General features: G+C 49.5%; 1 protein-coding gene across 2 annotated transcripts; it reads right to left on the minus strand.

The window, feature by feature from the left end:
* Positions 1-12141: 12141 nt before the first annotated feature.
* On the minus strand, positions 12142-91898 carry SMAD6 (SMAD family member 6). 2 transcript variants are annotated; one of them, XM_070420362.1, is made up of 4 exons: positions 89906-91894; positions 81986-82042; positions 78604-78681; positions 12142-13119 (listed from the first exon to the last, which is right to left on the minus strand). In XM_070420362.1, the coding sequence occupies exons 1-4, from the start codon at positions 90726-90728 to the stop codon at positions 12578-12580; spliced, it is 1500 nt and encodes a 499-aa protein (XP_070276463.1). In that variant the 5' UTR covers positions 90729-91894; the 3' UTR covers positions 12142-12577. The 2 variants fall into 2 exon arrangements, with proteins under 2 accessions (XP_070276463.1, XP_070276473.1); XM_070420372.1 differs by lacking the exon at positions 78604-78681 and having other exon boundaries at positions 89906-91898.
* Between the last annotated feature and the right edge of the window lie 52281 nt (positions 91899-144179).

The raw sequence follows: 144179 nt of genomic DNA on the forward strand, positions 1-144179 counted from the left end.
ATACAGTTTGGTCAACATATTTGCTACTGATTTCCATGGACATTCCTCAAAATTTCATTATTTGGCCTGTGAGGTCCTCATCATTCTTCTTCCAGAAATGCCATGTCTCTGTCAGTATTTCATCTGTATCCCCAAAGCTGTCAAGAACTGTGAAGGATCTGAGATTTTACCCAATCTGTACTAATAATAGTCTAGGTGGTGTCACGCCCTCATGTCATCACAAGATGGCCGTCACAAGATGGCTGCACGCACAGCGGAGGCAGGGCCCGGTAGCCACTCCATGTGGTGAGGCCTGGGGGTCCCGCAGCTCTGTGCAGCGTGGAGGAGGCGGATCCCGGCGGAGGAGGCAGGTCATGGCAGGGGAAGGCAGTCATGGGCAATCAGTCTGGCAGGGGAGGGCAGTTGGGAGCGATCAGGCCAGCAGGGGAGCAGTTAGGCATTAATCAGGCTGGCAAGGGAGCAGTTAGGGGGGCGATCAGGCTGGCAGGCAGAAGCGGTTAGGGGCAATCAGGCTGGCAGGCAGGCGAGCGGTTAGGAGCCAGCAGTCCCAGATTGTAAGAGGGATGTCTGACTGCTGGTTTAGACCCGATCCCTGCAGGTGTCCCAGATTGGAGAGGGTGCAGGCCAGGCTGAAGGACATACCCCCCCTGCACGAATTTCATGCACCAAGCCTCTAGTTGCAAGATAACAAGCTAGCTTGCCCTGTTCCCTGGAAGCTGACAGAAGACACAAGACTCCTGGGACAGAGACAACAGACTTCTATCACTCATGGCACAGCCAGCAGCAGGAGCATCATGTTTGCATTGGTGTCCTTGCAGTGCAAAGAGAGACAGGTGGCACCTGTGCACTTGGTGGAGTGCTTTATAGGAGGGAAACCTTAGCTTAGGGAACTCAAATCCTATAATAGGCAGTAAACATGTCTGCCCATTTGCACCAGAGGGAAACACTACCTCTGTCTTCTAAGGCTGTTAGCTACCATATATTCTTGAAGATATAGCCCAGAACAAAGGCAGTCGATACCTCTGCTTGCAAGACTTCCTGAGAGGCCCATGGAGAATTGTCTCCCAACACTACAATCTATCTCATTTGGTCCCTCCATGGTAGAGGATACCATCCCCATTTTACAGATGAGAACACCAAGGCCCAGAGGAAACACATAAAATGCACAAGTTCATACATTGTGGAAAGTGGTGGAGGCAGGATTCAAAGGCTCTCACTTCTCTCCAGAGCTGACCCCTTCATCCTCGTGAGCAGCAGCTCAGGCATAAGGTTGATGGAAAAGGTGGGGAAATCTCTCTGCACAAAGTTGGTTTTCAGTGGCTCTGTGGACTTTAGCTCCCCCATATCTCCTCTCTCCCCAATCATAGCAAATTCAAGAACAGACTCAGCTCAAAAGGCTTTGGCTTCTCATAGTCACTTGGGAGCCCACCCCTAAGGCCTAGAAATTATCACAGAAGTCTCTGACGACATCATCCACTTGGGCTAGGGCCAGACCAGCCAGAACCCTCCACCCTTGAAGAGCACCCTGGGAATCTCCAGAATCTGACTCATAACAGGATCCCAAACATGTGGACTGACAATTTATCACTTTAAAGCCCCATGTGGCCCTGGCCGGTTTGGCTCAGTGGATAGAGCGTCGGCCTGCGGACTGAAAGGTCTCAGGTTCGATTCTGGTCAAGGGCATGTACCTGGGTTGCGGGCACATCCCCAGTAGGGGGTGTGCAAGAGGCAGCTGATCGATGTTTCTCTCTCATCGATGTTTCTAGCTCTCTATCTCTCTCCCTTCCTCTCTGTAAAAAATCAATAAAATATATATTTTTAAAAACAAACCCCATGTGGCTCAAGCTTGTTCTTCTTCCAATGCAAGCTGTGGCAAGAGCTCCCCTCAGCACGACCGGCGAGGGTGTGTGGCAGGGATCCTGGCTCTGAGCCCAGGTGAGCCAAGTGACCCCAGGGGTCAGCTGACCTCAGCCCCCCACCCCCACTTCAGATCCCCAGAGTAAAGTGGGCCCAGGAGCCAGCCCAGGCCTGTCCCCACAGCAGGCCAGGTGCCACTCGCTTTCTGGAGATCTAATGTGTTTTTGGTTGTGTGTGCTTTCTGATGTGGTTTGATGTTCACTGATATTATATCTGGGGCAGCACAAAGCAGGGGATTCTAAATAATTGTCATCGTGACCATGAAAAACAACGATCCTCGTTCCATAGGTAGAGCAGGAAAGAAAAGAAGGAGCAGGGGTGGAGGTGGTGTAGCCATTTTTAAAGGGCCTGCTTCTAATACAATACTTAGAAAACATCAAAATGCTGCCCATTTTATACAAGTTAAGGAATCTGGCCAACATGATGAATAGGTATTTTTTTGTTTTGTTAAGATGTTAAGGGAAGCGCATCTTGGACTTGCCTGTATGTATGTTTGTTTTTTCTAGGCATCCCTAACGCTGCATTGTGTCCATTACTCAATTATAAGAAATGAAAAGAAAAACTTGTATTTTTTAAATTTACAATTAATTTGCTGGTTCAAACAAAACTGACAAAAATAAAATAAAGCTGTTGAGAACATAACATATTGTAAATTGAACAGATGCTAGATGTTACTACTAGCCAGGCCCTGTTCAAACTGCTTCACAAACATAAACGCATTTAATTTAATCTTCCTAACCACCTTATTCTTATGCCATTTTAACAAATGAGGAAACTGAGGCTCAGACAAGTTAAGTAACTTGCTCAGGGTCACTTAGCTGAGGGCATAGCCTCCAAAGCCTGTGTGCTCAGCAGCCATCAAAGTCAAGTTCAGAAGTGCTGCCATCAGCAGGAAGGGAAGTAGGAAAACCAGCCGAGGAACCAGAGAGATCTGAGTAGAATCCTCATTCTGATACTTAGTTGGTGTGTGACCCTGGGCAACTTGTTTAACTTCTCTGAGCCTCATCTATAAAACAGGGTGAGGATTAAATGAGATGATACAAAGTGCCTAGTATAGTAGTCCCCCCTTATCCATAGAGGATATGTTCTAAGACCCTCAGTGGATGCCGGCAGATAGCACGGAGCCCTGGATATTTTATATTTTCATCTATACATACATGCCTATGATCAAATTTAATTCATAAATTAGACACAGTAAGAGATTAACAATAACTAATAAAAAATAGAACAGTTATAATAATATCTACACTAATAAAAGAGAAACATGGTAATTAGCATATGACCGCTACCCTTCCCATTGGCTAATCAGCGTATCCTTATGCAAATTAACTGTCAGCCAAGATGGCTGCCAGCAGCCATGCACTGAAGCAAACAGGGAGGCTTGCTTGCTCCAGTGACTGCGGACTCCAATGTTCCCTGCCTCACTTGCCGGCCTCTCAGCTGCAACTCTAAGCAACTATGTACTATGTTGCAAATATAGAAGCTAAACAAAACCCCAGAAACCGGCTTTCAGTCAGCCTGGCTTCAGCCAGCCTGACCGCAACATTGTATCAATGTTTTCAGCAGTGAGGCCTCAGAGCTAAAGCTGGCCCAGAATAGAAAAGAAAAAAGAAAAAAAGGAGCGGTTGGGAGCTTTAGTCACCTGCCAGCCTGAAAACGGCCCTCAGCCCCTCAGCCAGATTGGCCAGGCACCCCAGTGGGGACCCCCACCCTGATCCAGGACACCCTTCAGGGCAAACCAGCCGGCCCCCACCCGTGCACCAGGCCTCTATCCTATATAGTAAAAGGGTAATATGCCTCCCGGCACCGGGATCAGTGGAGCAGCGAGGCTCCTGGCACCGGGATCAGCGTGACAGGGGGCAGCGCCCAAACCCCCTGATTGCCCTGCGGCTCTGTGAGTGACAGGGGAGGGGCCACAACCTCCCTATCCGCCCTGCTCTGTTCGTGACAGGGGAAGGCGCCCCAACCCCCTGATCAGCCCTGCTCTGTGCCTGATAGGGAGGAGCTCCCCAATCCCCTGATCGCCCTGCGGCTCTGTTTGTGACAGGGTGCGGTGCCCCAATCCCCCCCTGCCCCACGGGCCCTGCTCTGTGTGTGACAGGGTAGAGCCATAACCTCTCCATCGGCCGTGCCCCAAGTGTGACAGTGGCAGCGCCCCAACCCCCTTATCAGCCCTGCTCTGTGGGTGATAGAGGGTGACGCCCCAACCCCCCTCCATGGGCCTTGCTCTGTGTGTGACAGGGTAGAGCCATAACCTCCCCATTGGCCCTGCCCTGAGTGTGACAGGGTGCAGCACCCCAACCCCCTGATCCACCCTGCTCTGTGTGTGACAGGGGGCGGTGCCCCAACTCCCCTATCGGCCCTACTCTGTGAGTGACAGCGGGGAGCTCCTCAACCCCCTGATCGGCCCTGCTCTGTGCGTGACAGGGGGGAGCTCCCCAACCCCCTGATCGACCCTACTCTGTGCGTGACAGGGTACGGAGCCCCAACCCCCCTGATGGGCCCTGCTCTGTGAGTGACAGGGGGCAGCGCCCCAACCCCCTGATGGGCCCTGCTCTGTGAGTGACAGGGGGCAGGGCCCCAACCCCCTGATTGGCCCTGCTCTGTGCGTGACAGGGGGTGGCGCCACAACCTCCCCATCGACCCTGCCTTGAGTGTGATAGGGGGTGGTGCCCCAACCCCCCACTCAGCCCTACCCTGAGCGTGACTGAGGGTGGCATCGCAACCTCCCGATCCGCCCTGCTTTGTGCATGACGGGGGCGGCGCCCCAACTACCCAATCGGCCCTGCTCTGAGCCTGACCAGGGGTTGCACCTAGGGATTGGGCCTGCCCTCTGCCACCTGGGAGCAGGCCTAAGCCAGCAGGTCGTTATCTCCCGAGGGGTCCCAGACTGTTAGAGGGCACAGGCTGGGCTGAGAGACCCCCTCCTCCCCCTCGAGTGCACAAATTTTTGTGCACCGGGCCTCTAGTGCTATAAGAAGACTTATGTAAATGTGGTCTCTCTCTCTCTCAAAGTAACTTATTGTACTGTACTCACCCTTCTTGTGATGATGTGAGAGGATTCAATGCCCAGGTGATGAGATGAAGTGAGGTGAATGACGCAGCATTGCGACCTAACAACCTAACACAGGCTACTAGTGACATTCTGACAATAGAAACAAGCACTTTACAACCTCTCTTCGCATCCAAATTGCCAACTTCACTACCTTGCACTTCGGGGCTGTTATTAAGTAAAATAAGGGCTGCTTGAACACAAGCACTGTGATACTGCAGCGGTCAAAGAGCTGGAGAAGCAGAACAAACAGGTGATTCAAGCCGCGTGCAGGACAGAGCGGGACTCGTGAGATTGCAGCACCACTCACATCAGCTTGCATTTAAACATATGAATTGTTTACCCTGGAATTTTCTATTTGATATTTCTGGACCATGGTTGACCACAGGTAAGAAACCAAAGTGACACTGTGAATAAGAGGGACTACTGTATACAACAAGGTCCCCAATAAGTAACTGCTACTATTTTTGCTAAACAAAGAGTTACATTTCTAATGATTATCCCAGCTTCTCTCAGCAGGTCCAATATTAAAGTGCACTCTAGCTGCCACTCTTGGAACAGACTTTTGGGAGAGGGGCAGGGCCTCTCCAGAGCCCTTAGGCTCTCCCAGAAGGCACCATCCAACCATCTGGTTTAGCTCTCTTATTTTTGAGGGGAAATAGATGCTCAGAGGAGGAGGGGGCTCCCCAGGTCATTCGGGTCTCCCATGGTGCTCCAGGGAGTCCAAGGAAGTCACATTAAAAACCATCTCTCCCCTGGGCTCAGCCCAGGGCCTCCGTCCCAGTCTCATGTTCAGAAATGATGGGCGCCAGAACCGGTTTGGCTCAGTGGATAGAGCGTCGGCCTGCAGACTGAAAGGTCCCAGGTTCGATTCCGGTCAAGGGCATGTACCTAGGTTGCGGGCACATCCCCAGTAGGAGGTGTGCAGGAGGCAGCTGATCGATGTTTCTCTCTCATCAATGTTTCTAACTCTCTATCTCTCTCCCTTCCTCTCTGTAAAAAATCAATAAAATATATTTTTTAAAAAAGAAAAAAGAAATGATGGGCATTTTATCTACACTCCACTAGCCTTGCTGTGATCTGCTTTTACAACAGTCAGCAAGGCTGCAGGGCTGTTCTAGCCTGTGTCCCTAGTGATGGTCAGCCTCGACTGGACACCCTTCCCCAGCACCCTCTGCAACCCCCAACAGGGCCAAGAGGACACACAGCTTCCTCTGGGCTATCAGGGCTGCTGGAAGTCAGCAAAGGCCTCAAAACCCAGGGTGAAGAGCTTTAAAACTTTCTCTTCATTTGCCTTTATTGAAAAGCACAGGGAGGCTGGGCTGGCATGGCTTGTGATTGAGCGTAAACCTATGAACCAGGAAGTCAAGGTTTGATTCCCGGTCAGGGCATATACCTGGTTGCAGGCTCAGACCCAGTGCGGGGCATGCTGAAGGCAGCCGATCAATGATTCTCTCTCATCGCTGATGTTTCTATCTCTCTCTCCCTCTCCCTTCCTCTCTGAAACATATATATCTATATATCTATATATCTATATATCTATATATCTATATATCTATATCTATATCTATATCTATATCTATATCTATATCTATACTAGTATATACTAGTATATATAGCACATGGAACACAATGAGAATATAGTGCCACAGAACTGTACACTTAAAAATGATTAAAATGGCTAATTTTATGTAGTGTATATTTTATCATAATAACATAACAAAGTATAAGGAAGATGAAAAGGTTCTAGAGATGGATGGTGGTGATGGTTGTACAACAAAGCTAATGTACTTAATGCCATTAACCTGTACACTTAAAAATGGTTAAACCAGTTAATTTCATGTTATACTAGAGGCCCGATGCACGAAATTCATGCAAGGGGCTTGGCCCTCGCAGCCCCTCGCAGCCCTGGCTTTGTCTGGAAGTTTGTCTGGACGGTCGTTCTGCTGTTTTGTCTAATTAGCATATTAGCTCTTTATTATATAGGATGTATTTTACCACGATCAAAACAAAACACAACAATGACCTGCACCCCTGCCCTAATTGCCCCCCAACTGCTTTGCTCAGGTCACTGCTGGTTCCACAGAAGACTCTGCAGCTTTGCTGAGAGGCCAGCTCTGGAAGGAGCCCAAGCCATGGGTTTGGCTCCCCTCTGCCACTGCCTTGCTGTGTGACCCTGGTTAGCACCCTGCCTTTTCTGGGCCTCAGTTCTGTGAGTAATGGAATGAGACGCACTCTAAGAACTTTTCCCAGTATGGATGTGCTCTGACTCTGTGTTCTAAATTATCAAAGGGACACCACCCCCAACCAGGAATTCTTGCTACCACACTCTTGAGAGGGTAGAATAAGGCTGCAGAAGATGAGCCCCCAGAGCCCAGGGCCTGAGGATAGGGGAGAGGGTGAGGGTTCTTAGGGGCCTGTAAGGAGAAGCCAGCTGGGGGTTGTCATGGAGACACAGGATACTAATAAACACACACACACAGACACACACACACACACCGTGGATGCCTGCTTAGTCCTTAAGCATTTATAAAATACACACCCACGTCCATTACCTCCATGACCCTTTCATTCCACAAACACACGGGCCCAGGACCACGGGGGCAAACAGTACGTGAGACATCTCTGGCTTCCAGGAGACTCCCTGGGAAGAGAAAGGGTAGCCGTGTGGTCAGTGCTTGGACTGGGCAGGCTGGGGCATGATCTGGAGTAGGGGCAGCTTGGACAAAGACCTGGGAGAGAGAGACAGGGAGACAGACTGAGAGACAGAGAGACAGAGAGGTCTGGAATGTGGTGTTTGAAGGGGGTTGGCAGGTAGAGGTGGGGCAGGGGCAGATTCCATTAGGGCCACTCTAGGAGGTAGTTCCTTATCCTGAGGGTGCAGGGAGTCATCGGAGAAGAGGCACACTGTCGGATTTGCGTGCAGACCACCACTTGGGGTGGAGGAGAGTGACTTGGAGGAGGCAGCACTGGCAGGAGGCCCAGTTAAGAAGCCACAGCAGCTGTTTGGGGGGTGGGGGGTGCAGGGGAGGCCCTGGTGTCACAGACTGGGGACATCCCAGTGGATCACCGCCCTACTTTCCCCCTGAGGAAACGGAGGATTTCACAGGTAAGACAATTGCCCAAATTCATCAGCTTTTTTCACCTCCCTGAGCTGCCTTTCAGGCCTCAAAACAGTGAGCACTCCTGAACGCTTCATACGTGCCAGTTCTGAGTGCGTAACATGCTGAATTCATTTAATCTTCCCAAGAACCTCAGAGGTAGATGCTCTTATTATTATTCAGATGAGGAAACTGCAGCACAGAGAGGTTACATAACCTAAGGTGCCTAAGATCACATAGCTGGCCAGTGGCAAAGTCAGGATTATCATCAGGCAGCTGCAGCCAGAGGTGGCCAGAACGTTTAAGCCCCCTGAAATGTGCGTGGGGGATGGGAGCTTCCAGGACGGGAGAGGTGAAGGGATGTATGTACACGTCCTCCGGAGCACCGGAGGAATCTGTGCCCAGACAGAGGAAGCACCCAGACCGGAAATCCTGAGAGCTAAGCTTTAGGTCCAGCTCTGCCCTAAACTTGCTGTGTGACCTTGGGCTACTCACACCCCTCTCTGGGCCTAGAGTTTTCTCACATGAGGCATAAACACAGATCTGCAGAGTCCCCTCTCTCAGCTATGCTTCTCCCACTCCTAGATTAACCCCTCCACTCCCACACCCCAGGCACTCCAGGAGACTAAGGCGGGGGCAGGGCTGGAGATGGGGTGCACTGTGGAATGGAGAGGAGTGATGGGCTAACCCTTCTCCAAAAACCTAGTCAATTGCAGAATATCCTGCCTCGCCTCCTCCCCCCACCCCCCACCTCCCCACTCTAGGCCTGAGTTTGCTTTTGGGGCAGTAAGCCCCACCCACATTGCTTCCCAGAGCCTGCAGGGACCGGGCTCCACAACACTCCCGAGGCCAGGCCTTGCTTAGAAAGTGTCTCCTTCGGAGCCCGAGTCACCAGCTATGTGGGTGCTACCAGGGGCTCCAAGCCTGGACGAGGGGGAAGGAGGGCAGGTCCTGCCACCACTTGTGACAGTAACTCAGCCTCTCCTGTCTGGGACTTGGTTTCCCCATCTGTAAACTGAGGGGCTGGAACTGGATTCTCAGACCCCCATGAAGAAAGGCAGCCACAGGGCCTCTCCCTGACACTTGGGGCCCCCACGGACCCCAGGGAGGTCCAGTTCTCAAAGGGCAGGTCTGGGAGGCAAAATAGCTGTGAGGTTGATGGCTCTGGGTCCCCTGAGGTTATCCCTGCAGCGCAGACTGTCCCCAAGGCACAGGCCACTCCAGCAGAGCCAATCACAGCGAGCACATAGGAGCCCAAATGACAGCAACTGAGCATGTTTCTCCATCTGAAAAGGGGAATAACTGAGAACACTGCACAGAGGTCCTTGTGAAGATTAGGTGCATAAAGGACCCTTGGCACATAGGAAGGGCTCACAAACGGTTAGTGTCATTAATTATCGACTTGAAAAGAGAAAATAATTCAGTGACTCCTAGCCCTTCCCCAAGTAGCACAGCCCAGCTCTGCTCAGGCTCGAGGACCAAGGCCTGGGAGGTGCAGAACAGCAGAGGGAGTTGCGCCTCCCAGGAGGGCCAGGCCCAAGGGTGGCAGAGGGAAGGAGTGAAAGGAGTCTGGGCTGGCAGGGGAACCAGGACAGTTTTCCATGATACAGTGTGGTCCAAGAGGCTTACCTCTAGAGGGAAACAATGTCATCTGCCTGGTGGGCACCTCTGAGAATCTGGGAGATGGGGAAGGGATGTCACCATCTGGTCTGCATGAAGTAGACCCTGTGGCGGGAAGCAGGAAACCTGCTCACATCCCAGCATCCATGATCACCTGGCTTGAGATAAGCACTTCTTCACTTCAAGCCTCAGCTTCCTTGTCTATAAAATGGGAGAGTTAAGCTCCGTCCCTCTTGCTCTCTGATGAAGGGAAGTTATCACTTCCATGCCGAGGCATTGGGTGTGACTGGCGGCTGCCTCTAAGGGTAAGGAGTCTCTGTCAGGAGACTGGCATTAAGGGGCACCGTCGTAATGAGCCAGAAAGGGTTCAGGGCTCAGGTGACCCATTCCTGCCTGCAGTCTGGCCCTCCTCTGGGAAATCCCTTTAGTTTAGCTCGCATCAGCTCACTAGCCCACTCAGAAACCAGCCCATGTCTCCTAAATGCCAACTATTCTCCTTATCTTAGCATTTGTGGGCCCCCAGCCTCCCTTCCAGCCCTGGCCCTGTATTAGTAACAGACGATAGGCACTTACGATGAACCAGGTATGATGTGATGTGCTTGATTCTTCCAATTCACACCTACTTCTCAGGTGGAAATAATTTTATCCCCTGAACACCGAGGCACCTTAAGAAGTCTCTGAAACCATTCTGTAAATGGTAGAGCTGGAATTGGAATGCAGGCACGAGGACCAAGGCCTGGGAGGTGCAGTGTCTGAAGACTCCCCTCTCCTGCCTCATCTACACAGTGGATGCTCCTGGTTTCTGCCACTCCTATGGTATTGCCCCTTTGCTCCTGCCCCCTCTGCCACTCCTAACCCATCAACTTGCCACTCATCTCTCCTGTGAGCATCAGAGGTGAAGCACTGAGTCTTCCTGGGAGGCCCCCGCTCCCTTCCCTCCGCACTCCCACGGATCTGGCTCCTTATTCCGTCTTCCTGGGGATCCTGCTGTTTGAGCCCGAGGTGCCTCCGCGGACCCCACACTGAGGATACCCCAGTGAGGCAGGCATCCCAGAGGCGCATCTTCAGGGCAGCGTTCAGTGAGGCGCCCTGGCCTGTCCAGCTGTCAGCAGTGAACAACCAGCCCACAGGTACTCCCGGGCCTTGGTATGGGGACAGGAGTAACGGGTGGGGAGTCTACTGGCAAATCACTTCAAGAAACAAAGTGAAATGATCCTTTTTTTTTTGGACACAGTGGCTACGATCCCCACCTCTTGGCGTTCACACTCTTGTGTAGTCTCTTCCACGTTAGCAAGAATGGCTCGTGTGATCAACAGAATGTGCAGGAGTGATGGGATGTCACTTCTGAGATAAGGTTGTAAGAGGTGACAGCTTTGCTCTTGGTCTCTTTTGGATCATGTGCTCTGGGGGAAGCCATGTCCTGAGTGGCCAAATGCAGAGGCTTCCATGGTGAGGCACTGAGGCCTCCAGCCAACATCCAGGAATAAGCTTGGAAATGGGTCCTGCAGCCCCCACCAAACCTCGGATTACTGCAACCTCATGGAACCCTGAACCAGAACCACCCAGCTAAGCTGTTCCCACATTCCTGAAGCAGAAACAGTATGAGATAATAAATGTTAGCTGTTTCAAGCTGCAAAGTTTTAGGATAATTTATGATGCAGCAACAGAGAAGCCACAGGACTTCTCAGAGCATTTGCTATGCTGATGTAAATCTCTGTATAACGTTAACATTCCCCTTCGCTATTTGGCTAAGGAGGCTTTCCTTTCTGAATTTTCTTCATCAGAGAAAACTGATGTAATATGGCTCTGGTCCTACAGTGAGATGCAACTTCTAACCTAGATCTGCCTCATGAGTGAGCCACTGACCCTTCCAGAACCTCAACTCTTTCCTGTTAGAGTAAAAAACCACCTGCCTTTGCATAACTCATGAATGTAGCCTCAGATGGGCCGATGCTGAGCTACTCAGAGTGGGTAGGAGGGCGGCCTGGGAGGCCCTAAGAGGAGCGTCACCCTGGGTTCTGCGTGGTGGTAGGTGAGCCTACAGCCCACCGCCTGCTTTTCCCTCTGAGTGAGATGCAGTGTTTTCTTCTAGCCTGTGCATGGCTCAGAGACGGGAGGCATGGGCCTGAGTCTCCACCATCAGACTGGAAGTTCCTCTAGGCCAGAGCAGGAGCCTCCATCATCAGTCTGGGATGGGGCCCAAATACTCTCCCCTTTCCCTCCTCCTCCCATCCTGTGGACACACCACAGCCATGGGTAAGAAGGAACAGCAGAACTCGTGTGCTCTTAAGAGTAAACATGCCCTTCCTCCCTTTTTAGTTTATCCCCTCTACTCTGTATCTGGTAAAGGGATCAAATTTCAGGATGTCTGATGGGTCAGAAACCCACTAATACCATGCATGTCCCTCTTTGTTAAAAAGAAGACAGTTAAAAAAAAAAAAAAAAAAAACCTAGAATGCGAATACTTTATTATCAATGAGTGACTGGTTTAGCATTTTGTCTGGGCATTAATATTTCAAAAACCATACACCAAACCCAGGCTTTTCCACCTAGCTCTGCTGTATCATTTTCTTAAAAAAAAAAAAAAAAAAAAAAAAAAAAGGAGAGGGAGGAGGAAAAGAAAGAAAATATATCTGTATTGAAAGAATTATAAGCCAAAGTGCGTCTTTCTTGTTTTGTCCATATACACACATTGCACCATACATAAATAATTACATTGTAAAAATGACTCCATAATTACAAGTATAATATATATTTCCATATAATATATAAAACTTTATATTAAATCTAGGTAGATGATATTTGGGGGGGTTTCGTCCGTGGGGGCTGTGTCTCTGGCACTGGCCCTCCTGGCGGCGGGCAGGTCGGCCGGGCCTCGCGGCTGCCGCTATCTGTGGTTGTTGAGCAGGATCTCCAGCCAGCAGGGACAGGAGGTGATGAACTGCCGGGAGTAGCAGGGCCCCCAGCCCTTGGCGAAGCTGATGCGGACGCTGTTGGGGTCGTAGGGGCCGTCGGCGGCGTCGGGCTCGGGCCCGTGCTGGAGCAGGCCCGAGCGCTCGAAGTCGAACACCTTGATGGAATAGCCGGGTGGCACCTTGCGCACGACGAGGGCGCGGCCGCCGGGCGCATCCAGCGTCGGGGAGTTGACGAAGATGGGGTGCTCGCCGCGGTTGTAGGCCCACACGCCGTCAGGCTCCTTGCTGAGCAGGATGCCGAAGCCGATCTTGCTGCGCGTCCGCCGCACCGACTCGCTGCGCTGATCCAGGTTGAGCTGGCCCAGGCAGAAGCCGCTGCCCTGAGGTAGGTCGTAGAAGATGCTGACGGCCTGGTCGTACACCGCGTAGAGGCGGCCCACGCGCGTTCGGTGCTCCCAGTATGCCACGCTGCACCAGTGGCTCGGCTTGGTGGCATCTGGAGACATGCTGGCGTCTGCGGGGCAAGCACAGGGCACAGGGTGTTAGTGATTCAGGCTGGGGAGGCGGGTGGCAGAGGGGAGCAGCGGTGGCACTCCTGCCTGGACGGTGGGGGTTGGGTGGTGTCTCTAGCAGTCACCAAATAGTGTGCGCCAGGCTGTCCTCAGGAAATGTAACACACAGGAGGGCACCACCCCCCCACCCAACACACATACACACACACACACTCTCACTAACTCACAGAGTAAAAACAAGGTTATGAATGTACAGAGAAGGCAAGGCACCTACTGTGTGCTAGGTGTTGTGGAAACAAAAACATGAACCACACCCAACTCCTGGCCATAAAATTTCTCAAGCTGGCAAGAGCTGGAAAAACACCCATGCACCCAAAGGAGGGGCTGGACCTTGAGCGCCTGCAGTGTGCACGTGACCTCAGAGAGTCCTCCAATCACTCTATGAGGAGGCCATCTTCTCCTCCTTTTATAGAAGGATCCAAGACTGCAGGCACCAGCGGCCTGCCCAAGGCCACACAGGTAGTGAGTGGCATGGCCAGGATTTGAACCTAGTCAGTCCAAGCCTCTGCCTGAACAGAGCAGGGTTAAGTATTAGAAAGCATAGTCACCACTCAGGGGACTCAGGCAGAGGAGGTAAGTGGAGGGGGGGGGGGGGGGGGGCGAGAGTTGGCCCCCAGGGTCCCTTCTAGCCCAGAATGGGAACTGCCCCACTGCTCCCAGCCTGGCCCTTGGGCAGTGTGCCCAGTTCCCCCAGTGCCCGCTGCACCCTGCCACTCAAGTTGGCTCTCTGGCAGAAAGTGCAGGTTGTCACCAGGACTGCAGCATCTCTGAGAAAGGGAAGGTGAAGGTCTCTAAAATGCTAAAGAAAGTCATTCCTCAAGGGCTTCAGAGTCTGCCAGCTCTCACGGTTGTGTGCTGTGTCTCTCTGGGCCTCCGTTTCCCCACAGACAAAAAGGGGTGCCCTGGAGTATGACTGGCATCCTTTCTCCCTCCAGCCTGGTGCATCTCCGTGTGTCCAGGTGAATTTAAGTTTTCTGAGACCAGACCCCCGCTGCTGGGGCGTTTGCCCAGAGGGAGAATTCTGCTGGAGGCCTGATGAGAAAACAGCAAAGGCGCCTATTCTCCAAGAGAAACTGATTAAAGTCCAACTAAACCTGAGAGAAAAAACCCTGCTAACAACTTCATTGAGGAGCCTGCGTATGGTCAGCTCTGACCGTCAGCTCAGCCTTACCCACAAGCCCCAGAGCAGCAGGGCAACAGGACCCCTGACACCTCCTCCTATGTGCTAGGAAGCCCACCTGGCTACCTGGCAGGAAACTGTCTGCCTGAGGGGCCTCCCATAACCTGCCAGCTCTGCTGTGGCCTTGGGCTGGGCACAGCCCCAAAGGGCACGCCCCTCATTCTATGACTGGCTTCAGGTCCCAGCCATAGGTCCCCAGGCCAGCTCCTGAGGAGGCATCATTTTACCTCACATCCTCTGTCCAGGGCCCCAGCTGACTGTCATGCGGGGAAAGGTGAGGCCCTCCTCCCTGCCCTCACTAACCTGCCCCTTAGCCGGTGGACAGAGACCACTCTATCCCATGGTGAATGACCAAGCTGTGGGCACTAGGTCAGTCCCAGCAGGTGGGCAGCCAGGAACACCCAAGCCTTTGCCCCTCTCCAACCATCCACCCTCCCACCCATCTGGCACTGGTTGGGAGTTCCCGAGCACCATCCCAGCCTGGCCATCAGACTCCAGCACTAACCTTCTCACCAAGCAAAGAGAGTTAGCATAGTGCTCTCGGCAGAGAGAGATGAAGAAGCAAAGAAGCTATGCCTGGAGGGCTCTGGGCAATAGGAACCCCCGAGTGCCTTCCATGAGCTAGGCGCCTTCTGCACAACAGCCCTGGTTCACCTCTGTTATCACCCCATTTCACAGGTACAGAAACTGAGGCCCAGGGAGGTGCCCTAACAGCTCGAGGGCACACACTATTGCGTTCTGTAGCCAGCATCAGTCCCAGGCCATACTCCAGAAGGGAGTGCTTCTCCATACTCTGGGCAGACTCCCCCCTAAAACCCATGCACACTGAACAAGTCCCTCCCTTTCCCTAAGCCTCAGTCTCCCTATCTGTAACCATGACTATTCTCATGGTCTCTGTGTCCTAGAGGTGCTTACCCACAAGCCTGTAAGTCACTCCCCTCTAACCCCCAAACAAAGGTCCTTCACTCCCTAAGGACTCACTGCAATCCCCCTTTCACAGATAAGGCTCAGAAAAAGCCACCTCCGCCCCCGGGTGTAGCTGCTCCACTGTACAAGAGAAAGAAGCAGGTTCACAGAGTGTGGGAAGTGAGGGTGAGGATAATGGGACTGGGGTGGGGGTGGGGTCCTCTCTCCCATCTCCCATAAGGCTTTCAATCCAAGGCCAGATGGGACTTCCTGTCCCCTCCTCCCACCAGCCAAGCCAAATGCCCCCTGATCATCTGCACCCTCTCCCTTCCCAATCAAGACCTATGTCCCTGGCTTTACCTCAGAGCCCCTCACGGGGATGGTGAAATGTGCTTGGGGACAAACCTCACAGAGCTGCCCTAGGGCCCAGCCTGCCCCTGCCCCAGCTCTCTGGCTCAGGGACACTGCCTGGGCCAGGTCTCACTTCCTGCAGACTCTTTGGTTGAGCAGACAAGGTGACACCTCATCAGGCTTGGGCTCCTGGCCAAATCTTCCAAATTCCAGAAGATGGAGGAGGCCTCAGAAAAGCCCTCTCTGACCCCTCCCTCCTGTGCAATTACAGGCTCAGCCCCTCCCTTGGCCTGAGCAGGTGGCACTGCCCTTGGCTAGGCTAGACTCTCAAATGGGAGGGGTGGGTCTCAGTTCTCTCTGTCCCAAAGCTGCATGTATCCCGACTGTGCTCTCAGAGCCACTAAAAGGGAAAGAAAATACATCTCAAATGTTGGCACAATGTCCTCGCCCCCATCAGAATCCCGCTCAGCAGGTGGGGCCCATGGCCTGGGCCAAAGGGGATGGTGGGCAAGGACTTAAGTTGCAGGTCTGATCTGAGAACAAGCCAACAGGTGAGCCAGCACCATGTTCTGGGGAAATCCCTATCCCCATCCCCATCCAGCTCTTGGGGATTCAGGGCTCCAGAGCTTGAGGACCCCGTGACAGCATCTCATCCAGGGAGCCCCAATACTTTGGGCTTTCACAAACCAATACACTGTGTAACAGAGAGGTTGGGAATGTCACAGGGTTACCACGATTTCATTTTGTCATGACATTAAAAATCCCCAAGACTATCTACTATCACTAGCACAAAAGAAAGTGTAATTTGCCCGGCCAGCGTGGGGAGGTCACGGTTCGACTCCCAGTCAGGCACATTCCAGGGTTTTGGGCTTGATTCCCAGTGTGGGGTGTAAAGGGGGCAATGGATCAATGATTCTCTCTCATCACTGGTTTTTCTATCTCTCTCTCCCTCTCCCTTCCTCTCTGAAATCAATTAAAAAATATTTTTTAAAAAAGTGTACCTTAACACTAACAAAATTACAGAAGTATAATTTGATACTTAAAAAAATCAGAAATTTTAAAGTTAATACATTTAGAGATCAGCAATTTTTAACCGATGTGCTACAAGAATTTTTAAAACATGCAATACCTATTTAGTCCGGGGCACTGACCTCTTTTCCTTTAGATTGTCAAATAAACAAAATGACAATGGGCAACGCAACAATAGCCATCCAGTGTAATGCCCTGTCTTGAACCATATATATAGGTCATACAATAGAGCTGCATCTTATTGGCCACATTGCTAATAAGGTTGCATCTGATTGGTTAATTCTTGGTACTAGAAATCTTTATATACAAGTATAGGCACCTGATTTTTTTTAAAAGTCACTTTGGAGCAAAAAGGGCAGGTAATTACTACTATTATTTTCTTTTGTAAGTCAATCAAAATTATACCTATGAGGGGGAGGGGCGTCAGACTGGCAAAATACGTATTTTTTTGGTATGCCGCAGTATTTTAGTAATTAATTTATGTGCACCATGAGATGAAAAGGGTTGAAAATCACATCATTTAGATCATAAGAAATTTTCTTATTTCTTTCATCATGGACCAATGAAAACTTAGTCCTAAAACTAGCCTATGTGAACCACTGATTGAGTCCAATGTCCTTGTGCCCCAAAGACGGCGCCCCTGGGTGCAGGGTGACTTCCCTGAGGTCATACAGTGGGGTGTAGCAGAACGGGGACCAGAACCTGAGACCCCAGAATTCTAAGCTAACGTTTGCCACATGATCTAAAGGTTCCAGAACTGCGATAGACGGAATGGAGGCAGACCTAAACTAAGGCTCTCACCACTGACTACAGGTGTGGCTGTGGGCAAGCCTGTCTCCCCATTTGGAAACAGGTTTATCCATAATTGAGTGCCTCACTTACACAGTCTATCTTGGGGTTTTCTGGAAACTCCTGGGAGCAGATCAGTTGGGTGCAGAAAGAAGCAGCTGGCTGTTTACTGGTCCCAGCACTGGGTTGACTCTTCAGAGACCTGGGATCCCTAGGGGTGTTGGGAGTCACGACCCATCCACAGTCACCACCATGGGAGGTTACAATAGGACCGTGGACATCAATGCCCTTTGCAAACTGTTAAGGTTTATCTCCCAGCCTGGGTATTCAGAAGCAAAATAATGAAGAATGAAGCAATGCGTAACTAACTGTCTAGAACAAAGGTGAGTAGTGCTGTGGCACCATTTCACTGCACACACATGTACATACATACATGCGTGTATTCATATCTCCTGCAGTGTCTGACAGAAGCTGGCATGCTGTCTTTGAGAGGGCAGGCGCCCCCAAACTGATGCAAAGCCCTATTCCATCCACCACACCACACCTCCCATCTGCAGCCTGGGCTGCCACTCAGGGTGCAGGGGGACAGTCTCTTGCAAAAGATCTTCTTCTCCTCATGGCTCCAAGGCTGTGGTCTAGCCATCAGCCTAATTAGGAACCGGCTCCTTAATTGCAAATAAATGCTGGGGAGTCAGACCCGAGTGAACAACATCAAAGATGACCGAGCTCTGACCGAAACTCCTGCTCACTACCCCTGCTCGGGGCCTGGCCTAATTCCCAGCCAGACTCTGGGTCCTGGCTGGGACGGTTCCTGGGGGAGGAGGGGAGCAGAGGCGCAGTCTGGTGCTGATCTGCCAGGAGTCCTGCAGTCAGGTGTCCTGCCTTCTGGCTCTGATCAGGAAGGTGACCTCCTTCTCCTGGCCTCAGTCTTCCCACCGAAACAATCAGCTCTAAATTTCTGTGATTTAGTGAATGTTCACAGCAACTCTACTCATAATCACCCAATCTTGGAAAACTGCCCAGATGTCCAACAGAAGAATGGATGCTACAGACTGAATATTTATGTCCCCTTCAAATTCACATGTTGAAATCCTAACCCCCAGTGTGATGGCACTTGGAAAGGTGGGGCCTTTGGGAGGTCATGAGGGTCATGAATGGGATGAGTGCCCTTATAGAAGACATACCAGAGAGCTCTCTAACCCTTCCAGAATGTGAGGAGCAACAAGAAGCCATCTATGACCTAGAAATGGGCCCCTACTATATACACCAAATCTGCCGGCACCTTGACCTTGGACTTCCTAGCCTCCAGAATTGTGAGAAATAAATGTGTTACTTAAGCCACGCAGTCTATGGTATTTTGTTATAGCAGCCCAAATGGACTAAGATAATGAACAAACAAAGATAAAGTACATCCCTGGCATAAAAACAGACACAGAGCTCAATGAAACAAAATAGAGCCCAGAAATAAACCCAGGCCTATATAGTATATGGTCAATTAATATATGACCAAGGAGGCAAGAACATATCCTGGGGTAAAGACAGTCTATTCAATCAATGGTGTTAGGAAAATTGGACAGATACTTGCAAAACAAACAAACTAGACACCTTCTTATACCATATACAGGAATAAAGTCAAAATGGATTAAAGACTTAAATGTACCACTTGAAACTATAAAATGCCTAGAAGAAAACATAGGCAGTAAAATCGCTAACATTTCTCTTGGCAATATTTTTTTTCTGATATTATCTCCGCAGGCAAGGGAAACAAAAAAAAATAAGCAAATAGACTACATCAAATTAAAAAGTTTTTGCACAGCAAAGGAAACCATCAACATGAAAAGATAGTCTACTGAACAGAAGAACGTATTTGCCAATGAAATATCTGATAAGGGGTTAATATCCAAAACTTATAAAGAACTCATACAACTCACCCCCCGCCCCCCCAAAAAAAAACACACAAACAAACGAACAAAAAGGAACAATCCAATTAAAAAACAGGCAGAGGACCTGAAGAGACACTACTCCAAAGAGGACATACAGATGGACAATAGATATGAAAAGATACTCAATGTCACTAATCATCAGAGAAATGAAAATTAAAACCACAATGAGATATCACCTCACACCTGTCAGAATGGCTATCATCAATAAATCAACAAACAACAAGCGCTGGTGAGGATGCGGAGAAAAGGGAACCACTGTGCACTGCTGGTGGGAATGCAGATTAGTGCAGCCACTACGGAAGACAGTATGGAGTTTCCTCAAAAAATCAAATATGGAGCTGCCCAGCGTTCCCACTTCTGGATATAGATCCGAAGAAACTTGAAACACCAATTCAAAAGAATATATGCACCCCTATGTTCACTGCAGCATTACTTATAATAGCCAAGATATGTAAACAACCCAATCAACAGACAAGTGGGTGAAAAAGTTGTGGTATATATATATACAATGCAGTATTGGTCATAAAAAAGAATGAAATTTTCCTTGCCATTTGGTTGAGTGTTGTTCTGTGCACAGAAGGAAAGGATGCCGGTCGATTCCTGGACAGGGCACATACCTAAATTGCGGGTTCAATCCCTGATTGGGGCACATACAGAAGGCAACCAATTGATTCTCTCTCACATCGATGTTTCTCTCCCTCCCTCCCTTCCTCTCTCTAAGCATGTCTTCGAGTGAGGATTAAAAAACATAAATAAATCTTACCATCTGTGACAGCATGAATGGGCCTAGAGGGTATTATGCTAAGTGAAATGAATCTGACAGAGAAAGACAAATGCCATATGACTTCACTTATAGGTGGAATCTAAAGAACAAAATAACAAATACAATAGAAACAAACTCATAGATACAGAGATCAGACTGATGGTTATCAGAGGGGAGTGGGGTTGGGGGGCTGGGTAGAAGTAAATGGATTAAGAAGTACAAATTGGTAGTTAGAAAACAGTCACAGGGATGTAAAGTACAGCACAGAGAATATAGTCAATAATATTGTAATAACTATGTGGTACATCAGGGGACCCCTCTGTAAAGTATATGATTGTCTAACCACTATCTGTACACCTGAAACTAATACAAAATGATATTGAATATAAACTGTAATTGCAAAAGAAAAGTTAAAAAGAAAACAAAACAGTGAAATAAAAAAAAACACAAAGAACAAGGTACATCCATACAATAGGATGTGACTCACCAATAAAAAGGAACAAACTGCCCTAACCGGTTTGGCTCAGTGGATAGAGCATCGGCCTACAGACTCAAGGGTCCCAAATTCGATTCCGGTCAAGGGCATGTACCTTGGTTGCAGACACATACCCAGTGGGGAGTGTGCAGGAGGTAGCTGATCGATGTTTCTCTCTCATCGATGTTTCTAACTATCTCTCTCCCTTCCTCTCTGTAAAAAAATCAATAAAATATATTCTTAAAAAAATAAAAATAAAATAAAATAAAATTTTATATATAAAAAAAGGAACAAACTACTGAAACATGTAACAATGCATATCAGAAGCCCGAGTTGCCAACAGCCCACAGAAGTGCTATTTGTTTCCATTTATATGAAATTCTCAGATAGACAAAACTAACCTATAGTGATAGAAATCAGTACAGGGATTACCTCTGTGGAGTAGGGATGATTGGGAAGGAGCATGAGTGGGTGGGGTGATGGAAATGTTTGATATCCTGATTGGTACAATGGGAACTCAGGTATACACATTGTTAATAATCATGACCTATACACCTAAGAGCTGTGGATTTCATTGTAGGTATGAGGCCATGAAAGAATTAAAATTAAACAAGTAAAAATGTTCTGCCCAGGCCAGCTCTAGTTGTGGAGTAGCTCGGCAGGGCTCTGTGGTTGCCCGGGGGACAGCCCTGTGTTTCCAGGCTGGGCAGGGGTGGCCTGGCTTCCTGGTGGTGCCCACATTCCTGCCACCAGAGGGAGGTGGATGGCTGCGGTGGGCTGGAGGAGACAGGCTCACAATAGGCCCGCTCCCCTAAACTGGAGCCAGCCCCTCCAATGGTTGGCATTCCTTCCTCTTGGCCGCTCTGCCCAGGGAGGGTGCTTTGAGCCCAACATGTAATTTTGTGGGGGTGCTGAGGCACCAAGGGGGCTAAGTGCAGTCTGGGGGAGGCGGGGAGAGCTGAAATCCCAAGAAAAGCCTTTAGCTTCTTCGAATCAGCAGTTTTCTGTCAAAACAAAGGGCAGGAACGTTCCTGTGTGCTCCCCCGTGGGCTGCACGCTCCAAAAGCGTGAGCACACGCGATGCAGCTTGTTTTCCTCCTGATTCCCCCCTTTCCATTTGGCCAGACCGCCCTGGCCTCCGCCATCCTGTGAAGGGAACCTAAGACGTGCTGAGACTGTTTCTGATCCCTTGGACTCTCGGGGAGCTGGACATAAAGGCTCGGAGTATTTGCAGGAGGCCAGCCAGAGTCCTCTTGGTCTCCAGGGCCCTGGCCGTCCACCTCACCCCATGCTCCTCTATGTTCACAGCCTCTGCTGCTGCTTCATACCCGACTTGGGCCACAGCAGCCTCCCTGCCCCTCTCAGGTCTGGATGGAAAGGGTCGGCCCAGCCACACCTCAATGAGCAAGAAGCAAGGGCAGACGGACCCAGACACCACTGAGAGCTGGGAAGGGAGCTTCAGAGACAGAAGCTCAAACAGGTTAAGTGACTTGCCCTGGATCATCCAGCAAGTTGGTGGCAGAGCTGGAGAGAAACCAGGGCTGGCTTTTCCAATCCCCTTTTCACAAGCCAGGCTAGGGCCTCCAGTCCCCCTGGAAAACGCCTTTCTTCTGTCCCATGTCATGCCTGTGGCTTCAAGTTCCAGTCCAACCGGCAGCTTTTTCATCCATGGCTCCTAGGCCTGGGAATAATTACGTGGCCCTGCATCTGGTTAACCTAACACCCCTTTAAAAGCCTTGTTTGCCCATTAGATAAGTAGTTTTTGTTATCAAACTGAAGGGGGGAAAAAAGAATTTCTACTTAACCTTCCTTTGTCATTTTAAGCTGCAGAAATGGCTTCAGGTTTTGCAGTGAGTCCAAAGATGCAGCATTAATTAAAGGCTCTTTTTTTCTTTGTTAAGGGAGGGGGAGATCAGCCCTTTATTCACTGGGCTCAGGCAGTAAAAGCAGAGAAGGAATGTACACAGGCCCCATTAATGGTCAACAGCTTAGACCAAGCCTCTCTGCTGAACTCTTTCCAAAAGCAGGGCCCAGCTGACAGGAGTTTCCTCTTACTCGCTCCCACCCCCCACCCCCCACCTCAGAGCCAGCACCTTTGGCTCCTAGAGGAAGCCAGGCTTCCAAGAGGAAGTTCCTAATCGGTCATTACATCACGGGCGGTCTGGCCACCACTGCCGCCTACACAGGGTCCACCTTGGGGGCTCTTTCAGCCGCTGGTCACCTGAGGCCAAGGACTGTGCTTACCAGACAGTCAACCAGCCGCAGATTTGCTGGTGGCGGGGTTTGCCCCCAAGACAGAGAGTAAACAGAAATGCAAAAGGAGAATGTCAGTGAGCAGAGGAGGAAGGCCAAAAATGGGGCAGTCCATGTGGCCAAAATTCATTGCAAATGCAAAAACTGAGGCCCAAAGAGCTCAAGTGATTTCCCAAGGTCACAGCAGAAATTAGCCACATGCCTAGGACCGTCGGTTATCTCCTGCACAGGCTGGATTAATGTGCCAAACTGCCTGCATATAAAGCTCAGCTCTGCCACTCACCAGCTGTGAAATCTTGGGCAAGTGACTTCACCCGTGGGGCCTCAGTGCCCTAATCTGTAAAATGGGGATGCAATCAGTGCTTACTTCAAGTGTGTCTAATAATGCCTGGTTCAAAAAAAGTACTTCATAAGTAATAGCTACTATTATTTCACTAATATTATTACCACTGTACACCTACCTCTATATATTATTTGTGTAAATTATTTACTAGATTGATTCAGCTGGTCTAGTTTCATAAGGGTATTCATATTAGGTAATAATACCTGCAAAGATAAGATATATCAATGGAGTTGAGAACCAAGGGGAAATCATAACAGTAGTAGTAGTGGTGGTGATAATAAAAACAACCAGCCAATAATAATAATAATAATAATGTCAGCTGACATTTAATAAACCTTTACCAAATACCAGGCAGAGTATGAAGTACTTTAAATGTAGCATTGCGACATACTATTCATCTTCTCAGTCATTTCCCATTTTAAGATGAAGGAGCTAAGGCCCGAGCATTCCACGTCCACAGTCCTCGGCTAGGAAGTTGCAAAGCTGGGATTTGAACTCATGTCTGTCTAGGCTTAGAGACAAGGGACTGTGCATTACTCCCATGGGTGCAACCTGTGGTCTGCAAAGCCCCAGAGGACTGCAAGGGCAAGAGCACAGGGACTGTGCTATAATAACGCAGCTATGTCCACTCCATGCCGGCACATGGAGGCTCCTTAAAGACTGGACAATAAAAGGGATCCTTGGGTGTGGCCACTGCCCCACACTCACTACCCACCTTCCTGTGAGGGCAGTGGGGTTTCAAATAGCATGCCTTGTCACAACTGTCTATGGCCTCTATGCAGCCCTGCAAACACATACACTTTTTTGGTTTTTCAGTTTCTCCTATACACTCCACACTCCCATCACCCCTCCAAACACAAGCAGTATTCAAACAGATCCTGTGCTACAATAAAGAACGAAGATCTTGAGAAAGGGCAGTTAATCCTGGCCGAGTCACTGGAGGGTGGAGGTTGCTGGGTGCCCTGTGCTCTTCATCAGTTCTCCCTCCCGAACTCCCCATGCCCATTCTGACAGACCCCAGTGCAGCATGGGAATCCGCCTGGCTGGCCTGACGCTGAGCCCACCCTGTCCCCTTTGTGCTGCCTCATCGGCCCCATGTCTCCAGTGGAACAAAGTGGCAGCCTGGGCCGAGGTGGTAAGGTTTCCATTCTTTTATCTTGTGCCGTATTCAAACAAATCCTGAAAAGATGAACTCATCTTGCAACCTGACATAAAACAAGCATTAGCCCAGGCCCTAATAGGCAGACCTGTGGGAGGAAAAAACCTGGGGTCCCGCTTCCATCAGCATCCATCTCGCCCTGGAGCCCTGGCAAGACTGTCCCAGCTTCCCTGGGCCCAGGGACCAGTGGCTTTTCTGCCTAGGCCTTGGTGCGTCTTTCTTTTCATTATTTATATATATTTCAGAAAGGGAGCGAGAGACAGAAACATCAATGATGAGAGAGAATCATTGATCGGCTGTCCTGCACACCCCCTACTGGGGATTGAGTCTACAACCTGGGCATGTGCCCTGACTGGGAATGGAATCATGACCTCCTGGTTTATAGGTCGATGCTCAACCACTGAACCACATCGGCAGGGCTCAGTGCATCCTTCTTAACACTGCAGGCAGCTACGGCTTCTGAGAGCCACACTGAGGCTGCCATTAGACTGGCCTCCCCCATCACAGCCGATGGATCGGACTCCACACCAGAAGCACTGGCGAGGGCAGGAACCCCTCTACCTCTGGCAGGCAGTGGAGGCAGGTGGGAGAATTCTGGTTCCTGTGCGCTGGGAGGGAAGGATGGTGACAAGTGTCTGAGGGAAGAGACTGTGATAAACAGCTTCTACAATCAGCCCACATTTTTAGAACCAGTTTCAGCAACAAAAGGCTTCAATGAACTTTGCTCCCATTCCAAGTCCTCTTTTGTTCTATCAGAAAGACTCTGCGTTTGTTTGTTTTCCTACCCAGAGACCCTCTGGGCCCAGGGGTTGGGAAAGCCTGGCTTTTCATATTGGGCCTGGAAAGATTTAAAATAAGGATTCGTGAAGCTGATAAAGCTGAGTACCTTGGTCCCCAGGGAAGAAGGGAAGGGGCCCCATCTTCCCTGCCTGGGGGTCTGCACTGCTGATTGCTGAATTCCTGAGTTCACACACAAACCAGGCCCCTGGCTGGTCTGGGTTCTGAGCCGAGTCTGGGTTTTCATCTTAGGCTTTAAGTGCCAAAGTTCACTGATTCGATCCAACTTTGACATCCCTGCTGACTCCAAGACCACAGAGAACACAATCGGCCCTTTGGGGGTTCAGATGGGGACAGCCCAGGCACGAGTCCGAGGGTCCAAGGGGCAGGGATGCAGGTCGGTGGTGGACAGCAGTGTTGTGCTTCAAGGAACATTCCTGCCCTGCAGGTTCCCAGAGTTAGGACAATTTGGGACACTTCCATTTTTCTTTTATTTCCCCAATACAATTTGAGTTTCATTAGCAAACCTCCTGCCTCAGACTTCTACTTGGACCCAATACAGAGCCATAAAAGCAAAGTACCTCAAAATTGCCCTCAATCCTCCTGTCTCAATTCTAAGGGACAGGAAGCCCCCACAGTGGTACACAAACATCCCAGTGGATGACCAGGTGAGGCCCCCACAAATCCTTGGCCTCGTCATCTCCTGCTATCAGGGTCCCTTAGCTCTCTGTGCCTTTAACACCCCACTCTGCGTGTACTTTGTCCATCCCACTGTCTCTGGATCTGTAAGGCTCCCGAGACCAAAGGCAGCAGAGGTTGAACTGGTGCAAATCTTCACGGCTCTGTTACTACGGGCAGGAGACTGCGTCTCTGAGTTCGGGTCTCTGAGTGCAGCGGGGGGAGCAGAGGGGGAAGTGTAACAGGGCTCTTTGTTTAAAAATCATCCAGAATTTCAATGGTGAAAGCAGAGCATTAAATGGAGGGGAGGCCCCTCTGAGCACCGGCCTGAGCGAGGCATGTGTTGCCTACCTGCGAAGCAGGCCCTGCTCAGCACTGGTTTCCTCTCACTTCATACCTCACTCAGAAGGGTGGAGGGGATTAGTAAAGGGCCCAGAACAGTAACCAGCACTCAAGGAATATGAGCTTCCTCCGCTGTTCCCCCGTGTTTTCAGAGCTTACTCAACCGACAAGACCCCGAAGTCACCTCCCTTGAAAAGCCTTCCCCAGTCCCTGGGTCGGAATCTCCTCTGTGACTGATGCTGTCATCAGGTGGGTGTGTCTCCACCCCACCCACCTGGGAGCGGGCTGGCCTAAGATCAGGCTGCTTTCACCTCTGCCCCTCCTCCCCTGGGACCGGTTGCTGTGTCTCCTGACAAGGGTGCTCTTAACAATGGGAAATCATCCGGTTTTCCCTGTGTTTGAAAAAGGCACAGCAGCAGCGCTGTCCCCATTCCACAGATGACACCTCTGATGCTCAGAGGCCAGGACACTGAGGCAGGGAGGGAGAAGCAAAAGTCCCTACGTTGCTGGTCCTCATGATGCAGCCTGGCCTATGGAATAGGAGATGAGCTCACTATATGCAAGGTTTGTTTCAGCGGCTCAAAAAAACAACAACACAACCAAAAATCACCTAAAGCCTACAGTCATCTCATCTGGCAATGGGGGTGGATTTCATTTCTCTGTTTTGCTAAGTCAATCAGGTGAAGGGAACAGAGAGCATGTCTCTGAATGGAAAAGCCAAAGAAGAGTGTGGGGGGCTGGCTTTCTTGTTTGCAAAGCTCTCAGAAATATGCCTCGCCAGCACTAGCTTGTTGTTACTTACCAACAAGACAGAATCATGTGACCTTTGCAAGTCAAAATACACCTGCCTTATTTACATTAAAGATGCACTTTGGGATAAACAACCCCAAGTTAAAGTCCCAGAGGTAAAGAAATTCAACTTTAAAATAAACCTTGCGTTAAATCATTTCCTTTCAAATATCCTTTTATAACACAAAAGTCATAATCCACGCCTTTGCAGTGAATGCAGACTTCTCCACATGGGATTTTCTGAAAGTGAGGGTGGCCTAGATCATTCTTGTGTATTTCTGGAACACACAGGAGTGCTTTAGAATAACCAGAAAGCTAATATTGACTGGAGAGATCATTAAGCCACAATCAAATACTAATATTTGTTGTAAAGAATGCAGTGACATAAAATTTAAATGTTCCATGCAGAAGTGTTGAAAAATGACCCACGGGCTTGGCAGAAGCTCACCCCTGTGACCCCGTCTCCTGTCTGTGGCTATGCTACTGTGCACACTGAAGCAGCCAGAGCTGCTCGGGCCATCCTTGCCCAAGTTCCAGGATGCCTGAAAAGGGATAGCCTGTTTGATCTGGGGAGGGAGGTGCAGAGGAGAAACGGAGCCAGTCTGTCCAGCAAGTCCCTCAGGCTAGCGGAGACACACAGACCTGAGCCCCATGCCTCAACCCCAAGTCCAATTAGCGCCTTTCCTGACAGGGTTGAAAAGTCACGGGTCTACTTAGAAAGCAGCATACACCTGGTGTGCATGGGCCAGCAAACATCAGCAGAGATTTGCTAAGTAATGATCCTGTTTAAAGAGTTGTTGCAGGTGCCCTTTCCAGTCACTCTATGGGAATCCAGCTGCTACTGAGCACCAACTATCCATATACCCCATCCCAATTAACCCTGAGGACAATCCTAGAAGGCAGATATAATCTTACAAAGGAGGACATGAAGGTGCAGGGAGATTAAGCCCCTGGTCCAAGGACACACAGCCAATTAATTAGGAGGAATTTGAACCCAGAGCAGCCAGACTCCATAGCCACTCTTCCTTCCATTCCTCCTTGCAAAGCGGGCCGGGGTAGGCACTAAACTTCTAGCCTATACCTAGTCACCACAGGCAGTCAGTACAACCCCTCTCCCACGGGTGTGACTCGAGCCTCCTCCACAGAGGCTGGCGCCTGCCATGCTGCCCCCCTCTTTCCTCCTCCCTTCCCAGCAGGCAAAAATGGCCCAATAGGCCCCCCGGTCTGCATTCCTGGAGCACAGGCCCAAGTTGGGGCCACTAAGGAGGATCCCAAGTAATTCAGCCCATAAATCATGGCCATTGTGAATTTCCCTTTTAGCCACAGGCAAAGTCAAACTTTTCCTTCCCCCACTGTAGTTAACCACTCTTTGTTCACTGTATCTCTCCCAACTCCGCCTGGCTGGGGGCCAGCTCTCAATTATTAATTAATCTGGGAGGCACAGGTTGCATTCCTGGCCACCTAACCACTTCCTCCTCAGTGGGGAACTCACAGGCCAGGCCCTTTCAGTTACATCAAACATCTCACAACATCCCAGCCCTATCTTGTGGCCATAGCTGCAATAAAGGACACTTAAAACCAGTTTAAAATAACAGCAGAAAATCCAAATACCCAGAAGCCTCCTTTCCCAAATCCATCCCGCAGGGCCAATCCAACATGTGTGCCATTATCATCATAAAACCACAACATGCCCATTTCTGGAAGTCAGTGAAATGGGGATCCATCCTCCTGACCTGCAGGCTGCGTGCTGCGTGCTGTGTGTGTGTGTGTGTGTGTGTGTGTGTGTAGGAAGGGGGTACCTGGTACACCCTTCCCTCTGATACTTCTCACTAGCCACAAAGGGAGACAACAAGATTTAAAACAAAGCTAAGAGGCAAATCCAGAGGCCAGCCTCTAACTCCATGGCTCACTATCCTCACTGGGTGAAGAAAATGACAGGCAGCTGGGTGAGCAGAGGGCAAGCGAGGCTACGGTTGAGTTCAGGTTTATTAAAGTTGTTCAGGTGTCTTCAGGGGTGGTAAGGAAAAGGGTGGACGTGTGAGCCCCTCTATGTCTGGGTCAAGTCTTTGGGAGGCCTTTGCATGGACAAACACCCACAAGAAATTTGGGATCAACAGAATGAGGTGACCTGCCATGGTGTGAAAGGTAGCCCCCATCTCACTATCCTGGGACCACACTCATGAAATGAGAACACAATTTTCTTAACATCAGTGCTGAACCCTTGGCTAATGGGGTAATAAGTAGGATCTTTAATTCCTAATCAGAAGTAATGCTAAAAGGTTGATGTCAGTGCCAGCTGGATGAATGTCAAAGGTAAGATATAACCCAGTGTAGGACGAAAATGATAGAAGGAATGTATCAGATCATTAAAAAGGATAAATGTTTGTTATTGGTAATTGCCATCAAGTATACCCCACCGGTTCCATACACACCCTACCGTACGTAAACCTCACCTGGAGTGTCCACTGAGCCAGTCAAGCCCAGGGACTCAAACTCTCAGGGTAATAGTCCAGGAAAGACCTTACAAATCTCATGGTTTATCTACCCTGCAACAGGTCTACTTTTGATCTGGTAAGACAAATAACTTGTCCCCCAACTCTTCATATAACACTGACACTCTTGTTTTTATCTTTTAAATATATTTTTTATTCATGTCAGAGAGGAAGGGAGAGGAAGAGAGAGACAGAAACATCAATGATGTTTCCTGTACACCCCTTCCTAGGGATCAAGCCCGCAACCCGGCATGTACCCTGACCGGGAATTGAACTGTTCATAGGTTGACGCTCAACCACTGAGCCACTGGGGCCGGGCAGCACTGAGGCTTTTGGATAAAGCACTCATACTGCCAAGATAAATTATTGTACACATATAATAAAGTACCATTAATTAGGACTCATAAATCTAGACTGTAATAATTCCGAAAGCAGCTGGGTTCAAGTTAAAAAAAAGTTTTGATAAACAAATGCAAAATATAAACAAGGTTCAGGAGAACTGTTTATCCTACTAGCACTGTATAAACAACGGGCAAACCAATTACAAATTGCTCTTATCTGTTCACTACAGCAGATCTCCGAATGACCTCTAACAGTTAGCATCATAGTTTACAGTATTTGAAAATCCCAAAACTTGGTTTATTAGACAGTATTCTTCCCAATCACCCACCCAATTCCCCTGAATTGGCGAGGAGTCGCCGAGCTGTCATGTTTCCTTGCAGTGTATCTGGAAAGGAAGCCACCTGGACGGCTGAACCTCCAGTGTCCCCGGGACCTGCAGGCCCTTCGGTGGCTGCCCAGGAGAGACTGGTAGCCCTTGGCTGCTCCAGCACACCACTATGCCACCCAGTTATCTCCATACCCACCTTAAAGAAGCAGCATTTCCTAGGGCATTTGTCCAGGGCACCCAGCCAACTGGGGCATCTCCAAGAGAGAGGCCCCTCAGGCGCCAACTGCAGTAGATGAACCAAGGACGTTTATAGCCTCCTTGGTGACTTATAAATTAGCTAGCCCCATGTTTTCTCCCATGGAGAAAGCAACACTTACAACTCCAAGGGGGTCAATAATGCTTTCGGAGGAGCAGGAAAGGTGAGAGGCCCACAGATAAGCTTGGGGAGTGTGGGGTGACAGGAAGAGGCCCCAGGCAAGTTGGGAAGCCAACCATCAAGCTGAGAGAGTGTGTTGGTCCTGGCCTGTGAGGGACAGACTGCAAGGCCCCAGAGGCGGGCAGTGGGCCAAGCTGGAAATACCGAGGGCTGCTCCAGCTCGAGGAGAAGGCCCTGCCAAGTTGGGGAGGCGGTATTGATGGGGGAATGGCAGGTTCCGGCTGGGCAGGTCCCCAAGGCCACCGAGGCAGGAGCAACCGCCTGAGTCTTTGGGCACGTGGGGGTTGGAGCCATGCCAGGGAGACCCAGAGCCGCCAGTCTCCCCGGGGTGCCTCTGTCCTGGCACTACCCTGAAGCCCGCCAGCACAAGGACCCCTGAGGAAGGCAGAGCCTCTCCAAGTGGCACTGACCTTGGGCAGGGAGTCAGAAGATTATTCACCCTCCACCTTCTAATTCCTGGACATTTCAGACATCTTCTGGATTAACAAGACCCACTGCGTGACAGAAGCAGCCTCCGAAGAGCTCCCCAGGCTTGTGTCCCTGGGGGAAGACTCATCTTGGGAGGCAGGGAAGCCAGGTGTCCCAGCAGATACTCTTCCTCCCTCCCCTACCAACTCCTTTGGGCTTCAAAAATTGTTATCAGGTAAGACCAACAAAAGCACTGAGGCCTGGCTGGCATGGCTCAATGGTTGAGCATTGACCCATTAACCTGGAGGTCAGGGCACATGACCAGGTTGCAGGCTCAATCCCCAGTAGGGGGCAGCTGATCAATGATTCTCTCTCATCATTGATGTTTCTCTCTCTCCCTCTCCCTTCCTCTCTGAAATCAATAATATATATGTACACACACACACACACACACACACACACACACACATATATGTATATGTATATGTGTATATGTGTGTGTGTGTATATATATATATTTAAAGCACTGGGCTGGGGCTTGCCAAGTCATGCATCCTGCCACCAGAAGGATGTTCTGCCACATACACCACGGGTTTTGTAGTTGACCCACTATTTGATCAAAAGGATCTTCTCTGTTCATATGGAATCTGAGCATCCACTTGGTTCAATCCTCTCCCTCCTCATGGCTTTTACTATAAAACGGGCACACTGACTCGCTCATTTATAAAGACCCACCAAGAACCACAGCCTAGCAGGCCATTCACGTCAGAATCTGACCATCTCTACCTTCCCGAAGCGCCCCCTCCTGACTGCTCCGACCCAGCCACAAGAACTGTCCTGCCCAGGCCTTGAACACATGGAGCTCCACCCTGAAACCCTGGGAGCAAATTCCCTGAGGGGAAAGAGTGGGTAGGATGTTTTCAAGAACCACTCATTGTTGGTTTGGGGTCCAGCCAACAGAATTGCCACTGAGATGCGAGAAGAACATTTGCTTAGGAGGCACCTCTCTCATGCTCACTAAATGCCTACTGTGTGCTAAGCACCTCCAAAACCAGGGGATGGAAGGTGGAGAGAGAATAATCTTCTGGCCCAGAGGCTGGGCCTGACCCCTTGCTCAAAGTCAGTGCCACTTGGAGGGGCTCTATCTTCCTCAGGGGTCCTAGGCTGGCGGGCTTCAGGGTAGCGCCAGGACAGAGGCACCCCAGGGAGACTGGCGGCTCTGGGTCTCCCTGGCATGGCTCCAGCCCCCACGTGCCCATAGGCTTCCTGGAGGAATTTAATCCTGTGGTGAGGGAAGTGCTGGAGGCTGAAGTCAACAGAAACGAACAGAGATGTCAAAGGAAATCAGAGAGTCTTGTTTTTTTAAACATCATTCTTTCTGGTCAGTTCCAAATTATTTGGTGGGCTATACACATATATTTTCTCCCCCAAACCATAATTGCCCTCCCTGAGATTTCCAGTCTGAGAGGAATAAAAGAAACAGCATAAATGTTCTTTGTAGCTGGCCTATAGGAAGTGGGCACTAGCCTGGGCCTATAGCTAACTGCAAGCCTGTGGAAAGCCCACTCCCTGTGAGTTCTGAGGGTCATTTCCCTACTCCCATTCAAAACAGACTCTGTCACCTGGGGAATCCACCCACCACCCCAGTGGGTCATGTGACTATCTAAGAGTTGAGGGTGAGGGAGGCATGCCATTCTTGGATTGGTGGAAACTGAAAATTATAGGGTGTTGTGGAACATACTAACAGCAACATCATGTTTATTTCCAAAAGAAACTTAGGGGAATCTAAAGGATTCTTCGGGACTTGCTAAATGTCAGAGCTAGAGGTCATTCAGCCCAACCTCCTTCCCTTTACAGAAAGGGAAACGAAGGCTCAGGGAGCAGAAATCACTTGCCAGAGCCCAGGGCCAGGCCACACAACGAGGGCTCCTATCTCTTGAGGAATGACTTGGTCCTTGATACCACTGGGCTCAAGGAATAAATAATGCTGATGAGTCTGACCAACACGAATTATTTCTGCAAAAGGGCCTGTTTGTTGGTTCTTGTGGGTAGCAGGGAGAGAGTCCTTCCTCCGTCGCTGTCGGAACAACTCCCCGCCTCTGCCTGAGAAGTGACCCGCCCCAGCTGGCCAGCACCACCACAGACTCTCAGGCAAAGGATGTGCGTTGCAAAAATGGGGCAAAGTTTCCTATTCTGAAGATAACATTGTAAGACACAGGAAGTCTGCAAGCAGAGCCTGCATTTCCAGAAGGTCTCTGCACACCCATGCGCAACCACTTCCATTGTACAGGGTTTCTAGAGATCCGAGGCTGGGGGTGGGGAGGGAGAGGCGGGACAATGCTGGGAAGGGGCAGCCCAGGTGAGAGTCCAGAGAGGACTTCCCAGTTCCCCAGACTCACTGGGCCTCCCCCAGGCTGGGCTTCTTTAACAGAAAGAGAAAAGGGTTAAAAGAGCCAGTGAATCCCATACTTTAGGCCCTTGAGTCCAGATTCCCAGGCCCCACCCCTGGAGATTCTGATTCATGGTCCTGGGTGGAGCCCAGGAATCTCTGTTTTTAACAAGATTTAAGAGGCCCCTTCTCTGGCTCTGATATGTCACCATCCCACAACTGGAGGGTTCAACAGCCTGGCAGGTTAGCGAGAGAGTTGGCTTCCTCGAGGGAGGAATGACAGGGGCAGGAAGGAGACCAAACCAAATCGACTTCCAAGAACGAGACGGACGTGGCGGTCCCAGAGCCAGGCCGGGCGACCGGCAGGGAAGCACACTCTGGAGCCACACGGATGGCTCTGGCTCGGTGTGTCTGGGTGTGTTTGAGGACAGGCCTTTGGGACGGTGTGCACCTCTCCATGGGATTTGGAATCAAGGACCTCAGTTCAAATCCCAACTTTGCCACTTTCTGGCTGTGTGTCTGGGAAGAACCGCCTTAGCCACTCTGGGCCTCAGGTTCTCTGTCTGTGGAATGGGATCAAAAGCACCCATAACAAACAACCCGAGAAGTGGATGTTATTTAATTACATTTTTTTTGTACACCCCCCCAGTGACCAGATACTACATAACTTAATACGTGATCATCCCAATGATTGTCCCATTTTACAGATGAGGAAGGAAACGGAAGCCTCCTGACCAATCCCAGGTCACCCACTGGTGAAGAGGGTGGTACTGGGGTTCTCAGACATTCAGTTTGACCTTTCTGCAGCAGGCAGGAGGCTCCCCACAGACGCTGCCTTCCTAACACAGGCACTGCCTAGAGCTTATGCTGCACACAACACTGTTCTCGTGGGTGCCAGACCACACACCTCTGCCCTCCCAGCTCCAAGCCCAGGGGAGGAAAGAACACAACTGCAAAAGAGCATTATCAGTAAGGAGCAGTGAGACAAGGGAAAGGCAGGCTACCAAACCCACCTGGGGAGGACAGGGGAGTGCCATTACAGAAGGGGTGGAAGGGACAGGGAGGGAAAGTGATGGTCCAAGAACAGCCTGGGCAAAGGCACAGGGGCAAGAGAAGACAAGGAGAAAACAGTGTGCCGTGGCCAGATTACAGAACACAGAAGTGCTCATGGAGAAAGAAGAGTCTACAGAGGGTGAACAGGGCCAGACCATGCAAGACCTTGGCTATCTGACTGGGTCTGAGCACTTGTACTGTGTTGTATGCACAGGGAGCCCTGGAAAGGTGCTGGGCAAAAAGGGTCAGGGCCCAACCAGTACATTGTTTCGTGGGTGCATCCCAACTGACCATTAGCTCATTAAGGATAATGGTCCTGCCTACAACTGGGTGTGATTAATACTAAAATACAAGTGAATCTTAGAAGTGGGAACTCTAGGACAGTGCAAAGCACTCAACACTAAAGATACATATTTTTGTTTTGCTAACAACAGGAACAAGACAGGGATATCAGCTTCACCACTCTTATTCAAGAAAATCTGGAAGTCCTAGCCATAGCGATGAGACAAGAAAAAAATAAAAGGCATCCAAATTGGAAAGGAGGCAGTAAAACTATCATTATTCACAGATGACATGATATTGTACATAGAAAACCCTTAAAGACTCCACCAAAAAAACTACTAGATTTAATAAATGAATTTGGCAAAGTAGCAGGATACAAAATTAACATCCAGAAATAGATGGCATTTTTATACACCAATAATGACCTCTTAGAAAAAGAAACTGAAAAAACAATCCCATTTACCATTCCCAAAATAAGATACTTAGGAATAAACTTAACCAGGGAGGTGAAAGACCTGTACTCGGAAAACTACAGGACATTGAAAAAAGAGATAGAGGAAGACATAAACAAATAGAAAAATATACAGTGTTCATGAATTGCTAGAATTAACATCATTAAAATGTCCATACTACCCAAAGCAATCTATAGATTCAATGCAATCCCTATTAAAACACCAATGGCATATTTCACAGATCTACTGCAAAAGTTTATATGGAACCAAAAAAGACCGCGAATAGCCGCAGCAATCTCGAGAAAGCAGAATTTTATTTTGTTTTGCCCTTACCTTTATTTGTCAAGCCCATTTAGAGATAGACAGATTATTCTAGTTAAAAAAAATTACTCAAAGGGTGACCAAAGACCTCACATAGTACAGTGGGACAAGCATCTATAAATACACACCTACCAACAAGTTTACAGTGTTCTTAATTCTCTCTGTCTACTGATCTGTCAACTTTTGGAAGCACTGTGTTATAAAGTCCCATTCTTCTGGGGGTTTCTCAAGTTCTCTTTTTATTTCTATTCATCTTTGATTTAGATATTTCAAAGCTATGTTGTTAGGTATATGAAAATCCTTGATTGTTATATCTTGCTGAACATTTTAGCTTTGATTATGCCAGGAGTCAGCAAAAGCCAAATTTGGCCCACCACTTCTTCTTGTAAATAAAGTTTTATTTACAGTCAAGCTCATTTTTTTTATGTGTTGTCTGTGGGTGCCACAATGGCAGCATTGAGCAGTTTGGACAGAGACTGTACAGCCTGTAAAGACCCAAATGTTTACTACCTGGCCCTTTACAGAAAAGCCTGACAACTTTGATCTATATAAAATGTGCCTCTTTGTTCCTTTTAATGCTGTTTTGCATTAATAATGCTGGAATTATTTAACCTCCTATTAATATTACTGCACTTGCTTGCTTTTGTTTAGCGTTGACTAGTATATCTCCCTTTCCCCCATTCTCTTTAGTTTCAACTGTTCTATATAATTTTGTTTAGGTTTTTCTCTTCTGGAAATCCAGCATGTAGCTGGATTTATAGGAACACAGCCTGAGAGCTTTTGTCACATGTATTGTCACCCGTGTTTGGACTCGCCATATATATTTTTAAATCAGCCATTCTTTGTTGATTTTTCATCCTGTTGAGTTTTAGAATAGTTAACTGTACTGATGGGTAAGAAAAAGAGGCTTCTGCTTTATCAGTACATCTTGAGTTCTATAGAAAGAGAATATAACTATATTACTTGTACAAAGGCATACCACTTTATATTTAATAATAAAAAGGAGAGGTTTAAAGAACCAAGAGCCAAGAATATACAAGGATCTGTATGACGAATTCTTCAGTCAAAAAAGTTCCAGTCACACTTTCCTTCCCACCACCTCCACCCGCAGACACACACAAAGACAACAACTTTATATAAATAGAGTTTATATAACATGGAGTTTGCTTCAAGGAGTGTCCCCGACCTTCTCAGACTAACCAGAAACCAGCCCCTCTGGCCACGAGAAACTGCTCCCTGAGGTCACCGAGCGCGCCCAGGCAGCTGCCCCCCCCCCTTCCTGGCCCCAGCCAGGCCAGCTCCACGTTTACAGAGACCTAATCCCCAGTGCCCAGGCCCATCGCGTTCCACCAGAGGCTCTGTTGTCCTGCCAGCACTTCCTTCACAGCTCGGCGGACATTCCGGCATCCAGGGTGTGTGTGCGGAATGCAGTGCTCGGGGCAAGCCCAGCCCGGGCGCCCTCCAACACAGAGCGGCTGCCCCCGCTCTCCCTGCAGGCCCCACCTCCAGAATTTCCTTCAGCCTTTTCCAGTTATGTCGGGGCCAGGCAAGACCTCCGAGAGACTGGGGATGAGGGCCTGAAAGGGGCGCGAGTTAAGATGAACCAGTCCCCAGCCTGGGAGTTGGGGTCAGACCCATCCTGAGGGCTTGGATTCCCCTCAGCAACCATGAGGAGTGAGGCCCTGGGTTCAGGCTCTACCCCTGGCAAGTCTCCTGCCATCTCTGGGCCTTTGCCCTGCGCGCTAAGCTAAACAATTTGTCCACTCTTTCCTGACTCCAGTCCCCGTTATTCTGGGTGACTCCTGGTTAAGGAAAGGGTGGCTGGAGGAGGTGGGTCCCTAACCAAAAGGGAAAGGGCATTTCCTGCTACGTCTGACGTGGATCAGGGGCACCAGATTCTCTCTCCTCTCATGTGCCTCCCTGGGTGTCAGAGTTGGCAGTTTGTGAGGTTTTTACAAAAGCATTCCCTGGACACGTGCTATGCTTCATACTAGCCCTTCCGACACCACCCTCTCCATTAGAGCCTCACAACAGGCAAGGACGACGCTGTCACCTGTGCTCCACAAGTGGGGAAACCGAGGCTCAGGGAGATCACACAATCTACCCAGGTCACGGAGGCTAGTCTCATGACTCCCGGTGGGGGTCAGGGGTTCCCACTATGCCAGAGCTGCCTCAGGTAGACATAAAGTGGAACTTCCCTCCCAACATGAGGGCCAAGCCCACAGCTCCCTGGGAGGAGGAGAAAGGTCTCTTCATAGGGAGAAGAAACAGTAAGATTCCCCCCAACTTTCACTTCGGTCCAGAGGACCCAGCTTATGTACCTCAAGTCACCCACTCTGCTCCTAATTTGCTGTTGTGACTTAGACAAGTCACTTTCCCACTCTGACCCTCCATTTCCAAAACAAGGGGGTGAGACGATAAGAAACTCTGGTGTCCCTTCCATCCCCATCAGCCCAATTCCACCCATTACCAAACCTGATTAAGTCTCCACTGGAAGATTCTTAAGTGTATGGGACCTCCCCTCCTTGAGGGGATGTGGGATGGAGGGGAGGGCAGACAGAGCGATGGAAAACAAATATTTTCAAGGGATGGGAATAAACACCGCTGTTGGCAGGGCAGAGCCGGTGGAGTTGCTGAACTAGAATCCTGAAACCGTTAAAAATAGGAAAAGAAACGGTACAGTTCACATATTTTGCAAAGCTAAGTTAAATCAACATCTGCAAAAAATATCCCCGTTAAACGGAATAGCAGGATTTCATTAAGTAAATTGCAAGTTGGCAAAAATTCTGAAAGAAAGGGGAAAAGCCACGGGCTGGCCTGTAATTTAAACCCTATTTTAACTGTGACAGCATGACTGCAAAGACCTCCGTTTCCAAACGAAAGGAAAAAAATAAAACCTAAAAAAAAAAAAAAAAAATTTTTTTTTTTTTAAAAAAGGCCTCCTGCACTTCTGGGCACGCCCCTCCCCCCAGCTTCCACAGACCCACAATATTTTCAGTAATTATAATGTTACCTAGTTTTCCCATGGATATAACAAATGAGGGACAGAAAGAAGGGGGAGGTGTGGGGAAGAGGGAGGAAAAAGTGAGCACACAGACAAAGTCACCATTGTCACCTCTAATTAGTTTTGTGTTTTTTTTTTTTTTTACCAAAATGGCTTAAAGCACAGAACTCTGGGAATCTTTTCCTTCCTCCAGTAGACCTTTCTGTTTAACCCCACTATGGGTTCCCCTGGCTTGAAACCCCATTCCGTGGTGGGAGCCAAGCCAGTCCTGCCCCGGGAGGGATGTGGGAGATTACTCCCAACACCCCCCCAACCTTACCATCCCCACTGCATGGCCACCCCCTTAGTCCCTCACTTCCGGCAGGTCCCCTCCTTCCCGAGCCTCAGTTCCTCATCCTTAAAATGGGGTGATAACAGCAGCATCCCTGCCCAGGCAATGATAGGAAATCATTTGCGAGCACCTTTCAAAACACAGAGCAACCGCAAAGCCCAGGGATGCGCTGTGTGTGGGCTCTTCACCTGGAACCCAGGTAGGACCATGACTGCAGGTAATCAGATGGCTGCAGTGGGGACTTCATGGACTGGTAAGTTATTGCAGACACGGTCTTTACCACTTAGAATCCTGCCTTTCATCCTCTACCCAGCAAGCCATCTTCCCACTCTGAGATTCCCTTGAGGGTCATCCAAGGATGAGCTTAGCATAATAATATCCTTATGGATCATTTACTTGGTTCTTGAACTTTGTTCTCTTAGTTAGCAGGTGGAATACCCACTCCCCTTCCTCCCCCATACAGAATCTCACCGTGAGTCCCAGGATCTAAAATAGAGAAAAGTAGCCCGGCTAACATGGCTAATGGTTGAGCATCGACCTATGGACCAGGAGGTCCCAGTTCGATTCCTGATCAGGGCACATGCCCGGGTTGTGGGCTCAATTTCGAGTGTGGGGCATGCAGGAGGCAGCCAATCAATAATTCTCTTTCTTCATTGATGTTTCTATCTCTCTCTCCCTCTCTGAAATCAATAAAAAAAAAATTAAAAATAAATAAATAAAATAAGGAAAAGTTCAGCTACCCCATCCCTCATGCTTTGTAGCAGCACTTGAAAGAGTTTGAAAACCACAGATCCAAGTTGTCTCCTCTCCTCTCCTCCAAAAGGGGAACTGAGGCCCAGGTACAGGGAGTCATCATGGTTTGTTGGTTTCAGGGCAGGTGGAGTCTACTTGGTTCCTCGATTGAGCTAACAGGAATGTCTGTCAGATCCCCAGCCTGGTGGTGACTGCGTAACAGAAGGTGACCCTTAAAGTTGGACCATTATCCCCACACCCCTAAGGAGCTTTTGAAGAGTAAGGACTGTGCTGAAACTAATAAAGAGAGCTCCTTTCTGCACACAACTGATCTGCTGCCAAAATCCATACATGAACTGAGTAAGTGTACAGTCCTTATAGGCCCAGAGAGGGAGAGGGGCTCGCCTAACATCACACAGCAAGCAAGTGACAGAGGAGGGACTAGGGACAAGAATAAAGCAGCCTATCCCTAGTCCCAAATGAAGTCATACTTCCTTGATGAGGTAAAACTCCCTGTGCCCCCAAACCACAGAGCCATCCCTCCCCCTTGCCCCTGTTCCCCATGCTACTTTTGTAGGGAACCATAAGGACTCACCTTGTCTCTTGCACTATTGTCTTAAATGGACTTCTAAGCCCTGAACTGTTTCCTTAAGTTGATATGTGCCTTTTCTCTGAGCCTCAGTGAACCTACCTGTAAAATGGGGATTATAATGAACTATACTCCCCTGACACCCCTATGGTTACAAGGATTATGAAAGACACTCTTGCCCTAACCGGTTTGGCTCAGTGGATAGGGCATCGGCCTGCGGACTCAAGGGTCCCAGGTTCGATTCCGGTCAAGGGCATGTACCTTGGTTGCAGGCACATCCCCAGTGGGGAGTGTGCAGGAGGCAGCTGATCGATGTTTCTCTCTCATCAATGTTTCTAACTCTCTATCCCTCTCCCTTAAAAAAAAAAAAAACCTCTTTGTAAAGTGCCCAGTTACTCTGCACCACCCTACAATGCCCAGCACAGAGGGCACCCACCTGGTAACATCACTGCAGAGGGACAGAAAATAAAATGGGCACATGCATTATTGAGCTCCTACCGAGTACCACCAGGCGTCCTGCACAAGAGGCATGTGGATGAACTGTGTGTGTTCGTGTATAAGCAGAAGGGGGTCAGAGAGAAGTAGGTGTGATCTCTGCAAACTACAAACCACAGCCAAGCCTTTCTGCAGCCCAACAAGAGCCTGCCCCCTTCCAGGCAGTGTCACTGCAGCCTGGCCAACGCTGACCTTTCTGCAAGAGTTTGAACTCAACCCCTGCCTTGAACGGAGACCACAAGCCGGCGGCCAGCCCACTTAGTAAGAGTGGTGGCGGCTGAGGGCGCCGGTGGAACACAGTCAGATAGAGAAAAGGAGGGGGGGAGAAGCGCCCCCTTGTCTCAGGACCAGACAACAGCATCACCCATTTATGAAACATTTACTGTATGTGCAAAACTCATTCCCCTGAGGTCGGGCTACCATGATCCCCACTGTTACAGAGCAGGACAAATGAGACCATGACCACTGGTGGTGAGTGTGGCAGGGCTGGCATTTGACCCAGAGCTTGAGCCCCCAACCCCTTTCCCCTCCAAATGCTGCCTTTCAGGGCCTCTGATGGTAAAGGCAGGCAGTGCCAGGAAGCTGGGCCAGGAAATGAAGCCTCGGCATCACCCAGCTAGGGCTCCTTCCCTTCCCCACAAATCTCCAAAAGAGCGATGAAGCCCTTGCAGGAAAAGAAAAAATGTTTTTATAAATTCCTCCTCAAGTTTATGAGGATCTTTGGGGTGGGAGGGCCCATGTTGTACAAGGCAGGGAGTAAGTACTGGATCCCATTAACCATCCTATCATGGCAGAGGGCTAGCAGGTCCACATGGTCACTCCTAGCCAGGGAGCAACAAGAGTTCTGGTCCAGTCAATGTGACTTTGAGCAAGTCACTTCCCTTCTCGGAGCTTCATTACCCCATCTACAGAATGAAATCTTGAGCTGAGTGACCCCTGATGTCTCAGGTCCATGAAGCAGGACCCTGAGAAAAGGCCACCCAAGGATTTGGGAGAGGAGCAAGCTTGCTGAGACTACCCTGGCCACACCTGCTTGCCCTTGGTGCATGTGTCAGAGGCCTCCCAAGGAAGCTAAGGCAGGAGGAAGGGAGAGGTGGCGAGATGGTGCGCAAGGGGCAGTGCTGAGGTTCTGGGATCAAGGAGCCTCTGGAAATACTTAAAGACGCCCAACTCTACTCAGATCCCGCAGCAGGGATGACTCAAGGACAGGCTGGGGGGGACAAGGTGTTGGCATTGAGATCGCCCACTCCCATCCTGTGCACACCCTCTTATGGGACTGCTCAGCCTCATCACCTTTTGCAGTTCTCAGATCCTGAAAGTGCTGGGAAGATCTGCTCAGGTCTCGGGGTTTTTGTGACAGGGGTATGGGAGGCTGCAGGAGGTGGAAGGAAGACAAGGGGCTTTGAAACCCCATCCAAATAAGCCATCTCCCTTCTCTTAAGGCCCAATGACCTCACCTGCCAAATGGCAATAATTAAACAACCCTCCAGGCCTGTCTGTCGTAAGAACTCAATAAATAACATACGTAAAGCACCGTGTACATGGTATGTGCTTGGCAAATGCTACTGTCATCCCCCTGCATCTTCTCCTTTGAGTGTCCCGATTCAGCAGTAAACGTCACCTCCTCCATGAAGCCTTCCCACACCTACCTAGGCAATTTCTGCTGCAAACCCATAGCAATCTGTTCAGATCTTTAGTATAGATTTCTGAAAATGTAATTTTTTCATTAAGTGTCTATTTCCATTAAACTTTAGCAAGCATTCTGAGAAAAGAGGCTTGACTGGTGGAGTGACCTGAGACCATCTATCCTAGTAAAAGAACTCAGAGCAGAGAGGTGATGTGACTTCTAGTAGTGATCAGCAAGCCAGGGGTGTCCTTAAATGACCCCCTAAGCCCCCTGTATGGCAGAAGAGATCACTGCTCTGGAAATCCCAAGGCCCAGGCAAACTTCCCGGGCCTCAGGTACTCCAGCTTGAAAATGGGTGATACTGCTATTCCTTTCAAGGCTTTCCTAGAACCAAGTGAAAAGCTGGGTTGTAAACTGCTTTTATAAAAAGGAACCATTAAACGTAAGGGATTTTTATTATGTTTATAAGCAACTATAATAAAATGTATTCTACAGAGCAGCCTCCTACGGAAGGAGTAGGAAGAAAAGCAAGCTGGCCATGAGGGGCCCAGCTGCGGCTTTGGTTGTCAATAAATCACTGTGTGCCCTGGCCGTCATCCCAATACACCAAAGGTTGCAGGTTTGATCCCCGGGCAGAGCACATACAAGAAGCAACCAATACATGCATAAGTAAGTGGAACAACAAATCTCTCTTTTCCTCTCTCAAATCAATAAATAAAATAAAAAACAAAAAAGTCACTGGGTGACTTGAGGAAGTCACTGTTGTCTCTGGGACCGTTTCCTCTTCTCAACAAAACAAAGGTTTGAGTGGCTGACGGCCAGAGCCCCACAAGCACTGATACCCATGCCTAGCCCTGAGGATGCAGAGGCACAGGTCAGAAGCTCCAGTTCTGATGAGTCTAAACATCTTGATGCGACAACCTGCTCCAGGCGGGTGAGTGGCACAGCCAGAGAGCATGGCTGGCGCACCCCACCCCAGGCAGGCTCTGCAATGTGCTTTGACCTTTGACACACACCGGTCATGTCAGGAAAGCAATGTCGCCCAGGGACACAGGAGACCCGAGTCTTGGTCTTAGCTCCTAGGGGCCTCAGTTTCCTATCGTGAAAGAGGCAGTGACACACATGGCATGTCGGAGGCCTATGGAAGGGTACCGTATGTGTGATCAGCTTGTAAGGGATGGGAGTGGGAGTAGCCATTTCTTGGGCATCTATGTGCCAGGTACCAGGTGAACTATCATTTAATTTCAGGGTCCTCAAGGCCACAGACTACCAACTGGCCCTGACTTCTGATTCTAGAGCAGTGGTTCTCAATCTTCCTAATGCTGCGACCCTTTAATACAGTTCCTCATGTTGTGGTGACCCCCCGTTTCATTGTTACGAATTAAACATAATTAAAGCATAGTGATTAATCACAAAAACAATATGTAATTATATATGTGTCTTCCGATGGTCTTAGGCGACCCCCGTGAAAGGGCCGTTCGACCCAAAAAGGGGTCGCGACCCACGGGTTGAGAACCGCTGCTCTAGAGCAAAGTGCAGAGCTGTGGTCACCACCATCATCCTCTGACCACCCACAGAACGGAACTCGGCAACTGGCAAAGCATTTTCCCCCAGAGAGCCTCAAACACAGGGCCTGTCTCACGCTTGTTCTGCAAAGGGCAGGGGCTCTCTTTGCTTAGAAGAAGCTACTGCCCCGGGAGGCCAGTGGCAGGGATCTCTGAGCCACTTGGGACCAGGCAAATGCAGGGCGCTCAGCCCTCACCAGTTCAGTGCATGACCCAGCTTTCAAATACCAACATCCGCTGCTGTCTGAGGATATGCCCTGAGAGCCGGGAAGGGCCAGGAATAAATGCCCAGGAGTGGCGAATTAACACCCCAGCTCCCTCACCCCTCAGATGGGACCACGCTGAGGTGAATTCTACATTGTTTCCCAAAGTTCCCAGCAGGCTTTAGCTCCAAGTGCCCCAGAGGTAACTGGCTTCATAATGCTCCCTGCACTGGTCTCCCACTCCTTCCCTTCCCTACACTCCCCCCCGCTGTTTCCTACTGTGCATCCAAATTTTTGTCTCAGGGTCTGCTTCTAGGAACACCCAAACTAAGAATACCTCGCCTTGGCACCAAACAAATTGTAGCTTACAGTAGCTCAGTGATGGCGAACCTTTTGAGCTCAGCGTGTCAGCATTTTGAAAAACCTTAACTCTGGTGCCGTGTCGCATAGAGAAATTTTTTGATATTTGCAACCATAGTAAAACAAAGACTTATATTTTTGATATTTATTTTATATATTTAAATGCCATTTAACAAAGAAAAGTCAACCAAAAAAATGGGTTCGTGTGTCACCTTTGACACGCGTGTCATAGGTTCGCCATCACTGCAATAGCTGGTCCCCGGCCCAAGCTCCTGGAGAGACAGGAGGTGCCACAGGGCAGGAGCTGGGTCTCCTCCCCTGCCCTGGGCACAGGCTGGCTCCCAGGTGGTGCCCACATACGAAGCAAAATGAACTTAAGATGCCTCATTCACTGAGGACTCACTGGCCATATGGAATACTCGTCCTGTCCTGAGGAGCCCCCAGTCTGGCTGGGAGATAAAACATAAAACAGTTCATGAATATACTCAGAAAAAAGGAGGTATTTGGTACCAGGGGTTTTTCCTAGGCATCTAGATAAAAAGGTCATGATTCTTACTGAGAAAGGACTACGCAAGGTCACACAGCTCTTCTGTCCTATGTGTGAAAACAGATGACAAGCCCCTCGAGGGCAGGGTTGCGAGGCCCCTGTGTCTCCCACCGCGGCTCACAGCAGGCAATCAATAAAGGGCCACTGGTTAATTTTTAAGGAAAGACCTGGAGTCCTGGCTGTGGTGAACCTTGGAGGGAGTGCCTGTGTTGCTTCCCATGTGTACACATTAACCTCGAAGAACAGCACCTGGCCAAGTCTGAAAGTGTGCTGCAGACCCATGATCTTCCCTTCCTCACAGATGCCAAACCCAATCTGTCAGCAGGCCTCACCGGCTCCGCTGTCCCGGCAACCTGGAACCGCTGTCCACACACATACACAGACCCAACTCTCGGACACGGTGTGAAGGCCCCTTCAGCAGGTATCGGTCCAGTCCACCTCCCGGACTTACAATTGCCAAGCCCCTAGATCCTAGAGGATTCAATGAGGTAACCCACAGCTAGCTAGCCCTCCCACCCCCCCTGCCCCCCAGCACAGGGCCCAGCCCCAGGAGGTGCCCAATGGCCACTGTGTCCCTACCCTCTGGATTCCTAGACCCGGAAGAGCAGCTACTCCAGTAATCTTTAACCAGGAAGGCACAACCTTGGCACCCAGGGGACTTGCTGAATCAGACTGGGCACCAAGCACGTGTGTTGTGACAAAGTTCTCCCGGGGCTCTCATCCAAGCCCCTTGGGAGAAACTGAGTCTCAGGGAGGGGTGGTGACTAACCCAGGGTTCCAAAGCCAACACCATATCCTGGCAAACACAGCATTGGGAAAAGCACATCGCATACAGGCCTCTCCAGATAGCTTTACAAGGAAACTCCAGTCCAATTGCCTTTTCCTGACATCTCCGGTAAAAGTGAGTTAGGGCACAGCAGGGAAGGGGAAAAACCCGGGGAGGGGCAGTGGTTTGCCCCCTCCCCCCAGGAGCCCTGCCATCTAATGAAGCGAAGAGAACGCTTCAGGTGGCAGTTCAAAAGCTCACGTTTTAAAGATGAAAGTATGCGATTCAATTAAATGTTTAAGTAGTGTTTTCTCATACTAAATCACTGAAACATTTGTGCATTCCTTGAATTTCTCAGGGCACTGTTCATTTTTATTTATTGTTGTAACCCAATGCCCTTAGCAGCGTGAATGGTGCTATTCGAAGGAAACTTGTTTTGCAACGGGGAAAGTTGTCCCAGGTCTCTTAAAAGGTTCATTATGTACGTGGTAACTCTGTTCTATTAATAATCCCGGACTATATAGGCAGGGCTTACTTTCCATTTAGCATTATATTTTCCACAATTCTGTAAACAGCTCCTCCACACAAACCCTTTTGATATTTAATTACTCCCTGCTTTTTTCCTAACCACTCTTCTCTCTGGGCCTACTCCTTATAAAAAAAAAAGGGGGGGGGGGGGGGAAGAAATCACCAAGCACACACATTTTTTCAATTAAGCCATGTTTGGTGCCAAAATATATGGATTGCACTAATAGCCATAAGTAATCTTAAGGTCTTTTCCCCAAAATATTTTGATTATTTTACAAATCCCCCACGGAATGTGCTCTTAGGGTGATTTATGGAGTCTAGGCAGGATCCATCATCCAGGGAGGGGTCTGGCTGCAGTGGAGCAAGTTAGGATATGGGGGTAGCTGTATGTGCCCCCCAAATAATGCTAGGGCAAAGGGGAGGGGGACCCAGATGACTTTCAAGACTTTTAGGCCATCTCTGCAGGGGAGAGAGGGTGAGTTAATGGTTCCTACATAGGACAGATGGCTGCTATCAGCCCTCTAAAGGAAACAGTGGTTGGATCAAAAGTGGCCGCTCCAAAAAACTCCCGATGTCCACGGATCCCCAAGTCACCCACTTTTGCCTTACACTCTAAGGTCGGGTGTTTTGCTCAACTTCTATCAAAGGTGCACTGCTCACTTTTCAACTTTTAATATGTGCATGTGACTAAGGGGAAAATCACAGTGGCAGAGGAAGGCTGACCTGAATGAAGAACTCCATGAACATCGTTCAGGTGAAGAAGCAATGCTGGTGGGCAGACAGGAGGTACCGATGGCCTGGTGGGCTCTGGCAACAGCATCTCTATGAACGTCCCTGAGCATGAAGCCCCTCAATCTCCCAGGGAACACCCAGCAGATTGGGCCACAGATCTTCAAAGGCCAATTGGGACTGTTGGCTGGGTCCCGCCTGGGGCAGCTGAGGAGCTGACCAGGGGGCCCAAGTCCAGAACAGGCTTATTAGCAGGGGCAGATGAGGCTCCCAAGGGAAGGGCCGGTGTGGCAGCCAGAGTCCCAAGGCCCATCCACACCCCAGTGTCTCATGACATCGCAAGCCAGGCAACCTGAGCCAAGCCTCAGTCTTCCCACTTGCCAACTGGAGCTAAGAATTTCTATCTTCCTGGCTGGACCCTCTTATGGAAGATCAACTGGATTGTTCTTTGTAAACTGCAAGTCAGATCAGAAAGAATTTTGTGTATTGGTATTGTTATGCCAATAACTGACATATTAAATGTCCAAATGCATAGTATCTCTCAGAAAGTAGCTTAAGTGTACCCTTCCCTTATTTATGCTTTAGAACAAGGCCAGTATCTTCAGATTCCAGGAACCCACGCCCACCCCCACCCCCAACTCCGGGGTACTCAGTTCTTCACACTTAATGCTGATTAGAATGTCCTGTGAATCTACTACGCTGGGCGGACTTCCTGGATTCACTAGGGCAGTGGTTCTCAACCTTCTGGCCCTTTAAATACAGTTCCTCATGTTGTGACCCAACCATAAAATTATTTTTGTTGCTACTTCATAACTGTAATGTTGCTACTGTTATGATTCGTCATGTAAATATCTGATATGCAGGATGGTCTTAGGCGACCCCTGTGAAAGGTCGTTCGACCGCCAAAGGGGTCGCGACCCACAGGTTGAGAACCGCTGCACTAGGGGCTCATCATACCCATTCACATCAGAAGCCAGAAGCCAGCCCTCTCTGCATTACCTGTCAGCTACAGTCAAATCGAACCTCATCCTTGATGGCCACCTGAGCAGTTTAATTATCATGCCCATCAAGGGCATGAAATCAGCGACAGACAGAAGTGGCAGACAATGTCTCAGCCTCCCACACAGCAAGAGGGTGCCCCCAAATATGACATTTTCCCTGAATGAGCCAACAACTTTTCATAAACAAGTATGCACAGATCCCAGTCCCCAGCCCCCCCCCCCCCACCACTGCCAATACCAGGAACCCCCCTACTCCCACCCCCACCCCAGTGCAAGTCCAGAGAGGAACTGGGAGCCTCGGTGTCAGCAGCGGGAACAATAAGCTGAAGTCAGGGTCCTTGAGAATGTGCAACAAAGCTGGCTCGCTGGGAAGGGAGACCTTTAACTTCCAGAAATTACACGTGTCCCATCCACGCACTGCCCACATGCCAGGAGAGAGCCCCAGGGTCATGTGGCCTTTGAGGCGGTCCCAGGTTTGTTGAGGGCAGAAAACCCCCAGGCTTGCACGCACATAATAGTGCAGGAGTCACCAAAGCTGCACAGCTGTAAGTCCCTTTCTCTCTGCAAGTCCAGCATTTGTCATGCAACCTTCTCTCTCACCTGAATGACAGAGCTTGGGGAGGCCCTGAAGGGGGCGGGCCCAGGCTGGTGAGACCAGTGCCAGCCAGCCCTATCTGCCCCCTGCCCCCAACACCTCCAGCTGATTCACAGGGAGCCACGGCTTCTTATCAGGGCCCGCCAGCCAGGCACCAGCACACATCCCTGCCGGCCGCACCTTCCTCCCAGAGCAGGCCTTTGTCTCTGGCTCCAAACTGGCTGCGGGAAGTGGGGCGCAAGGGAGGGGTGGGGGTGCCACAGGGCCCTGGAGGCACTGCAAGGGGCCTCCTCACCTGATGCCACAGGATACTCACCTAGAGAGAGACAAGCAAGGTGGAAAGGAACTTGAGAGGTCACCTACCCCCTCTGGCTGAGCAAGCTGAGGCCCAGAGAGGGAATGGGACTTGTCCAAGGTCACACAGCAAGCTGGAGGTAGAGGCTTGGCTGGAGCCCCGGCTTTGCTATGCTAGGCTGCTGCTGTGCCATGCACCCTGAGCAAGTAGCTGCACTTTTCTGGTGCTCAGCATCCTCACCAACAAAATGGATTCAGCACTCAGATCTTGAGGATACAAGTCCAAGATGGGAAAGTGTTCTGACAAAGTAAGAGTGCCCTCCTGGAGTGGGAAGCCCTTTTCCTCTTAACCTAAGCAGAGGGGAAGCTTAAGGAACCAAGTGGAGGGGAACAGAACAGAAGGGAGAAGGGAGCCATCAAGAGCTGTTTTATGGTCAGGCCCAGGAAGTGGGTGGGGTGGGGTAGTCAAGCTGAGGGGTAGACGTGTGCCAGGCTAGGGGCTGCAAAAGAAGGGCCTCCTGGGCTGGGGGTGGGGTGGAGGGACTGAGACTGGAGCTCAGATTTTAAAAGCAGGATGTTTGGCTGCGGCCTCTCCTCTCAAATAAACAATCCACAATCTTATTCAAAACAGAGGGTCACTGCTGGGGGAAAGCTGGATCACCTTATTTCCATATCCCCTCCCCAGGGACACGCCACCACCCCTGCTGAGGGGTGGGATGGGAAGCAGCGGCAAGGATCTGGCTGGGAAGCAGCTGTCCTTGGCCCAGAGGTCACCTGGGGGAGCCCCCATCTTGCTGGATGTGTGGGGCCAGAGTCTTGTCAACTGACACCCTCCCTTGGCTCCACCCTGACCAGAGGTACCCAGATTCTTGGCCTGAGAGCCAGAAGGGGGCCCTGAGAACAAAATCTAGTCCCTTAAGAAAAATGAGGCTCAGATAGTGAGGCAACTACCCTGGTCACACAGGAACAGGGGGATGAAATCGACACCCGGACTCCCTGTCCAGTGCACTCCAGCATCAACAAGAAGGGTGGGGGATGTACAAACAGCAAAAAGACTCATCCCATTTTCTTGGGTGATCTGGACCACTCCTTCTTCACTTCCTTGGAGTCATTTGTCCCATAGAGCATTCATACTGGGTCCTGGCCAGTATTTATGGAAAAGGGACGCTGTTCTAGGCTCGGGGCGCAGCCAACTGTGAACAAGACTCAGGCCCTACTTCAAAGCGCTCACGTAGACTTCCACTGGTAACAAGCTGCTTTTTGTTATTCGACAAATATTCGCCACACTTCTGGTCCTCCGAGCACTGAACCAGACGCCAGGGACGGAGGTGGCTGAGGCAGCGCGGCCCTGCCCACAGCCTGGACTCACCGGTCCTGGGCTCACACTCCTGTTGCCTTTCAGGTGTCCAGCATCTTCCCCGTCCAAGGAGGCTGGGAAGCCGGGGAAGGCTCGGCTCTCCTGCATGCTCCCACATGGCCTGACCCGAGGCAGGCCGAAGAGCATCCACTCAGAAACTGGGAGTGGACTATTTACCAAATGCCTCCCTTCCTCTGGCAGGAAGTCGCTCCCAGCACGGTGGTTTTTATTTTTTATTTTTTTTTCCCAACTCTTTCTGGGCTCGTGGTTTGGAAATAGCCAAGGGTTGTGAGTTACGAGATCCGGGCCCTCTCCTGCACGGCTGCTGGGAGAGAAAACGGATACAGCCTTTCCGGAGGGCACCCTGGTCCTAGTGTGCATGGCCTTTGACCTAGCAGTCCCACTTCTAGGAATTTATCCTAAGGAAGTCACCAGCGATGCACGCAGAGACGTATGCGTGAGGATGCGCACCAAGAAAGCACAAGAGTTTGTGACAGTTCAAACCTCAATGTCTAGGCCCCTGGGGGTTTGGTAAATAAATATGGCACATCCGTGAGATGGCATAACTAAGAAGTCATTAAAAATCACACAGAATATTTGTTGAATTGAGGAAATGTTCTCACTACTGCTAAGTGAAAGAAAGGGAGCTCCAAACGGTTATTCGTACTTTTAATAGTGCCTTCCTTTCATTTGGCAATATAGATGCATATAGCTGATTTCTGGTTCCCACTTTTTTTGTTAAGAAAGAGGATGACAAGAAAATTAATATTCTAAGCTAACTAAAAAATAAAAATGATTTTCTTTCAGGGTGGAAGAGTTAAGGGTAATTTGTTTTTCTTTTGTGCGTTTCTTGTTTTCTAAATGTTCTGCATTAATCATGTATTACTTTCAAAAAAAAAAAAAGAAAGAGGAAATGCTATTGGTGTGGGTCTTTACTCCTTCACTAACTGGCGGTTTTAACAAGTCTTTTAATGTCTTTGGGAACCTCCTTTACGCATCTGTATGATGAGGAAGGACATTGGTGAGATTGACAGCTAGGAAGAGAATACCTGCATAGGTGTTAGTGTACATCATCTCATTTCAGTCACAAAAGCCCCTTCGGGTAGATACCCATTTTACAGATGCAGAAACTGACTCCATGCCAGCCCAGAGGTCTCTGGTCAGCATCCACCCCCAACACCAGCCACCCCAAGTCAATTAGTGGGAACGGCTCAGTAGAACCCTGAGAGAAAACTGCCCACTACAGAGCCACCGACCCTTCTAAAAAGCAAACTCTCAGGTGCTACATTGTCACTGCAAACTGCAGGGGACTCGCAAAATCCCATGGGAATAAGGCACTGTAGGGTCTCTGGCTAGTAGATGGATCCAGTCATTCCTCAGCCTTCTCTGTGCAGCTACCACATCCAGATCAGGGGTGACTTATAGAAGTACCAGTTACGGCCTGGTTTGGGAACTGAGGCCCAAAGAGGGAAAGGTCACACAGCTAGGGTGTGGCCTATCACATGCTGACCATGGAGGGGCAGCCCCTCTGAAATGCCAGACCTCCAGGTGGGGGAATCCAAGGAAAAGACTTCCAGGACTAAAGCTTCAGGCAAGAACTCAGTAAAAGCACCCAAGCCCAGAAGCGAAGCCAGGTCTCAGGCCAGGGATCCCGGTGGGAAGTCCGAAGTAAAGGCCATGTCCTCTGACCCACAGGGCTTCATAAATAAGGGATACCGACTGTGGCCAGGGTCAGAAATACCAATGGTGACCCTGAGAGCCAAGAGCTGCATCGGGAGAGGGCAGAAAGCCAACCAGCCACCCCTTCCCTGGGGGAAGGGTCAACCAGCAAGAGCCCTATGGCTGGGTGCCATTCCTGTGGCTGCCAATTACTGTCCAGGGGCTGGCTGCACACCCCATGGGGCCCCAAGACCACAAACATCGGTGCCGCAGGACCTTGTGCAGGGTCTCCCGGCCTGGAGACACCCGGGGCGAGGGGCCTGCCTAACACCACCAGACACACCTTCCTCCAGGGCAGCGCCTCCTAAACCATCTTCAGGGAGCGGAGGAACCCCCCCCCCAGCCCCAAAAAGAACTTGCCCCTTTATTGACAGCTACTACAGTGGGAACTACAGTAACTTCTCCCCCACCCCCACCCCCGCCTCAATTCTGTGGCCCTTACGAAGACCTTTCTGCTAGGGGGTAAAGTTTCCAGGTGCCCCAAGTGGCTTGGAGGGGAACTCTTGAAGGGTGTGACATGGGTGGGAGTACAAGGACTTCACCCTTAATGCCCGGAGAAGGGGCGCTGGATCAGGGCCACAGAGGACACTGACACCCTTCGGGGTGAGCTGAGAACGTGGAGAAGGGCGTCCCTGGGGGGTGAGGAGCCCCAGGGTCATCCCTGTGTGTACGCCCTGGCTGTGAGCCCAAAGCTGCTCAAGCTGCCCTCAGAATCCCAGGCTGGGGGCTGAAGGGTCACCAGATATAAGTGACTGCTAACTGGATAGCAGGGTGTGGGGTGCACTGCACAAGGATGGGAGAGAGCCTCTGCTCCCCTGGAAAGTTGTGGGGAAACAGGACCACCTCCCCTGGAATCTGGCCCCCTCCTCTCTCAGAGACCCCTCATCCCAATTCACAGAGATCTGAGACACCTACCGATTCTCCCAGCGGGGAACCCGAGCAGCCTCGCCTGGTACGGGTCCACCCCCATCCATGCCTCAGGACACTCTTATAGAGGACCCCAGAGGGACAGGCGGCATTGGAATCTCTTGGGGCACTTGTTCAAAATGTACATTCCTGCCCTGGCCGGTTTGGCTCAGTGGATAGAGCGTCAGCCTGCAGACAGAAGGGTTCCAGACCTCCAGGTGGGGAAATCCAAGGAAAAGACTTCCAGGACTAAAGCTTCAGGCAAGAACTCAGTAAAAGCACCCAAGCCCAGAAGCGACACGTGCCCGGGTTGCAGGCTTGATCCCCAGTAGGGCATGTGCAGGAGGCAGCCGGCAGCCGATCAATGATTCTCTCTCATTACTGATGTTTCTATCTCTCTCCCCCTCTCCCTTCCTCTCTGCAATCAATTTTTTAAAAAAATTAAAATTAAAAACAAACAGATACTAAAATCTAAACTCTCCCTTAATTCTTAAAAAAAAAAAAAAAAAAAAAGTACATTCCTACTGGATTTCCATAGTGGTGATGAGTGCATACCACTGAGAATACACCAAAAAGCACCATACTATACACTTTAAAATGGTGAATTCTATGTTATGTGAATTTAACCTCAATTTAAAAATTGAGTCAACTGTACTTGGTTCAGGTTAACTTTTCCCCACTGGGCTGTTCATTTCTATGGGTGAAAGGGGAGATGACAGGACAGTACAATCTCACTGTTGCCACTAAGAATAACCCCCACCACTCTGCTAGGCCCTGCCCTGAAGATTCTGATTCAGGGGCCTGAGCATTTGCACTTAATACATGGTTCCTGTCCAAGACTGGAAACCTTCAACCCTAGATTCTCGTTTCCCACAGTACTGGGCCTGAAAGTTACACATCCCCATTTTGCAGATGGGAAAACTGAGGTCCAGAGCAGGAAAAGGACCCAAAGCTCCTGCAGGATCCTAATGAAATTCCAGTAATCCCTCCCTAAGAGAGTCCCTGTGAGACAAAGCCCCTTGGCCAGGATGGGGAGGTGTGGACCGACCTTCTAGCAGATGAGGTGGGGAGGGGACCCCTTTCTGTCAGACTGCCCTGCACAGGGCAAAGACATCCACCATCTCGCCACTTGGGACCTGAGGAACCAGAAGGCAAAAGGAGATGGAGATTTTTTTATTATTGTTATTTTTTAAATACGAATTATTTCCAGCCGGAAGGCAGAGGGATGAGGGCCATTGGAGGCCTCCGGCCGCCGGCACCCAGCCAGCCTCGTAAATGTCTGGCAGCTGGAGGGAGACTCAGCTCATTGCTATCGAAATGAGCTCGTTACTGCTAATTTCCTTGGCTCACCAACTGATGTATCCAGTGTGTTCCTCAATCTCCAAAGACAAGTTTCCTACGCCACCCTCAAGGGATCTGCCAAGAATCATGGAGTGTAGGCGGAACTTCAGGGTGGCCTCAGTTTCCCCAACCAAAGTGTGGGCAGAAGAAAAGGGAGCAAAGACAGTTCATTCAACTGTAGCTGAGTCAACTGTACTTGGTTCAGGTTAACTTTTCCCCACTGGGCTGTTCATTTCTATGGGTGAAAGGGGAGATGACAGGACAGTACAATCTCACTGTTGCCACTAAGAATAACCCCCACCACTTATCAAGCTCCCACCATGTCCCTGGACACTACAAGGCACTTTGCACATATTATCTCTTTTCATTTACACAACAAACTGGCAAACAGGACATTTTTATCACTCGCATTTACAGAAACCAAGACTCAGAGAGTTCAAGGAACTTGCCCAGTCGCACAGCGAGTGAAGGGCAAGGCCTTCCTCTAAAGCCAGTTCTTTACGAAGCAAGGAAGAAAAAGAGGCCCAACGTAGCAGGGACCATGCCAACCCTGTAAGCACACAGAATCTAGGCAGCATGTGTGAAGGCTCCTCCTTAGTGGGAGTTCAGAGAGGAGGGCAAATACCCACTTGCCACCCCAAGCTGGAGCGACCAGAGGCGGCTTCCTGGAGGAGCCGTCCCATTCATGCCCAGGCTGCCAAAGCTTAAAGGAGAGAGTGGCTAACGCCACCCATGATGGGTGTCCACCTTCCTGGGCCAGGCCCAGGCAGGAAGCAACACAGCCCAGAGGAGTGGTCAGGGGGGACCGAAGGAGCCAGAGTCACTGCCTGCCCCGGGCAGAGTCCTCCTCCCAGCCTGGGCTCACCTTCCCACCTGGAAGGCCAGGTGTTCAGCTGATGAGCTAGGAAGTCAGCCCTGGTCAATCCATAGGCCGGACTAGAATGAAGCCATCAAAAACAATGTTTATGAAGAGTGTTAACGACATGGGGAAATATTTATGTAATGCTGAGGGGGAAAGGCAGGATACAAATTGTATTTTTTTAACAGAAATAAAAAAGTTTAACAGAGTAAGCCAAAATGTTAACAGTTGTTCTCTCTAGATGGTAGGATTATGGGAGTTTCCTCCTTGCATCTCTCTGCACTTTTCTATGCTTTCCAAATTTCCCATAATGAGCCATATGCTTCGTTGAGAAACTAAGGCAAATAGGTAGGTGTGTTTTACACTAACCAAAGTGATGCCACTGCTAGAGTCCTCTCTCTCTCCAAGGGTCCTAAGCCCTGCACACCTGCATCCCTTCCAGCTGTGCAGAGAACGAGGGAGCTGCACTGGGAGACAGACGGTCTGGGTAAGGCTCTCTCTCCAGGGGGTCCTAGGAGTGGCAATCTGAGGCCTCGGGAAGATGGACACACAGGACACATGTTCACTGGCCACCTCTAGTGACGGGAAGGCTGCTGGGTTGAACGATCCACACCTGAGTTCTATCTGCAGCCAGGTGAGATCCCTAACTCCCCATAGGTAATACAGGACCAAGAGAAGGATGCCTGTGAATGTAATGCATGGACAAAAATATGCTACATAACTATTCCCAGCATCCACTGTCCATGACCTTGCTCAAATGAGGTACCCACGAGGCTGCCGAAGTGTCTGGCCTATTTCGCCATTTCGACCCATCCAGCTGAACCTGTTGTCTGGCGCCCAGTGTAGCCACACCCACCCGGCCCCTCGGAGAGGATTAATGGTAGGAATGCTCCCTAGACAAAGCAGAGCTGTTTGTGAACATTGGGAAGCCTGGGGGTGGAACATGGAAAAGTGGTTCCAGTAAGATGTTCGGTGAGAAGGGCAGAAAGGAAAATGTTATCTTCTATGCCACTGCCTTGAGACAACGTGAAAATACGACGGAGACAAGACCCTGAAGAACAGGGAGAAAACTGAGCATGGCCATCAGTATGGAATGAGCGCTTTTTTTTCTATTTTCTGAACTTCCTGGATCACCGTGACACTCGTTTCACGCACTGTTTTCATGGGAGTGACATGAACAGATAGATTTATAAAAGTGGCCCGTGTGTGCCATCACTCTTGTCCCATTCTGGTCAGTCCCCTCCATGGCCCACATCCATCTGGGCCCTCCACATTCACTCGTGTCCAACTTTCCTTGGCTCATTGGTCCAATCTGTCCCACAAGAATGAGAGCCCCCTAAGGGCAGGGTCTGTGTCCCCAGCCCGTGTAAAGTAGCCTCTCATTGTATATTTTCAACAGAAGTGAATACGAGGTGTTAAAAACCCATTCCCCTTAAAAACAAAACAAAACGAACAAAAAAACCCCATCCTCCTTTTGCAAGATGAAGACAGTTCTATGAATGGATGGTGGTGATGGTTGCACCACAATGTGACTGTACTTGATGCCAATGAGCTGTACACTTAGGTTAAAAGTGGTAAATGTTGTTATGTGTATTTTATCACAATTTTTTTAAAAAGCAATTCTTTTAATACCCAAAGAGCAAGTACCCCGCCTCCCCCCTCCTCTTCCCCAGCCCCTTGGCCTCCTTCTGGGCCAGGGTCCCTTTCAGAAGGCGGGAGGCTTCGCTCCTCGCTTCCGTGTTTATCCGGTGGAGTTCTGGGAAGCGGAGAATCAGCCCAGGCTGGCCGGGGCCTGGCTCCAAGGCTCCGGGTTTGCCACAGGGGCCTTTTTCCACCTACCCAGGCCCAGAGCTGGCACTGCACAACATCCTGGCTCACTTGCTTTTTTCTTCCCTCAAGTCATTATAAACCTATTTACCTTTGGGCTGCACAGGGCCTAGGCTCCAGGCAAACAAACGTAGATGCCAGCCCAGAAGAGGAGCAGCAGGCATGGGGAACTCGACTGGAGACAAGAGGGTAAGGAGGAAAGATGGGATCCCATTCTCATTAAATCCTTCCGTTTTTCTCCAATTCAATTCCCATTTTCCAAGTGCCTCCCCATGCCAGGCACCACCTTCAGACATGGACAAGTACCAAGGTAGCAATGCAGGGGGCCAGCAGACCCCTTAGCAGGAATGAACTGCGATCGCAGAGTTTATGCCATCAGTCAGTGGAGGACAGAGAGGCCAGCTCCGCTGGGAGGGTCAGAGCAGGCTCAGTGAGGAGGAGACAGGAGCTGGACCTCCAGAAGAGAGCCTAGCATGCTGGCAGTGTGGGATAGGACCTGGTGCCAGGCTGAACTTGCTCCTGCCATGGGAGGATGCTGAATTGGAGAGGGTGACAAAAGGGCTCCCTGCTTCTCCTGAGCACATTCCTGGGCCCAAGCCAGGGCGGGGGCTCCGCGTACTTTCCAGGTGCCAGAGGTTCGCTCTTGGTCTCTGGTGGACTCCTCCCCACATTCGTGAACAATGAGGCCCCTGGTAGTCTGGGCCAGTGATTCTTGGCCCTGGTTGCATGTTAGATTCACCTGCGGAGCTTTAAAAAACCACTGAGGGGAGGAGGGGGTTGTCCAACAGAGGCTCTAATTTCATTAGTCGGGGGGTGCTCAGGCATCAGTAATTTTCAAAGCTGCCCTCTGCTTTCAGACAGCACCTTAGTGAGGCCCTGCAGAGAACTACCTCTAAAACCTTTTGTTAGTGCTGTACCCATCAGGGTCGAAAAACAGAAGCTTTAGTGTCAGCCCCAAATTGAGTATGAATCTTGGTTCTCCACCATGTACAATTAAGTGCCTTAGGTAGGATTGTCAGGTAAAATACAAGATGCCCAGTTAAAATCTGAATTTCAGATAAACAGTGAGAAACTTTTTAATATATATCCCAAATGCTGAATGGGACATACTTAAATTTGTTGTTTTTTATCTGAATTTCAAATATAACTGGAATCCTGTAATTTTATTTGCTAAATCTGGCAACCCTAGACTTAGGGCTGATTACTTAACTTCTCCAAGTCTCAACTGCCCCATCTGTCTCAGGAAAATAACCCAGGTGAAAGCAAGCAGTGAGCTGTCTGGCATTAAGCCAACCTTCAGAGGGTGGAAGTTACCTTTTCCTTCCTTCCTTCTCAGAACCTCGTTTCAGTAAAGATTTTCTTTTTCTTTCTTTTAAAAATATAATATGTATATATATTTAATATATTTTTATTGATTTCAGAGAGGCAGAGAGAAGGAAAGAGATAGAAACATCAATGATGAGAGAGAATCATTGATCAGCTGCCTCCTGCATGCCCCGCACTGGGGATCAAGCCCACAACCCCGGCATGTGCCCTGACCAGGAATCAAACTGTGACCTCCTGGTTCATAGGTCAATGCTCAACCACTAAACCATGCAGGCTGGGCAAGCTTTTATTTTTCATTATGAAAAATTTTAAGTATACACCCAAAATTGAAAGAATAGTAAAAATAAAACTCCTATATAAATCCATGTAGTGGATGCTGTTACATGCCCCAACCAGGTCCCCTTTAGCCCCAGCTACTAGGTCAGGCTGCCACTGGTTCCCAGATGCCCTTTATGGGAGAATCGTCCTGTGTCAGGTGATTATAGCCCCCCCCCCCCCCCCCCACCACCAACATGGGAACAAAAGGCTGACCCTTGCCTCAACGTGTGACCAACCCTGGAGTGCAGTTCCCGCCCCAGAGCTCCCTGCGGATCAGGCTGAGGCTGGACTCCAGCTGAGACCAAATGCTTGCTGCCCCATCCTGCTTCCCTCACTCGCTTCTCCTGCAAACACCCCCCCCCACACACACACACAATAAATCACATGCATCCAAATCTGCACCTCAGACTCTGCTTTTAAGAACTCAACCTAATTAATGTTCACTCATTTAACAATCACATGGAAGGCTTCATTTAGCCCCTGTAGTTAGTTATTTGCCTGTTTGTTTGGCTGAAGTCCGTACCTCATACCATTTCCCCCTACATCCATCATTACACATCTCTAAAAAAATATGAGCAGTTAGGTTTTGACTTCCTCCCCTGGTTTTCCTCCCAAAGGGGAAGGCTCTTGTGAGGGAAAAAGTCATAGCTCCCATCAATGACAAGGAACAGGGACCAGAAGCCAACCAGGCGGGCACAAGACCATCCACTCTGGCTCCAGCCCAGCCCTGGACTATGGCGTGGCTTTGGTGGCCAGCAGGCCCTGTCACCCCAGGTCCCACCTCTTTTGTGTGGATCAAGAGACCTCAGACCATGTCCCAGCATCCTCTTGGGGATGCTGCCAGGGTCTAAGTGTCTCTCTATCCTTCAAGAGGGGGATGATGTGGAAAGGCCAACCCAGTCATCGCTATCCACTGGCCAAAGGCCCTGCCCGCCCTTCTGCCTGGACCCTGGGCAGTCGCACCAACCAGGAGGCATAGCTGCAAGGGCCCACACTCTCCATGCCAAAGAGCCTGCTATGGCAGGAAGCACCACAGATTGGGGGAAAGGGCACACCAACCTGTTATGATTATAATGCAATACAGATAATATAAAAATAACCATTTTGAAGTGTACAGTTCAGTGGCATTAAGTACACTCACAATGTTGTACAGACCTCCCCGCTACCTAGTTCATCACGCCAACGGAAACCCTGTGCTCATCAGTAATCTTCCCATCACACCCGCTTTTTAGTTCCTTCACTTGCTACCTCTGTGACTCTAGTAAATAAGTGAAACCTCTGAGTCTCAGTTTCTTAATCTGTAAAATGGGGTGATAACTCCTAGAGGTGCCATGAAAACCAAAGTTAATGAGCACTAAATGCTAAGAGCTGCTCTTGGCTCTATTTAGTAACGGCCACAGGGGCCTCTATGGCCAAAACGGCTCTTCCCCTCCCTTCCCCTCTCCTCCCTGGTCATACTCCTCAGGTTCCTGGGTCATCTGCAGTGACTAGGGGGAGAGGAGGCTGCTCCCCTCTCCCAGAGGCAGAGCAATGGGAATGAGCACTCATGGCTTCCAGTGTTTTCCCCTAGCCATGCCCAGACCCTGCTCCAAAACAAAGAGTTACAAAGGCCTTTAAACTCCACACTTGGGGTGAGGACAGCCAAAACCCGAGCACAGTGCTTATACTCTGAAAACAGCCAAACGTGAACTGGCCACTCCTAAGGGCCACGGCTCCCAGCCGCCTTCTGGCAGCAGGCACGGGTGGCCGCCTCTCCAGCCTCTCTCTCCCTCCTCCCCGCCTCCCTCCTGGCTGTGGCAGTGCTGTCACCTTCCACTCGCCATGCTGTGCTGTCTTTCCCCGTCCAAGCCAGGGGTCCTGTACTCCCATCAGCTGCTGTGCAAGCCCAGGCCAGTGTTGTACACTCTCAGTTCTGTGAAATGAGAGGGTTCCCTAAGATAGACTCAGCTCTCTTCTACATCTCCCAGCCTGGAGTTTATGTGAACATCAAGCTCAGAGCTGGAAGGGACCTCACCGCCAGGTCATCTGACCCACTTCTCTCCATTGCCTTCATTGTACAGACAGGAAGCTGACACCCAAAGCCTTAAGCAACTCACCCAAGATGTCACATCTGACTCGGTAGGATAAATTCACGCTTGACTATCTTAGGGAATGGCAGGAGGCAGAAGTGACGTTTCTGAGCGTCAAAGAGAAAAAATTCTCCATTTTGTAACTTCCTCTGGAAACATGGCACCCGAGGCAAAGCACCAGAGCCATTAAAGTCCCAGGCATCCAAAAATTAAATAACTGCAGTGTGTTTTCCAATGTACAATACTACCAAGAAGCATGAACTACACTGGTATAAACGTAACAATAATGTGCAAAATTTGTATTCTCTGATGAGAGAAATCAAAGACCTGAATGTATAGAGTCTGTACCATATTCATTGACTGGAAAACTCAATATTGTCAAGATGTCAATTCTGCCCAAACTGATCTATAGATTCAATGCAAACCCAATCAAAATCCCAGCAGGCTTTTTTGTATAAATCAACAGCTGAATCTAAAATTAATATGAAAATGAAAATGCCTAAAATAACCAAAACAACTTTGAAAAAGAGGACTCATACTAATGGAGTGAAGCTGCAGTAATCAAGATAGTGCAGTATTGGTAAAAGGATGGACACACAGACAATAAAACAGAGTAGAATCCAGAAAGAGAGCACAAATGATCAATTAATTTTTGACAAAGAGGCCAACGTAACTCAAAAGGGTTGTCTTTTCAACAAATGGTACTAGAACAATTGGACCTCCTTATCTCATATATAGAAATTAACCAACATGATTATAAGCCTTAATGTAAAACCTTAAACTATAAAATTTCTAGGAGAAAATCTTTGTGACCCTAGGTTTGGCAATGTTCTTCATACAACACAAAAAGCATGAAAAGAAACAACGAATAGATTGGACTTCAGAAAATTTAAAAACATCTGTTCTTCAAAAGTCTCCATTACGAAAATGAAAAGGCAAACAAACCATGGACCGGGAGAAAATAGTTAAAAAATACATCTTTTAAAAGACTGACAGAATATGTAAAGAACTTTCAAAATTCAATAAGAAAGCAACCCAATATAAAAAATGTGCTAAGATCTAAACAGACACTTCACCAAAGAGGTACAGTACAGCTGGCAAGTAAGTATATGAAAAGATGTTCAGCCGAAACCGGTTTGGCTCAGTGGATAGAGCGTCGGCCTGCGGACTGAAAGGTCCCGGGTTCGATTCCGGTCAAGGGCATGTACCTGGGTTGCGGGCACATCCCCGGTGGGGGATGTGCAGGAGGCAGCTGATCGATGTTTCTCTCTCATCGATGTTTCTAACTATCTCTCTCCCTTCCTCTCTGTAAAAAATCAATAAAATATACTAAAAAAAAAAAAAAAAAGACTTTTGCCAAAACCGGTTTGGCTCAGTGGATAGAGCGTCGGCCTGCGGACTGAAAGGTCCCGGGTTCGATTCCGGTCAAGGGCATGTACGTTGGTTGCGGGCACACCCCCAGTAGGGGATGTGCAGGAGGCAGCTGGTCGATGTTTCTCTCTCATCGATGTTTCTAACTCTCTATCCCTCTCCCTTCCTCTCTGTAAAAAACCAATAAAATATATTTCAAAAAAAAAAAAAAAAAAGAAAAGATGTTCAACCTCATTAGTCATCAGGAAAATGTGAATTAAAACCACAATGAAATACCACTACACATCTATTATAATAACCCAAATAAAAATAAACTGGCCATATCAAATGCTGGTAAGGGGGTAATGAGGGGTGGGAGGGCTGGGGGAAATGGGAGATATCGGTAATACTTTCAACAATAAAAAATATATTTTTAACAAATGCTGGTGAGAATATGGAGTAACTGGAACTCTCACACACTGCTGATGAGATTGCAAAATGGTACAATCGCTTTGGAAAACCATTAGGCAGTTTTTTATAAAGTTAAGCATCACTTTAACCATACACACAGCAATCCTACTCGTAGGTATTTAACTCAAGTGATTCAAAACTTATGTTCACTCAAAAACCTAAACACAAATGGTTATAACCAAAAACACTGGGAATAACCTAAACATTCATCCATGCAACATGGATAAATCTCAAATTATTATTCTGAGGTTTTTTTTAAAGGCATAATAAAAGTTACTTGCTGCCCAGCCAGTGTGGCTCAGTGTTGAGCGCTATGAACCTGGAGGCCACAGTTCGATTCCTGGTCAGGGCACATATCCAGGTTGTGGGCTCCATCCCCAGTGTGGGGCATGCAGGAGGCAGCCAATCAATGATTCTTTCTCATCATTGATGTTTCTATCTCTCTCCTCCTCTCCCTTCCTCTCTGAAATCAATAAACATCTATTTGAAAAAAATAAATAAAAGTTACTTGCTGTATGATTACACTTGTAGGATATTCAAGAAAAGGCAAAACCATCAAGATGGAAATCAGATGGTAGTTATCAGCAGCTAAAGGTTGGGGTAAGGGCTGACCATAAAGGGGCACCAAGGGGCTTTCTGGGGCAATGGAAATGTTCTCTATCTTGATTGTGATAATGGTAACATAACTATCAAAATTCACAGAATGATACACTTTCAAAAAGTGTTACTGTATGTAGATTGTATCTCAGTAAACCAAACAACAAACAGCAAACCTTATGCAGCCTCATGAGGACTTGTCTTGTTTCTCCAACCAGCCTGCAAACTCACTGAGAGAATGTGAGGGGGATTCAGGCCCAAACAGGTAAAGTGACCTGTCCAAGGAGTCAACCCCATCTTTGCCACTTATTAGCTTGGTGCCCCTGGGCAAATTACTTCTCCTAAGACTCAGTTTTCTCATCTGAAAAATGGGGGTAATTAACAGAACCTACCTTATTGGGACTGAATGGGCTTAAGGAATAAGAAACACAGTGTCCGCTACATGTTTTGCTCTCAAATTTTAGCCATTATAATTACTTCTTTTACTGCTTTTGACATTATTACTGTGAAAGAGCCTGGACTGAGTTGCAGGTTCCAATCCATGTCTTCCTGCACAGGGTGGGCAATGCCAGGCACCAGGGACAGCAGTTTCCCTGAGGGGCAGAGGCGGGCCCAGACCCTGACCAGTCTGGTTGGGCACAGCGAATAAACTCAATGCAGTTAACTCACTGCAAGGGAGTGGTAGAGAGATGAAAAGTACTGAAAGTTCAGAAGAGAGAGAAGCCACTGTGGACTGTGCAATTCCTGACAGCTTCCTGGAAAAGGCAGGCTTTAATGAGCTCCAAAGGACAAATCAGGTGTAATTAAACCAAAGGAGAGGAGCTATCAGGAAGGCAGGGCATCAGAAAATCCCTCTACCCCTAACTCCTCCCTACCCATCCCTGGCAAAAGGCAGTAGGCAACCCGCAGCCTCAGCATTTCCTCCCAAGGAACAGCCCAGGGCCAAGGGAAGGGCTAGGGATGACAGCACGAAGTCAGGCACCATGCGTCAGCCAGGCACCCACATGTGTCCCCACATCTGGACAGGAGGCTCCAGCAGAGGGCTGGCCTGGGATGCTGGGCTTTCACTTTCCCCCTTTTTTTCCCATGGACCTGAATTTGGGTTTGTCTGAGGAGTGTTTTCTTAAGCCCAAGTGTTTTTCCTGCAGCCCCGGCCGCCCCCTCCCTGCCCCTTCTGGCCTTGTCTGGAGTGCCAGTCCAGTGAACCGCTGCCTGGCTGGGCCGCCGGCCGCCTTTGATGCGCACCCCTCCCCAGACTTCAATGTCGCTGTGTGCACGGCCCCTTTAATAAGTTATTTCCGTGGAAAACCCTGGTAACTCCGTTGTGAATCAAGCCTATAAACACCTCAAACCCATCAAAGCACCCAAGAAAGGAAGGGGGTGGGCAAGCAAAGAAAATCTCTTACAGTAACTCACACACTGCTCCCTCAGAAGGGCCTCGGCAGCTTGTTGTCAGAGGTGCCCCCTGGGGCGGAGCCAGCCCGCTGAAAAAAGGGCATGCCACCCCAAGGTCCAGGGATCCAAAGCCCCAGAAGACAATGCCTGTCTGTGTGTCCTGGGGATGATGCAAGAGGAGAGTCCTGACCCAACACCCGGCAAGATGTACACCCAGAGAAGCAAACCCGACCGGCTGCTCCCGGGTCCAGGAATGTAATGTTTTGGCCACCGGTGAAAGGCCCGGTTTATTGGAAACATGCTTCTTTTCTCATGTTTGGATTCCTTTCACTCTTTTCTCCTTTTTGTTTTTCCCAGAGTGCACTGCCCAGGGCCTTCAAAAAGGATATGGAGCTCAAATCCTGCCTCGGGGTGAAGGACGGAGGCGGAGCTCACGACCAGAATTCCTCAGAGCGGCGCACTGGGCACCACCTCCACGTGGGCAGAGACTCTAGACACCGAGCGTGGAAACCCCAGGTCTAGACTGAGCTCTGCCATCTGGGAGCTGTGGGGCCAAGGACAGGCACTGCCCCTTCTCAAGGTCTCGGGAAAATGGGTGGAATGGACCAAAGCTCCCCTAGAAGTGTTCCTGACTGAACACTGTGGCCTTGGACAGCGGGCCAGCGTGGAATAAAGCTGCCCACATGATTAATGGGGAGCCCAGAGATCCCAGTCCCAAGTATACACCCAAGAGAAGTGTGTCCTTATGTCCACAGACAGGCCTGCCCAGGAATATGTACTGTAACATCATGGACAGGCGCCAGAAAATGGAAACCACCTAAGTGCCCTGCAGTAGTGAAAGGCATACGTTAGAGTAGGAGAACCGTGGTCTGTGCCCAGAGAATATTATCCAGCCATGAATGAGCGATCACAGGTGTCCCAACCATACAATGGGCTTTGCAAACATACAGAAGAGCCCAGAGGATTGGTGTTGCCAGAGGTGGGGTGGGGAATGGTGTGTGTGAGGCGGTCAAAAGGTATAAATTCCCAATTATAAGATAAGTAAGTTCTGGGGATATAATGGACAGCACAGTGACATAGTTAACGCGGATGTATAGTATATACGGAAGTTGTTAAGAGTAGATCCTAAGAGTTCTTACCACAAGAAAAAAATTGTAACTGTGTAGTGATGGCAGTTAACTTACCATTGTAACCATTTTGTAATATAAAAATACCAAATCATGATGTTGTACACCTGAAATTAATACAATGTATGTCAATTATATCACAAAAGAAAAAATTAATAAAAAATAAGAACACAGTGTATACTTCCATTTGTACCAGGTTCAAAACCAGGAAAATTCATCTATGGTGTTCCAGGTCAGAATAGACCTTACTAGTAGTTGCCCAAGGGGGGCTGGGGAGTGACTGGGAGGGAACCTGAGAGGGGGCTTCTGACACAGTGTTCTGTTTCTTTATCTGGGCAGTAGTTACACAAATACATTTGTTTTGAAAACACTGTTCACTTGTGATGTTTGTGCTTTCTGCATATTGTACACCAAGCATGTCAAACTCAAAGGCTAACACGGGCCAAATAAACAAGGTTTAAGTGTATGTGGGCTGCAAAAATACAAAAGCTTCAATTTTCATAGAAACATAGGTTTATTTCTATAGAGACATGCTGAAAACAAAGAGCTGAAATAAATGAGTAATCGTTAACAAAAAATAAAACATTTTAATAAAAATTAATATTTTTTCTTGAACATTAACTTACCAGACACTGACTAACTGCACAAATTAGTAAGTGTAATGCAAATAAACCTATTTTTCTTGTTCTCTGAAAGCGAAATATTTCCTATTGCGCACACCAAACAAGTCAGTCCAAGACTAATGACGTGGCAATCAGCTGCTAAAATATCGCTGCTAGTATTAGTGGAAAGAAATGGTGCGCCTGCGTGTAAGGCATGTAAGGGAAATGAATGCAATACGTTTATAGTAATCAGTCATTAGCGAACGTTGTAGTTCATTATTAATAATTATGTATAACAGGACATAGTAAAAATTAAGTTAGGAAATTTTATTAAAACGTTTCTTACATGCTGTTATATTGTCTGGGCCGCAAAAATATTTGTTGTGGGCCGCATGCAGTCCACGAGTTTGACATGCTTGTTGTACATCAATAAAAAGTTTACATTAAGCAAACAGAACTCTACACTCTTGGGTCATGCAAACCTATTTTCTAAGGCTGCAGTCAATCTACCTATCAATCAAAAGGACTTCTGGGGCATGTAGCTGTGGCCCACCACAGAGGAAAGTCCCGCCCTTCCTGAGGTAGCGTTCAAGGCCCTCCCTCTAGGCCTGCCTTCTTACGGCCCTGCCGGGATCACTCCCCTCCCTAGAACAACCATTTCACATCACCTTGCCTTTGCCCAGCAGTTCCCTGGGCCTGGAGTGCCCTGCCCTCTCAGCCTAGTGAAACCCTCTCCTCCTTCAGTTCTAGCTCTGCTCCCAGCCCACACTGTTCACTTTGGAAACAGCATTCACCTGCCTCTCTCTAGGGTTACATTAGATTCCAAGGTATCTTCTCCTTCATGCCCTTCTCTTCCTCATGCTAATACTTGGTTACCAGTTCACTAAATTACCATCTACTGAAAACTGGGTGTGTGCCAGGCACTGTGCTATCGACGGTACTTGTGGGATCTCCAAAGCGTCCGAGAGGTGTTGCCCAGCCCACTTGTCAGAAGTGGAGTGAAGTGAGGCTGCAAAAGGGAGGCTGTGTGATTTAGACCACAGGCCTGTCTGTCCCCAAAGCCTGGGCTTTTCACCCCTCACGTCTTGAGTCCCCAGCATCCCCGACATCTATACCCTTTACTACACACCCTCCTACTCCAAGGTCTAGAAGCAGGTCTGGGCAGAGCTGAGTGGCTCATTTAATTCTTAGTAAAGCTACTGAGACCCAAGGGAGGTGTCAGGATAAAAGGAGGGCATAAGAGCTCAGGTGGGGCTGGCCAAGCTTCCTAGAGCAATCACAGAGAACCCGCCTTCCTGCGGAGACAAAAACCACATCTCCACGCCCTCACTTTCCGCTGAGTGTCTTGGAGCAATCATTTTTACCACCCTCCAGACTGAGCTTTCTCACCAGAAAACTGGAAGTACAACACCAGGTTGTAGCAAGAATCAAACATGTCGGGACCTGGTGACCTCACTGGTGCTCTCACACCGCTAAACCCCAGAACACATGCCACAGCAGAAGGGACCAGAGCCGGGCAGCTCACAAACAAAGCAGGCTGCTCTGAGATGCCATGTGTGCCCGTCCCCAGAAATGACAGTACAGGTTGGGGCCCAGATATAGAAAAGACTCCTGCCTTGAGGGGAAGATGGCTGGATGCTCTAGGTCAGTGATGGCGGACCTATGACACGTGTGTCAGAGGTGACACGAGAACTCATTTATTTGGTTGAGTTTTCTTTGTTAAATGGCATTTAAATATATAAAACAAATATCAAAAATATAAGTCTTTGTTTTACTATGGTTGCAAATATCAAAAAATTTCTATATGTGACACGGCACCAGAGTTAAGTTAGGGTTTCTCAAAATGCTGACACGCCGAGCTCAAAAGGTTCGCCATCACTGCTCTAGGTCCATTCAGACCTGTGTTTTCAGCCCTGGCTGCATATTAGAATCTCTTGGGGAAATTTTTAAAATCCTGAAGCCCAGTCTTCCCCAACCACTTCTGGAATGAGGTCTCCGCTATTTAAAAAGTCTTCACGGGACTCTGCAAAGAGGGCTGAGAATAAATGAGTGAGACTGCCTGGCCCACTTACAGACGGAGAAGCTGAGTGGAAACAATCGGAGATCACCAAAAAGACGCGAGACGGAGCCAGGACCGGGACCTGGGTCTCCTGGCCCCCTGGTGTGTCACTCCTTGAGACTGAGAGGAAGCCCCTGGGGTTCTCTCCAGCCTGTGCCCTGTGAGGAAGGGGGCTGGCAGCTAAGACACAGCTGAGCAGCCAGGTAGGAGGAGACTGAGTCCGTGTCCCTCGCACCTGGGCCCTCTCTACCCTCCTCAGCTCCTCTGTCCGGTCAAATAGCAGCAGAGGCTCTGGAGGCAGGGCTCCTCCACCCTGAAAAATCAGGGTCTCCTTGAGCCTGAGACAGACGACGTGAGCTGAGAGTCAAGGGGTGTGGAGAAGCCGCGGCCTCTCTGAATCACAAACACAATCCCAACACCCACTGCACACCAGGCCCGGAGCTGGGCGCCACGTGGGGAAGACCCTGGCCCTGCCCTGAGCCAAGCATCCCCAGCCCCATTCCCAACATCTACCCTCGGAGAGCAACCTGGAGTCCTGGTTTTGGCAACAGTGTCCCCTCTTCTCCTGAGACCCTGCAGGCAGTCCTGGGAGGGACCTAAAATCTAAGGCCCAGAGCTGACATGTGGTTGGCAGGAAACCACACGGTCCCTGAGTAGAAGGCTGGGCCCCAGCATGGAGGCTGAGAAAGGTAGGCTCTCAGAGTCCGACATGAAGCAGTGGACGGGCGGGTTGAGGAGGTGAGTAAAAACAGGCAGAAGGGGAGACAGTCGGGGACTTCCTGGGGCGCACACACCCTGATGGCTGATGCGGACAGCCTGTCTACAAAGGTGCCTGCTGGATGCCCATTTCACCCCATGCAGCCCAAAAGGCTGGAACTGGAGTGTGCGCCAGAACAGCTGTACTCTGCCTCCATCCCTCCCCCAACATACCCCACTGGTCACATCTGGCCAGCAAAGCCCCTCCCCTTAGCTGCTTCCCAGCACTGCTGAGGAGCCACACAGCCCCCAGCCCTGCCCAGCCCAATTCCTCCTGATTTCAGCCCACGTGATTGTGTGGCAGAGCCCACCTGTCCACCTGCTCCCAGCTCTGCCCAGTGCTGGCACTACCCTGGGCACTCAGGGAGATCAAGATGGCTTCCAGGCTCCTATCTCTGAGCTACCCTCTCCTTTTAAGTATCTCCGCAGTGATTCACTTTACAGTCTGAGATGGTGGCTTGGATGTCTGCTCCAGACCTGACTATTCCACCCAGGGTGAGGGTAGCATCCGTCCCTCAGGCTAGGGCAGCCCCTGCTTTTCAGATGTGCCAGCACCCAAGGCCCGACTCACTCTGGCTGGGGGTGCTGGGCCCTGACTTGGGGGTGTGTGAGGAAAGGCCTGTGGACACCAGGAATTCTTTCCACAAGGGCAACTGGAAAAGCCATGCATCTCTGCTTCCCTTGGCGGCCAAGGACCACGGAGGGAGAATGTTTAATATAAAAACATCTGACCAAGTACCTTCGGGATACATTTTTTGCATCAAAGAAGCAGCTCTTGGCAACAGCCGCTCTACCCCGACAAGGAAACTTTCAAGTGCAGCTCCCGATTGTTACAGACGCCCGGGAAAGCGTGCCAGCAGGGACAGGAGGAGGGCGAGCCATGGGGCCTGGCAGACAGATGGTTGTGATTAGGCTGGATGCAACCAAGTGCATTTACTGGAATTTCAGGTCTCCTGAGAAAACCTGCCGGTTCCCCCCGTGATGCAGGCCGCCCAAAGTGTAGGGGCCATCTGCCTCCAACTCAGAGTCGAGCAGCCCTGGACAGGAACAGGACTCCTCTCAGAAGCCCACCCACCCACCATCTCACAAGTGATTCATTTATTCATCCTATGAGCAGAGCTGCTCTGGGGCCCAGTGACAACTGTACACACTGAATCTGGGGTAACCAGGGACACAGAAGCCCCCAAGGAGCCAGAACTGTGTGAGTCCTACATCTTGCAGGGGACATAGAAGGCACCATGCCAGACACTAGGGAACCCAACAGGGGCCAGACTAACTAGGTTCTAATCCTAGTTCTACTGATTTCTAGCTGGGTGACCTTGGGCAAGTTATTTAACTTCTCTGGGCCTCAATTACTTCTCCTTTAACATAGCCAATAAAAGTGGTTACTTCAGCTCTGGCTGGTGTGGCTCAGCTGGTTGGGCATCATCCTGGGCACCAAGGTGTTGCTGGTTCAATTCCCAGTCAGGGTACATGCCTGGGTTGTTGGCTCCATCCCTGGCAAGGGGCATGCAGGAGGCAGCCAATGGTGTGTCACTCGCACATTGATGTTTCTCTCTCTCTCTAAAAGTCAATTTTAAAAGTCTAAAAAAAAAAAAAGTAACTTCTTCATAAGAGCTGTGTGGAGGATTCCATGAATGAATGCGTGTACGACACGCACTTAGAGAGTATCTAGCACAGAGCTGTATTAGTTATGATTCTTTAATATGTGCTATGATCTTTCTGTCTTTATCTTTGTATGTTCTCTCTCTCTGGATCTCTCTCAGCAACCATCCTATGAGCAGGATCCTTTGTCCCAGGCAAAGTCATTTGTTTATTCCACAGTGACCTCTGTCTAGGGCAGTGATGGCGAACCTATGACACTCTGACACGCGAACTCATTCTTTTGGTTGATTTTTCTTTGTTAAATGGCATTTATATATCCTATCTAATAATAGACAAACATGGTAATTGACCGTACCTTCGCTATGCCTCCCATTGGCTAATCAGCAAGATATGCAAATTAACTGCCAACAAAGATGGCGGTTAATTTGCATACGTAGGCGGAAGCGGCGGAGCGAAGACTGAAGGCGGCTCCAGCTGGAGCAAAGGCCTGGGTCCCGGGTGCCAGAAGCCAGGGGAAGGGAAGGCCTATTGCACGAATCTTTTCGTGCAACAGGCCTCTAGTATAAAATAAATATCAAAAATATAAATCTTTGTTTTATTATGGTTGCAAATATCAAAAAATTTCTCTATGTGACACGGCACCAGAGTTAAGTTAGGGTTTTTCAAAATGCTGGCATGCCGAGCTCAAAAGGTTCGCCATCACTGGTCTAGGGAGTAGGCCCTGTGCTGGGTGCAAGAGAAGGTCCAAGGCCCTTCAGGACCAAGAACATCCCAAAGTCCCCCTGTCCCCAGTGACCAGTCCCTCTCATCCAGCCCATTCCAACAAATTCAAGATACCCTCTCTGGATTCATCTTTTCCTATTCTCCCATCTCACACATATTAACCTTCTAGCCACAAACAAATTAAGAACATACGGTAGTACTGCACACCTCCCTGCTTCTGCATAAGCTGTTCGTTCCTTCTATCTGACAGGCTGTCTATGCCCTGTTGTCTTCTTGCCATTCCCACCCCAAGAGAGTCCCCTGCTCTAATTTCTGTGCTGGTGCTAAATCATGCCCACAGTTCCACAGTCTTTAACACAATCACTCACGATTCTTTGCTTGCTGTCTACTTCCCCTTCTAGACCATCAGCTCCTCAGGGAAAGGTCCAGGCGTTCTTCACTTTGTATCACCTGATACTGGCATACAGTAGGTCCTTCGTAAATGTTCAATACATGGACCTGTCACCCCCAAAGCCTATAGTCAGGACACATACCAGCCCTGGTGTCCTTTGTCAGAGATCCCAGGGGATGTAAAAGCTGATGATCTCTGGCGAGTCCGTCTCCCTCTCTGGGCCTTGGATTCTTCATCGGTCCAGGGTACCCCCATTCCATTCCCAAGCTTTAGTGTTTTAGAAAAGGGGGAGAGGGAAATCCAGGACACCAATCCCCTCCCTCCACATGATCTTGTCCCAGACATTAGTTTTGCTTTGGGACAATGACAAGCTATGATGCTGTAGGCCAGAAGCCTCAGTTCTCCACACAACCCCTCAGGGCTCAGGACCTGGTACCCTCTGCCTAGAACACATGAGCATCAAGGAGCCCCTGAGATCAGTGACCCAATGGCCCCCATGCACAGTTGAGCAAACTGAGATTAGGGAGTGAGGAGCTTACCTGAGATCACAGCAGGGGAAAAGGCAAAGCCAAGCCTGGAACCCACTCTGGCTTTGTGGTAAACCCCGTATGCTTCACGGCCAACCAGGCTGCCCAGAACCCCTCCGCCACTACCCGCTCCTCCCAGGACTGCTGAAGTCACCTTTGTCACTCCTGCCCTTCACCCCTCACCACCTCTATTCCAACTTTACACAACCGGCCCAAGAAGAATGGGTCCCTTTATGAAATATCCAGGAGGTTTAATGGAGGGAAGAAGGCTCTTTTTTCCTTTGGTTGGTCAAAGCTAAAAAAACGCAAGGCAGAGGCTTGATGCAAGTTCCAAATGCTGCTGATTTAGGCTCCTTCTCCCCCCCACTCCCGCCCCAAGAGGAAGCAAGGAGTCTGAGGCCATTTCTGAATTGGAAGCGGAAAACTGGTCCTGGCCCAGGAGCTCAGGGTCCATCCTGAAACCTGTCCACCAGCCCTAGACTGGAGCCTGACTTGGGAGGTAGAGAGAGCGGGTATGGGCCATATCCAAAGGGAAGCTCTTAACCCACGGGGACTGATCTAGGTTCATATGTAATTATGTCAGGACACCGGATGGCCCAAACTCCAGGCGAAACATCCTTCTTGCCCTCCAAAACCAAACGAAACCCTCTTTTTAGCTAAAATGTTACCCCCTGCCCACTCTCTGGACATGCAGTAGCCCTAGGCCACAGGCAATGAGCACTCTCACCTGTCAGGATTGAGCATGGTCATGCACAGCAATGTTGTCCAGGGTGTGATCAGTCTGTAAAAATTCACCGAGCTGGACACTTACCTGTGCACTCTGGGTATTACAGTTTTTAATAGATATTGCCCAGGCCCTGACCTCCCCTTGCCTTGTCTCCCACCAACACGTGGTGCTTTGCTTTGCAATCCGTCTGACATCCTTTGGCTTCTCAACATCAGGCTTGTTTTCACACCTCCAGGCCTTTGCACGTGCTATTTCTTGGACCTGGAACATCTCCCACACCCAAACCTTGTCTCTTTGGTAGACTCCTATTCATCCTGTAAAAACCAACTTGGATGTCATCTCTTCCAGGGAGTCTTCCTGGTCTACCTCCCCACCACACCTAGTCGATCACTAATCCCTTCTTCCTCTGGACCATTTCTTACACTACTTCTCATTACTATTGTTTGTCTTTACCTGTCTGTGAGTACCTTGAGGGCAGAGATGATACAATTTTTATCTCTGTGCCCCAAGACCTAAGCACAGGGCCTGGCTGCCCCAAAGTCCTACAATAGGAAAAGGCACAGCTGGGACTTGAACCCAGGGCCCTCTGGTGCACAGTCCATGCTCTTCAGTCCACCTTGCTATAGAGCAGCGGTTCTCAACCTGTGGGTCGCGACCCCTTTGGCAGTCAAACGACCCTTTCACAGCGGTCGCCTAAGACCATCCTGCATATCAGATATTTACATGACGATTCATAACAGTAGCAACATTACAGTTATGAAGTAGCAACGAAAATAATTTTATGGTTGGGTCACAACATGAGGAACTGTATTTAATGGGCCAGAGGTTGAGAACCACTGCTATAGAGGCTCAGCACACACTGACTGAACTGAACTGAGCACTTTGGAGAACGAAGAGCTCAAGGGTCTGTTAGATGAGGGCATCCGAGGAGAGCATGCTTGGGCCGTAGCATCGGGAAGCAGCAGGAGACAATACTGCATCAACACTCCTCTCCCAGCTCCTGTAGGCACTAAAGATGAACATCAGACAGCATCAACCCCAAAAGGTACCTGTTTAGGGACCACTGGGAGGAAAGGTGGCAGGTGGGTGGGCAGCATGGAGTCACCTAGGTTGTAAACTGGCTCTGCTTGCTTATGCTTGCTGTGTGGCCCTCAGCCACTCTCCGAACCTCTCTGAGCCTCTGTTCCCAAACTCTGTCAATCTACAGTGTAAGAATCCTAGAGAAGGATCTGTGCCCTCAAGGAACTTGCAGTCTGACTGGTGGAGGAAATGCAGCTGCGACCCCACTCTCCATGTGTTCCTGCATAGCTCCCTTCCTTCCCCAGGCCTTCTCTTTAAAATGAGGGGCTTGCCCTTGCTGATGCAGCTCTAAAGAAACCAGCATGCCGCAGGGACTGAGATACCGGTACACACATCCTAGGTCAGCAAAAGGGACAGCCCAGTCCGCATGACAGGCAGCTTACAAATGGCTGACACACAATGGGTGCTTAATAAAGCCCTGGAACTGTTACCCAATAGGCACTAGAATAGGATACCAGCGATAAGTCACTGGATCCTGAAGAAGCCTGCACCACCACCACCATGGAGTCAGGCAGGTCTAGCTTCTAAAGCAGCCCCACTATGCAGCCTCTCATTAAAGGACCCATAACTCAGCACCCAGCACTCAGCCTGGCCTAGCTGCTCCTTGTCTCACAGAGCACAAAGCTCCTTGTGTTCTGCTCATTCTGTTCTTCTAGCCTAGAGCACTGAAGAGCTGATAGAACCTGCCTTCGTCCCTCAGCCCTCCTCAGAATGGCCATTCCCACATGGCCCTTTATCCTGTAATTCTTTGAATTACGGCATATTCTGCCTTTAAATCGCTCAGAGTGAGGGTTGCCTACCAGCCACTTACACCTTAGTATGAATTTAACCAGCTAATCTTGCTTCTCCTCCCGGAACTAAACTGAAATCAAGGAAATAGGAAAGGGGTGGAGATTTTACAGAGAGGAAGATGGCTGGAGGAGACAGACCTTTAGGGGGAAAGCGCCCCAGGCCCTGAGTTAGGCAAGGAACCCAGAGTGTCAAGGCTCTCGGATTTAAATTTGGAGGTGATGTAGATATGAGATGAGAATATTGTGTCAACCATTCAGCAGAGAGCTGAAACAAGAGTCTCCGGTCTGCCACCCCCCCGCCCCGGCGATGAGTTCCTGCCTGCCTGGCTGTGACTGAGCCTCAAAATTCCCACCATTCCTTCTAAAGTGGCCTCAACAACAGGACAGGAAAGTGAAGCAGAGACCTTGGACTGGATAAAAATAGACAGCCCCAACCCAGGCGCTGGATTGTCATTGTGCAAGACAAACAAGGGCAGCTCTGTCGTGGGGCTGCAAACACCCCACTCCGGCAGGACACCCATCCCAAGGCACTGAGAAGGGGCAAGCTCTCAGGACAAAGGGAGACAGAGTGGGCTGGGCAGCTGAGGGGGCGGAGGCAGCGCTCTGGGTGGTCTGCAAGGTTTGCCTGGTGGTGACATTGAAGAGCACAGAGACCGGGCCTCCAGCCAGCTCCTCACCCCTATCCTTGGTACTAAAATTGGGACTGGGTGCTCCCAGACTCCTCTGATCACCTCTATGGCCCCCAAGGGTGTGTCTCCCAGTAGGGGATGGGAACCCTTGCTGTAGAATGCTAGGCAGAGCCCTCCGGATGGGAGAGCTGGGCAGTCACTGCTCAGGCTCCCATCCCACATCTAACACTTACAAATTTGTGAATTTGGGCAGCTGGCCCAACAATGAGCCTCAGTTTCCTCACCTATAAAATAGGGAGAATCGCATCTGAGTCTCTGGGTTGTGAGAGTCAAAGAGATGAAGAATGACCAGCACTTAGCAAAGTGCGAAGTAGTGAGTGTCAATAAATGTCAACAGTTGTCACCAACAGCAGTATTATCTGTCCTTGAATATCAGACACCTTGTCCCTGGCCCTGGCCCCAGCCCAACACATTCTTCCCCTCACCTTTCTCACCTCGCCTCCCACCCTGCCCTTGGGGCACAACCCTGCATTCCATCTTTGCAGGATGACTCCTGCCTTCAGCATCCAGAGACCAGCACAGCTCTGGGCCTTTTCCCAGCCTGAGCCTGTCCTTCAGTGTGACAGCCACCAAGCCCCAAGTCTGTGACCTCCCTGGAGGCAGGGCAGTGCCAGTCCATTAGTCCTCAGACCCTCACAGCACAAGTAAACTGGAAAGCTGAATGGTGAAGTGAAACCTGGGGGCGGGGGGGGGGGGGGGGGGGGGGCGGGGGGGGGCGGTGGGCGGGGACGCATGTGGTCCCTGGAAGGGGACTGGATGACCACAATGGGGAACACCACTGGCTACTGGGACCACTGGAACTCAGACAAAAGCCCACCAGACCCCATTCAATCATTCCCCCATCAGATATCCCAAACTTCCTCCCCAGTTCCGTCACCCCTTTAGAATTACAAAGCCACTGGATGCCAAATTTTCTCATGAGAACCATAAAGTCCTGGCCCACAGGAGAGAGCAGCAGGGGCCTGCTCAGTGGCCAGGACCAAAAACTGCTCTGGGATAACTAACAGGGACCCACTGGACCCCAAAGGCAGCCAAACACAATGGCCCAGGGTCTCCAAAGATCCCCCAGCCTCCAAAGGGCGCTCTCTCCTGAGAACCATATGGGGGAGGGGCCTCGAGCAGGTGCTATGGAGTCTGCTCCTTCCTGCTGAGCCGGCTACACACCAGGCTCACTTTGGGAAGACAGAGATCAAGAGACTATGACTGTCCGGCCGCATTGGTTCAGTGGTGGAGCACTGACCTACGAACCAAGAGATCATGGTTTGATTCTGTTATCAATTCCAGGTCAGAACACATGCCAGGGTTGCGGGCCTGATCCCCAGTAGGGGACCTGCATGAGGGGCCTGCAGGAGGCAGCCGAGTAATGATTCTTATTGATGTTTCTATCTCTCTCTCTCCCTCTCTCTTCCTCTCTGAAATCAAACAAAAATATATATTTTAAAGAAGAGACTATGACTATGAATACACCGTGAACTGTAAGCCATTTCCACACACTGGAGTTTCCACCATTAATGACAGAGGGTAGGGTTATCCATCCAACCAATGCTAATGTGATCCACTAAATTAAACCCACTCTGAAGATTATCAGGGACACAGACACATGCATTCAGACATACTTTTGATCCTCTTCTTCAGAATTATATGTAGCTTTCAGCCCCACAGTCACAGAGGAAAAAAGATGGATTTATCTGTCCCCCCTCCTCTACTCCCTAACATCCAAAATGTTTACTCCTTGTGTTCATCTGGTTAGGTCTTTCAGGAAAAGGCAGTATAACCAAATAGGGCCAAAAGGCAGAGAAGAAAACAAAGTGACCCAATTAGAGAGACCACCAGAAACCAAAAGGCAAGTAAGATCCAGAAGACCCCAGTGCCAGCTGTGCCTTGAGTCTCACGAATGTGACCCTCCACAAGTGACTTCTTGCTCCAGCTTCTAGTTTCTTTATCCTAGAAACTGATGTAGTCTTATGGTCTTCCATCGTTGTGACGGAACAGAGAATGGATGGGGAAGGGTCTGCAAATGGGAAGTGGCCAGGCAGCCAGCTTCATGTAGAGTGAAGAGGAGAGAATGCGGCAAGAATAACAGACAGAACTGTGTGTCAATTCAGTTTATCGGGGTACATTCAGCCCTTGCAGAAAAGTAGGGGGTAGGAGGACAAGGCAGAACAGTGGTTAGGAGCACAGTGACAAATGGTTCTGCTATTAGGTGCCCCTGGCCAAGTCCCTTTACTGCTATTCTGAGAGGATACAGGTAAAGGGCCCAAGTACTGGCCATGGCCCAAAGTAAACACTTAATAGCTCTGGTCACTGTGGTTGCTATTATGACTTGGGCGTGGGGTAGAGGAAAGACAGCTCAGATGCAGACAAAAGCCCTCAGCCAAGATCCAGCCATGCAGCTCCAGCCTGGGGGGCTGTCACCTCATGGAGCATAGGGCCAGGCCACAAGGCCCAGCTGTCCCAAAGGGTCCCACAGACCTTGGCACCCAAGTCCCTCCTAGCCCTCTATGCCCCCAAGTCACCACCAACCTCTTACTTCTTATGGAAAGCTTGATTCAGATATTCTTGGAATGTCCCTATGGCCAACTCTTAATTGCAAGGGGTGGGAGCTCCAAACTAGTGTTCTCTCTGCAAAGGAGCCCAGCCTCCCGCCGCTCCAGGAAAGACAGGGAAACCACTGGCCTCTGGCAAACTCCCTCCTTACCAGACCCTCCTGAAAGCTTGTTCCACCCACTCCATCCCCCCCCCCCGCCTTCTGACCCTTCACATAGCTCCTTCCCCAGAGTGGGGACGGAAGGAGAAACCCATGTAGAGAAATGTATACAAACACATCCATTTGCTGCCTCCCAGCAGCTGGGAGAACAGGATCCCTTGCTAAAATGCGAGATGAAGAGCTGTACTGGGCTTCACTCACTTCCACAAGACAAGGTAGAGACAACTGGTTAAAACGTGGATCGACCGACATTTTAGGCTACCATCTCTGGGTCTCATTCTTAACCCCAAGAACACCAGTGATGAAGAGATGGGCGGTCTTCCCATCTAAGGGTTGGGAGGAAAGGGGGAAAGAAAAGGAGTGGGAACATCAAAAGGGCCTCCATCGAGCACTGCTCCCACCTGTCCCCCTCTGCAAAGTTCAACGCAACAGCAGCGTGCAAAGAAAAAAAAAATGCCAACCTGAGAATTCACCCGGAGCAGTGATGAGGGAGTTGGTGGCCTCCGTTTCAGTGTAAGACAATGTGGAATCAGATAGATCTACGGGAGGAAAGAGAAAGAAAACTTAGTTGGCTGTGGGGTGTGCCTCCCGTTCCGGCTTTCTCGTGCATCTGTGTGCACGTGTGTGCACGCAAGTGCTTGCAAAGGGCAGGGTGTCCCTCCCAACTGATGCCACTCTGTAACCCTGTCCCATACTTGTGCGAGACCAGGCCAGCCAGCCCTGGAATTCTTCTGGAAAATGCCAACTACTGCAGCCCTGGCACCTGAAAAAGTTGCAATTGCTCTGACCACAGAAATAACCCAAGTTCAGGGGACTGAGCAAGTAGCAACTTGGAGCCTCGCTGGGTACGGTTAAATTAAGCCCCTAAACAATTCATAGTTGCTATACTTAATTACAACCATTAAAATTCTTGAAGTTGTTCCTTCTTGCTTCCTTCCTTCCTTCCTTCCTTCCTCCCGCTGGAGCTGGGGAAACTGTTTTAACAAGTTACCAGCCATCCTCCCTCTGTCCCGCTTACACCCCTCTAATTAAGGGCTCAAGCGTTTGCTCCCAGATTAACTTTTTTTCCTCTCCCCTCCTCCACTCCCTAACATTCCAACCTGCTCAGAGAGCGACTTTCAATGCCTGGACCATTGTTTTTTTAAGGTGTTCATTTTTGTGTGAGTAGTTTCAAGTACTTCATATGGCGTGCATTATTTGTTTGCCCCTGTCTGCAGTGCCGTTAGATGGGAAAAGGAAAATCTTTTGCACGTTTTTTTTTTCTTGAACACTGAGCTGATAGCTTAATAAGCCAATGCCTTTTGGGGCAGGCAGACTTGGAAAATTTTTCCTGGGCCTGTACCTCCTGCTACCAGCGATGGGGTATTGGTCCCTGTTAAGGGACAGGCCTGTCCAGGAGTCGGAAGAGGCATGTTCTGGGAGGCCGGCAGCACTTTCATCATCTCACTCAGCACAACCCAGGTCTGGTTCAGCTGGTCCCACCTGGCTCAAGAGAGGCACCCAGGCTGGGGATTCCTAAGGCCAAACCGTTAGCCTAGGCCCTCTCTAGCTAGGATTCCATTCGATCCTGCAGGATTTTTTTTTTTTTTTTTTTTCCTTTTACCACATGGCTTGGAGAGCGGGAAGATGAAACATTAACCAATTTGGCCTCTTTTTTTTTTTCATTTCCCACTTGCCAGATGCTGACTGGGTGTTCTGGGTTTTATTTTGTTTTTGGAATCATGTGATCACAGAGGCTTAGAAGTGAACTGACTTTTTGTTTATGAAAAAGCAACAATGCACGGAAAAGAAAATAATACAAGAAATAACTTGGACTATTTATCAGGGCATGAAAAAGTTATCTGCTGGTAAAATGTGTTTGGAGGAAAGTAAGGACAGATGGAAAAATCTCTTTAAAAGAAAAAATAACCTCAATGCCTCAGTGGGATCTTCTTAAAAGATTGTTCCTTTTAATACTTAAATGTTCCCAAAGTGTGCAGCGCCCCGAGTCTCATTATCACAGGCTGAACCCCATTTCTTTTTTCTTTTTTTTACATATTTTATTGATTTTTTACAGAGAGGAAGGGAGAGAGATAGAGAGTTAGAAACATCGATGAGAGAGAAACATCGATCAGCTGCCTCCTGCACACCCCCTACTGGGGATGTGCCCGCAACCCAGGTACATGCCCTTGACCGGAATCGAACCTGGGACCTTTCAGTCCGCAGGCCGACGCTCTATCCACCGAGCCAAACCGGTTTCGGCTGAACCCCATTTCTTAGTGAACCACTGTGGAACTAACACAGACAACAACAGGCAGTTTCTACCTTTTGCAGCTAGTAAGTCCTCATAAAGCACTCTGCAAACCCTCACATCTGGTGCTTCTAGTGAGGCCCTAGAAGTCTAAGTGTCTCCGGGCTGTTGTAGAAAAAGAACACTCCCACCTCCATCACGCCTCCAGCCCCAGGACAGACCCCGGCTAGAAGTCGGAACCCCCAGATCCAAGTCTCACCTCCATTCTTAGCAAAATCAGGGGTCACCAACTTTTTCTACAAAGGGCCCAATAGTATGTGTTTTCAGACCTGCAAGCCATACAATCTCTGCTGCAACTCTTCACCTCTGCCACTGCCGTGTGGAAGCAGCCGCAGACAATGTGGAAACGGGTGAGTGTGGCTATGTTCCAGAAGAACTTTATTACAAACACTGAAACTGGAATTTCATACAATTTTCACATGTCATGAAATGTTATTCTTCTTTTGATTTTTTTTAACCATCTAAGAAAGTAAAAACCATTCTTAGCTCGCAAGCCATACAAAAACAGATGGTGAGCTGTCGTTTGCAGACCCCTGAGCTATATGACCACCAGCAAGTGTCACTTCCTCTCTCTAGGCCTCAGTTGTCCCATTCGTAAAATAACCAGGACACCTGTTGACTTCCAAATGGTCACTCTGCAGGGCGAAGTGGTCTCTAGTTTTTGGTGCTTCATCACAGGCTAACCCACAATTCCTCAGGGCAATGATCCTTGACATTCAAACTGAGTTTACTACTTTACTGAGAACATTTGAGGGTGTGTGTTTTTTTCTAATGAAACTAGGGACCTTCTAAGTGACTAGTGCAATGATGTTAACTTAGGAAATGCTGAGACAAGCCTGTGAGGAAAGGATGGGGAACCCGCGAGCTGAAAAGGGGGCGGCCCTGGGTTGATGCTCGTTAGCTGGGTGACCCCTGATTTTGCTAAGAATGGAGGTGAGACTTGGATCTGGGGGTTCCGACTTCTAGCCGGGGTCTGTCCTGGGGCTGGAGGCGTGATGGAGGTGGGAGTGTTCTTTTTCTACAACAGCCCGGAGACACTTAGACTTCTAGGGCCTCACTAGAAGCACCAGATGTGAGGGTTTGCAGAGTGCTTTATGAGGACTTACTAGCTGCAAAAGGTAGAAACTGCCTGTTGTTGTCACTCTGGTTTCCCAGGAGTGACTTCTTGCTCAACCTATCTGTCATAGTAACAATTAATACTCACTAAAGGAGAAAGATTGGGGGAGGGAGAGAAAGGAAAAGAGATAAATACCAACCCACCTCCAATGAGATGCTTAAGTCCAAACCCATTCATCTCCCACTGGCCCATGTTTAAAGGTCACAGAGAGGTTAATGATGAGCGGAGGAATTTCAAGATGTAAATAGCCCACTGGAGAGGCTGTCTGCTTCGGCCCAACTGAGGGTGTGTTTGTAATACTTCACCCCATTTCAGAAGCAGCCAGGCCAGCTTCCACCCCCCCTCCCCCCAGCCCTTCGGCTCGGAGGCTGGGCGCTGGAATGAAGGGGCACCCGGGATGGACATACCTCCCCCAGGGTCGGAAGGACACACTTACCCAGTGGCTTGTACTCGTCACGAGGAGACAGCCGAGAGTAGGGGGGTGGTGGTGATTCTGGAAGACAGGAGACAGCATGTCACTGCCAGGGTGGGAAAGGTTACATTGGGATTCTTCTACAAGATTATTGATTATTGATTTCCTCCTATAATAAACCCAGCTCACAGGAAACCCTCCTTTTCTCCCACCACCTCTGCTGCCCAAATCCACTGGAAGATCACTGCTCAGCAGTAAGGCCCAGGCATAGGGTCCAGACCTGGGGTCAATCCCTGCTCTGCCACCTTTGGCTGTGCAACCTTGGGCAGGTTACTTCACTTCTCTGAGCCTGTGTCCTCAGCTCTAAAATGGTGACACTAGCCCTGGCCAGTGTGGCTCAGTTGGTCAGGCACGATCCTGTGCACCAAAAGGTTGCTGGTTCATTTTCCAGTTAGGCACATGCCCGGGTTGCAGGCTCGATCCCCAGTAGGAGGCATGCAGGAGGCAGCCAATCGATGTTTCTCTTTCCCTCTACCTTCCTCTTTCTCTTAAAAAAAAAAAAAATCAATAAGAAAACACTTCTTAAGAATAAAAATAAATAAAATGGTGACAATAATCATATGGACCTCCCAGGTTTGCCAGGTGGGTGAAAGAAGATAATGTATATAAAATGCTTAGTACAGCTCTTGGTACTGTGGAAAAATACCTCCACAAACACTTAACAGTTATTATTGTAATGAGAAACACAGGTGCAGGGGAAAGCCAGAGCCAGGGCTGTGTGATAAAATACCAGATGCTCAGGTAAATTTGAATTTTGGATTTCCATGGCATAGCTTTTGGTATAAGTATGTCCCTCGCAATATTTGGGACATACTTACACTAAAAAGGTATGTGTTGTTTACCTGAAATTAGAACTTAACTGACAGTCTGTATTTTTATTTGCTAAATTTGGCAACTCTAATCAGAATTGAGTCTGAATGCAGAGACTCAGACACAGAAGCTCATTTCCCAACAAGGTGCATCAGAAGTAGCATTCTTTGGGGCAAGGAGGAGGGCAAGATTGGTTGGGACCCGAGAAGCCAAACCCAGCTACCTAGATGTGAGACCTTAAACCAGTCCTTGCCAGCCCTCGGCCTCAGTGCCCCCACTCCGCAAAGGGGTGGGACACAAGCTCTCTACTGCCTTCCAGCTCAGACCCTGTGTGATTCCTTATTGTCTACGGTATTTTTCTTTTGGTTTCCTTTCATTTGCCTAAAATACTCCTCCTTAAAAACATATACTTTGTCTTCAGAAGAATTCCTTAGCCTCTTGCTTTAGGGGAAGTAACAATTTGCTAAACTAAGTAACAATTTGCATGAATGAAATGACCCTTCATTTTCCCTAAATGAAACTAAACACCATCAAATCGCAAACTAAAACAAACTCTCAGTGGTAATAAAGTGGTAATAACTATTATTAGGCAGGTATCAATAATGACACAAGGGGTAATAAGTGTTTTTCGTAATTATAATAAGGCACAATTAGCTGTAGGAACATTTGTTTTGCTCCATACACCCTATGCAGCTTCAGCTCTTCCCCACCCTGGCTTTTCCAGCCAGAAATTATTTCAACAAAGTGAAGGCTCTGAGGTCTAGAAACAGGGCATCTTTTGTGGACAGTATTTAGGGAGAAGGAAAAGTGAATCATGGAGTAGCTACTGGGAGAGAAGCAAACATTTGCTGAAAGCCTACCCTGTGCCTCCATGCCAGGCATTTTCAATTTCACTTGTTGTATTTTATTCTCTTGGACCTTAGGTACAGAGTTGCTCATCGGGCACTTATTTTTATTTTATCCTTTCTCAGAGACAAAATGGTCAATATTCCCATTTTACGGAGGAGAAAACTGACTTGCCCAGTGTCCCCCAGCCAATCATGGTAAAACTAGGATTTGAGCCCAAGCTGACTCTGCTCTACACCTCAACGAGACAGGTAATCAAAAGGCACCCCATCTTCTACCCCTTCATCCCAGCTAAGTCACATCATCCGCACAGAAAGTGCTCAGTAAGCATCTGTGGACTAAGGCAACGGTTATGAGGATAATGGTAAAGTTGGGGGCATCAGCGGACAAAGGTGTGGATAAGGAGGACTTAAGGGCCAAAGTGATCACAGGAGACCCCACCAGGACTGAAGGAGGGAGTCATTTGCCTTTAGTAGGAGTCACCTCATCTACTGGTCCTCAGGACTTGGAAGGGACTAGAGACCACACTTGAGTGAGAGCCAGCCTCTCAGGACAAGCGTCAAAACACAGGTAGGGCTAGAGTTCCCCAGGGAAGGAGACTTGAGGCTGGTGCTCCCACTGTACAGAAGACTGGGGCCTGGACAGTGGAAGTGACTCCCTCAGGGCCAGATAGGGAGCTGGTTGTAGAGCCAGAACCAGAAGCCAGGCCCTTTCCATACTACCCCACTAACTTATCAGAAGGACTGCAATTACTGTGTTAGGGTTCCTTTGGCAAAAATCTGAAAGGCTGAGGCCCAGGCCACACAAGGTGGGAGGCTCTGTACAGCTGCCCCCCAGAGATGTCCCAAAAGTGAAACTTAGCAGCAGTGGACAGTAGTGGGAGTCAAGCCACTGTCAGTCATCAACCTCAGTGTCTCTTGCAGGAGCCACCTGGGCCTTGAATTGTGACACCCACCACCCATGGCCACACCTGAGGTGGCAGGGTTCTAACGACATGAATGGGACAGAAAGCATCTACAAACCTGAAATGTCAGACACACCAACTAGCAGGGAACGACAAAGCTCGGGAAACACTTTCCCAGGCCCCCATTTGCACCAGCAAAGCAGTTTGCACAGAACTGAAACAACTGTGGGGACTGGAAGCTAATTACTGACTTACACACTAGGCAAGTGAAAAAGTATGAAGGCCTACAGACTTCACCCCCAGCAGGAGGAATTAGAATGCCAGAGGTTTGCCTTACTCAACTTCTTGGAGTTCACCCAACTCAACTTCTTTTAAAAGACGGGGCAACTGAGATCCAACAAGATAAAGGACCAGCCCAAGGCCACATAGAAAAGAAGAAGTTACTCTTTCAATTGAACGAAGGGGGAGGCTAGTTGGGGACCAGTATCGTTATCTTTTCTTGAAAAATTTAATTATCATTCACACACTCTTCTCACTCTCTTGAAGTACACAAGTTAGTGGTTTTTAATATATTCAGAGTTGTGAGACCAACACCACTACCCAATTATAGAACATCTTCATCACCCCCAAACTCCAAATGCTAGGCAATCAAAATAATCTACTTCCTCTCCATTTCACACAACTGTACACATGTATGACCTTTGTGTCTTGGCTTCTTTCACTTAGCATTATGTGTTCAAGGTTCATTCATGTTGTAGCGTATCATTCTTTTTTATGGGTGAATGGTATTCCATTGTATGACGTTTCAGTGGATATATCACATTTTGTTCATCCATTCATCAGCTAATGGACATCTGGGTTGTTTCCACTTTTGGGCTATTAGGAATAATGTTATGAACAATACCAGGTAACCTTTTCAAAAAATATATATTTTTTTAATTGATTTCAGAGAAGAAGGGAGAGAGACAGGAATAACACTAACGAGGGAGAATCATTGATCAGCTGTCTCCAGCACTCCCCCTACTGGGGATGGAGCCCAAAACCCTGGCATGTACCCTGACTGGGAATTAAACTGTGACCTCCTGGTTCATAGGACTGAACCACTGAGCCACACTGGCCAGGCCTGGGTGACCTTTAACTGGCACCTCCACTTCCACATATGCAGGTCCCATGGATCTGGGAGAATGGAGCTCCAGGACATTAAGTCAGGTGAGCAAGGTGGGCACTCAGGTCAGACACTTGATATGTAAAACAAAAGGTTGGATTAGAAAGGTGTGAGCTGCCCTCAGACCCTCTGTACCCGCCCTTCTTAGAAGCTTAGTGCTTGTAAAAGTTGTGTTATTTAAAAATAGTAACTTTTAGAGTCCTGCAGACCCAAATGAAAGAAATGAACATGGAGGAGGGAGGGAGAGAATGGGAAAGAGAGAAAAGGAGAGGGAGAAGGAGAGGCAGAAAGATCAGAAGCTCCAGTCCCCTCAGACATGCAGCCTCGGGCATCAACTTCAGGAATCTCCTCCAACTTTCTTCAAAAGCGAGAGAGCAGTCAGCCAGGGGCAGCAAGTACCAGAAGACTAATGCTCAACTCAGCTCAGCCCAGCCTGCCTCTGCTTAGTCCCCAGAGGATACCTGGCCTTTTGGGACCTATCTCATTCTAAAGCCAGAAGAGTTCACAGCCTCTCTCAGGGGCTGGTAAAGTTTCCGTTTGGGGCACTACTTTCCACCCCCATCCTTGCAGCTCAGCATCTGCTTGGGAAAGGCTCCACTGACCTCCCTGGGCCTCCCAGCTCCACCTTACCAAGTGGTGGCTGATGGTGGGGAGGTAGCCTCCCAGGGCCTGTCCTCTCCTCCCCCAGAAGCCGTAGGCTCAACCCCAAGCCCCAGGGTGGGAGACACAAAAAGGGAGCTCCTGGCACTTTAAGGCCGGTGGAGCCTAATTGCCCAGATTCCCCCGGCAGCCAGATAAACAGCGCGGCCGGCTGGCGCCAGCAAGAGGCAAACTGCACATTATCACCCCTTCCTCACCTCCAAGGAGGAGCTCCAAGGAGCAGGGCGGGCAGGCCAGAGGGGTGGGGCGGGGGCTTGGAAGCCCAACTTGAAATTGATCTCATTTCAAAGGGATAATGCCAGGCCAAATAAAAGGAAAACTTTCTAGCCCATTCTAATTCCTATAGTCCTGGCCTGGGAACCCTGTGTTTTCCTAGGCGGCCTCCTACAGTCGTTTAGAAGTTCTCTCTCTCACTCTGTCTCTTTCCCTGGCGCAATTTGGATAATAGTAATTTACTGAATATAATTACAGAAAAAAAAAAGTGGTGAAGCAAAGAGCAAGAGATTTATTCCAAAGTTAATGGATACTTTCAGGAGAAAGGAGCTCTATAAACACAGGTTGGAACTGTGATTAAAGTATTTCTCCACATTTCCGTCCACATAGGCACCATGCTCAGTGAACTGGCTTTTCCCTGGACAGAAAGACACACAAAAGACACAAAAGAGGGAGGGAGTGCTAGGGATTGACTCCCACGGCAGATGGGGAAGCACCAGAGCTGGGCAGAGGGAACCAACTTTCTGAGACAAGCCATGAGGGAGAGGGCAGGGCAGGGGAGGTAGGCCAGTGTCACCTGAAATCTGCCCGTCAGACCTCAGGGCTTCTGTCTACCCTTACCACTTTACGATGGGAAGACACCCAAAGAGGAGAACTGGCCCCAATGTGCCAAAGGAGGTTACAGATGGAACAGGGTTTGCTCTGAGCAGCAAGGGTCTGCACTGCCCAGAAAGGGACTTCCTGTCACTGAGGATCCCTGTTTGGATTAGATGCACTGACGTGAACGGCACCAGGTGGGTGCCCCTCAGTTGGCCTGCTGGGTGTTCCAGTGTACCCTCTAGCTGCCTGTCTGTCTGCCCCAGTACCCCAGCCCTCTCCCCCAGAGCCCTGGAAGGAGCAGTCTCCTTATCAGGACTCGCACGACTGAGCTCCAGCTATGCACCCGCCCAGCTCTGGGAGCCAGGCTGGCGGCCAGCCGGTGGGGGTGGGGTGGGCAGCAAAGGGTTCCCCAGTTCTCAGTCCCAGTCTCCATGCCATTAGGCAGGAGAATGAAGCAACAGGGTCCACCTGGCATATCCTGGAAACTCGTCCAAGACCATCAGTCCTCCCAAAAGCCCGCAGGATGGCTTAAAAGAGGGGTCCCTTGGGCTGGGGAAGAGAAAGGAGAATAGACATGGCCCCTGCAATAGTGCCTCCTCCTGGGGACAGGAAGGGAGTCAAATCCCAGTGCTTACTCTAGAATTAGATGTGGAGAATATTCCTGGAGCCACCCCCACTGACCAGTAGGGACTAGCAGGGTAGGTTACTCATCCAAGGTCAAGTCCTGTTACTGGCCAAGCCGAGCCTAGGACCAAGTCTGGGGTTAAGCACCATCCCACTGCAGTTTGTCCCTCAACGTGTACCTGCCCAAGTCCACCAAACTCAGGTCAACACCCAAGATGACTTCTCAGACAAGGAGTAGGGACAACCCACCAATCATCCTTGGTAAGGGTGGGTCCTACCTGTTGTCTCCAGCTTTTTCACAACCCCCCTTCCCACCCACACACTTGAGCTTGCCTGGCTGGCATCTTGACTCTCAGCTGCCCCTCTCCTCCCCAACGCCCACCTCCCCTTACCCACTCTCTAAAGGCCTGCTCCAGGTTAGAGCAAAGGTGCTCCGGGAGGTGACCCTGTTACATACACACCCCATAGTGCTGATAGTTCACACTCCCTGACCTGGCCCTTCTCCCCCCATCTCCACCCCAACTCCCCTGGAAGACTGTTTTCTTGAGGGCAGGGATCCTACTCATATGTCCACTCTCTCTGCTACTGCATCCAGCACGGTACCTGGCACAGAATAAGTGCTCAACAAATATTTGCTGGCAGACTGACATGGTGAGAGAGAAAATACCTGCCAGGACTTTCTAAAATAGCAGAGTGGGCCCCACCAATTATCTGCCACTAAACAATAATGACCATTGAGGGACGGGGTGGCCACAGATAGGGCCCCCTTCCCAGAGGCAGAGAGGAGAGAGGCTAGCAGAAGGGAGGAAGCCTCTTCCAGGGGATGCTGTGAGAAAGAGGAACAAGGGGCACAGAAAGCCATGGGCCACAGGTCAGGGACAGTCGAAGCTCCTGAATCAGGCCTGGAATGACAACCCATGTGGGGAGCAGGGCAGCCAGGTCAATGCTGCCTTTCACCACCAACCCCCTTCAGTGAACCACCACTGAGGCACCTTCCTTTCCCCTCCAGCCACTACCCCCAAGCACACTCATTTCACATTGGGAGTCAGGAGACCTGTGATCTGACCCTCTATGGACCCTCAGGCTGGGTGCTCACTCACTCCAGAGGGACCTGATTGGAGAAACTCAGAGCCCTCCAACATCCAACAGCCTATAACTCTTCGATAGGCACACCCCTGCAGAACCACCAAAGTCACCTAAAATGCATACACCTCAAAGATGCTACAGGTTAAAATGTGTGTTCCTGCAAGCTTCTGACCTGCTAAGAACCTCCACCTGTCTTCACCTCTGCTAAAGCACCCAGGGCATCCTCAGGTAAGCTGGGCTGGGGTGGTATGTGTGTGCAGGAAGTCCCAGGGAGGGAACAAAGACAGGGAGCACTCCTCAGATGTAATAAAATACCTGGCTTCTTCACCTACTCATAAATGCCCCCAGGACCCTCAACTGGACACAGAATTGAGAATGATGATGATGGAGAGCCCTCACCTTTAACACCCAAGGGATGCTGGGAGCAATCAGGTCAAGAGGGTGGTATCCACCTTGAGAGGGGTTACCCTGAAAAAGCTTTGCTCCAAAGTATACAAAGGAACAAGTGGGACAATTTACAAACACTTTGACTCAAGCCACGAATTGTCTACACCCAATTTCACAACATATACTTGCACTTGGTGTAAGAAAGTACAGCTTAGGTACAGGCGTATGCACACAAATGCTACAGCCTGAGCACAGACTGGGGGTAAATGAGGGGCCGCCTCGCAATCTTTGGCTTCTCCTAGGGCCTACCCTCTCCCTGTGAAGTTGGAGCCTGAAGCTACATAAAGAAAACTCCACCGTGACCCTTTTTAAGTTTGCTGGTGCCTTGATGAAGTTGCCATTTGATGTGTGTGCCCAGATCCCCTCCCAGGGTGAGGGGCCTCCACTGAAGCTCCCACCACCCAGGGGCACCCACGGGTGCGGGAGCACCGCAGCTCTGCCCACCCGAGGTGTTCGATATAAAAAGGCCACGGGACCGGAGGGGGACCCCGCGCCCAAGCCCGTCCCTCGCCCGGCGCAGCGCGCTCACCTGGCCCGCAGAGCCGGCTGAAGTGGTAGGGGTTGCAGCACACCGTGGGGCCGTCGGCGGCGGCGGCGAAGCTGTGGCAGCCGCACAGGGGCTTCAGCTCCACCGCGTGCTGCAGGTCAGGCCAGCGGAAGAGGCGGCCGAGCAGCAGCTGCGGTGGCGCAGGCTGGCCGCCCAGGCGGAGGTCGGCGCGCGGCACCAGCACGCAGCCACCCGGCACGCCGCCGCGGGACTCCACTGCCTCCAGCAGCGTGTCCAGCGAGCGCTCCTTGAGCCGCTTCAGGAGGGAGTACGTGACCGTCTTGAGTTCCTGCTCCAACAGCAGCAGCCGGGAGCGGGCTTCGCGACTCCGCCCGCCGCCCACCGGCTCCAGGGCCGCCCCGGCCAGGGGGTCGCTGGCGTCCCGGGGCGCGCCCGCAGCGTCCCGCTCCGAGAAGAGACAGCAAGTCACCGTCTCGCAGTCACTTTCGGGCAGCCAGCCCGGGCCTCCCGGTTCCGCCACATCCAGCGGGAAACCGCCAGTGCCGGGCCCCGGCTCCGACATGGGCCTCGGGGGGCCCCCCGCGCGCCGGCGCCTCACCGCGCCCTGGGCGCCTCGCTGTCCCACCGCGTCCCGGGGCCGCCGCGGGGCTACCGGGCGGACTTCCGAGCGGCCGCAGCCTCCGCCTTCTCGTGCCCGCGGGGCCGGCTCAGCTTGGCTGCCCAAGCTCCCATCCTCGTCGCCGCCGCCGCCGCCGCCGCCGCCGCCGCCACCTTCCTCCCGGTCGGGGACCACACGACTTCGCCAAAGTCGCCGCACCAGCCCCGAGCGTTTGGACCTGAACATACGATATCCTTTGGCGCCGGGGGTGGGAGGGAGGCGGTCTCCGGTTACCGCGGGTCCGTTCCCTCAGCGAGGCGCCGGCTGCGCGGGCCGCAGCCCCACATGAAGCACCGCCGCCGGGCGCCGTGCAGACCGCGCACAGCCTGTCGTCGAAGGGGCGCCGCAGGGCTGCAACATGAGGGAGCTCGCCGGGGTGGGCCGGCGAGGAACACGCGCACGCCGAGCCGAAGTCTGCGCCCGGCCAGCGGCTACATGGACCCCGGTGGCCGGGCTGCTCAGCAACTCCAGCCCCGGCGCTTGAGGGGGACCGCAGGCGGCGCGCCGCCAAAAAGTCCCCGCATGGGCCGGCGAGCCTTCAAAAGTTGCGCGGCTGGCCCATGAGCACAAAGTGCTCGCGCCGAACCCCCTAAATGTGCCTGGGAAGCCCTGCCTGTAAAACCCAAGCGCTTTAACTACATGGGCTTTTCCTGCAGGATCCGAAAGGCAGGCTTGTTGATACTCTCTGTTTTCGTCTTACTCCCTGCAAAAAGAAAAAAAAATGGAAGAAAAAGAAACCCCAAACAAACCCCAAATCCCTGGAATTGCATGCACGAAAGGCCAACTCCGTCTCAGGTCCCAGGCGCTAGATGCACTTAGAGCGAGTTTCTGCCAAACGCGAGTGTCAACACATGAGTGGAAACTGTAAAAATCCCAAAGAGCTGCTGGGAATCCTTAATTAAAAATGCAATCCACCGAGGCAGAGGTCGCAGCCCACCCCACACGGCGCTCGGACGCCCCGGGCGCCGCGGCTGCAGAGGTCGCTCCCCCTCCCCCCTCCACAAAAAGTGCCTCCCGGTGGCCCCGCGGTCCCGGCGAAGTCCAGCGAGGCAGCGCCCGGCGGCTCTTTCTCTCGGCTCGGCTCCCTCGCTCGCTCCCCCGCTCGGCTCTCTCTCTCTCTTTTTTGTTCTCCTCAAACGCACACTGAGGGCCCCCGGAGGAGCGCCGCGGAGTCATTGGCTGCCTCCCATCATATGCCAGTCTAGACACTTTGGCGGCTCCGCGGCGCTGATTGTTGCGCAAACAAGGTTTCAAGTTTCTTAACTCTTAAAGGAGAACACGTCCCTTTGCAGGGCCCGCGGCTCCGAGGGGCCGGCTCCCGGGGCGGGCCGAACCCCGGCTCCCGCCCCGTGCTCGCCCCGGTACCCCCGCCCCAGGCCGGACTGCCCCCACCGCCCGCTCACGGGCTCGCGTTGCGCCGCGGGCACGGATGCGAGCGAGCACACGCGCGCGCGCACACACGACACACGGTTACACAAACCACGGGCGGGTGGCGCGAGGGCTCCACGAACCCACCGAGTCTCGGACGCAAACGGGGCGCTTTGCCTATCTCTGGCTGGGGCACAAACTTACAAACACACATTGCACGTTAGAGTTGATGCAAACTCCATCACAGGGAAGGCTAATAAAAATGGGTGTGCGTGTGAGCCTTATTGGCTTGCGTCTCTTAGGAACAGGGGGTGTTGGTTTGGTGGGGTGGTGGGATCTTCCGTGATGGCCGAGGTCTCCACACCCCCTGAGCCAAGTCAGGGGTCGCTCTACCGGGCCAAACGGGGTGCCGTGGGACGCTTCGCACGCAGGGGCCCGAGGTAAGGAGTTGCTGAGGGTGGGGTAGAGGCGGGAGCGTCTGCGCCGGCAGAGCTCCACTCGGTCGCCACAGCCCTCCCTCGGAGCCAGCGCTCCCGGGCCCCCGCAGGGCTGATGCTTCCTCCTCCCCCTTCCCCAGTTTCCTCTCTGCACCGCGGAGAGGGGTGTGCATAGAGGTCGTGCTTTCTCTAGCGACATTTAACCACTGAAATGGGGACGGGGTCCTGCAGGGCCAGGAACGAGCTTGGGGGCGCGGCGGCGGCTGCGGACCCGGCGCGGGAAGGGTTAAGGCCGCTCCAGGCCCTGGAGCCGGCGCGGCGGGGTACCTCCTCGGGCGCGCTCGCTCGTCCGTGGGTGGCAAAAGTTCAAGCTTGTAAAGTCCGGATTGGTCCCGCGCGGAGGGAAAAAAGGCCTGGTCCCCCCCTCCCCCTCCGGGCGTGGCGCCGATTGGCCCGACCGCGGGACGGGCACCGCCCTCTCGCCGGAGCACGGCGGCCCCGCCCCCGGCACGGCGCCCCGCCCCTTTCCGGGCAGGAGCCGGAGGCCGGCCCCTCACTGAATGAAAGAAATTCCGCTACTCCCATTGGCCCGGGGCTGGGCGCCTTCAGGGGCTCCCGCTTGGGGGTTTCCCTTCCGGGTGCCCACGCGTCGAGCTGGCCCAGCGAGTATGCGTCTGTGCGAGCACCCGACCCGGCGTCTGTGTGCACTGGGAGGGGAGGGGGATTTGCAGGAAGGGCTCAGAACCTTTTGGCGAGCTTTACCTGGAGCCAGGTACTTTTCGCACCGCGCTCCCTGGTAGAGGCAGTTGCTCTCCCGAATGGAGCACGGGGCTGAGAGGCTCTCCCACCCTCACCCCCTACTGCTTTGGCCAAATCAAAATTGTCTTGGCCTCAATTTCTTGTTTGTAAAATGGGGATGAAGCCTGCTTTGCGTTCTTCACAGACACATATAGATCCTAGGAGATAGTGCATTTTAAATACACAAATCGCAAGTGATCAGCAGGATGAATTTTTCACAAGTGAACACAATACCTGTGTAACCAGTACCCAGGAGACAAGGTAATGGGGAGGGGGGCACACCCCAGAAGCCCCTTTAAGTCATTTCCTGTCCTCAGGGAGATTAATGCCTCTTAAAATACAAAGAGAAACTTGATGTAATGTAAAGTATTTTTCTTATCAGGGCATTTGCTGTTTTGGCTGTTGATTACAATAATAATAGCTCATTGTATAGGCTCATTACTATGGGCAAGGCGATGTTGGAAACATTACAAAGATTTTAGTCATTTAATTCTCACAACAACCCTGATTAGGTACTATTATCTCTATTTTACTGATGAAGAAACTGAGGCACAGGAACTTGCCCTTTCAATTTGCTGTTGAAATGAAAATAGTGTTGAGGGTGCTAAAATACTAAAACAGAGGGGCATAATAAACTAGTGTGGATGTTCACCCCTAACAGCTAGAAAGAGGTATGTAGGTCAGAGCACATCCTTTGGGGCAGTGATTTTTCTTAATGTGATCCATTGGGCCTGCTGAATCAGTGTTATGGGGTAAAGGCCCCCGACTCCATACAACACAACTTTGGAGGTAAGTATAATTGTTACCACCAGTTTTCAGATAAGAACACTGAGGCACAAAGGCATTAAGTAACTGCCCAAGCTTGTAGTTAGTGGCAGAGGCGTAATTTGAACCCAGCCAGTTTGGGGAAAGGGTATGTGTGTGTGTGTAATGAGAAGCAAAGGAAATGGGACAGCAGGCAGGAGATGGGTGATCAGCTTCCACAGATGCTCAGCACCTACCCCTGGGGGCAAATCTGAACTGTGGCTCTTTCCCCCTCCATCCCCATAGCTCCCTGGGATACTATGGCATCCCTTTTTGCAGGGTTCCTGAGGGGCTGTTCTGAGGGATGTCGGGTGGAGTCTGAAGCAGTTGGCTTTCTTGGGAGAGCAGCCTTCTCCCCTGGGCAGTAACTTGGATCAAGTATGGCTTCAGCTCTTGCTCACCCAGAGATGTGGTATTGGGGGGTGGGGTGCCAGTCGGATGAGCCTGAAGAGTGCTGAACCCAGAGTCATCCAGGCCTAAGTTCACTACTTAGCCCACTTAACCTATCTCAGCTCTGAAGCCTTGGGGTACTCCTCTGTGACATGAGAAGAGGAATCATGCTGGAGGTGGTTACCACAATTAGGACAGCCTGACAGGAAGACTGCTTCTGAGGGGAGATAGTATCAGGGAGGGAAGAGCAGTGACAGTCAGTCTAAGGTCCTTGGATTCCCAGGGCCCATCCAGCCTAGCGCAGGCTGCATTATGACCACTAGAGGGTGTGTGCAGCAGGGTCCCAGAAGGGCAGGGCCTCTGACCTACAGTTTAACAGCACCCTCCTAGAGAACAAGCTCCAATTGCCTGGGGGTATAGGAGAGGTGGAAGGTGGGATCCCAGCTGCTGCTCCTCAGATGCCTGTAGCAAGTCATTGACAAAGTAAATCACAGAGAAGTAACTCTAACCCCTCAGATTCAAATCCGCACCCTTCCCATTATTCCAGTTACCCCCCCCCCCCCCGCCCCCCAAGCATCCTGTGCTTCCCCTTTACAGGGCTTCTCACAATTCAGAACCATACAACTCCTTGTCATTCTCCTCTGCCTCTAGAAAGGAAGCCCCGAGAGATGCTGAAACTATCAGGCACAGGCCACCCACAGCAGCGCGAAGGAAGTAGAGTCAGAAGCAGGCCATTTGATGCCATTCTGTCTGTACCCTCAAAGAAGCTAACTCACATAAGACAGCACCTGACCTATTCCCCCCGCCCCAGTCACTAGCACAGTGCCTGCCACATAGTGGGCACTCAGGAAATATTTCTTGTGTGGTTAATTGAAATCCCTCACTTCACCAAGCTCCATGCTCATTATCATCCTGTACCAAACACTTTCATGCACTATCTCATCAAATCCCCCCATCAACATAATGAAGAAGTTATTCTTACTAGACCGGATTTTAGAGAAGAAAACAGAGAGGTTAAGGAATTCATCTCTGGTCACACAGCCAATAGTTGGCAGAGTTGGTACTTGAACCCAGGGCTGCTTGAGGTAAGTGTGCATCTTCTTATTGCCTGTTTCTAGAAGAGAAAATATGATTCTTTGCCCTTGGGAAGTTTCCACTTTAGCTGGAAAGATATAAGGCATGACACAGAAACTTACAAGGCAGAACTTACTTACTTGGTGGTGGGAAGAGGCGGGCTCTAGGGGCCACCGGTTATGAACTAAGGTATCACAGAGGGAGTCGGAGCCATCTCTCACTACAGTCAAATGGATAGGCAGGGAGACTGATTCATCCTAACCCACTTTACAGGAGACTGGTGAATAAACCAGGGCCCGACTCATTGATTCTTCTGGGAAATAACTATAGCCCCGACTAAGTCGGCCTCTTTGGAAGGTAAATCTACTTGGCCAACATGGCCCAAAATGGGGAAGTTGGGAGACCCTTGGGTGGTAGACTACCCTTCTGAGGCTTTGGTGAATGCTGTGGACCCTCTCGCTCTCTCTTGAAAAATGCGTATGTGCATGAATGGAACTTTACGTTCATTCACTCAGCAAATACTTACTGAGCTCCTATTGTATGACAGGCTGTGTTCTAGGTGCTAGGAATCCTGCAGTCAGCAAAACACAAAAATCCCTGAGCTCCAGGGGGTCTCGTGGGAGGACAGACCATAAACAAAGTAATCAGGTATAAAGTGTTTTGGAAGGCAAAGGTGCCAAGATCGAAAATAAAACAGAGGGGGGGGGAGAGGAATGTTAGGAGAGGGTATGTGTGGTTCAGGGAAAGTGGGCAGGGAATGCTTCCCTGAGAAGGTGGCATTTGAGCAAGGTCTTGACAGTGATGGGTGAATCACTATGACACTATCTGGAGAAAAAATGTTCCAGGCACAGAGAACAGCAAGGGTCCTGAGGTGGGAGCATGCCCAGCACGTTCCAAAACTAACAAAGATGTGATGAGATGGGAGAAATACTGGAGGGCAGATAGTAGGTTCATACTGGACATTGTTGGGTCTTTGGCTTGTCCTCTGAGTGGGCTGGGGAGCCCCTGAAGGTTCCTGGCCTGGGGCATGATCATCTTTGTTTTAATTGGCTCCCTCTGGTGGTCGTGTGAAGAATAGAGCGCAGAGGGCCAGTGGAGCAGGGCCTTGGTAGGAAGGAGGCTGTTGCTGTGGTCCATGCGAGGCCCTGCTGGGTTGGGGAGAAGTGAACGTATTTGAAGATAGAACCAGCATGATTTGCTGTTGCATATCGAGAGTGTGAGAGAACATCTGAACAGTATGCACATGTTATTGATGCTTATTTACTTAATTTTTAAAATCAACTCACCATATGTATTTAGCCTTATCGTAAGCAGTGATCTCCATGAAGTCACAAATGTGCTAGTTATACTTATCACTTTAAAATAAATATGTAAAATATGTTTATCTTTGCATCACCTGAAATTATCCTAGGAACTGCCAGGATGCACGAAATGTTGGGAATACTGGTTTAACCAATCCCTAACTAATCTCACCCACTTTTAGGCTTGTTTATTTTTTTACTTTTTACTACTTTCCCTCAGAGAGAATTACCATTACCATAGCCTCTCTGAATTGACTTCTGGTTTCACTATTGCCACTCCACAGAGCCTGTGCTTGGGCAATATAGAGTAATGGTTCTGAACCATTACTTTGTTAAACCCAACAGACCTGTGTTCAAATCCTGCTTAGCCACCTCTGAGCTTTATGGACTTGGGCAACTTCCTTCACCTCCTACAATAATCCCCAATAGTGCACTATTATTATTCCCATGTTGTAGATTACAGAGTTGGAGCCTGAGACTTAACTGGTAATAATAATATTGGGACATTGTTTTGAAGATTAAAATGCTTAGCACAGTGCCTGGCATCTAATAAGTGCTCAATAAATGGTAGCTATTATTAGTTATATGAAATGCAGTCCATCATTAATTACCAGTTTAAGCCACTAAACTAACCCTGGAAACTACTTAATATGTAGGAGACTCAATTTCCTCATCTATAAAATGTGCCTATTTAATCAAGGTGGGAGTTAAATGAGTGAAGTTCTGACACACTGTAGGACTCAGCAGCTCATTGTAAGAAGTGACCTGGAGAAGGAACATGGGCTATGTCAGGGAACCAACAGAAACTTCCCTGCCAATTGCTATTGGTCACACCCCCTGGGCTGCACTTAACCCTCTACTATCTTTGTAACCTTTCAGGAGTGCAGGGCACAATGGGGCAGAGAGGAGGAGCCTAGGTAGATTCTAGGACCAGGAAAGGAGAATGGCTTGTCCAAGATCACAGGGCAAATCGAGCAGAGGTTTGCTGACTCCCAGGGCTCCTTGCCCCTTATCGCAGTACTTAAGGCTTCTCACCCCCAGCTGAGCAGTGCAGGTAGTGCAGGAGGTAAGAGGACAGGCTCTGGGGTCAGACTGTTAGGTCCTAATCCTGGCTCTGCCCCTTACACAGTAGCCTTGGTCATTTTACATATCCTTTCTGAGTTTCAGTTTCCCTATCTGTAAAATAGGCTTAATAATAACAGCACCTACCTCACAGGGTCTTTGAGAGTATTGATTGAGATCAAAATGTAAAGCATTTAAAGCTGCTGTTGTCATTCTGCTGTGATGCCACAGGAGAGGACAACACCCAATGATCAGATAAATAGAGAGCCTCATGGTTGTTGAGAGGGCTGGAGGCAGCAGCACAAAGGTCAAGGTGAGAGCTGTGGATTTGCAACAGTGAAATTGAATTACCTGCACCCTTCTCTATCTGGGTGGGGTCGTGGGTGGCTCTTGAAGTCAAAGGATTTTTCTAAAGAACTAATTTGAGCCAAAGATGTTGGGAAATTTATTTGTATATTATATTTATAATATGTTTAATTTGTAATATTAAAGCTAACCCAGATATATTAGGGAATAGAATGCAAAATTCCTGAGTTTTGGACAGAAATGGGAGACTTCTAAAGAATGCCACTGTTGCTGTGAGTAGCATCAGACCACAACCCCAGACCTGACCTGACCACTCCCCATCCCCCTGCCCTGGAAGAGGCTCACTCCCCTCCACCTCAGGTAATACAGGAGCGGCCATTTAAAAGATGATGCCCAGGGATATGGCTCATCTTGGTGCTTGGTTATGTTTCTATGGGCACTTGCTACTGGCCAAAGGCATTTAGTGCAGGGAGCCCTGCTTTTCTGCCTTCGCACATGCTGGCCCATTCACCGAGAATGACCTTCCTTCTTTTCCTCTAAGAAACATTTTTTCTCTCTCTTCCCAAGGGCAGGCCCAAGTCTGTCTTCCTTGCACTGTCCTGGCATTTATACATGCCTTCTTCCCAGGTTGGAAATAATGAGTCTGCCTCTGAGAGCCCCTGGAGCACAGCCTGAGTGCTCCTCATGTCTGAACCCCTGGCCCAGCACCCAGGAGGGACTCCGGAAATTGTCTGGGGAGAGAGGTTTTAATATTGGATAAATAGAGCCAAATTGGCCTCCCTATAGAAGTTGTACCAGGGACAGGAAGTTCCTGTCCCTGCAGCAACACCCACACCTGTTGATGCTGCAATTCCACTTAATAAATACATACACCATACAGATGTGTCTTTATACCGTTAAATAATGCACATCTTAAAGAGTGGGAGTTATGCTCTAGAATGTTACTTTATAATAAAAGGAAAGAAACTAGAAACCACCTTTATCAATAGAGAACCTAGTTAAATAAATGATGCTAGATCATCTAGCTATTGAGAATGAGGCAGCCCTCAGTATCAAAAGATCAAAATACTAAGTGGCTAACAACAGCGTATATAGTACGCTACCATTTGTGTAAATTTTTTACAAAGCATATATGCTTGCATATGCATAAAATGTCTTTGTAAAGATACACTGGAAACTGGGAAAGGTAATTGTCTCTTGGAGTGGGACCAGGTTGCTGGAAGCCAGATCAGAGGGAGATTAACCATTCAACCCATACTTTGGGTTTTTTGTTTGCTTGATTGTTTGTTTTAATCATTCTATTAAGTAGGTAGTACTTGTACCATATACAAAGTCCAAACAGGGTTAGTAAAAAGAAGCCTCCATTTCTCTCCTGCCTCCAGCCTTCTTAATGTGTATTCTTCAGTACATTCTGAAGTTTTGCACCATAGGCTGAATTAGCCAATCAAAAGAAATCAAGTATTTAAAAATAAAAAATATATTCTTTTTTTAAAATATATATATTTTTTTTATTGATTATTTACAGAGAGGAAGGGAGAGGGATAGAGAGTTAGAAACATCGATGCGAGAGAAACATCTATCAGCTGCCTCCGGCACATCCCCCACTGGGGATGTGCCGGCAACCAAGGCACATGCCCTTGACCGGAATCAAACCCGGAACCCCTCAGTCTGCAGGCCGACGCCCCATCCACTGAGCCAAACCGGTCAGGGCTAAAAAATATATTCTTAAAATAGAAAACATTTGTTGAAGAAAGGAATAAATCAACAAAAGACTAGTTGATTGAATAATTACATACATGAAATAGTTCAATCACCTGCAAGCAGGACCTAAGTGACAAATGAAATGACAAAAACAAGAAGAGATGGAAGAACTGACGACAATTGGAGAGTGCATCCTGTCTTGTCTTGCCCGTGGCTTCCTGTGTGTATATCTTCTCTTCCGAGCCAAACCAGGGCAGGCTTTATGCTCTTGTTTACTTCCCAGAGCGAGGCGTACAGAGGTATGTGATAAACATTTCTTGCCTTAATCCCCACTAGCACTAGCCATGCTCTGGGAAGGGTTTTCCAGAACCCATGACTGTATGCAGGGCTGCATCATGACTTCCATGGGTCCCCTGTTCCATTAAAAAATACATACATTTTTTTACAAGTGTATTGGCATAAAGATAAATGTAATCCACACTGAGTTTCTTGTTATTATTCATTTTTTTCTTCTGGTTTCAAACAAAATTGAAACATTTCATAGGCCTCCCCTAGAATTATCGTGAGCCCTAGACACTACTGTATCTGCTGTGTCTAATGGATAAGTCTGCCCTGGGCTATGCCCTGGGCCTGTGACCTGGGCTTGGCTGGTGTTCAATAAATAGGAGCAGCCTGGCCAGGGAAGTACGCGAGGGCTTTATCCGCCCCAGCAATTCCCTGGGGCTCTAAAGGCATCACAAGGCTTCCTGAGCTCAGTCTCCTCCCTGCTGAAATGCAGTGTTGCAGTGAGGATTAGAAATAACGTCAGGTGCTTATCAAATCCCTAATATTATGGGTTGATTTGTCCCCAGCATGGAGGGAGCGCCCCGGAAGTGGGCCAGGGATGTGGCTGGTGTTGATGACACTGACCACAGCCAGGAGTCCTCCCCTCAGAAGGAGAGGGGAAGGAAGGTGGTGGTGGTGGAAGGTACAGTCACCAGGCTTCTCTTGGTATAAATGTGGAGCAGATAAAGAAAGGTTAAGAGGCAGGACACTGCTCAGGGGTTCTTGGCCTTGACTATGTTAGAATCTCCTAGGAGCTTGAAAAGTACTAAAACTCAATCCTCAGTCAAGAACAATTATAAGTCAGAATATCTGCTATGGACCGGTATATTGTTTTTTTAAGCTCCCCCAAGTGATCCTAATATGGGGCAAGGCTAATATGGCTATTCCTATGGATGGAGGGGTGAGCTGAAGAATAACCTGTCTTGTCCATCAGACAACTTCTCACCCTGACAACATCTAAGACCACAAACTCTCAATGGCTGCCAGGGGTGGATTGGAAATAGGGCAAATGTCACTTGTAGAGGGGTCTGTCCAAGGCTCTGCACCCAAAAGAGTATTCTTTTTCTTAAAGATAGCCTCCCAAAGTACACAGCTTCAAGCTGTACCAGCTTGTATCCACCCCTGGGGGTGCCACTCTCAGCCCAGAACCTTACTGGATCCTGAGATAAAGGGACCAGATGGCCTCTAAGGGTTATACCCTCACCTAAGGGGGCAATAACAAAGAAGATACAGGACCTACCCCAGCAAGGGTAGGCTGCGGGCCACTCAGCCTGAAGATCTGGATGCAGTTAACCTGTCTTCCTGGGCTATCCCAGACCCACTAAACCAGAGATTCTTATGCACAGAAACATTTTTGAGTTAACCCATGTTTTACATCTTAGTTAGGAAGGGGGATTACGCAATCCTATATAATAAAAGACTAATATGCAAATCGAAAGAACAGCAGAACGACCGGTCGCTATGACACGCACTGACCACCAGGGGGCAGACGCTCAATGCAGCAGTTGGACATCCTCTGAGGGCTCCTGGACTGCAAGAGGGCGCAGGCCATCTCAAAACTTTGCGAGATGGTTTTAAACTTGCTAAAAAAACCGATTTTCATGCGCTGGGCCTCTAGTATACACATACTGGTAAGTCAATAGTCATCAAGGTTTACATTTAAAATGTATACTTTATGTATCTGACTCAAAAACAAATGAAAACAGCCCTAGCCAGTTTGGTTCAGTGGATAGAGCGTCGGCCTGCGGACCTAGGCATCCTAGGTTCGATTCGGTCAAGGGCATGTACCTCAGTTGTAGGGTCCTCCCCGGCCCAGGCCCTGGTCGGGGCTCATGCAGGAGACAACCAATCAATGTGTTTCTCTCACATCGATATTTCTGTCTTTCCCTCTCACTTCCTCACTTCCACTAAAAATCAATGGAAAAAAATCCTCAGGTGAGGATAAAAAAAAAAAATGAAAACGAAACAAAAGAGAACCAACCTACCATGTACCTGGAACTTTAAGGAGAATCAATGGAGGCTGCCTGGATGAGGGGCTCTTTGAGCTGGGCCTAGACAGGGAGAGGAGCAGAGAACAGGGCGGAGAGAGCTGGGAGGCCCAGGGGGAAGAGACTCTTGTAGACATCGCAGTGGGGAGGCAGGGGGGATGGAGAGAAGGGTGGTTCTGAAGCCTTGTCAGGCCACTACCTCACTCCCACCCAGGAACAGGGTGTCCCCAGAGGCCCGCAGGCTGCTGTGGTCAGCATAGGTAGCCCATGTAAACTCCCCACTTGCTTCCAAGTGCATCCAGGTCATTCTCCCCAACAAGACGGCATTGTTTGGGGTTCCAATGCAGGGCAAGAAAAACAGAGAGCCCAATTGTCCCTGTCATAATGGGTATATAATTTATAATAATGTCAGCTATTAAAGGATTTTTGGTAATTAACTGACAGTGGTGTGCTATTTCACTGCATTTTTGCCTGTTATAATGATCTTGAACTTTGTGAGATGGTTTTGAACTTGCTAAAAAAAAAAAAAAAAAAAAAGCCCTGAATACAAAGAAGGGCAAGATCATTCCAAATGAGGGGTAAGGAAGGTTGGACAAAATGAGACTGTTTTCCTAGGAAGAGGGGTGAGCTGTGCCGAACCAGGGAGTCCCACTGTCTCCCTGGGGAGCTGAACAACCAGTAAAGTGCCTGCCAGGCCAGAGTGATGAGTAACGCTGTTTCATATGGTGTGTTAAGGTGCATTTTTTTTTTTCAATACCTTGTTTGCACGATATACAGCTAGGAATATTTTTCTCTTCCCCAAATAAATATACTTCCACTCTCATTTTTCTTAAAACACATGACTCTCTTGGTATATCTTTTGTTCCTTTGATTTTTTAATAGAGACATAGGTATAGAAGTTTCTCCCTCTTTTTAATTTCACTAAGAAATAAAAAAGCCAGCACAAACCCAATGGTAAACAGTTACTGACACTGAGTGCTGAAGAGGCATTAGGAAGTGGTGGGGTCTGTGGCAAGTTGGTGAACTCAGGCCCATTGTAAGCAAGGCATCTATTACTTCACTCCAGACAATCAGGACTACAGATGTGAATGTTCCCCACGTCCTGCGTGGTTCAGGGTTCAGGATCTGGAAGAGGGGCCACGCAAATGAAAGAGATGAGACAAGAAATAATAATTTGGAAATTGGGGGGCCAGGCGAGAGCCCATCCCAAAAGGATGGACTCTCTTGTGCTCAGGCCTTGCCATCCTTTTATTCAGTTTGGGATACACCTATAGCCCTTAGGCAGGCAATTTCCAGTAACAAACTATCTGATCAGTAAGGATTTACATGACTATCTGGTGGGGAAGTTGCTTCAACTACCATTGTCTGGACTAAACAGTGGGTGCACAGCCAGGGCTTCAATGGTCACCAGCATTCTGGGCTCCTTGTCCACACCTCTGCTAGAGAAGACAATGGGTGGCTTCCCACATACAGAGGCTGTTAAGTGCCCATGGCAACCTCAGTTGTCCCTCTTTCTCTTTCAGTCTGCAGGCCGACGCTCTATCCACTGAGCCAAACCTGTCAGGGCCCCTCTTTCTCTTTAATAGCAGAATGATGATATATTTTCAGCTGGGCAAATTTTATTTATTTGTTTTTGCTAATCCTCACCTGAGGCTATTTTTTCCATTGCTTTTCAGAGAGAGTGGTGGTGGGGGGGGGGGGGGGAAACTTCGATGTGAGAGACATACACCAATTGGTTACCTCCCACATGCGTCCTGACTAGGGCCAGGATTGAACCTGCAACCCAAGTACGTGCCCTTGACCAGGAATCAAACCTGAGACCCTTCAGTCCTCAAGCTGACGTTCTAACCATCGAGCAACACTGGCCAGGGTGCCCCTGATGACCACCCTAGGCCTGGACTGCCTATTTATCTCCTGGTTCCTTTCATATAAAAAAGAGTCATCTATTTTATTTAAGCTACTGTTATTTGGTGTTTTTCTGTTATCATCTGCTCGACTTCATCTTAATTAATACAACTGGGCTCACTATCACCAGATTATCCAAATTTTTATACAGATTTGCTGGTGACACACCTAATGTCATAAATGTTGGAAACCTTATAAAAAGATTTAAAATACTGAACAGGCCAAGCGCCTGTCTGGCCTATTCCATCGATGGCGGTTATTAGGACTGTTGACAAGCGGCCAGTTCTACTGGGAACATAGTAGGATTCTATGTACTTTTCTACCACCCGCCACCCCCCCCAACCCCCCCACCCCCCCACCCTCCCACCCCCCCCTCCCGCCAAACTCAAGCGTGGCCATGTGACTTGCTCTGGTCAATGAAACATGAGCAGAAGTGGTGTGAAGCACTCCTGGGCAGGTGATTTAAGAAACAGTGTTGGGTTTGCAACATACTCTTTTCCCTGCTGCTGTTATTAGGGAAGCATGTAAACACGGTGGTTCCTTCATCTAGATCTTTGAGTGATTGTGAAGAACAGAGCACCCTGATAACACACCAACTGGTGTATAAACAAGAAGTAAAGATGAATGTGAAGCCATGAGCCTTGAGGATGTCCGTTGCCACATTACCTAGCCTGTCCTGACTGGCCTGCCATCTGCACCCTGAATATTGATCAGTGGAATTTTACGAAGCCTTCCTTCAGCCTTTTTCTCTGGGGTAAAATTTCTCCATGTTTCTAGCCCTCTTACTCATTCTTTCTTTCATTCATACCTTCATACATCAAACCCAAGGAGGGCCCTTCTATGAGTTAAGTCAAATCACTGCTATCTGGGAGCTCATGCCCTTCTTCTGATTAGATTGTTTCTCTTTCTGATATCCCATTGGACCCTTCCTAGCCTCCCTCACATCCAACCCAGTAGGAGAAAGGAATAAGGAGAGAGGGATGAAACCCTTTGAGGGCAGCCTCTCAGGACTAGGACTTGCGTCAGGGTTTGTTCCTTTTGCCTAAGTCAACCCTTACCTCCTCCAGTAAGAAAACCATGGTTCAGAGAGATTAACTAACTTGCCCCAAGTCACACAGTCCGCAAGCAGCCGGCCTGTGCCCTACAACTACTTTATACCACCTGCCTCCATGGAAGTCTCTTTACTGTGGGCAGTGCCACCACCAGAAGCCATCTCTGGCTACAGGGCAGCCTAGCAGAGGGTCCGTCTCCCATTTTTGATTCTTTCATCACAGATCAGAAAAGCATTTAAAACTCTGCACTGAATTTGATGCAGTCTATTCAAGCTCATGGTCAGCAGGAGGGCTGGGTCAGTGGGAGTCTGTGGGAGCCAAGAATGCTTGCCCATGGGCTTGGAGATGGTGGATGGCACTTGTGCCCATTTGGAAGCTGTGGGCTACAAGTAGTGTAACTCAAAGTGGTTCAAAAATAAGAACCTTTATTATTTCATTAAAAAATAACTTATAGGGAGGACAGGTTCTTGGAGAAGTTCCCCAAAGTCCTTAAGGACCCAGTTCTTTCCGTCTCTTGTCCATCCTCAGTGGGTTGGTGTTGCCTTGGGCTGGTTTTCCTCACAGGTGCAAAATGGCTGCTTCTGTTTCAGGCATCAAATCAAACACAATAAGAACACCTTTCCTGCTGTCTCCTTCCTAAGAGTGAAGAGCCTTTCCTCAGAAACTCAAGTCTCATCTGCCAGAACAGGGCCACTGATGGACTTAAGCTAAGGAAATGTCATTTGTTAGGGGCTAGGCATCGTCTGTTCATCCCTCCCCTTCTCCACCCTCTCTGTGTCCTGTGAGGCTGCCATGTATCTGTAGCAATAGGTCACCTTGCTCTCTAACTTCAGGTTGGACTCAGCCAATGGGGGAGATCAGAAAGAGGGAGCAGTCAGGGTATTGATTTCCCTGTGTCCTCCTTGCTGGGTTGTCATGGATTATCTGCATTTTCTGCTGTAGGCCAGAGTTCCTGTATGGCAGCCAGACTCTCCAGACCATACCCTCTCTTGGTTCTGGTTCCTGCTCCCTCCCTTGGGGCCTCTCAGACCTATGGGGTAATAGTTCCTCCCATTGCTAGCCTCAAGCTACTCCACTGCCCCTCCTGAAATGCCCAAACTCTTCAGGCACCTTTGTAAGTAGTTCTTTATCCACCCTTCTCAATTGCCCAGTCTGAATGTGCTATTCTCTACCCTTCCCCAGACCTGATTGATATAAAACTCCCTTTGCAGTCCTGAATCACTGTCTCCTGGGCCTCTCTCCAGAAGGTCCCTCTAGCACTTAACCCTCAATCTGTCCCAAGTACCATGTATCTCTTTACTCCCCCTCCCCACATGCTGACTTCCCCATCTCCATCAACAGCATCACCAACCATTCAGCCTCTCAGGATCAAAACTTGGGTGTCAGCTTCCACATTCCCACTCCCCTGCCCTCACCTCAATCCAGAACAAGTTCCATTGATTTCACCTCTACTCTCTCTATTCCATTCCTCACCCCCTACCCAAGTCTAGGACTTCATCACTGCTTATCTGCCTCATGCCAGCAACCTCTGAAATGATTCCCGGCCTCTGAGTCATGCCATGCTGCCTCCATGCTGCCACAGGAAAATCCTTAACCACAGCTCTGATCATGATCTTAGTCTCCTGCTCAAGTACCTCCTCCTATTGCCAGCAAATTAATGCCTTAATCTGACATCAAAGCCCTCCACATTCAGGCCCCTACCCTGCTACCCAGGCTCCCTTCATACTGCACATAAAACCCTCTGGCTATGCAGGTTATACCAGCTATTTCTGGGTTAAAAATAACACCCCAAGTCTCAGTAGCTTAAAACAACAACATAGTATTGCTAACAAGTCTAAGGTCAGCCAAAAGTTCTGCTGATCTGAACCAGTCTCGGCAGACCTTGACTTGGCTCACTCACATGTCTACAAGCAGCTAACAGGTTAACTGGGGTTGGGTGGTCTAGGATGGCCTCACTCACATGTCTGGTGGTTGTCGGACTGTTGGCTGGGTGAAAGACGGGTCACATGTCACTAATCATCTGGCAGACTAGTCTGGCGAGGTATTGGTTATCTATTGCTATGTAACAAATTACAGAGCTAAAAACAACAAACTTATTTTCTCAGTTTCTGTGGGTCCGGTATCCAAGTGCCATTTAGTTGGGTATCTTGGGGTCAGAGCCTCTCACAGGGCACAATCAAGGAGCTGACTAGGCTTCAGGCATCTCAGGGCTCAGATGGGGGAGGATCTGCTTCTAAAGATCACTCGTGTGGCTTTTGGCAGGTCTCAGGTGCTCACTGGCTGTGGACCAGAGACATCATCTCCACGCCACCTGGGCCTCTCCATAGGCCACTCACAGCATGGCAACTGGAGTTCCTCAAAGGTTGCCAGGGGGAGAGAGAGAGAGAGAGAGAGAGAGAGAGAGAGAGAGAGAGAGAGAGAGATGTCACAAAATCTTTTCATAACTTAATATCAGAAGTGCCAGCCCATGTCTTTTGTTGTATTCTATTCGTTAGAAGCAAGGCACTAAGTCCAAGCCAACACTCAGCGGGAAAGGATTACATAGGATGTTAATCCCAGAAGGTGGGGATCACTGGGGCCATTTTAGAGGCTGCCTGTCACACCCGGGCTTGGTCATACACTGGCGGCAGTGTAAGAAGAGCATCGGTGAGTGTAGAATTGTGCAATGCCCCTTGAGGCCCAGGCTCAGAACTTGCATATGTTTGGCAAAAGCAAGCTATAGGGCCAAATGCAGATTCAAGGGATGGGGAAATAGACTCCATCCCTTAATCCGAAGAGCTGCCCAGTTACATTGTAAAGAGGACACTGGAAAGGGTGGAGAATCATGTCCATTTTTGCAAAGACCCACACAGTGTTTCCCACTGGTCCCCCCAAATGCCTAGTGCTTTCTAGCCTAAGGGCCTTTGGGTACACAGTTCCCTCTTCCTGTGTGTTCTGGCCCCATCTCTGCCTGTTATCCTGCCAGTCTTCAGGGACCAACTCACATCCTTTTTTGCTGCTATAACCCATTACTACACTTAGTTTTCCTTTTGTTGCTGTCACAAATTACCACGAATTCCATGGCTTAAAACAATTCAGATTGTATTACCTTATAGTTCTGAAAGTCTGAAGTCCAAAATGGGTGTCACTGGGCTAAAGTGAGAGCACTTGCAGAGCTGCATACCTTCCTGGAGGCTCTAGGGAGAAGCCGTTTCCTTGCCTTTTCCAGCTTCTAGAGGCAGCTGGCAAGCCTCGACTCTTGGCCCCTTCATCCATCTTCAATGTCAGGAATGGCTGGTAGAGTCCTTCTCACTCATCACTCTGACTGACTCAGCCTCCTTCTTCCACTTATAAACTTAAGGACCCTTATGATTAGTTTGTGCCACCCAGATAATCCAGGATAATCTCCCATCTCAAGGTTGACTGATTAGCAACCTTAATTCCCAGTAATCTAACATAACTACAGGTTCCAGGAACTAGGACATGGACATCTTGGGGGAGGGTCATTATTCTGTCTATCACACTCCCACTCCCACCACCATCCTATATAATAAAAGGCTAATATGCAAATAGACCGAACAGCGGAACAACCAAACAACCAAACAACCGATTGCTATGATGTGTGCTGACCACCAGGCGGCAGAGCATGGAACACGGCAGGCATTGGCCACGGTGGGATGGTGGAGCAGGTGAGCAGGGGCGCTGACCAAGGCGGGGCGCCAGTTGCTGTCATTGGGGTGAGCCTCTGGTGGTTACTGAAAATTCTCTGCTCCTGCCCAGCGCTCGCACCTGCTGCTGCCCGGCCCCAATTGCTCCGTGCCAGCGTCATCAGCCTGTGGGAGTGGCGGCAGTAGGAGTGGGGGCTGCCGGCAGATGGGGGACCCGGGGGGGGGGGGGGCCACGGCGGGAGGGGGCCGGGTAGGGATGGGGAGGATGGGCCGAGACCCGCCCCTGTGCCCACCACAGCTTCTAAAGCAGATGCTATTCTTTCTAGAGGAGGAAACTGAGGCTCAGAAAGGTGAGGTTCAGCCTCAGCATTCATTAGCATGAGTCCTGGGAGTTGAACCCAAGCCAAATTCCAAAGCCAGCTCTTTCCCTTTGCTAGGCTGCCTTTGCAGTTGTAAGCAGGGTAGAAATATTTACATTAATACCTAACTTTAGGCTGGCAATGTAGCACAGTAGTTCAATTGGAGCTTCTGAAGTCTTACTGCTAGGGTTCAAATCCAAGCCCTCCCATTTTCTGCCTATGTGAGTTAGGCAAGTTACTTAATCCGTGTTTGTCTCAATTTCTTCATCTGTAAAATGGGTATAATAATAGCACCTAACTCAGAAGGGCTGCTGTGAAGATTAAATGAGCTAATATGTATGCCAGGCTGGTGTGGCTCAGTGGTTGAGTGTCAACCTAGGAACCAGGAGGTCACGGTTCGATTCCTGGTCAGGGCACATGCCGAGGTTGTGGGCTAGATCCCCAGTGTGGGGTGTGCGGGAGGTAGCCGGTCAATGATTCTCTCTCACCATTGATGTTTCTATCTCTCTCCCTCTCCTTTCCTCTCTGAAATAAATTACATTTTTTAAATGAGCTAATATATTTGATATGTTTTCGACAGTGATTGCTACACAGTAAGTACTCTGTAAGTATTTGCTACCAGTTAGCTGAAGATCATTCAGGGTCTCTGCCCCAAAGTCTGGCCATGTCATTTGGCCTCTGCTCCAGCCTTCTTGGCATCTCTCTCCTGTGAAACTTCATTAACCCGACTACCTAAATGGAAGGTTATCTAGGAGAGCAAAAGAGATAAATGTTGAGAAAAGGCTTTGTAAACTCTAGAGTGAAGTGCCCATGTTGGCTATTAATGACCGTTATGAAGTGCTTGACAACCAGGCCTAAAAACCATAGGCTCCTTGGAGGAACCAGTGCAGCCCTTTTCAGTGTGGGCCCCAGGGAAACAGAGGGCCAGCAGCTGTCATAGCTCCTCCTCCGCTCCCATCTCCACACCCACCCCGGCCCCATCCAGCCTGGGGTGGCCCTGGCTGCAGGAATGCGATGGTATCTCCGCAAACAGACAGTCTGTTCCCAGAGGAGCCGGGGCCGCCCCCAGGAGGCCCCACTCTCCCAGCCACAGTAAACACAAGGGTCTGTCCTCTTTATCAGCTCGGCTCAGCAGCAGCGGAGACAGTCTGCCCGCTGGAGAGTCTCTGTGGAGCGATAAGCCGCTGGGCCCCTTGTTGGCTGCCCTCCTGGGGCTGCAGCAGAGCAGCTCCGGAATAGGGATCTGGAGCTGGCCTGGCTTGGAGCCTAAACACCTCATCCTGGGGCTGGGGGCTGCGGTGGGGGCTGGCTGCCTGTGCTGAGGATGTTGGCCACTCCACTGAAAGAAGCAAAGGCCCAGATTTGTGCCAAGGGGCCAGGGCACACTGTCTGCGAAGCTCCCGGTTGCTCTCAAAGACCTGTGAATCCTTTAGTTACATTGCTTTGCAAGATATCATCATCATCTTTACAGACCGTATATATGGATGATCGTCCTCCCTCCAATATTTTCAATCCGCACTTCACTCAATAAATGAGTGCACAAAAGGCACTTAGCACTGGGCCTGGCACGGGCTCAGTGATGGTTAGCTTGCAGTAGGTGCAGGGTAGTAACATCCTTGTCATTGTTTTAGTGGCACAACTGACCCAGTCCCTTAAAATAATAACAGCTAACTTTTTTGTGTGGGAGGGTCAAGCCCATTATGTCCCCAGTTTCTCAACTGACTGGAGGTGGGAAACACTGGTGTGCACAGAGTTCACATTTGATTGAGGAGGAAACTGAAGGGCACAGAGAGATGAAATGCTTTGCCCAAGGCTGCACAGCCAGGACATAACAGCTGAGACCAGCCCCCAGCCCTTGCACTCAAAGTCTGATGCATCCTTTTCTACCTTGGCCACTGCCTGCCCTCAGCCAACCACCATGGAGCCTGGGCTGGGTCACTGGTCCATGTCCTGGATCATCTCAGGGGTCGGGCAGGGGCAGATTAAGATCCTGGGGGGTTAGGAACTGGCTAACAGCTCCTCCTCAGCACCCTAGTATACAGCAGTGAATGGAACTCAAAATAACCAGTGGCCACTGTGAGCCTGCAGGATGAGCTCTTGGTTGGGAGTCCAATAGCCCTGGTCTCCAGTCCCAACTCTGCTGTTTTTAAGCTGGTGACCTGGGGCTGGGCCCTTATCCTCTCTGGGCTGGTTCCCAAGATCTTTATTTCCTTATCTGTAAAAGGCCGCCGCCATTGCCTTCGCTACCTTCTCTTAGACTTGCTGGGTGTATTAAAAACCCCTAGTTAGGAGCTCCTGAGTAAATCTTCCCCTCCTGATTAGCTGACTTTCAAACCCCTGGCCATCACTCAGTGCCCAGCTCATATGCCTCCTCTTCCAGGGAGCCCTCTCTGTCTCTCAGCTGGGCACAACTGCAGCCTCCCAGAAGCTGTCACTTCTCTCCTAGGGTACCCTTTCCCTTGCATGGGGTCAAAGTTCAGGACTAACTCCTCATGGCATCCCCAGATCCCAGCACAGAGTCCAGCACACATTAAGTGCTTAATAAAGTGAATGAATTAATTATGAGTTAAAAAAAATTAGTGAAATGGCCATTCTGTCCCCCTCCTCTGTCTACAAGACTCAGAGAGCATGCCTCCTCCTCCCCTTTGGGCAGCTCACACTGGCAAAGACCCCTGAGCGGCAAGTCTTCCTGAATATAGCTTTTTGGCTTTGCTACCCCCTACTCTCAGCTCCAGATCCTGGTGTGCTCCCCAGGGCCCCCAGGATTCTATGCTGACTCCTTGGACTGGTCTCCAAGGCCCTTCCCAGACAGGCCTCAATGCCTGCTCCACCTCTTCTCTGGCCCCTGGTCCTGAGAGTTCTCTGTTTCTGGATCTTGCTATCTGTCCTCCTAGACTCACACAACATCTCTGCTCAGCCTCTATCATCAAAGGGACTTCTGCTGCCTCTTCCCTTCTAAATGTGTGCGCATGCACACACACACACACACACACACTGTAGACCAGTGATGGCGAACCTTTTGAGCTCGGCGTGTCAGCATTTTGAAAAACCCTAACTTAACTCTGGTGCCGTGTCACATATAGAAATTTTTTTTATATTTGCAACCAGAGGAAAACAAAGACATATTTTTTGATATTTATTTTATATATTTAAATGCCATTTAACAAAGAAAAATCAACCCAAAAAATGAGTTTGCGTGTCACCTCTGACACGCGTGTCATAGGTTCGCCATCACTGCTGTAGTCACTCTCTCCTAGCCAAGGGACCTCCAGTTCTGATGGATGGCCTTTAGTTCTCTTGAATGGGTCCACCTTCACTTCATCCAACAAAGCAACGGGGCCCCTGACTCTCCCTCCCCCATATCAACTGGCTCTGATTCTCAGAGTACCAGTGGGAAAGGATGGGCACTGAGCTGGAATTTCTCGTAGAACAGCCCCCAAAATGTCTGAGGTTTTCTCTAGGCCACATCTTCCTCTCTGTGCCCAATGACGTGTTCCTGCCTCCACATCGCCTTCAGATACCATATCACGGAGTGCTCCTTCCGTCCACGCTGCAGCCGCAGCCCTCTGGCTACCTCCCCAGGCATGGCCATGGCCTTGCTGCCATCCGCCCCTGAACACCCACCCTACCACCTCCACATTTACAAATACTTACTGAGTGTATACTCTGTGCCAGGTATTGTTTAGGCACTGGGACATAGCAGTAAACACAACAGGCCTGGTCCCTTCCCTCATGGAACTTTCATTCTAATGAAGGAAATGAGAAAAACAGACAAAACAAATGAGCAAAATATATAGCATTTTAATTTAGTTTTATTATAGGTAACTACTATGATTGAAAATAAGGGGTTGGGCTAAAATTAAAGCCAGGACGGGCTTGGGGACTGTGGATAGAGCTGCTGTTTATTATTATGGGGTGGCCAAGTAGGCCAGCTTGAGAAGGTGACATTTGTCCAAACAGCTGGAAGAGGCAAGGGGGTGGGTCTTGGGGATCCTGAGGGAAGAGCATTCCAAGCTGAGGAAACAGCTAGTGCAAAGGCCCCTCTTTAAATTCATGTTCCCTCCTCTGTGCAGCCACAGTTTTCATTCCTTGATGTGTCCCTTAGCAGAATTCAAGAGTGAGAGAGAGGAAGTTGTTCACTCGGCTACCTGTCCTGCTATATCAGGAGCTCCTTGGAGCAAGGACCCTACAATGGTCAGCTTCATAGTCACCCCATACCTCACCCTGACATGTCCAGACACTCACACACCCAGACCCACATGCCCAGACATACACACCCACACTTGCACAGAGACCCACACACTGTGGCCAATAGAGAGGCCTCAGTTATTGTCTACTGAGATGAACCGAATGAAGAGTAAATAATAATTAAGTGCACCCAGCCTGTCTAGTTTACAAAGGTCTCCCTTGTGCCTACTCTTTGAGCTTAAGAACTGGGTGGTTATTAAAGTGAGGCTCCGAGAGACCAAGGTGAGCAGGTTGGTAATTGGTATTTGCAATACTGGAACCCAATTCTTTTGATTACCATCCAGTATATGTTTTCATTTAAATATATATATATAGGTCAGATGTGAACATAGTACAAAATTCAAAATGTCCAGAGAGGTAAGTGTCCCTCTTCCCCGACTCTGACCCCTGCCCTAGGCACCCAGCTGTCTCCCTGGAATCTGAGCACACAGTTTATTCCAATTTACTTAAATGGAGACTTGGGCTCCTCGCTCTCTGTGAAGAGAATCTGCCTGGCATATACATCTGACAGGATGAAAACAGGCTGGGAGCTCTGACTCTGGAAACACCTCCTCTTTGCTCCTAGAGGCTAGGCTGTCTGGAGCCAGGCTTGGCATCCACTTGGTTTCTCCAAAACCACAAGCCTCTTGGAGCCACGACATGGTCACTGCATGTCCCACATCACAGTCCTCGGGGAAGATTCAGTCCTCATGAGGAAAAGGAGAAGGGGGCAGGGGCAGGGGCAGGGGCAGGGAGGGGCTTACAAGGGGGAGGCAGGCACTGTGGAGGAAGTCACACTGGGCTGGAGTGTCTTTAAGATGAGAAACCCATTTAATGACCTTTGTGTTCTTCCCCAACACATATGTGTTTTACAGATAATGAACTGTGAGCTCCCCATGAAAAGGACGGTGTTGGAGTCACTGGATGGACTACCCCACCACACCCAGCTCAGTGCCCCAAGCACACTCAGCTGCGACTGTGTGCTAGTAGTGCCTGCCTCTCCTTCCCTAGGAGCAGATGAAAATGAGTCAGCCATGGCCTGCGGTCAGGAGCTAGCAGTGGAGGGGAGGACACACATACACACACACACATACACACACACCACTGGGACAGTGCTCAGGGAGCCTGGTGGAACCAAAGGATGGTTCCTGGAGTAAGTGAAGAGGAGAGAACAAGAAATACACAGGATCCCAGGCAGTGGGGATGACATATGCAAAGAGCCAGAAAGAGTCAATAGGGGTCAGAAGTGAAGGGCTTGGATGTCATGGGGGGAGGGGGCTTTATCTTATAGGTGGAGATTTTCAAGCAGGGTTATGTCAGGATCCAGTTTGTGTTTATCTGGAGCTCTCACAGACTGTGAGCCCAGTAGAGAATGGGTTGGAGGCAGGAGATTCTAGAGGTTCCCAGGGCATGTATCAAGGCCTGACTAAAGTCAAGCAGAGAGAAATGTATTTATAATACTTACTAGAGGCCCGGTGCAGGAAATTCCTGCACGGGTAGGATCCCTAGGCCTGGCCGGCAATCAGGGCCAATCTGTGGGGCAACCAGCAGGGCAATGGGGGAGGGCCCCCCCCACCACCGCTGGCACCCACCTTGGCTGGCCTGGCACCACCCACTCGCTGGCCCTGCTCCCACCACTGCCATTTGGGGCCTGCGGGCTGGGGGCAGCTCCTGCATTGAGCATCTGCCCCCTGGTGGTCAGTGCGCGTCATAGTGACTGGTCATTCCACAGGTTGGTCGTTCTGCCATTTGGTCAATTTTCATATTAGGCTTTTATTATATAAGATTTCTTAAATAAGGTGATGGAGACACAATGTTTATATTTTTTATGTCAGTTCATAATGGAAATGAAATTTTAAATAAGATATGTCCACGAATATAAGCTCCAAGAGGGTGAAGATAACAATGATAACAGCTAATACTGACGCTTATTATGCACTTAATAATAGTGCTTAATAGGCACTCTTCTTAGGACTTTAGACGTATACATTCATTTAATCCTCACAACCCTGTGAGGTAGGTGTTTTACTTCCAAATTATAGGTGACACCGAAGTAGAGAAGTTCAGTGTCTTGCCCACGGTCACCCAGTCAGTAGGATGGAAGGCTGGGATTCAGGACTTGTACTGCCACTCGGGTCCTGTTCACTACCACATCCCCAGCACATGGCACAGTCACGACTACAGTCGTTTTCATTGAATGAGTGAAGCCCTGAGAGGTTCAGCAAGTTCCATTACGTCAAACAGCCCTTCAAGATTAGGCCCTCAGGGAAACCTGGTTGGCAGGCTCCTGGTTCAGTGCTCCTTCCCCAACCCGGCCGCACCCTTCCTCCCTCTCTTGATCCTCTCACTGTCTCCATTCCCAGCTGTCCCCAGTCGCTATGCCGGCAGCCACAGCCTGACTCAGCCAGACCAGCAGAGCCAGGCTGGTGGCCACATACACATGACCCGGCTGAAACCAACACGGTGTGGGGAGATGGGACCTGTGGTGGGGTGGGGCCAACTGTCCTTGAGCTGTGTCTGATCTCGCTGTCCTGTCCTTCAAAAACTGTGGGAGATCTACAAGAGTTGGGCGAGGAGTTCTCTCCACTGCTAGTGCCTGGGAAGCCTAGGGAGATGTCTGCCCACCCCCACGCTTGCCCTCTAGCAAAGCTTCCAGTGGTTTCCCAATACACAGACCAGCGCTAGCAGGATCCCCTGAAAACTTGTCAGAAATGCAAATTCTTGAGCCCCATCTCCGACCCACTGAATAGGAACTCTGGAGGCAGTGTCCAGCAATCTGGTTTAACCAGCCCTCCTAGTGATTATGATGCATGCTCAAGTTTGAGAACCACCGCTGTAATCTGTAATTTCCCTGATTCTAGCCTAAAGCACAACTGCCATCTTTCTTGTGTCCAAAATATCATACATGGCTCCGTACTGCACAGAATCAAGCCCTAGCCCTTCTCCTGTCATCCAAGGCTATATATTTCACAGAGGAAGAGAGATGGAGAGAGAAATAGAAACATCAATGATGAAAGGGAATCATTGATCGGCTGCCTCCAGCATGCCCCCACACCAGGGATCAAGCCTGAAACCTGGGCATATGCCCTGACCAGGGATCAAACCATGACCTCCTGGTTCATAGGTTGACACTCAACCACTGAGCAACACTGGCCAGGCCACCCAAAGCTTCTGAGCAGTGGAGGGGGCTAACGAACCTGGACGAGGTCCGGCCATGCAGTAGGGGCAGGAAGCTGCCTCAACCCATCTATATCCTTGCCTTCCTAGCTCCATGCCTTGCCACACTCCCCATGTTTACTCCTGATCTCCATGCTCTTCCCCGCCTCATAGCCTTGCTATTTCCTTTGCCAGAAAAGTAGAAGAAACAAACATTGCTAGCCCTTACTAATGTGCCAGGCACCATCTAAGCACTTCACAGATATTTACTCAGGTAATCCTCTTCACAGCTGTATATGTAGATACTATTATTTATATGTAGATACTATTATTATCCCTATTGTGCCGTGTGCCGTGTGCCGGTGAGCAAGCTGAGGCATAGAGAGAAGGCCTCACAATACTAGCAGAGCTGGGATTCAACTCTTACTCTCTGAGTGTCTTACCCCATCCTTCACCATCCACCACAAAGTCCCTCCCTATGCATACCACCCCTTACCCTCGGTGGTTTGTTTTTTTTTTTAAATAGTTCATTGATTTTTATAGAGAGAGGAAGGGAAAGACAGAGAAAGAGAGAGAGAGAACACATCAATTGGGCAAAACATCAATTGGCTGGCTCTTGCACGCCCCCAACCAGAGATCAAGCCCACAACCTACAACACAGGTATGTGCCTTTGACCGGGAATTGAACCAGCAACCTCCTGGTACACGGGACAATGCCCAACCAACTGAGTGAGCCACACCAGCCAATAAAAATTTTAAAAATGAATAAAGTGGGGTTTTTATAGGTAGCATAGGGTGGGGTCTTGCTGTTGTTGTTTTTTAACTTTAAAAATATATATATATATATATTATTGATTTCAGAGAGAAAGGGAGAGGGAGTGATAGATAGAAACATCAATGATGAGAGAGAATCATTGATTGGCTGCCTCCTGCACCACCCCCCTAGTGGGGATCCTGCCTGCAACCTGGGTATGTGCCCTTGACCAGAATCGAACCTAGGACCTACCCTTCAGTCCACAGGCTAATGCTCTATCCACTGAGCCAAACCAGCTAGGGCAGGGTGTTCACATTTAATGTGACTATTGATAGGGTTGGATTTAAATCTATTATTTTGCTATCTGTTTTCTGGTTGTCCCATCTGTCATTTATTCCCTTTTTCACCTTTTTCTGACTGAAAAAAAAAAATTAACTGAGTACTTTCTTATGATTCTATTTTATCTCCTTTGTCAGCCTATTGGCTATAACTCTTTGTGTGTGTATGTTGTTTAGTGGTTTCTTTAGTATGCCTCTTTAAGTTATTATAGTCCACCTTCAAATGATACTATAACATTTAAGAGAGTACAAGAATCTTATAATAGTACTAGAAGCCCGGTGCATGAATTTGTGCATGGATGGGGTCCCTTGGCCTGGCCAGCGATCAAGGCCTATCAGCCGGCGGTGGGGGAGGGACCCCAGGAGAATGGCTGGCTGGCCTCCCTGACCAGGGCCTGGGGGGAAGGACTGCGGGAGTTTGGCTGGCCAGCGGTGGGGGGTGGGGGGGAGGGGTCACATGAGGTTGGCCGGCCAGGGGGAGAGGCCGTGGGAGGTTGGCTAACCAGCTGGGGGGAACAGGCCACAGGAGTTTGGCTGTGGGAGCAACTGACCACCAGGGGGCAGCTCCTGCGTTGAGCGTCTGCCCCCTGGTGGTCGGTGCACGTCATAGCAACTGGTCAACCTGTCATTCCGGTCGTCTGGTCGTCCCAGTTGCTTAGGCTTTTATATATAGAGATTCTTACATTTGTCTCCTCACAGCCTTTGTGCTATTATTGTCAGAAATTTTACATTTGTAACCCTTATAATAAATTCAACAATACATTATTATTATTTTTCCTCTTACCAATCAATTATATTTTAAATATATTAAGTAATAAGAAAATAGTCTTAACGTTATCAATGTAGTTACCATTTCCATTGCTCTTTATCCTTTGTGCAGACTAGGTTTCCATTGGGCATCATTTTCCTTCTGCTTGGATAAACATTTTACGTCAGCTTGAATTTTCTTCTTGAATCTGCAAGAATTAAAAAATTCTTGTAGGGCAGATATGCGAGTGATGAATTCTTTCCACTTTCCCTATATTAAAAAAAAAATGCCTTTCCCTCACTTTTATTTTTGAAGGAGGCTTTTGCTGGTTAAAGATTTTTCACTTTTTTCTTTTGATACTTTGAGACTGTTCCAGTCTTCTATGTTTCGTTTATTACAATGCGAGATCTGCTGCCATCCTTAGCTATGTTTGTCCAAATGTAATGTGTCTTTCCCCTCTGGCTACTTATACATTTGTCTCTTAAGCAATTTGGTTAGGGTGTGCTTTGGTTTAGTTTTCTTTATGTTTCCCTGTTGGACTTTGTTGCACTTCCCAGATCTGTAGGTTTCTAGTGTTCATCAAATTTGGAAATTTTTCAGCCGTATTTCTTTTTTGTTTTGTTTTTTTTAATCCTCACCAGAGGATATTGTTTTACATTGATTTTTAGAGACAGTGAAAAGGAGGGGGGTGGAGAGAGACGGGGGGGGGGGGGGGGCAGGGAGAGAGAAAGAGGTGAGAGAGATACATCCATTGCCTCCCGCATGCACCCCAACCAGGGTGAGGATCGAGCCTGCAACTAAGGAACATGCCCTTCACTAGAATCAAACCTGCAACCCTTCAGTCCTCTGGCCAACATTCTAACCACTGAGCAAAATCAGCCAGGGCCAGCCATTATTTCTTTAAATCTTTTCTCAATCTCACCCTCTCTTTTCCTTCAGTAATTCCAATTACATGTATTTGGCCTCTTGAAGTTGTCCCAAAGTTCACTGATGCTCTGTTCATTTTTCTCAATGCTTTTTTCAAAATGCTGTGTTTCATTTTGGGCAGTTTCATTAGTTCTGTCTTCAAATTCAAATTCTTCCGTAACATTCAATCCATCATTAATTCTATTCAGTATATTTTTCATCTTAGACATTGTGATTTTCATCTTTAGAAGTTTGACTTGGATCTTTTTTATGTCTTATATGTCTCGACTTAACATTTTAACTTAACTTAGGCTCTAAGTTCAATCTTTAGCTTCTTGAACTTATGGTATACAATTTAATTGCTATTTTTATACACTTTATTCATTATGTGTTAATGACCCTCTCTTTAATGAGTGTTGCACTTTCATTTTCCTTTGCATGCCTAGTGATTTTTTCTTAGATGCTAAGCATTGTGACCTGCTGGATAAAATCTTTTTGTATTTCTAAAATTATTCTTGAAATTAGTTCTAGGACATGGTTAAGCTACTTGGAAAGAGTGTGACCCTTTCAGGTTTTGATCTTAAGCTTTAATGAGCAAAACAAGAGTCACATTTAGTCTAGGGTCAAGCCTCCCCGCTATGTATGATGTTTTACACTCTGGTTATTTGGAACAGAGACTAGTCTGAGCCCTGTAGAGCTCCAGGTACTATTCTTTCTAATCTTTTGGGGTTCTTTCCTGGCCTTGGGTATTTTTCTCACATATATGTGCTAATCGGTACTCAACTAAATACTAGAGGGAACTCACTTTTCTGATGTGGCTCTCTACTATCCCATGAATTCTTGCTACTCTGGCTTCCTTGGACTCCCAGCTTCATCTTCTCAACTCAAGATGACTGCTGGGCTCTTCCTAGGTCACTCAGTGTCCTTTGCTGTGGCCTGGAAATGCCCCCCCCCCCCCCCCCGCCGGAAGTAATCTGAGGCCATTATAATTCATCTCATTTGTTTTTCATCACTGTCCTCCATTGCCTGATGTCCAATGTCTTGAGAGTCATTGTTTCTTATATTTTGTCCAGTTTTTCAGTTGTTTTTAGATGGCAGGGTACATCCAGTTCCTGGTACCTGCAAGTATCAATAATGAGAATTTGAAATTTAAAACAAATACTGTACATTTAAAATAGCATTTTATTATTTTTTTTAAAAATATATTTTATTGATTTTTTACAGAGAGGAAGGCAGAGAGATAGAGAATTAGAAACATCGATGAGAGAGAAACATCAATCAGCTGCCTCCTGCACATCTCCTACTGGGGATGTGCCCGCAACCCAGGTACATGCCCTTGACCGGAATCGAACCTGGGACCTTTCAGTCCGCAGGCCAACACTCTATCCACCGAGCCAAACCGGTTTCGGCTAAAATAGCATTTTAAAATATTAAGTACAGCCCTAGCCGGTTTGGCTCAGTGGATAGACCGTCAGCCTACAGACCAAAGGGTCCCGGATTCAGTTCCAGTCAAGGACATGTACCTTGGTTGCAGGCTCCTCCCTGGCCCGGGCCGTAGTTGGGGCTCATGCAGGAGGCAACCAATTGATTGTTTCTCTCACATGGATGTTTCTGTCTTTTCCTCTCTCTTCAACTCTTTCTAAAAAATCAATGGGAATATATCCTCAGGTGAGGATTAACAAAAACAGAACAAAACAAAAACAAACAAACAAACCATATATATATATCAGATCTATCTGACCAAAGATGTACAAAACCTATACAGTGAGAACTACAAAACATTGCTAAAAGGAAATTAATAAAACATGAAGATAGATATACCATCTTCATGTATCAGAAGACTCAATATTGCTAAGATGTCAATTCTGTTCAAATTGACGTGTACATTCAATGCAATCCCAGTCAATATTCCAGCAGGCATTTTTTTGTTGAAATTGACAAGCTGAATCTAAAATCCACATGGGAATGCAAAGAACCTAAAATAGCCAAAATAAAAATCAAAGTTGGAGGACTTACACCACCTGCCCTCAAGACTTTTTATAAAGCTACAGTAATCAAGTCAGTATGGCATTGCCCTGCCAATAGGCAAATAGATCAATGAAACAGAATAGAGAGTCTAGAAATAGACTCAGGAGTAAACAGTCAATTGATTTTTGGCAAATGTTCCCAAATAGCTCAATGGGGAAACAAAAGTCTCTCTCTCTCTCTCTTTCTCTCTCTCTCTCTCTCTATATATATATATATAGATATAGATATAGATATAGATATAGATATAGATATAGATATAGATATGGATATAGATATAGATATATCCAATGTATTGAGAGTCATTGTTTCTTATATTTTGTCCAGTTTTTCAGTTGTTTTTGGGTGGCAAGGTAAATCCAGTTCCTGGTACCTGAAAGTATCAATAATGAGAATTTGAAATTTAGAACAAATATATATATTTCAGAAAGGAAGGGATAGGGAGAGAGAGATAAAAACATCAATGATGACAGAGAATCATTGCATGCCCCACACTGTGGATTGAGCCCGCAAACCTGGCATGTGCCCTGACTGGGAATCATCAGGAATTTTCTTATACTGCTGGTTGGAATGAAAATGGTAGAACCACATTGGAAAACAGTTTAGCAGTTTCTTTAAAAAGTTAAACATACATCTACTATATGACCCATCCTACCATTTCTAGGTATTTACATGAGAGTAAATGAAAACTTATGTTCATACAAAAACTTGTATACAAATGTTCATAGCAGCTTTATTTTTTATTTTATTTTTTTAAATATATTTTTATGGATTTCAGAGAGGAAGGGAGAGGGAGAAAGAAATAGAAACATCAATGATGAGAGAGAATCATTGATTGGCTGCCTCCTGCACGCCCCCTACTGGGGATCAAGCCCACAACCCGGGCATGTGCCCTTGACTAGAATCGAACCCAGGGCCCTTCAGTCCACAGGGTGATGCTCTATCCACTGAGCCAAACCAGCTAGGGCCATAGCAGCTTTATTTATAAACTAGAGGCCCAGTGCACGAAATTTGTGCATGGGTTGTGGGGGTCCCTCAGGGCATGCGACTTGTCCCTCTCCTGGGCCGTAGGCACAGGCGCAGGCGCAGGCGCAGCCGCTGGCACCCGGGACCACGGGGCGGGCAGCTTGTCCCTCTCCTGGGCCACAGCCTGGATGGTCCCCATTCCTCTCTCGCAAGCTCATTTGTGCCTGGCTGGTCCCCATTCCTTTCTCCCCAGTGTTGAGTATCTGAGCCATTATGGCGTGACGGCATGAGGGCATGACAACCATTTGCATATTAGCTCTTTATTATATAGGATAGTAAAAAATTGAACACATTCCAAATGCCCATCAACAGGTAGATGGATAAACAAATTATGGGACATCCATTCAATGGAATACTACTGAGCAATAAAAAGGAATGAACGATTGATATACACAGGATATGCATCAGTCTCAAATAATTGTGCTGAGTGAAAAAAGCCTTATACACAAGAATACATTCTGTGTGACTCCATTTAGGTATACAAAATTCTTGAAAATGCAAACTAATATATAGTAACCTAAAGCAGATCAGTGGTTGCCTAGGGACTGAGGTGAGGGGTGGGGAGAGAGGGAGAGAGAGAAGGAGTACAGAGCGGCACAAAAAAACTTGGCAGTAATGGACATGTTCATTCTCTTGATTATGGTGATGGTTCCATGAGCATAAACATATGTCAAAACTTATCATGTTATACACTGTAAATATGTACAATTTATTGTATGTCAACCACATTTCACAGGGCTGTTTTTAAAACATGAAAGAAAGAAACACAGAGATAAATCTGACCTGGACTCTGCTTCCAGCACCCTTGAGGAGAAGGGGAGGAGGGCTGTGCATTATAACCTAATCAGAGCCTGAGGCTGGAAGGGCGGAGTCTGGGCACAGAGCTAGGCTGAGAACAGGCTGAAGGCACGAGCCTTCTGAGATCCTGAAGTCACCCTCCCACATGAGAGGCTGGCTCTGCCTTATCTCAAATGGCCTTCTCTCTCCAACATTCTTTCATCCTAAGAACTTTCTAGCCAAAAAAGACTTCCTGAAATTGGGCAGGGCAGCCTGAGGAGGCAAGAACAATAGTAGAGCCCCTACTATGGGGCCAGGCTCTCTGTGCACATTATTGTATTTAACCCTCCCATCACCCCAGTAGGAGCTGTTATCGTGGCCCCATTTTACTAATAAACTGAGGATGGGGAAGGAGGGGGGGGGCATAAAAATGGAGGCTGAGAAAAGTGACATGACTGATCCAAGGACAAGCGCTGACTGAGCCTCTCAGCCATAGCCCGCCCTTGGGAATGTTCACACAGCTAGAGGACCAGTGGTTGGCAAGGCAGTTTTGTTTTTTGTTTTCTTTTTAAATATATTTTTATTGATTTCAGACAGGAAGGGAGAGGGAGAGAGAGATAGAAACAATGATGAAAGAGAATCATCAATCGGCTGCCTCCTGCACATCCCCCACTGGGGATCTAGCCTGCAACCCGGGCATGTGCCCTGACCAGGAATCAAACCCTGACCTCCAGGTTCATAGGTCGATGCTCAACCACCGAGCAACACCGGCCAGGCTGGCAAGGCAGTTTTAAGATTTTTCTCACTCTGGGAATTCTTATTTTGGAGATACCACCCCACTCTGTATAGTAAATATGATTTTTGCTGCGATTATTCATTTTATTGCAGTGGACTTGTTGTATTTGGGAGCCAAGACATGTACTTTCCCCCAGCTTCAAACATTTTCTTAGGCTCTAAGTTCTAATGGCAAAATGGTCCTATTTGTTGAAGATCTTTTCGGGGGCTGTGATTGGAGCCCTGGCTTTGTGGACAAGGATGTGAAGACCTAGTAAGAGGCCCTGGGCTCAAACACAGGTATGCTTCGTTCCTGGGGACAGTGGGAAACCTTGCTGGGAAGCCTGGCTTAGCACACAGCTCGAGCACATTACCTCACCTCTCTGAGCCTCAGTTTCTGCTTCTATGAAGCTAGGATTTTAATACCTACCCAACAGGGTCAGTGACTATAGCATGTTTGGTTCAATAGTGTTTAAGGTCCTTTGCTGTGCAGAGATGTGTGAAGACTCAAGAACTAATGTCTGAGGAGGTGCTGGAAATCCCATCCCGTGGGCCATTTCGGCGTGCCCCTCACCCCCACCCCCACGCCTGACTTATACTGTTTTCCTTTGGAGTTATCTTACCTTATCAAGTCACAAGTCCCTGAGTCACCCCCAGCCCGGGGACCAGCTCCTTGGCTGTCCCTACCACACTTCCTGTGGCCCTCCTCCGCCCGCCCCATATTGTTCCCTGCCCCACGACAGTCAGGGACGTTTTGTCTCCCTTGGTCTGGCGACTGTGAGCTGCTGGGAACAGGAACTGCATAGAGGCCCCTGGCCATTTCCAGGAAGTTCACGTGGAATGGAAGGGAACGTGTCAAGCGGCAGGCCTGTCTGCCCAGCCCGGACTCCAGCTTTCAGCCACTTTACAGCCCTTTCCCTCCACCCCCACTCACCCATGAGAAAGGGCAGTAACAAGATCAGAATTACAGACGCCAGCCAGCCCAGCCGTGGGGCCCCTCCTGTGCCTTTTATAGTCACAATGTTCACCCACCATCCTAACAGGGTCCTGGACGTGCCATTAAGGTTTCTGGATATGGGAAGGTCCGGGGGTTGGGGGAAGGGCCAGGCAGTCTGAGTATTGGAGAAGGGAGGGGAGCATTGACATCAGTTATTTAAAACACATATAGAGCCCTACCCGGTTTGGCTCAGTGGACAGAACATCCACCCGCATACTGAAGGGTCCTGGGTCATTTCCGGTGAAGGGCATGTACCTCTGTTGCAGGCTCGGGCCCTGGTCAGGGCGTGTGTGGAAGGCAACCAATCCATGTGTCTCTCTCACATCGATGTTTCTCTGTCTCTCCCTCTCCCTTCCACTCTCTCTAAAAATCAATGGAAAAAATATCCTCCGATGAGGATTAAACAAAAAAAAAGTATAACACATATATAAGTGCATTCATATCTTAACCATGCATGCCAGCTGAAGATCAGCCTGCAGGTTTAGCCCTGTGTAGCTATTAGGTGTCACCCCTTTCAGAAGCCCTGCCTGATCCCACCAGCCAGTATTAGGGGCCCTTTCTAGGGGCTGTGTTTACCCTGTCATATTACTTGTCACACCATGATCCCCAATATATATTCCCTTATCTGTCTGTCCTTTGAGATATTCAGGGGAGAGGGGCCCAGGCTGTCTTTCATCTCTATCTCCATGAAAGGGGCTATACTTTTTTGTTAAATGAATAAAAGTCATCATATAGGTTCAGAGCCAGTCAGGCCTGGGTTCAAATGTCTGCTTTCCCTTTCATAGTTACGCCATCTTTGGTATATTTGTAAACCCCCAGTGCCTCAGTTTCCTCCTATGACCAAGTGTCATCTGGAACCATTTGGACAGTGTCTTCCCTCTCTTCTCACTAACCCTGAGATGAAGCTGGAGCCACCGTCTGTCAGAGGTCCAGACAGAGGGGTCGCTTTGACATTCTGGTTGGAAGGGGAAGATCTCCCGAGAGTGCACCTGAACCCGGCTGCTGCCCACCCCCTCCTAACTCTGCTAAATGCAAGGCCCATCCCGCCTTGTTAATGGTCAGGCCTTGAGTTGTGCACTGACATATGTACTACATATGAAAGAGTCACTGTCATTGTAATGGGAATAACTTCCATTTACAAAGGGCCCTGGGCGTCGCACACCTGGTCCTAACTAGCCTCCCTGTTATAAGCACCCTGTAACATCAGTAACAGGAGCCTCTCTTTGTACAGATGAGGTTCTAAGCGTCCCACAGCATGCTCACTAATGGGGGTTTCAGGCAGCAGTCAGCGCAAGGGAGTAGAAGAGGAAATTGAGGAATGGTGAGGTGCTTTCCCCAGGCTTTTGAAACCTGATCCCACAGGTGATCCTGCCTCCTCTACCTATAGTTAGACCTAGAAAAGCAAACAAACCCTGTGCTCTTGCTGACTCCCTGGCCCTGGGAGGATCCAGGGAAAAACTTGGCCCAGTCAATGTACTGAGCTGGCTCTCCACCCTTCATTTTTATAAGTTCAAGAAGGAGAAAAGGCCAGGAGAAAATCTGCTACTAATAAGGAAATCAATTAGTTGGTGTGCGTGTCACGAAATGCTTCAATAAAGATCTGCCTTTCGGGGATTTTTTCCTTTCCCTTTAATTTTTTCCCCCAAAGAGACCTGGCTGGGGCCAGAGGCATTTCCAGCATCCTGCCATCAGAGGGGGGCAACGCAGCTGCGTCTGGAGCTGATTACCAGAGGAATATGCTCCAGTGCCCTGCTGGCATCATGGCAGCTATGCCTGGCCTGGCCACACCCATGAAGGGTCAAGGAGGAGGGGTCGTGCCCACTTCGGTCCCAATCCACCAGTCTGAGACGAGGCTTCATGGCCCTCCAACACATACACACAGTCACTCCAAAGTACCCACGCGTAATCACACACACATGTCCACAAACACACATATAATCTCTCACAATAACATATTTGCAGACAGCCCAAATTGCCCACAGACCCACATATCACAACTCACATACTAGTATATGCACACATACAATTACACACATACTCACACTCACCCCCAAACACACATATATGCAATTACCCTTCTCCATACACATATACAATCACACACACTCCAATCATACACATTCACATATACAATTATTCACACATAATCAACACACATATACTCACACATGTAATTATACCCTATACTCACTATCCCCCACAAAGAATCACATACCTAATCATACAGTTACTTACATAATCACACACCTAATTGCCTACAATTGCACACACAATCACACACACATACTTGATGTGAAAATTCAAGGATAGTTGAGCTAGGATGGATCTTAAAAGTCTTCAATTCCAACCCCTCCTCGCATTACCAGTGGAGAAACTGAGGTACAGAGAGAAGGCATGAATTGCACAAATGGCACCTCGCCATCCTTACCTACCCAGTTAAAGATGTCATGGAATGAGAAATACTGACCAGGGAATTCGGGGCAGAGAGAAGGTGAGAGAAAGGAACTCATCTGGAGCCCAGCCCCTAAAGAACTTCAGTCCAATCTTCTAATACGGACATGTAAAAATAATAATCAGGAAGGCTTTCATAGAGCTCCATAATTCCCCCACCCTCTGCACAGTCTAAGTGGAGAGACCACGGCCTTATTGGGGAGACAGCTCAGGCTTCCTGAAACTTGGCTCTGCCATTCACATGCTGGATGACCTACAGTAAGTACTTCATCTCTCTGAACCGCAATTTTCTCAGCTATAAAATGGGAATAAAACTGACCTCACAGGATTGTGGGGAGGGAGAGCAAGTTAATGTCTCCAGAGCAACCAGCACTGTGCCCATCAGGGGTAGCAGGTACTCAAACAATCCTACTTCCTTTTCCCTCTGTCCCTTACTCGGGCCACAGTTTTGCCATGTGAGCCGGGGAAGCCATCTGAAGAGATCTCTAAAGCCAAACAGCATTTAAGCTTCTCGGCTGAGGGCTGGTGTGGAGAGTGGGCCCAGGTGGTAACCACAGTGATGGCCTGGAACTTGCCCCTGAGACTCCAGGCCTCCAGGTTCCAGGGAGCAGAGCCCTTGCCCCTCAGAGAGAAGGCTTTGGGGGGGAACTCAGCCTTTGTCAGCACCCGCCTGGTGAGGCTGGTATTTGAAATATTCTTCTGAGTGGTTGAGAGACACTGGGAGGTCTCAGGGCAAACTGGGAGGAGGGATGGGGTTGCCTAGGAAACCATGTGTTTTCACTTTTCTGAGAGGGGGAGCCTGAAGAGGAAGGGCCTGGGGTACATACAAGTGGAGGGGAGTGGGGGGGAATGTGTGCCCTTGGGGGGCAGGCTGAGGGGGAAGGGAAGGAAGGAAGCCAGTCAGGAAGGGGCTCAGTGAGAGGCTTGAGGGAAAAGTTTGTGGTCCCCAAATGACTGAGGGCAAACAGTAGACTCAGAACCACCAAAATGCTTGCAAAACTACAGATTCCCAGGCCCTGCCTGGGACCCACCAAGTGGGAGGGCAGGAGATTGGGCAAGGGGTGGTGGTGGTGAAAATCTGTTATTAACCAGTTCCTGGCCTGGGAACATTGGGAAGACACCAAGGGTGTCAAATTAGAAAGAAGGAAAATGAGGTCAAGCCTGGCCCCTCTTGGGACCTGGGTGTCTTCATCCATAAAAACAGGGTGGGAGGAGGTGGAGCAAATGTCACCAAAGGCCTCTCCACAGCTCCACTCCCTGGGGGCTGTGGCAGGAAGGCAGCAGCCTAGGCTTCTGCAACAGGATGATCTGGGCTCAAATTCCAGCTCTCCCAGTTACTGACGTAGTCTTGGCCAGGGCATTTCCTCAAGCCTCAGTCTGCTCAACTGTAAGATGGGTATAACACCTATTATTATTATTATTTATCATCTTATTAATGTGGTGAAGTAACATGTAATATGAAACCTGTTCTGTCCTTGCCTTGAGGTGCAAGAGCTTCTCAGTCTGGCCCGAGCTTACCTTTTATCTCCACCTCCTCCAACCACCCTACATCCTTCTGCTATACCTCAGATTCTCACAGGGGTCCCCAGGCCTTTGCCCATTCTGACCTCTCTGCCTTCTTCCTTTTAACCACCCAGGACAACTCAGTCATCCCCTCCTGGGTGTTTCCTGGCTTCTCTCCTCTCCCAGGACTCCACAAAGCCTGCTCCCTCCCTACCCAAGCTCTTCACCACCCGCTCTCAATTCAGCAGCCCCCTAGCTGACACATGGCACTGCCAGAGGGCGGGGGAAGGTGTGGGGAGAAGCTGTTGGGTGGCTGCATGAAATCTGGGCTGACTCACCTGCAGGTATCCCCTGCAAGGCTGACCCCCTTAGATCCCACCCCCCATGCCAAGTGTCTTCACCTGTAACTTCCTGGGTTACTTCAGACCACCTGCAGCTGGAGGGAGGAGAGGTGGCTTTTGTCCTTTTTTCATGTTTAGGTTCTAGTCCCCCCATCACCTGGGGGTTGAAGTGGTCTTTGGATGGCACCTCAGAGAGAGGAGGATCCCTATAAGCTGAGGTGAAGAGAGCAGGCACTCTACAGAGCCCAGCAGCCAGTATGGCTTAGAACAGCGGTTCTCAACCTGTGGGTCGCGATCCCTTTGGGGGTCGAACGAACGACCCTTTCACAGGGGTCGCCTAAGACCATCGGAAAACACATATATAATTACATATTGTTTTTGTGATTAATCAGTATGCTTTAATTATGTTCCATTTGTAACAATGAAAATACATCCTGCATATCAGATATTTACATTACGATTCATAACAGTAGCAACATTACAGTTATGAAGTAGCAACGAAAATAATTTTATGGTTGGGGGTCACCACAACATGAGGAACTGTATGAAAGGGTCGTGGCATTAGGAAGGTTGAGAACCACTGGCTTAGAATGAGACAATGGCCACTGCAGAGGAGCCCAGTCATTTGCTGGGCCAGGGCCTGGGCCCCCACAGGCCTCATTGGAGGTGGGCACATTCTGGGGCTCCGCTGGCCCCTGCCTCGCCTCTGGCACCCCAGCTTTGGGAAAGGAAAGCCTTCTAGACCCAGGATGGGGCGATCTTGATGGGAGATTGGGGGAGGGGGTGACTTTGGCCAGTTACGTCCTTCTCTGGGCCCCAAGTGTGTCTTCTATAAAATGGGGACGGGGCAATCTCCCACAAAGGTCCTCCTGGCTCCAAGTTGGTCCGTTCCTCCCACATCAGCTGCCAAGGGGGTGGTGAGGGCCTCCCGGGTGTCTCCACCCGCCTCTCTCCCACACCCTCCCCAGGCCCTAGGGACTGGGGGCAGGCCTCCTCTCTGCTCTGCGGGGCACCCCCACCCCAGCTCTGCCCTGGAAGAGTCCGGAGGGACCAGCCCGCCAGCGTGGAGCCGAGCGGGAGCCGGGTGGGGGGGGGAGAGGCCGCCCGCCTGGGAGGCCGGCCGGCAGGAGACAGCGCGGAGACAGGCGCGATAAGCCGGCGGCTCCAGGGCGGCCCCTCCCGTCCCGCTGGGTCACAAAACCCGAACTCAAACATCCGGCGGCTCGGATCGGAGAGAGGAGGGGCCGGGCAGGAAGGGGGAGTCCACTCGGGCGGGCGGGTGCACCGTATTCCCTGCGTGGTTTTACCCTGTTAGGGTTTTACACTGCCTCCACTCCACCCCCACCCCATCTCCAGGAGGCTGGGGGTTGGGAGGTCAACTCTCCCTTCTCTCACCCTTGGGGGCTGTGGGGCCCAGAACTGAGGCAGGCAGGGGTGACTAGGAACTTGGGAATGGCGCACCCTGCAGCCACAGGCCCTACCAGCCCAGCCGGCAGGCTTTCCTCAGCAGGGCTGGAGAGAGTCTTCCCACTGGGGTGGGTCAGGAGTGGGCGCTTCCTGTCCTGGGGATCATCCACCCTGAGATGATGGTGTGTGGGACCTAACCCCCAGCCCAACAGGGACTGCACTTTACTAGTAAGACTCCGGAAGTGGGTGAGGTCTGGGTCCCATAATTTCCTGACCACATACTGTGTGCCGAACAATAATTATCATTAGAATCCTTTAAAACCGAAAGACTGAGAGGGACTGGCTCAGCTTGACTCAGGCCCCTGCCCCTGCAAGTATCATACTCTCTCCTTTTACAACTTCTGACTCAAACTTCTCAAATAGTCTGCACTTGCTCCATGCATGTCCTTTAATCCTTTTGCATCTGTGTTTTCATTCATTAATACTCATTCATTAAAATTCACTAGGCCCTTACTCCATGCCAGGCACAAACCTGGTGCTGCAATTTATGGAGGACATAGCAGAACCGGCCTCTGCTCCTCACAGGGCTTCACATTCTAAAAAGAAAGATAAGAAGCACAATTAAAAAGTTATTGACAGCTGTGGGAAGTATTCCTTATCGGGTACAGTGTGTATAAAACGAGGACTGACCTGCTTTGGAGTGGGGTGGGGGTGGTTTCAGGGACTTTCCTTTAGACTCTAGTGGTTCTCAACCTTCCTAATGCCATGACCCTGTAATACAGGTCCTCATGTTGTGGTGACCCCCAACCATAAAATTATTTTCGTTGCTACTTCATAATTGTAATTTTGCTACTGTTATGAATCGTAATGTAAATATCTGATATGCTATATATGTTTTCCGATGGTTGCGACCCACAGGTTGAGAACCGCTGCTTAGAAGGCAGTTTGTCCATGATCTGACAGCGAGGTAGAACCAGGTGAGGGGATGAGGGTGTGGACCATGGGGGTATCCCATGTGGAGGTACTAAGGTTAGAAGAGATCCCCGCAGGTCAGAGAAGCTGGAAATGAGGCCTTGTTCAGAGCGGGGGCCCAAAATATGAATGGAGATGGGGCAGAGGCCAGAAGGCATCGAGAGTGGTGGTCCATGGTAAGGAGGGTGGTGGAAGGCAAAAGACCGTTAGAAACCTGGGCACACCATGACCTGGGCATGTTTTTAAGAGCCCCCTCCAGCCACTGTGTTGTGAATGGACTCTAGGGTTGAGGATCGAACAGGAGACCACACAAGAGGCTGTGGCAGCTGCCTGTGAAAGAGATGCCAGGGGTTGGCCTCATCTGGTGACCTGCATTTGATAGGTTCATCAGTGATCTCCATGTGACCAAATCCCCATGATCCTTTGTGCTGTTGGGCCAGCTGGCTACTCCCTCACTAAACTGTCCCTGTCCTGACATCCTGGGTCTCATGCTCTTCAGTACCTCCCCCTGCGCCTTCCAACCACTTCTTGCTCGGCCCCTGAACAGAATTCTTTCCTTCCACTCTACCGCTAATGTCAGGACACACTGGCTTCAGGCTCACCTTTCTGTCCTCACTCTCTGAAGACAGGCTCACCCGTACTCCCAGATTCAACCACTGCCTGGATGCAGATGACTTTCAAATATCTTCCCCTCTACTCCAAATGCCTTTGTCCGCTGCACTCTGGTCACCCCACCTGGCTTTCCTTGGGCTCCCTGAAAGCATTTTGCCCCAAAAGGACATGTTTAGATTCCCCTGTACGCCCCCAGCCAGAAACATGGAGCCCTCCTGACCACGCCCACTCCCTCACACACCTGACCCCACCAGCCCCACTTCTACCTCAAATGCATCCACTCTTCTCCCTCTCCAATCAACTGCTTTTCTAAAACACAGATCTGTCCTCAGCTCTCCTCCATGCTAGTTCTCTGGTTCTCAACCAGTTTCAGAACAAGCCCAGGTTTCCTGGCACAGCTTCCCTGGCCTCGGAGATGAGATTTACAGTCTCAAGTCCCGCCAGCCGTCTGGCCCCACACTGCCTCTCTCTAAGCACACTGCTGCACAGGCTATTTCTTCTGCCTGGTGATCTGCAGACTCTGCTCAGAGGCCTTCTCCTCCAGGACACCTCCCCTGGCCCCTGGTTCTGCTTGCCCCCTGTATTTCTCCCACTTGGTGTTGGCGACGGGTGAGAAAGACAGACTTTGCTCTTCCTATATGATCAAAACTACCTGGGGAAAAGGTCTGGCCTAACAGACCTGACTCCAACAGTCATGGCCACAGAAAGACAGGACATCAGGGACAGACAGAAAATCCGGCCCCAGGCTAGACCAGCAGGATGATCACAGGGGGAGCCTGTTTAAAGATGGGAACATCCCATTGGCCCAGAACCCTTCACACCAACTGGACTTGACTTACATGAAGGTGCTGTGGGAGGCCTCAGGAAGACATCTCACGTTGCCCCTCTCCCATCCTGAAAATCCCCTCAGATCTCTACTCCTTTCTGATAAGCATTATCCTCCCGTCTTCCCTGATCAACTGCAAATGCTCCAAGGAGGACTTTATACATTGAACAGCCACTTCTTGCTAGATCTCCCCTGGAAATCAATCATCCAATCCTGATAAGCCGGCAGGCAGTCTAGGGCTGGGCCATAGGAGGGTATTTATGTTTAAACACTCCGTGTACACAAAAGCAGACCCTGATGAACTCTGTTCACAAACACACATTGGAGGGATTACCTAGAAGGCTGATTTGATTACCAGAGTGGGTGGCCTGCTTTGCTCTGCCGATAGCTTGGCACATAAAGTCATTGGAAATTCCTACTGTTACAGATACATGAGCTAATTCAAGGTGCCTTCAACTCTGCCTCAGCCCTGCAGCTGACAGAACACTCACACACAGGACCAGGAGGGCAGGAAGGGCCTTCTGAGCTCACCAGGTACAACCCCTCATTGACAGATGGAGAATCTGAGGCCCAGAGCAGGGCAAGGGCTTGCTCAGGGTTACAGAACAGGGCAATAGACCTCAAGATCCCAGACTCCCAGGCCAGTGCTCTCCCTGTTGCCTTGGTGCCTAGGCATGAAAACACTCTGAATTTGGTGGGAGCTGTGTTTTCTAAAGGCACCAGTGACTTTGCAGTTGGCTATGGGGAGGGGAGACTGAGGAGCCTCTCAATAAATTTTGGAGGTGGACTGCTGCTTAAAGAATGACACAGCTGGCTTGGGGGAGGGTGTTCAAAGATGCTTAGAGGCACTTAGAGATGCCTAAATGGTCTGTTATTAGTTTTAAATCACTAAAACACTTATACATACAAACTCATACACAACTTCTATTTTCATTTAGCTGATTATACAATATAAGTATTCCATAGTCATTGAAGAAAATTAGAAAATACAGATAAACAAAAATGATGTAATTCATCCACAAGTGTACCTTCAGCAACAAAGAGGCAGTATTGCCAAGTGGTCAGGAGTGCAAACACAAGAGCACCTGGTCATGAATCCAGTCCTGATTGCACTGCTTAGCAGCTGTGTGACCTTCATCAGGTTTCTTAACTTCTCTGAGCCACAGTTCCCTCATTTATAAGATATACACTATTCTAGAAGTGGAGCACTTAGCCTTATGTCTGACATGTAACAACCAGAAGGCAAAAGGCAGTTACTTGGTGTGTGGTCTTCCAGAAACTTCACCCATTTTTGAGGACAAATGCAGAGAAAAACAATTCACAGAATTGGATTACATAACCTTTGTGTTTCCACCCCATTCAGCTTCTATAATTCTATCACATTGATAATGGGCTCTGGGACAGGGGCCTTTGTTGCCTCCAGGCCTCAGTTTCTCTGTCTGTATTCTAAGCTCAGGGCTGGAACAGTTATTCTCAGGAGTCATTTCCATCTACTGGCCAGCCCCAATGGCCTCCAACACTGGCTGGACCATCTCTGTGCCCTGGCCCTTAAAGATGTGCCGATGGCCAGGAGGCCGGTCCAGGCAGCTGGTGACCGGTGCAGTCAGAATCTTTATACCAGTGGTTCTCAACCTTCTGGCCCTTTAAATACAGTTCATCATGTTGTGACCCAACCATAAAATTATTTTCATTGCTACTTCATAACTGTAATGTTGCTACTGTTATGAATCGTAATGTAAATATCTGATATGCAGGATGGTCTTAGGCGACCCCTGTGAAAGGGTCATTCGACCGCCAAAGGGGTCGAGACCCACAGGTTGAGAACCGCTGCTTTAGATCATGGCAAGCCTTCCCTGTCCCACTTCCCCACAGTCCCTTTGAGTTAACCCAGACTAAGGCAGCATTGTATACTGTGACAGGCCAACCAAGCCAAATAAACAGGTGCATGTACTTCACCCAGCCTTCCCAGCTGAGCCACATCAAATACTAACTACAGGCCAATTACACCAAGACGCTGAGACACAGGCAATGGGGAAGGCGTTCCAGGCCACTGTCTCAGGGATGTGGAAGGAGGCCGCTGACTCTTAGGGGTGTGGAAGGAGGTACATAGAGATTCATCTACTCACTTATTCACTGGTTCATTCATTCAATAAATTCAGAGCATTGTCTAAATGTCATGCATTATGCTAGTGCTGAGGATTTAGATTGAGCAAAACAATTTTAGTTTGCCCTGGGCTGGCAAGGACACAATTCCCCAAGGTGCTGTCAAGATAACAAGCACTGCGAGGTGAGATCCAGAATAGAGCATGAGCTCTTCTAGTTTTTGAGATCAGGGAAGACTTCCCAGAGCAGTGGCCTTTGAAGCAGGCCTTGAAGAAGAGTGAGCAGGGGTGGGCCATACAGAAAAGAGATCCTGTATCCTGGCAGAGGGTACAGCATGAACGAAAGCTGTGATTGGTGAGTTGATCATAGAAATCACAGAGTGAGCACTGGAAAAAGCCAAAGAGATCAACCTATACCATCCCCTCATGTTACAGGTGGGGAGGCTGTGGGCCGGGCAGAGCCCACGTGCAGCCAGCATTGCCTTGCAGGAGGAACAACCTAAAAACTTTGCTACAAGTGTTATGAGTCACTAGCTGTCCAAAGGCTTGAGGTTCAGGGGCAACTGAAGACAGGTGTCCCAGGCAAAGCCTGTCTCTTCCCAAGGAACCTGCAAAGAGTTGTTTTTATGCCCCACCTTTATTTGGTTAGTTGTCATTACTATTATAATAAGCAGCCAAGAACCTGGGGCTCTTTCTACTACTTTTAGGTAGCACAGAGGGCAGGATAAAATATGCTTTGGCTTCAGCAAGAGTGTTTTAGGTAGATCTGAGGAAGAACATTCTAAAGCTAGGCCAAGTCGGGCATAGGAACTAAGGTCGGAGAAGAGGTCCCTGGGACCCAGTTTTCTCCCAGCTTGAGCTCTCTCTCCTGTCCCATAGTGGTGCCCACCCTGGTTCCCCCAAGGAAGCTGTGCGTCAGAGATTCCCATGAGAAGGGCCCTGTGTTCTTGAGGCTCTTTAGGGTCCACTGTGGTTCAGATTTGGGGCATGGACTCGTTTAGGAGTCTAGCAAAGACTATCAACCTGTCCCCAAAACCTCTCCATCCATCCATATTCCGCCTGCAGTTTCAGCATCCTTGGAGCTCCCGCGGCCTGTCTGTGCTCTCCAGTGTGTGAGGAGGCTCAGAAGACTGACAGGCCGAGTTCCAAGGCAGGCCCCACCACTCACCAGATATGTGATTTAGTGTCACCTAGCAGCTCTGGGCCTCAGTTTCCACAGCGTTTGACAAGAAATTAATTAATGCATGCGAAGCAGCAAGCACAGCTCTGGGCACTGAGTGAGGATACCTCTGTGTGTCCTTCCCTCCCTCCTGAAGGACAGGCTCATCAGAGATAGCGGGAGATACAAAGTAAAAAGACAGAAACTCCTTCAAAAATTCCCTCCAAAGTGGAAGGCTGGGGCTTCTGTTCACTTCTCAAGGCTTCCCAACCTTTTTACAAAGAATACGCATGACTTGTAAATAGAAAGAATATTACAGGGGACAATAGGACCAAAAAGGAAGTATGAATAAGCTGCCCTGTGACACTGCACAGGGTCCTCTCACCTCCCACCGCCTCACCATGGCACCTGTCCCACTCACAGCCCTCAGACACACTTTTGTATCTTTGTTCAGGTGGTTTCCTCTACCTGGCACTTCCTTCTGTCTTTTTCACCTAAGAAAGTTCCAGCCATCGAAACCCACCCCAAAGATCCTCTCCTCTCTGAGTTGGACACACTTGCCAGCAGTTGGACACCTCGTCTGCCCACAGGGCTTTGCTCCCACCTCTAGCACAGGTTTGTCACATTTCCCTGCCATTTGTCCTGGCTACTTGCTGAGAGCTGGGACCAAGGTTGTCATTTTCCACCTTGTACCCTGGTCTGAGGAGTAGTTCTGTGACAATGGGCAAATGTCAAACAAATGAATGTTTCTGTGTCAAAACCTAGGTGATCCCACAAACCATTCCCAGGAGTTTTCAAGGTGAGCATAACCTGATTCCCGATTCCAGGGAAGTGAGGAAGAGGGATGAACCAACTGAGCTCTAACTCAAGAGCCGTGATTCTCAACCTTTTGTCTCAATGTCATATATTGCCCCTCCCCAAGAGCCTCTAGAGACAGTTTTTTTCCTACTCCCAGTACAAAATTCTAATACTCCAGGTACACTATATGTCTATTTATAGCCAAGATTTATGATTTTTTTTCATGCCTTCTCCATGAACTAATTTTTGCCCCTTGAGGGACAATATCACCCCAAAAGGATGCCTGTTCAAAGGTAGAAAGTTATTCACATCGTCTCCTCCAGCCTTCAAACCAGCCCGTGAGGCAGGCACGTTATTCCTTTTGTACAGATTTGTAAACTGAGGCACAGGTGTTGGTGAACTTGCCCAGCTAGTGACAGGGCTGGGACACAGGCATCTGAGTGGGATGGGGAAGGAGTCCTAAGCTAGGAGTCAGGAACTTCCAGGCGCTTCCTGCTTTAGGCCTCAGTTTCTTTTCTCTTAAAGTGAGGAGGGGGCCTCAGTGTATCCTAAGTACCGCCTTGGTGGCCTCCCCCATGCTAGAAGAGGGCCTGGCTGCCTGGCTGGAGTTCCTGGGGTCAGGTGGAGGGAAGGGAGGGCTGAGCCGCCAGCCCCAGAGACTAAGACATGAGCTGGCGGCCTCCCAGGGGTGCTCGGCTGGGAGTCTGGCTGGCCCCAGCTTTCCCCAGGGCCTGATAAACCAGAAAAAAAGAAAGCACACTGTGAAGGGAAGGAAGCACCAGCAGACAAAGGAGGGAAGGGCACACTGATTCCATCGGCTCCAAGCCCTCAGCCACCCTGGCGGGCTGGGCAGGGCAGGACGTGCAGACGGGTGGCCTGGGGAGCTGGCGGCAGGATGCTGGGAGCCGGCTGCCCGTGATCACTATGCCTGCCTGTGCTAGTGCCCAAGCTGGCTGGGGTGGGGACTGAGACCGGGCTCCATCCAGCACAGGGTCTCCCTGGACCATCCCCACAAATATCCCCATGTACAGGGGTGTCTTGGAGCCTTTGATGGGGCCAAAGTCACACAGCCAGTCATTGGCAAAGCCAGGTTGAGTCTCTGGCTCCAGATCCCAGGATCTATCCCACCCCATATCTCACCAGAACCTGATTCTCTTGTTTGAGGAGGCAGGGAACCACTCAGAACATAGAGATCGAATAGACCCAGTTCATGATGTACCAGGCATTGACTTAATCTTCACAAGGGCCCTGTGAGGTCGGCTATGTTATTATTCCTACTTTACAAATGAGGAAACTGAGACCAGAGAGGTTAAGTAAAATGCCCAGGGAACTGCGCTTGGAATCTGAGCCCATGTTCCTAATGGCTGGGCTTCTGCAAGGCCCTCTTAGAGCAGCCAGCTTTCCCCTGGTCTGGGGCCAGGGATGGGAGGGAGGCTCCAGGGCCCTGGGAAGGGGGAAGATAGCCTTTTAGGCCCCTGCCCCGGAGCTATAGGACCTTCTCTGAGGGCTGGAGCGGGAGGGCTAAGAGATGGGGAAGAATAGCTACACTTTTTTTTCTAAAATTAGGAACCAGAAAACATACTCTAAAACTTGCGAACAGACTGAGAAGAGAGGTGAAGCCTAGCTTGGCTCTGGCCCTTCCTTAGGGTCCCGATGGGATGGGTGATGCCTGAGTGCACTGGGAATTGGCAGGTGGGGGTTCAGCGCCCTGCTCTGCCCCTACCTCCGGCTGCTCCAGCTGTTAGACAGGGCCATGCATCCCTGGCTCCCTGGGCTGGTGAGAGGAGCAGAGTCTGGGTGCAGGCTCTCTGCAGGGCTGGGCTTTGCCTGCAGGCCCCAGCTCCAGCCCACTGGGCTCAGCCTGAGGTTTTCAGGCACGCCTGCTACAGCTCCCACACGGACCATGATCTCTGGGGATCTTTCTCAAAGACTCCGGCCTCTCCCAGATGCCCCCCCACCAAAGTCAGAAATGAGGACTGGTATGAGTGGAACTGGGGAGGAAGGAAAGCCAATATGGGGCATTACCGAGCAAGTCACTCCTGTGGACAACTGGGGCTCCATCCTGCTGGGGCCTGGGAGTGCATTCTACACTCAGAATCAGTCCCCATTGGTTCTCATCACCTGGGGCAGAAAGCAAGCACAAAGCTGGGCTGCAAGGCCAGGGGCCATCAGTATGCACTTGCACAGAGGTAGTTGCTTAGCAAGAGCTGGCATACAAAGCTGAGCTGAAGCCCTGGCCAAGTAGCTCAGTTGGTCAGAACATTGTCCTGTTACACCAAGGTTGCAGGTTAGAGCTTCGATCTGCGGTCAGGGCACATACAAGAAGCAACCAATGAGTGCATAAACAGGTGGACCAACAAATCAACCTCTCCCTTTCTCTCTCCCTGCCCACTTCCTCTCTCTCAAATCAATTTTTAAAAAAATATTTTTATTGATTTCAGAGAGGAAGGGAGAGGGAGAGAGAAATAGAAACATCAATGATGAGAGAGTCATTGATTGGCTGCCTCCTGCACGCCCCCCACTGGAGATTGAGCTTGTGCCCTGAACCGGAATCAAATCATGGTTCATAGGTCGACACTCAACCGCTAAGCCACGCCAGCTGGACTCAAATAAATTTATTTTTTTTAAAGGCAAAGATGAGCTGAGATTATATAAAGTGGGCCTGAGAGGTACCTGACACCATGTTCAGGGAGGCACAGCCCTTCTCAGTCAGTGGTCCCCAGGCCAGGGTCAGATCTGACGCCTCCCCTCCAGGAGCTTACAGCCAGTGAGGAGCCCTCACATACATTCTCCCACAGAAGATAATGACAACCGACCCACCGTTCACTCAGCACCTCCTATGAGCCAGGCACCATCGGCAGCCTACAAGACAGATATCTCCATTTGACAGAAGAGCACACTGGCTCTGAGAGGTTAAGGACTTTCCCAAAGTCTCACTCCAAGCCTGAAGCCTTCCTAGTGTTACCTGTGGGGCAGAAAGTAGTAGAGGTCCTTAGAGAAAAGAGGCTGCCTGGAGGAGGTGGGTCTGCACTTGGAGGCCAAGCACTCCTCACCCCGTGCCTGTTCTCTATCTCCTGTGTCTTCCCACAATCACCCCACCTGGAGTCCCCAAGAGCTTCTCACCAAGACCCAAAATCACAGCTTATCCGGCTGGAAGGCCCTCGGGGGCCAGTTGACTCAATTCCTCAGCCACCTTCCTGTGACAAAACCGAGGCCCAGCTCACACAGCATGGGATGGAAGGCCAAGATGGGAGCCCAGGTCTCCTGACTGCTGGCTCAGTGCTCTCTCCTGTGCAGGTAGCACATGCTAGGTTCTCTAGGGTCCTGTCTCCACTCTCAGGAGTAGAGCTCATCAGGGTGACTCACATTCATGCTCTTCTATGGCTGAATCTCCTTCCTGGGGTGTGCAGGGCTCAAAGCAGAGTGCTAAAGGGAGCCTGAGAACCTCTGCTTGGGCCGGGGTGAAGAGGGGCCATGGGTGAAAAGAGGGCAGCAGGGAAGGACTAAGGGACCCTGGATATTACAGCCAGGGAAAGAGTGACAGGCTCCTCCCTCCCCTGCTACCCAAGTGCCCCAGACAGCACACAGGGCAGAGAGAACCCCTCACTCACTCAGGCACGGCGGTACTGAAAATGGGGTTGGTGCTGAGACTGCTAGGGTGACCTAAAGTGCCAGAGATAGGGGCTGGGGGGCAATCCAAAACACAAAACAAATTCATAACCGCCCCCAAAGGAAAAGTCCAGAGTCTGAATTTTAAACAGGAAGAACTAGGCGTCAGAGTCAGAGGAAGATAACAGGGCCCGGCTGAGCAAAGAAACAACAGAAAAAAAAACAAAACACACACAACTGAGAAAGCTGGGGGGCGGGGGCAGAAGGGGGAGGGTTCCTGCCTGGAGCCTGGAGCCTGGAACCTTCCCAGGTCTCCCTCATACCCAGGGTGCAGGGGTGCTGAGGTGCCAGCTGCCATGCCGTGGCAAGGGCACAGGCTCACCCGAGGCACGATAGAAGGCCTCCTTAGAGGGACACAGGGTATGCAGGAAAAAGCCTGGTCACCAAGGCTGGGGTCCTCGAGCAGGTGACTTATGAGCCTGTTTCCCTCTCTGAAAAATGTGATTAGGAATACTTACCTTGAAGTGTAGAGAGAACTAAGGGAAACAGGAATGGCCAGGGGTGGGCACACAGTAGGGATTATTTTTATTATCTTGCAGACCCCAGAGTCCACAGGTCCAACAAGTAAGGCCTCTCTGCTCTTCTGGAAGCACTGGGGACACACGATTCTTGCCCTCTGACAGGTCCTGGCAGCCTGGTATCAAAGACAGTCCTTCTAGGACCAGGCAGACAACATCTAACCCATAGCCTGCTAGGGCTGCCATAACAAAGAGCCACAGCTGGTGGCTTAAAAAACAGAAATTTATTTTCTCACAATTCTGGAGGCTATGATTCCAAGATCAAGGTGTCAACAGGGCTGGTTTCTTTTGAGGCCTCTCTCCTTGGCTTGTAGATGGCTGTCTTTTCCCTGTGTCTTCACTTGGTCTTTCCTCTGTATATCTTTCCTGTCTCCTCTTCTCATAAGGACACCAGGGCCCATCCTAATAACCTCATTTTAACTGTTACCTCTTTAAAGATCCTGTATCCTCAGCTACTTTCTGAGGTACTGGGGGTTAGGACTCCATCATACGAATTTTGGTAAGGACACAATTCAGTCCATCACACTCACCAAGTCCCCATCTGTTAAGCTGACCTTCTCCGGGCTCCATCCCAGAATCCTCTGCGTTGGCACTGGAATTAGCTATAACTATCCTGAAGTCCAATTCTTGTTTTCCAAGAAAGGGCAAGTGACCATCCCAGGTGACACACAAAGAAAAATGTCCATAAATTCCAGGCTCCTGGAAGAGGGCAGCTCTAGGGAGAAGACCATCCAGCGAAGATAATCTTGAGTCCCTCAGCTAAGGGCACCCAAAAGGTGACGTCCTCCTGGACAAAAATCATGCACCTATGGATGAACACAGTGGGTGGGGAGTGAGGGTGGAGGGTGGGGTGGGAGCTGGAAGGAGGGGAGTTATGGGGGGAAAAAAGAGGAACAAATGTAATAATCTGAACAATAAAGATTTAAAAAAAAAAAAAAAGGTGACGTCCTCGTGTCTGTGCAATCTGCCAGCTCAGGAAGCTTTGAGATTGAAGACTTTGGGGAGGGTAGAGAAGGGGACACAAGACAGCCTACAACTTTTCCAGAATGCCAGGAATAAAACAGCTTGTGTTTATGAGCACCTACTGTGTGCTGGCAACTGTTCAAAGCACTTTACATGTATTGACTTGTTTTAGCTTCACATCAGTCCTATAGTCTATATGTGACAATTTGTATGACCACTTTAGGGAAGAGGAAACTGAGACACGGAGGAGTTAAGTGACTTGCCCATTGCTACCCATCTGACAATGATTGTGTGTGAGAGCTCCAGAGTTCAATCCTGGGGGCCTGTCCAGGGACTGTGATCTCATTGGCAATGCTTTACTGCAGGTGAGGTGGCATGAAATGAACCCTACACTAGGTATCTGGCCGGGATGTTGCCCTCAGTGTCCCCATCTGCCATAGGACAGTAAGAGCAGATGACCCTTGAGTCCAAAGCAAGCTATCCCTTCCCTCTTCCTTGCCCTTTGAGGCCTCCCCAGGTGCAGAAATCCATCTCTGGCCTCACTGCCATGGAATAAAGTTGCCACTCAGGGACTCAGGGTCTGGATGGGCAGAGCATGGAACAAGACAAGTCCTAGGCAACGTTTGCCTCTGTGCATCCCCGATAGCTGCTTGCCCACACCGGGGTGGCCCTGGCCAAGGAGTAGCACTCTACTGACTCAGCAAAGTGGTAAAGTCTATTTTGGGGACTCCATCTCTAGCTCTGCAAGAGGCCCTATGAGCCAGCAGAGGAGGGTTTAGGAGCTGGCCCTTCTCCCTCCCCAGCCACTGCAAGTCCCCTCTCAGCCTGAGTTGTCAGGAGACAGACCTCACCTCCTGAAGGCCTCCTTGGCCTTTCTCTCTCCACTCCCAGACTCACTACCCAGGGCAGAGGCCTGGAGGTAGGAACCTTTGAGTGTTATTGTCACTTAAACCACATGGGCTCACCAAACCACAGTGTACCCATCCAAAATTCTCCACAGCCATGAGGGGGGAATGGGTGCTAGAGATAGACACTTGCTGAGAAGGTGAAATATTATGAAAATATTGATAAGCGAAAAAAGGAAACTTTATAAAACAACATATAAAATATTATTCTATAGTCTTTAACACACATGTACATACAGATATTCTGAAACACATACATGAAAAAAGGGAGTTCTACCAAAACATTATAGTGGTTTCCCTGGGAGTTGGCACATGGATTCTCTTCCTTCCTTTCTTCCTCCCTCCCTCCCCTGTTTCTTTTCGCTCTTCTCTCTCTCTCTCTCTCTCTCTCTCTCTATCTATCTCTCTATCTCCTTACACTTGTGGTAAAGTCCGTTTTGGAAGCAATAAAAAGACAAATTAACTAACTATATAAGCAAGTGTGAAAAACAGAGCAGAAATGATAAAAGCATTCAGACTTCGGATACCTCCTGTAATAACCTCTCTCCTTCGATGATTATAACCCCCGGCCCTCTAATTTTTCTGAGTTCTCTTCACAAACCTCACACATGCCATTCATTCTATAATTTAAAAAAAATTATATCAGTCTTCAGGGCACGGGTGCGGCCAGTGATTGCCATTAACACATTATGCAGATGAGGAAACCGAGGCCCAGAGAAGGGTTGTGACTTATTCCAAAGTCACCCTACAAGTGTGAGGCAGAGTGGGCTTCAGCCCTGCCTCTAGATCCCTCTTGTCTTGGGGTGCCCTCAGGAATTTGGGGTAACTGAGCCAGAGCTTTGGCAGCCAGGTGGGATGGATTCTTCTGGACCCAAATGAATTACTGTTTTGTTTTTGAGAGAGAGAAGCAAGAGAGACTTAGAGGCAAAAGAGGCACAGTTGACACAAAGTAAAGAAAGTAGAATTTAGCCCTAACTGGTTTGGCTCAGTAGATAGAGCATTGGCCCTCAGACCGAAGGATTCCGGGTTCCATTCAGGTCAAGGGCATGTACCTTGGTTGCGGGCTCGATCCGCAGTAGGAGGCATGCAGGAGGCAGCCGATCAATGATTCTCTCTCATCATTGATGTTTCTATCTCTCTCTCCCTCTCCCTTCCTCTCTATAAAAT

Source organism: Myotis yumanensis, unplaced genomic scaffold (genome assembly GCF_028538775.1).
Source record: "Myotis yumanensis isolate MYYU_CA2020_CCGP unplaced genomic scaffold, mMyoYum1.0.hap1 SCAF_1, whole genome shotgun sequence".
Taxonomy (NCBI): domain Eukaryota; kingdom Metazoa; phylum Chordata; class Mammalia; order Chiroptera; family Vespertilionidae; genus Myotis; species Myotis yumanensis.

Bases quoted from the DNA above. Each gene is read 5' to 3' on its own strand.
- SMAD6 (XM_070420362.1), bottom strand. From the start codon at position 90,728: ATGTTCAGGTCCAAACGCTCGGGGCTGGTGCGGCGACTTTGGCGAAGT. The intron at 78,682-81,985 runs GTAAGTGTGTCC...TTCCTCCCGTAG, and splicing joins TGACGAGTACAAGCCACTGG to ATCTATCTGATTCCACATTG. The intron at 13,120-78,603 runs GTTGGCATTTTT...CTTGCCCCGCAG, and splicing joins TGCTCCGGGTGAATTCTCAG to ACGCCAGCATGTCTCCAGAT.